The sequence below is a fragment of the Podarcis cretensis genome, assembly GCF_951804945.1.
Source record: "Podarcis cretensis genome assembly, chromosome: 9".
Classification (NCBI taxonomy): Eukaryota; Metazoa; Chordata; class Lepidosauria; order Squamata; family Lacertidae; genus Podarcis; species Podarcis cretensis.
Window position 1 is genome coordinate 42640610 of NC_137178.1, and position 144179 is coordinate 42784788.

Genomic DNA, 144179 nt, shown 5'->3' on the forward strand with positions numbered 1-144179 from the left:
TAGCCTTCAGGTGCCATTTTGCTTCTCCCTCAGGGCTTTTACTTGTTTGCTGATCACATGGAGAGGGGCCTCCAGTACAGATCTCTATGGTTAGTATAAACAGGTAAAAGATCAATTACATGCCATTAAAATGACTCCAGATGATGTTCAGAACTTTGTCCTTACACCACTTTGCAAGACTTTACATTTCTTGGAGGGTGTGTGTGGGGAAAACTCCAGGTACTAGAAAAAAGGTTTATTCCAAGCCTAATCCATTTCAGGGGAGCAAAACCCTTCAGGAGCACTATCAATATATTATAAATAGGAGGTAGGATAGAGGTCACATCCACACAATACATCTGAAACACTTAGACCACTTTAAGAATAATGGAATTGTAGAGTTGGAAGGGACCAGAAGTAACGTGCATGTTACTCAATTGCATGTTAACCATGTCATAGAGAGATATTCATGCTGAAAAAGCTTGCATTTCACAATAGAATTCATCACGTCACACACTGCCATAAACACAGTTCTTCTGCACAGAGATCCGTCTGTTCAGAAAATAGTATCATAACCAGCAGACCTTAGCTGCCAGTTAGTTGCTTGAAACATGATGTAGGAAATGGTCATGTTAGAAGCAACTCTAGCACAGCAACACAATAAAGGAAGAAAAAGCAATGCTGTTCTCTTTTGTTAGCAACAGAAAATAGTTTGGGTTTGAATTATGTACAACAATGGTGTGTTAATTATTATAAGTGCCTATATTGCTTCAGTAGATGCATAGTCAAAAGAAAAGAAAGTTTGACGACAGCGATATTTTTAGAATAGTTTGTGAGCAACTGCCAACTTCTGAGGCATTGTGGCCTCTAATAACCTGCCTGAATGAATACATGCATAGTTTTGAAGTCTAGACTTTGCATTTAAAAAAAAACAACCAGCAAATTCCAGGCACCCATTTATTATCAGCTTTCTAGTTATAGCTTTTTGTTCTACACGGGCATATTATATGGCATGGCTCCTTTGATATAAAACTGTTTGTTTACAAAGTGCTTCTGCCATCTTTGGCTAAGCAACAAAGAGTGCATTTCTGAGATGAAATCTGCCTTCATCTGAAACATGCCCCTTCAGTTCTTACTGATGCTTTCATCTAAGAACCTCTCTTTTTCCTTCTTTCAATTGTGAAATAAATACAAGCTAATCAAAATTTGCATTACTACCATGTTTTAACCCCTGAGCGCCTATGAAGTAGAATATTTGTGAGAGTCATGAACATGCTTAACTGAGCACCAAGCTCAAAAAACAAAACAAAAACAAAACAGTTTTTGTAAAACTGGAGATGAACCTAGTATCTCATTTCTAAGACCCAGGTTAGCACCAGTGTGGGAAGTAATCCTCTCACTTACTCCTTCCATATGTTCTCAGGTTTCATCCATTACCAGAACAGTGCGGAAAACTAGGTGTCCCCCTTTAAATTTACATTTTAAAGCTGTATTTTAATTGAGCATCACATTTTAATTAATTTGTTACAGTTTTTTATGGTTTTATTCTGTAAGTTTAATGTTCGTTTGGCTTTGGGAGCTACCAGGGAAGTCTAGTTATGGGGCTGCTATATAAAGACAGTTAAAAATAAACAAATTCTGTAGAAAAGATGCTCTTGTGTCACTGACATAATATAAGAACTGGTCGGCAGCCATAAACTATTCAGGAGAACCCTGGATATCAATGTAATTATGCAACTACGGTAGAGGTTTGACATCAGGTTTGCTGTTTTCAGTGACATGTCCTGTATCAATCGCCTTCGCCGCCTCTTATAATCTTGACGTTGCATATTTGAATATTACCTACAGCCCACATTACCGTATTTCTTATCGCCCCACTTCTCCCTGTTTCCATCAGGATTTTATCTGTCATAAAATATGGCAGGGCGCCACACTTCCAACATGTTTCCCGTGAGATTGAGTTATTGGCCACTGATTTGTTTGGCAGGGATGAGTAAATTTCCTGTTCTGCTCATTCCTTGTTCATAGGCATATCCCGACCCACTACAGTGTATGTAGATTTGGCCCCCTGAAGACACAAACATACAAGCACAGCCACTCACAACTCTACTGACCCAGCCAAACCTACCTCGCAGGAAGGAAAATGTACACAGCACTGAGCTCAAACCCTCCAAGTGTTCCTATTTTCTGGGGATGTCACTGATTTAGAGAAGCCATCCCGGTTTCTGATTTAATTCTGGTATGTCCTATTTTTCTCTAAATCAGAGAAGCCATCCCGGTTTCTGATTTAATTCTGGTATGTCCCATTTTTCCTTAGGATGCCTTTATTTTCATTGGAGAAATGTTGGAGGGTATGGAGTTATCTGAGCCTTGAGCTGTTTGAAGGCAATCCTGTATAGGGAAGTTTTTAAAAAAATAAATAAATGTTTTATTATGTTTTTTATATATGTTGGAAGCTGCCCAGAGTGGCTGGGGCAACCTGGTAAGATGTGTGGGGTATAAACAGCAAAATTATCATTATGGAATGGGATGTCCCTATTTTCATCAAAGAAATGTTAGAGGATATGTGGGCTCCTAGTTGGAAACATAAGAATCAAATATATGTAACACAGCACATAGTTAAAACAAATATTTTATTTCCACAAGAGGCAGCTATGGCCACCAACTCGGATGGCTTTAAAAGAGGTTTAAACAAATTCATGCAGTGTAAGGCTATCAATGGCTACTAACCATAATGGCTATACTCTGCCTCCATGTTCAGAGGCAGATGCTTCAGAACACTAGTTGTTGGAAACAGTAGGAGGAGAAAGTACTGTTGCCCTCAGGTCCTGCTTGTGGGCATCTAACTGGCCACATTGAGAAGAGGATCCTGAAATAGATGGGCCGTGGGCCTGATTCAGCAGGACTTCTTATACAATGTCAATCAAAGATAATGTAAAGCAAAACAAAACAGAAAAGCAGCCTCCTTGCTTTAATTGCGGCATTTCAATATATTTACAGCAAAGTAGTGGCTTAGTCCTGCTGGCCACATGACTCGGAAGCTGTACGCCGGCTCCCTCAGCCAATAAAGCGAGATGAGCGCCGCAACCCCAGAGTCGGTCACGACTGGACCTAATGGTCAGGGGTCCCTTTACCTTTATCTATCAGAACCAAACAAAAGGTTTGTCAACTGTGATGAACCACAAGCAAGAAAAAAACCCTCTTAAGTATGTGCAGCTTCACAACGTTGATGTCTGAAATGCAAACTCTTGGCCTAGCCTACTTTAACAGGGTTGCTGTGAAGACAAAAGAGAGAAGGGGAAGACCATGTGCACAGCTTGGGTTCCTGGGAGGAAAATTAAGATACAAATATACAACAAAAAGCATCGACTATGTGCATTTTCACAACTCTCAGCAGCACACACACACACACACACAATTTGATAAGCAAAAAAAATAAAAAAAATAAAAATCCTTATGTTAAAGTAGGTAAAGGGACCCCTGACCATTAGGTGCAGTCGTGACCAACTCTGGGGTTGCGGCGCTCATCTCGCTTTATTAGCCGAGGGAGCCGGCATACAGCTTCCGGGTCATGTGGCCAGCATGACTAAGCCCCTTCTGGCAAACCAGAGCAGCGCAGGGAAACGCCGTTTACCTTCTCGCCGGAGTGGTACCTATTTATCTACTTGCACTTTGACGTGCTTTCAAACTGCTAGGTTGGCAGGAGCAGAGACCAGGAAACTGGAGCTCACCCCATCGCGGGGATTTGAACCGCTGACCTTCTGATCGGCAAGTCCTAGGCTCTGTGATTTAACCCACTGCGCCACCCGTGTCCCTGTTAAAGTAGAGTCAATAGGAATTTTCACTTGCTGCAGCTGAAAGTTGTCTAATTATTTTATGGTTATATTTAATTATTCATCTTGTGTTTCACATTTTGTTTTATAGTTACTGTATATTAATAAAATAGCAGCCCGGTGATGACAAGGAGACTAGTAGTGGCTATGCAGGGGACATTTTAAATCAAACCAATCAGATGCCTATGGGAAGCAGGCAAGCTGTATTTGAGTGCCACAGCACTCACCGTACTTGGGTTTCCCAGAAACTGGTATTCAGAGTCATATTGTCTCTGAAAGTAGAGGGAGAATGTAGCCTTTATGGCTAGTGGCCACTGATAGCCCTATCCTCCATGAATTAGCCTAATCTGCTTTTTAAAGTTATCTAATTTGGTGACCATCATTACATTACATGAGAGTAAATCCCACAATTTATAGAATCTTTATTTATAGTGTTTAGTAACTTACCTTATGGAAGGCATCCTTCTTATAGGAGTCGTAGCCCAGAACTTTAGGCCTGCATGATATTTCACTTTAATGTTTATACATTTGTGTGTAGCAGCATTTGTTAATCTGAAATGAATGTTTAAAACAACCCTACAGCATAGATTCCACTCACAGCTACCTTGTATTTCTCTCCGCCCCCCCCCCCCCCCCAGTTTCCCGAAGACCTTGCATCATTAGTTGAAGATGTCGCGATCTTCCTGGGTCAATGTCGATTGAATTTATTACCAAAAAATATATACCCAAGAATGCCATTTCAATAAGCTAGCTTTGTTGCCTGTAATTTAGCTTTAGTTAAAAGCAGGGAAGACATTCCAATCATTCCATTTTTAAAAAATAATAATTACTTAAATCTTGCCCAGGAGCAACTTTCAAGTGGAAGTAGCTGTTGATTTATAATTGATGTGTAAAACTCAAAGGGAGAAGTAAACTGTACCTTCCTTCTGCTGAGATCAGCTTACTATCACTTTCTATGAGAACTGCCTTCAAAACATTATATTATCCCTCCAAGAACTCTAGCATACAGACGGTCAACTGGAAAACAGAACTGATTTTAATATTGTACTTTTATATTAGAGGGACGTGGGTGGTGCTGTGGTCTAAACCACAGAGCCTAGCACTTGCTGATCAGAAGGTCCGTAGTTCGAATCCCTGCAACAGGGTGAGCTCCCGTTGTTCAGTCCCAGCTCCTGCCCACCTAGCAGTTTGAAAGCACGTCAAAGTGCAAGTAGATAAATAGGTACCGCTCCGGCAGGAAGGTAAACAGCATTTCCATGCACTGCTCCGGTTCACCAAAAGTGGCTTAGTCATGCTGGCCACATGACCCAGAAGCTTTCTGCGGACAAACACCAGCTCCCTCGGCCTATAGAGCAAGATGAGTGCGCAACTCCAGAGTCGTCCGTGACTGGACCTAAAGGCCAGGGGTACCTTTTCCTTTTCTTTTTATATTGTTGCAACCTACTTGCGGACCTTATGATGTGGTCAAAACAAAAGGTGCTACTGGAAGGAATTTTTTTTGTTTTGACTATGGCAGACCAACACGGCTACCTATCTGTAACTTATGATGTGGGTAAGACATCTAATAAACAGCAAACAGGGGGAATTCTACCCAAGGTGGGTGCACCCTATGAAAAAAGACAATGCATCCTAGATCCATGTAAAGTTGCAGAAAATTCTGGGGCACAACCTCCATTTGTGGCAAAAGCTGAAAAAATGCACTGAAGTGACCAGCAAGAACCAACATGCACAAACATTTCTAGGAAAGTCATTCAACCAGCAGTCTATCATTCCCTCTAGCACATTTCTGGTAAGTAATTCACAAGGAGAAGATGCAGGGGAATATTTGTAATGCCAGTAGTTTCAGATTCTCTTTTGCTTCTAGTGATTTGAGAGTCTGTAAAAAGTTTCAGTTCATTATATGATTCCAGTGTGTAATCGGACTTGCACACATTGAGTACATGACATTTATCCAATTCTGTTTCTTCATGAATATGATCATGATCATCATCACATCTTTATGCTTTGTTGAAACACCACACAAAAAGAATACTCTTATTGCTGATAGTACAATCATATCAAAAACTGCTGCTTTTTTGCCATTTTCTTAAGGTAATTGCCCAACCTTGGAATGAAAATTTGAACCATGGATTGATTTTGCTTCAGAAATACAGTCATAGAGATGGAGGGGAGCTCAAAGACCATCTAGTCCTATTTCCAAAAAAACTGACTGCTACTATATTGCCAACAAGCAGCCACCCAGCCTTCTTCTAAAAACCTGCAATGAAAGTGAATTTGCCACCTCTTGTTCCAAAGTTGAATAGCTCATACTATTAGGATGTTCTCCCGAAGGCTTAGATGAAACCACCTCATAATTTAAACCCATGTGGTTCAGGTCTTATTCTCTGGAACTACATGAAGTAAACCTAATCCTATATCTAATCCCATCCATCACATATAGTGTTTAAATATGGCTATTTGAATTAATTTAAGGTGACTAATATTTTGTTCAAGAAGAACCCTGCAAAACTCCTTCAACATTTCCTCCTATGACCTGGCTAGCAGACCCCTCATCATTGCTGACACTACCCTTTGCCCATGTTACAGTTTGTTCAGATCTGGGGGGAGATATTCCAGATGAGATCTGACCAGGTAAATAAGGCCAGAATTGTTAACATTTTAACAATCAATCAATCAATCAATCAATCAATCAATCTTTATTTTGGTCAAAGACCAGACAGCAAAGTTAACAACATATGCCCTATCCACATGAAGAAGCAGATGCAAGTACAGTCGTACCTTGGTTTTAGTTCTGGACATTTTGGCTCCCAAATGCTGCAAACCCGGAAGTAACTGTTCTGGTTTGAGAACTATTTTTGGAAGCCACACGTCCGACGGGGCTTCTGCAGCTTCCGATTGGCTGCAGGAGCTTCCTGTAGCCAATCAGAAGTTGTGCTTTGATTTCCGAACGTTTTGGAAGTCAAATGGACTTCCGGAATGGATTCTGTTCATCTTCCAAGGTATGACTGTACTCTAAAATCTGGAGAGAAATGCAAACATGCTCTCCCTCTGCTTACGTAACTTGATACAGTATACACTGCTAGAGATAAGTGCATTTCTAAACAAGTCCAAATATCTTTAGCGGATATTTTAACACGCCTTTCAGAACTTTTGTTGAAGCATGAATGCTATTCGAATGGAATGAGGACCAAACACATTAGAAGAGATGGCTGGCCACAGCCGTTGACCATCCATCATGGCTTTACAGTAATTTCCCCCCCCCTCCCTTTTGTTTCACAAGCTATTCTACTTTTCACAATATATATTTTGTTATAAAGAGAAGCAACATAGGTGGGATTTGACAGATCAAAGCCATGCCCAAACCTTGAGTTAATGCTTGTTGGATTTATGGATTTGCTTTGGTAATCTTTACTTTCGAGGCCAAAAAAAGCGACTAGGTGTTGTAAGAACTATATCGTTTATAGCAATTAGATTACAGGTGGTTTTTCATTGTTCATTCTTCACTAATAATCACCAAGAGATATAATACATTGAAAGACAGAATGACTTTCTTTGACTGTGATCTTAAGCACACGTACTTAAAAGTCAATTCCATGGAAACAAATGGGATTTACTGCCAATTAAGAATCAAGGTAGCAGCTGTAATCTTCAAACCATTTACCCAAGGTAGCCCCATTAAATTAACCCAGAGTAAATGGTTTCAGGACAACAGCTCTGAGCAAGTCCCAAATTAATGGGCTCTTAGCTGAGACTACAGGCTAGGAAATATTTTTGAGACAACCAGTGTTTGTAGTGTTTGTAACAAAATATATTACTTTAGTTCATGTTATATGTTAGATATAGCCATGTACTCTGGCTTAATTTAATGGGGCCACCTTGAAGTTTACAGCTCTTATCTTGAAGCATCCCTGTTTTTCCAATATTCTTGTAGAGTGTACAAATTATTGTACCTAATAATACAGCACGCTCTACAGCTTTCTCACACTCATGACATTTGCAGGTGATGAACCTGAAGAGACTATTTAGTCTTTCTTCAGGGAATGGAACTGAAATTGCTTCAGGCACTAAGAATGCAGTGGCGGCAGCAAGGCAAATGGTGGCGGCCTTCCAGATGTTGTTGAACTTCCATCATCCCCAATCATTGGTCATGCAGCCTGGGGCTGGTGAGAGTTGACAACATCTAGAATGCCACAGATTTCCCATCCTGACAGCTGAAAGTTGCCCATCGTACCCTTTTTGCACACTGTGGACCTTTACGCTCATCACCTGCAGTGATCAACTTTCATCTTAACAGTATACCCAAGCGTGGTGTTTCAGTGTCCTTCTTTCCCTCCAAGGTAAATTCCTGATACAAATAACACCTTAGTCTTCATGGGATCTTTTCTAGCCTGGTTTGTGTTAATCCTAATTAGCTCTTCTGCCCTTCCAGCCTTCTCTTCCCCTGGTATTCCACACCTCCCTTCTGTCTCTGTTATTTTTAATTTTTATTATGTTTCACTTAAGGGAATGTACAGCCTTGTAGCCTCCCCAAAGCCTCTACTTAGGAAAGCATTTTATGGCATAACGCTCCAGCGATGTGCAGCATTCCACAGGTCCCCGTGTAACTATCATAAACAACTAAGCCAATCTATCAGCATATTCCCTTGAAGAATCATTTCCCCCTCTTTTCTTTAGGAGAAGTAATATCTGCAGTTTGGTTTTCTCTTTCGTACTCTGTTTTTGTCTCTCTAATTCCCCGAGTAAGGTGGCCATATGAGATGAAGGGGCGGGTGAAATGAGCTCCTGGGTTCCCTTAGTGTTCAAAGAATCAATTTAATAAGCGGCTTTCTAAGTAGAAAATGCACCAAATATTAAACTGATAAGAACAGTTCAATTAAGAAAAGTGTTTCATGTTACAAGTTTACAAAACGCCCATGCAGCAGTAGCTACAATTACATATAAAGCAACAATTGCAGACTTTGATCATTATAGATCAGAGTCTTAGTTCCATGTACAGATACACCATAAACTACAAGCATGAATTTGTAAGCCCAAGTCCAGGCTCAGAGAAGAAGAAAACCAGCAGGACCTGAAGCTCAAGTATTCTAACATACTGTAAAATATGAATGTAGACAAATAATATTCAACCAGAACGCTAGGCACGCTCATTTTAGGTTAAAAAGAAAATGCTCCCTAATTCTATTACAATGTCAACAGTAGTAATATTAGGAAAACAGAAAGGCTTTTTACTCCACACAACTCTGGCCTAGTTTATCATGGGTGCTTTGGGACTGGACCCTTGACGTGAACTTTTACATCACTCCAAAAGTCAAGCAGCCCGAGCTAATCCATGTAGGCTTCAGTTAAGCTCTGTTACAAAACCGATATCCATTGGCCCAGAAAACTCATACGCTATCTTATCTCCAGTGCTGATTAATATCTACATGAAGCCACTGGGAGCAGTCATTAAGAGTTTGGAGGCAAGCTGCCATCAGGATTCTGATGACACTCAGTTCTCTTTCTCCATAACTTCTGAATCAGGAGAGGCTGTGCAGTCCCTGGGCCATAGCTTGGATGCAGTGGTGAGATGGATGAGGAAAAACAAGCTGAGCTTGAATCCTGGAAAGACAGCGACACTGTGGGTGAGTAATTCCCCTGTCCAAGAAATTGGTCAACTGCCTACCCTGAAGGGGCTGCACTCCCCCTAAGGGACAAGGTTTGCAGTGTGCTGGTGTTTCTGTATCCAGCTCTGACACTGGAGCCTTAGATAACCTCAGTGGCTAGATGTGCTTTTGACCAACAGCAATTGGTTTGACAGGTATGGCAATTACTGAACCAGGAAAGCTTGGCCACAGTAGTTCATGCATTGGTTTCCTCAAGACTGGATTAGTACAATGTGCTCTATGTGGAGCTTCCCTTGCATTGGATCTGGAAGTTGCAGTTAGTACTGAAGGCTGCAGCATGATTGCTGGCAGGATTGAGGCCTGTGCTCAAGAGATATGCACTGGCTGCCGATCGCCGATCTTCTACCATACCAAGTCCAAGGCATTACTATTAGTATATAAAGCCCTTAACAACGGGGCCAGTTTACGTACAAGATTTCCCACATATATGCCCACTTGACTGCTTTGACTGGCAAAGTGGATACAGGTGCCACAAAATACCCGTTCTGCATTTGTAAGAACTCAATCTTTTAGCATGGCAGCACCTTCACTTTGGAACTCCCCAACTATTGAAATTATACAGACACCTTTGCTACACTCTTTGCAATGCAGGTGTTTAGATATACCTACACAGATGTCATTGGGTTGTTGTTTTTATTTTGGTTAAATATATTGTGGTTTTTATGTTGATCTTTTCTGTGAACCACCCTGAGACTTCCTGGTATAGGGTGGTATATAAATTCAATGATGATGATGATTTTAAAAAATGGAAATGTTTAATGTTCTTAGTCTATTGTTATTTTAACTTTTTCAAAATCTCATTGTTGTTAATATTTCTTATTTCTTATTTGATTGCTTTATTGTTTTTGTAAAACGCTTGAGGATTTTTACAATCAAGCGGTGTATTTCATGAAATAAATGAATAAAACATACATTGATAAATACTGTTTTTATGACGCATTAATGGTCAGGGGTCCCTTTACCTTTACTTAAAGGTACATTAAATCAATGCGATTGTGTCATTGATCTTCATGAACCATAGATTTTGCTCATGACAAACTGGACTATCTTACTGTACATCAAATCATTCTTCCAATGATCATTTCTGTGAGCAGCATGTTGATAATTATGAAAATTCAGCTAACTGGTTACCATTTCCCAAACCATCATAAGCTCCAACTCCTGACTTCTGAATGAAAACCAAAAGACTAAGTGTGCAATCCTTACCCTTTGAAGTAAATAAAAATCCAATTGATTAACACTGTTTTGAATTGCACCCTATATTTTCTTTGTTTTCTGTGTTCTCATTTTCCATTTTGGAGCAGAATTGCATGGAAGTCATTGGCAACAGTTCAATACTATCTTTCCTTCTAGAAACCTGAGCCAGGTTGAAAAATAAAGGTGTGATTTCACAAAGGATTATTTTTCTAGGCACAGGTCTTTTACTATCATGTGGCCGCCCTGTAATCTCACATTCTTATCTTTAAGTTTTAACTCTAGAGTAATGATTAACAAAGCAGATACACAGAACAGAAGGATATTGCAAGCAAAACTGAAGAAAACCCTTCTGCAGCTATCAGATCACAAACATTACCAGGTAACTGAATACTCAAATTCTGTCGTCACCCCCTCCCCAGTTAAGGAACAAAAAAGAAAGAAAATAATTTCCAGTACTAATTCATAACCCCTTTAAAGTTTATTTATTTCATGGCATACAGCTGCAAATTCATTTTAGGCAAGTAAATAATATTCAAGAGTGTGCAGATCATTTGCAACATTGTTCAAAAAGTTGTTCTTACCTGATAACTGTTCTAAGAGCTTTCTCTTGCAATTCTGCATTCACTGGCTGTTAAGCTTATGTATTGCTAATGTAGATAATTGATTTACATTTGAGCAATTCCCCCCACCCCCCAAAAAATATTTCAAATAAAGCTAAGTACTATGATGCTAAATATGTTGTGTCATGAACTGGCAGCACAACAGGGAGGAGGAAGAGGTTCCCAGTGAGGGGTGTAGCTACGACTGGGAAACACCAGAGCAAGCAGGGGATGGCAAAGAAAAGACTCACGGGGTGATGGATGTTGCCGAGGGGATGGAGGTCAGTGCACAGGAACCAGAGAAGCAGGACCCATCAGCAGAACCAGTGGCATCCCTGTCCCCACAGTGGACTCTGAGGTGTAGGGAGCAGCGAGAGTGGCACTCTAGGAGGCTGAGGCAGGCAAAGGTCCACAGTCCACCTCTCTAGCTAGCCAGGTGGACCTCGCTAGCTCTAGGAGGAGAGGTGTGATTCCTCAGCTGGAGGAGGCTTGGAACAGGTGAGGGTCACATATCTCATCAAGCCCAGATGCTGGAATCCCCAAGGCAAGGTACAAAAGGGAAGCAGAGCTGAGGTGTTGTGTTAATGGACTTTGGCTTGGATGCTCCTGGACCTATAAGGGATTAGGTTTGGCTCTGTACTGTATCTGCTGAACTTCTGACTTGGCTACTTGGATTGACCATGGACTGTGTTTCCTGACCTCTGGACTTTGCTTGTGTAGCTTGAACCCAAGACTTGGACTTTTGTCTTGACATATTGACTTGCTGCTAGGTGGGCCAGGGATTCAGGACATGCTGCTTTACACTGTACCATGTTTTGCACACATGCTGATACTCAATCCTGAATACGTAATTGGCAAGTTTTTGAAATCTGCTTCCTAAAAAAGTGGAATAAGCAGCATTTAATTACTGGACTGCTTTAACTACTCTCCTGAGAAATGCAGTATGGAATATTTTGATACAGTTAAGTTTTACTGCCTTTCATAAACAACAGATACAGTGCAAGAATAATTGTTTCTTTCTCATTTTTGTAGTTTTCTCAAACCATGGGAAAAGCTGTATGCTGTGGCCTTCATGATTATGGAACGAAAGGGAGGGCACAAGTACAAGGACAATAAGAGATGAGACCTCAAAGATAAGCTAAAAATGTAGATGTTCTCAAGGGAAAAATGTTTAATCCATTCAAAGGGTATATAAAGTTGTCTTCTATGCTATCTCGGAGATCACAAAGTAGCATTTTTAGAAGAAATAATCTCATTTTAGAACTCCACTCTTCTTTTCACAATGATATTCCCAAAGAAGTCTATCAACTTTACTAAATAGATAGGGCACTTGAATAAATTGTTAATTACCAAATGTGAAATTGTGATGATGTTGCAGAAATGTTTCACTGTATTGCAGGCAGTTATATCAGTGCAGGTCTTCAAAACTTCAGACAAATCTTTTGCAGATCCAGTAGAATTGGTACATTTGCATGCATCACTTCTTAGCAGCATTTAATACCTAAACATCATTTTTAAAAGAATCTTTAATACTTAACTGCCATTCACTTTTTAAAATATATATTCAAAATGAATGGGTACAAGTCTAGCTCCAGTGAAGTCAGTAAAACTGAACTGCTCCCTTCATTTTAATGCCTTTAAGCAAGGTGTGGATTTAAGTTCTCTAACAACTGAATCCTATACAAGTCTACTCAGAAGTAAAACTCATTAAATTACATGGAATCTACCCTTAGGTAAAAGTGTGCTCAGGATTTTAACCAATATAAATATCACTGTAGCTCAATGTTTTGGGAATGAAAGCAGTAAACCTTCCTGAACACATTGGTACTTGCTTTCATATAAACATGCAATTGATTGTACTGTAATTGTGCCTTCATATAATCTGTCTATGATGGTTTGCACAATCATATTTTGATAACTGGCATAGGTTTTGAAGATAGGAATGCTGAAAGCCCACTGTGATGGCCATGCATTCATCTTGGTGCAGAAACAGAGCAACAAAAATCTCCTACACATATTTCAAAACATTTCAGTATCATATTTCTCCATATCAGCTGGTTTGTTACTCATCAATTCTGGGAATAGTTTCCCATGATATTTTAAAGCTAAATCATATATATTACTTGCATATTGACACTGGGATGATTTAAATTATCAAACAATTCATCACAGGCCACTGGAACAATGAAAGCGCAACTCGTCAATCCTAAACAACACATCATTAATGGGAACAGCATCTGGACCACATCTTTCTTTTTTCTTTAAAATAACCCTCCAAACTCCACTGGCATTACTAACATGTGCTCCAGATTTCTGATTTGGGGGAATTCTACGTTTTGACAAAGGCACCTTATAGCTGCATGGAGATGTAAATATATTGAACCAAGAGCCCACTGTTGATCTGCATTCATCCTTTTTTTGGACAAATGTTCAGCCCTCCTAAAATAATGAGTACAGAACGAAAAAGAGTGAAAATACTGAGGTCTGCAGAACATATCAAGAAAAGAATGACTACCAGATTCTAGCTAATTCTAATACAAAACATCACTCAGAGAGGAAGGCTAGATATGTGATTACCGCAAAGACCAAATAACCTGCACTCCACACAGTTAGCATCTGAACACAGGAACTCTTTTCACTTCTTAGGCTGTATTTCAATATGGGCAACTTTCTAGGGGTAATAAGCCAGGAGTGTGGGTGAATACTTCATATAAGTATAGGGAATGGCTAAAATTTACTGCATGAAACCCTTTTATTCCATCAGCTTTGGGGGGAAACTTTTTTTTTTTTTAAGCTGAAGCCCATGGAGCAAAGGGCCAAAGTCCATGCCTGTTTCCAAGCCAGATATATTTTGTCACCAGCAAAAAGGTAAGCAGGAAAATAGAACTCATTACACAACAATATCATGCATGGAGACTGGGGGGAGGTGGTTTTGTATGCACCCTAAAAAGTCAAACATTTAAGGGCCCAAAACTGTAAAATACTAAGGATTTCTACTTGATGTTTTGTCTTCTTGAAAAATTTTAATTTCACAGAGGCTAAAATTAAGATGCAACAATAAACTATAAAAGCAGCAGCAGCAACAACAACCTACTGTATTTTTCCATTTAGGAATTTGTACCATTGGTAAATATCTAAATGAGTACTTTGCATAAGTACAGGGAATGGGTGAAATCTGTGGCATAAACTCCTTTGCATTCAATCAACTTTGGAAACAACATTATTTTAAGCTGAAGGCTCACCTAGCACATGGAGCAAAAGCAAATGTTTGTGCAATTATGAAGATTCTAAGAGTACCATGCTATGTCTTAATTTTGTAATGCTAATCTGATACCCATTTATTAGTACAGCATTAGCCAATGTGATGCCCTTCATATCTTGTTGGACTACAACTCCCATCAGACTCTGCTAGCATGGCCAATGATCAGGAAAGATGGACATAGCACACTGGGGCTGCCCCTGTATTAGGCCACAATTCCATGAGAACCATACAATGCTGTTCTGTTCCTACAATGTTACTCCGATATCCATTTTTATTCTTTAACAAGCATATGGAAGTTCAGAAGATTGGACTGTTAGATAGTTATTAAATGCCATATAGGGATATGGGAAGTATTTCTTCTGTCTCCCAATGAGCACCATTACTTTGTAGAATCATTAAATACATAAAACAATACACAAAAACACAGAACACTGGACAGTATTAAAGCATTTTACAAGCAAAATATTTTACTGCTTTTTCCTAGTTGGGCAAAGGGTGGGATAAATGTGCTGGTTTACATAAAGACTGTACATCAGCAAAACCATATTTTATCAAAACTGTACTTTACATCATTAAGATATTGGAAGCCCACTGCCCTTTACAAGGAAATAACTGGCATTCTTAACATAAAAAACCCTTACACCTGCAGCAATAAATATGTGCGACTTGTTCATGACCCCATTTTATTATGTATGCAAGAACACACTGAAATGACAGCAGTGGTGGTGCTCTTGTCAAGATCTTTCACCTTCTAATTTAACAGTGAAGTGTTTACTAAGAAGTAAGTGGTCCCATTGAACTGGACATCACTCTGAATATATCTGTTTCGGGCCTCTCAGTTTTGGATTTATGACTGTTTTGAAGAAACCCACATTGTGATCCATCACTAGTACGTGTAAAAAGGATATTTATGCATAAATTATTGCATCAGAATGCGTGTTTGAATGCACAAAAATATCCAATCCATTGAAAATAATGCAGTATGGACAGGGAACATCTGCCTTATGATGCTTATCAGAATTATGCCACTTGCCCCTGATGCAAAATGTGATATGTATGTATGTGCAACCTTGTTTCTGTGCACATACCTCCTTATTTGGATTGAGGCACTAGGTTATGATGAAGAGAGTTTTAACAGCTAATATATTTACTTTTTTTATCCCAGCATCATGGAGCTAGTAACACACACCTGTAAATTCAGACTAACCTGTCTTGTTTATCTTTTTACGTGCAAATGCACCTTTTAGCTCCTTGCTCTGCAGAAACAGAATTCTATCTTCCTTACCCCTTTCTATAACTCTGATTCCAAAGTCTTACAAAATGAAAAAGCAGTTTATCTAGGCTGCAATAATAATAATAAAAGAATATTAAATACCTTTGGCAAAAAATAGATATATTTAACAAGATTAGAAAAGCAAATAGTTATGCTGTCAAAAAGAGTATAAAAATGTACACAATAAAAAATATAAACAAACGCAATACTTGCAGGTCATAGTGAGAAGGATAAAGGCACTTCTTGGTTTCTGACCCTTTCCTCTTTTCTCACATATACTGACCATTCAGGTTTTCTAAACAACAGACACTTTACTGGAAGAAACCAAGAGAATGTGTCCAGTCTTTTCGACTTGCATCAGTGAAAAATTGAGTTTAACTCAGAGTAAGACAGTCTGTAGGACAATTAACACTTTGATTTGAAATGTACAGGAGTTGCTGAGCCGAGTTAAGAGAGATTCCAGATGTTCTGAACTGTAAGCCAGAAGTAAGAGACTTGCAGAAGCAAGACCACCAGGAGAGTCCAGGCCTTGCCTAAGCACTGTCTTTTCCTATACTTCTAAAACTTAAACGTTTTAAATTCAATACGAGTAAGAGAGATGATATTATATCTATATATCTATATCTCTATATAGATATAAATATAGCTATAGACATAGGTATAGAATTGGGGTGGGAGAGAAATCCCTCAATGAAGCCTTCTGTTCATCCTTAGTAACAGGTAACTGCTGTTATATGGCATACATCTCAGTTTGATTTCTTCTTTCTTTTTCTCCCCCAGAACTGTCAGTCCTGAACACTGAAGATTCTCAAAGCAGACAACTGAGATTACAGAAGGAGATTAATGCACAAGCCCCAGAAGAGAATCAGCCACTGAGTGAACATGCTGTAAAAGAAGCACACCAAGTTCCTTTTATCCTTCTGTATTCCCTTTACATACACAGTCACACTCCTCGTGATGGTCCAAAGGTACATCTGTCAAAGATTTATGCAATCCTTTTACGCCGCTCCTGGGCTTCAGCTGCAGGACCTGCAAAAGAAGGGTTCAATATAATCTTTTAAAAATCCATCAAGTTCCTTCATTGTCAGAAAGAATCTATTCCTTATTAGTAAACTGGAAGCCATCAGTGCATAACTGACAAACTCATGCTGTCTCCACAAACTCATGCTGTAACCATTACATGGTGTGTCACCTATGGGTGTTTCACAGGCTGCTTCTAAAGGTGAGAATGTCTCTTGTTCACAGAAATGGGTCTGCTGAATGCTTCTGATATATGTCACATTCCCCAAACAGCGAGGCTTCTTCACTGCTTCTTGCAGTTCTCTATCAAAGCCAAAAATTACAATACAGTGGCACCTCCGGTTACGAACTTAATTCATTCTGGAGGTCTGTTCTTAAGCCAAAACCATTCTTAATATGAGGCACACTTTCGCTAATGGGGCCTCCTGCTGCTGCCACGCCACCAGTGCGTGACTTCCGCTTGGATCCTGGGGCAAAGTTCGCAACTAGGGGCAACTACTTCTGGGTTAGCGGAGCTCGTTACCCGAAACATTTGTAAGGAGGAAGGTACGTAACCCGAGGTTCCACTGGAGCTGTTTAAGGCACAGTTCTTATCTACACAAGTCTGCAAAAGCTTCATCAATGCCATCTTAATATGGAAACAACCTACAAGTTTAAGCTTAACCTGAAGTTAAGCACGATGTGACCATGACTGGACATCCACCAAAGCCCAAGGCCCAGCAGGAGGTGTTAGGTGTTACCACTGCTGCTGTTTGCTGTTGCCACATGTTTACACATCCACCCTCTGCATACCTAGAAGGAATGTGCAAATGAACAGTGACAACAGCAAGGATGAACAGCAACAGTTGTCACCATCACTTACTTTCTGGCTATCTTCCTAGCAAGCAAACAGCATCAAATGAGATGAGGAGTATGAAAGCCCACTAAAGTAGAAGGGTACATGTTGACAATATCTTGCCTAAAGGTCATGAAAAAATGGAGATGACACTGGCTTAATACCACAGCTGTGCTGAGAGGTCTTTTTTTTATAACCTCTCTGAAGAGTTGTTTGTGGCTTGAAATCTCAGCTGCTGCAATGTAAACATTTGTCCTAATATAATTATTCTGCTAGTGTGTGTGTGTGTGTGTGTGTGTGTGTGTGTGAAATTTTAAACATTTTAAAATAAGAAATAGCACTATACCTCATGGTATTTTTTGGTAACCTTGGTAGGGACACACTGGCACTCACTGCAAGCATGCTGACAGCAGCCACAGTTTCCACCGCAACGTTTAACCAGCAGGCAAAGTGGCCAAAAGATGGTGTCTGTTCGCTTCAGCTCTTCCCGTAGTGACACTGAGTAGTTGCGTGGAGTACAGCTGTACATTCGTACCTCCTCCTTCAGAAGATTCAGATCTACAACTGAAGCATTTAAAAAGGCAGACATTTTTGTCACTTATTCATCAAGTTTCAACAATAAAGATACCTGCTGCAAGTGAAGAGCATCAAGCTGTTTTTAGGAGACAACAACCTGTCCTCAATGCCGCCACTGGACTAGTGGATTTACATTGCAAAGTTCATAAAGTCTAAATTCTGTTTTTTTTTATAATGATTTTTATTAATTTTCCACACATAAAATAAAGAACAATGTAACACAGTATAACTTCATAATCATCGGTTCATAACCTTTTTTCTCTGACTTCCCCATACCTCCCTATCCCTGCATCCTTGTTTAAAATTCTTTAGCAACCCTTAAGTCCATTGTCTTAGTTCTTTTTCATAAATATTTCTTAAGTTTTTTTTGTTTACTGCTGCAATTCTTTACTTCTTACCCCCTGACATCTTAACATTCCTCAATTTTACAGTTATTTTTAAGATATATCTTGAAATTCTTCCAGTCCTCTTCCACTGTCTCTTTCCCCTGGTCCCGGATTCTGCCCGTCATCTCAGCCAGTCCCATAAAGTCAATCACCTTTGTTTGCCATTCTTCCAGAGTAGGTAGTTCTTGCGTCTTCCAATACTTTGCCAGTAGAATTCTTGCTGCTGTAGTGGCATACATAAAGAATGTCCTATCCTTCCTTAACACCACTTGGCCCACCATACCCAAGAGGAAAGCCTCTGGTTTCTTAGGAAAAGTCCACTTAAGGACCTTCTTAATTTCATTATAGATCATTTCCCAGAAAGCTTTAACCTTTGGGCAGGTCCACCAAAGGTGGTAGAAAGTGCCTTCAGTCTCATTACATTTCCAACACTTATTATTAGGCAAATGATAAATTTTTGCAAGCTTGACTGGGGTCATGTACCACCGGTAGATCATTTTCATAATATTTTCTTTTAAAGCATTACATGCAGTAAATTTGATACCGGTGGTCCATAACTGTTCCCAGTCAGCAAACATAATATCATGACCTATGTCTTGTGCCCATTTAATCATAGCTGATTTCACCGTTTCATCCTGTGTATTCCATTTTAACAGCAAGTTATACATTCTTGATAAATTCTTAGTATTGGGTTCCAACAATTCTGTTTCTAATTTTGACTTCTCTTTCTGAAATCCTATTTTCCTGTCCTGTTTAAACGTCTCATTTATCTGGTAGTAATGCAACCAATCTCGAACCTTAGGTTTTAGTTTCTCATAACTCTGAAGTTTCACCCTTTCACCATCGTATTCTATAATCTCATGATATTTTGGCCATTTAGAATCCATATTAAGCTTTTTTACTTCCCTAGCTTCCATTGGTGACACCCACCTAGGGGTTTTGCTTTCCAACAGATCTTTGTATCTAATCCAAACATTATACAATGCTTTCCTTACAATATGGTTTTTAAAACTTTTGTACACCTTTACCTTGTCGTACCATAAATATGCATGCCAACCAAAGCTATTGTCATACCCTTCCAGATCTAAAATGTCAGTATTCTCAAGAAGTAGCCAGTGTTTCAACCAGCAGAAAGCTGCTGATTCATAGTAGAGTCTTAAGTCCGGCAGGGCAAACCCCCCCATAAAGTCTAAATTCTGGTAACACAAATGTTTTTTCTAAGTTAAGCTCTATAGGTCTTAAGGTCTATAAAGTCACAATACACAGTATTGAGTTCACCTGCCTAAGTAGTTAAGCCTTTTACTGGGATGAATGGAAACCTCCAAATTACTAAGGGCCAACTGCAACTTTTAGAATTAGGAAACAACTTTCCTTCCATTTAAAAATGGTTAGACACTCTCATTGAGTGTTTCAAGATTTTACTTGAATCATGCAGCTTTGAGGCCAGTGTTAGAAACTGAGATACAAAACCTAGGAGCTAAATGGCACCTTCAACCTAGGTTATGGGCGCAACAATTGAATGTCTAGGCACTTTTTTTATAACAAGAATACAAAGCTGAAAATGAATGAACTGCAGCTAAAATATTATGTTCATTTTCTCTATGGTCTAGTCTTTCCCCTGCCTACCCCCTAACATTCTTAAGAGGGTCTCTTCTCCAGTCTTCAGAGAGTAGGTGGAAGTGGGGAGGCAGAAAAAGGTCCTCCTTTCCTTCCACTTTGCACTTTTAATCTAGCTGACAGTTGTCTGTCTGACTCTAATTATTCAGCATGACTTTGATTAGATCGCTAGTCATATTCTAAACGTTAAACTAAGCTTTTTCGGCTATGTATTTTATCAAAATTGTAATAACCTTAACAGAGCTTAAACCAATATACAGACTGCATTATACTATTTGTATTTGGAAAACTAGATGTCATCACCTTGTCAAAGCACATTATTATAATACAATATGCACCTTTCTATGATACTACATTTTACATGAATAGATTACCAGCAGTTTCACATTGTGAATGTATAATCAAGTCTTTGAAGTGAAAAAATTCCTGCATCCCTCTTTTCCTTTCCCATATCTGTCTTGCTCAAACTATGTTCTAACACAGTGTAGGGCATAAGGCTAGTTGAAAAAGTGTGTGTGTGTGTGTGTGTGTGTGTGTGTGTGTGTATTCCTTTACAATGTTTACTTAACCAAAAGAAAAGGTTATATGGATCTATTAAGTGAACTGAGCTACAAAACCTATTATAATTTGGAAATTTAAACACCCTTTGAACTGGGCTTCCATTCATTCATCAACTTTGACACAGTAGTCAAAAGAACGTTTCAGAAAAACCTCAGAAAGAACACAGGGTTGTTTGCAATGGCAAAGTAACTTCATGAATCAAAGCTATTACCTGAAAAACAAATCCAACCCAAACAGGGAAATGCTTAGACTGGGTGGCTTCAAATAAAAATGTTTGTCACTAACGCTAATTACTAAAAACAAATTTCTGCAAGTGGAATACATAAAAGCTTTGGCGCACAGAAAAAGCTTTAGTAAGAATAAACTAGTAAGATTTGCAATAAGGTTTATTTTTTTGCAATGCCCTTAAAATGTAAAAAAATGTAAAATGAAAAGTTAATTATAACTAACAGTTGGTATCCACAAAAGAGGTTCTGTATGATGGTGCTTTTATTGCCATGCAGGATTCTAGCCTACTGCATATTGTATTTCATTACAAGTGTGGGAAGGAAACAGTTGCATGTTTGTTTGTATTAGAACTTTCTGATTATCCAGTTATTTTCCAATGAAGCCTGGGAATTTGCCTTTACAGGATTTTGCTTTCATTCCAAGGCAGAAAACTTCCTCCTTGCATAATGGGTCAAGGACTGCCTCTCTCATTAAACATGGTAGCTAAATGAAAAACAAGTTACTAATCTACTTCTAAAAGTCATAGATCTTTAAGAGCTCCGCAACTCCCAGAATAATAGAAACAGGAAAAATAAAAACGTATGCATCATGATGAGTTCTTAAGAATATGCTAGTCTTACCATGAAATATACCCCAAGGGGTGATATTCTCACTGGGCAGAGAAAAACTATAATTCAAGGTACAGGAACCACTAAATCCAAAACTCTGTCAGACTTCTGCTACCAGGGCAGATGATGGGAAGAGAAGGAAGCAGTTGTTCCTTTGCCTCATTTCCCTTGATGTTTTTTTTTTTTTAAAGATCCCCACTTGGAACAACCTTCTTTTTGCCCCCTATGCTGTTGGAACATTGGCAGTGTAAGAGCCATAGTTGCAGACCCTCCTAGGGCAATTGGAGGAGGCTTCCAAAAGCAGGTATCCTGGATTGTGCTCTTAGTGCAGCTTGACCATGGCATTCTTCCAGATATAAAGAGGTAACAACTGATCTGTGGCTGGGCACAGGACTTTCCACCTTGATAGGATTTAAAGGATGTAAAGAGTCTGAATCCATGGGCATCTATCTTACAAGTTCCATGGAGTATTGCTGACTTTTGAATTAGACAAAGCATGCCATATCTGAAAGAAAACCATCCCTCCTGTCCCTATCCTAATTCCATTCAAACTGAAAGAGAAAGGGGTTTTCTATTAAGGCTAGAATTAAGGTATTTTGATATTAGTATTTGTGTGAACTTATATAAATCGTGTCCTCCCTAAAAGAGGGCATGTGTTGCAGTGAGACCTGGAGACCGGACTCCTGTGTTGTGGGTGGGTAAGATTGGATAGCCACAACACCTGATTAGTAGGTCCCTTGATGCTGGGTTCAATCTGGCCAATGGGGTGCAGTCCAAATGGATCGAGGGACCTATATATACCCATGCATGTGCCCAGAGCTTCCTCTTTCGGCTTGTGCATTCGGAACAGCTAAACAGTGTGTCCTCTGTGCAACCGAGAGAGAGACTTACCCTCGATGGATCGTCTTGGTGATATTTTTCATCATCTTTCTTTTCTTTAACTTTCTATAATTTAACTTTCTATTATTTATTTCATTCTTTATTGTTCCCCCCTTTTTAAGTTGGCCCCTTCCCCTTCCTTTCCCTTTCCCTCTTGCTAGCAGGGCTTGCCGCACAGGGCTTCAGCCCCTGAGAGCTCCCGGTTGCAGAGCCTGCCGCTGCCCTCCTTTTCACAGTGGCTTCTGTCCCCTTTCTCCCGACAGTGCAGGCGAAGGTGTCTGTGGAAGGCACGCCTGCGGCGATGGTAGTGCAGCTGGGAGAGAACGATTTGCCGGAAGCTCCCGGCCTGACCCTGCAGACCCGCACATAGGAGGACTTGGAAGAGTTGAAGACAGCTCTTCCTGGACTCAAAATATTTTGGCTGCAGCTGTGTGGTGAGGTAGCCAATGCCCAGCTGCCACCGAGAGGACCAGGAGGTGCGTGCAGAGCACAGTGGCCAACAAGGTTCTGGCCTTGGGTGATCCGTCACCTGGGCATTACCTTCCATGATGCGTCCCTTTACAGGCTTGATGGGGTTCATCTGTCTGTGATTGGGAATGATTTGTGGCTGACCTCAGTGTCAGTGGGGTTAAGGGATTGGTTACAGGTGTGAGTGGTTGGCGGCAAGCGTGGTGCTCGTGTGGCGGATAGACACTGGTTCAGGTGATAGGGTTGGGAGAATGGTCTCGCCATCCCTATGTGATGGGTATTCTGTCAAAGGAATCCAAGGACTCAACTGGTTTGGTCAACCCCCAGGGGGGCATCTGGGTGGTGAACATAGTCTGTTCCCGGCTGTTTGCCTACCCAGGTGTTCACCCTTGGCTGACCTATGCTGGTGCCCTGGGTCAGCGCTGCCTGCAAGGGTGCAGGGAGCTAGTCGAACCAGAGCCTATGCAACCACTCACCTTCTGTAGTCAAGAAAGTTGTGGCCTAAATTCTGCCAAAAACCAAAACTAAAATTTGAGTCAAGTGTGACTTTATTTAGTGGGGAGGTCTCTGGGTCTGAACACGCAACTAGGGAAACACAATGTTGTATGGACCTGAACTTGTTATGGTTTCTGCCAGAAGCATCATAATATAATCCGTTGCTTGGATAATAGCAACTAATGAAATCTACAGCATTCGCAACAAAGATGGGTGCACACACCCAGTATAATTCATCCAGGTTTATTTTCACTGCTGCCAACAATAGTTGCTATGAAATTATTTACTATATCAAACAATAATGTTTAAAGCTGAAGTTGTATTTTCTGTTAAATAACATTTTCCACTCTAGTGAGATTTTTAAAAAAGGCATCACATGGTATTAAAAACCAAACACTGCATTTCTGCAACAATTATGAATGTCTACAGCAAATACCATGTCATCTCAATGGGACACATTTTCTGCCTTAGGCTGTTGCATACTCTCGTAATGCAATCTGAGGGTGGTCCTTTTAAGAGGGATATGACTATACTCAGTATGTCTTTATTTAACAGCAATTCTAATTTAGTGTCCAATTAAAACTCTTTAAAAAGTTTTATGCTGATGGTGTTTTCTTTGTTGGGGTGGGGTGTTCACAGTTTTCCTGGATTTGGTTTTGTGTAGATGCCATCCAATGATGGGATTTTGATTTATCTAAGGTTTTAAAATATATATATATTGGGGGGAAACTGGAAAGATGAAAATGAATATTCTAATCCTAATAAATAAATAAACAGAAAATGAATATTCTAATCTTAATAAATCCTATCACGTGTCCACACATAGGATACTGTAGTTACATTTTACATGCTGCAAGCAAAAAAGGACAGAGGCAGACATCTATGCTGTGTTCTAGGGATCAAATCAAACAAATGAAATAGGTTCTTGAAAGATTCTGCCTAGATCCAGTCTTAGCATATCCTTGCAATTATCAAAACCCTATATTTAACTCTATTCAAGCAGTCATAGTTATGCTTGACTATCCTCCATGATCATGCATGAGAAGGGCAGGAATATTGTCTATTCCCTATCATTAAATATCAAATGCATGTAAATTATAGCAGTTAGTGCCTAACAGCTAAATCAGATTTAGTCTGAAGCTAAATTCAAAGGGAAGTGAAAGGAAACTCTTTTTCAGTACCACTCTCATGTAAGAAAACAGGTTCTAACATGAAAATTCAACTCTACTGGTTAAACAATTTAATTGCCCACTATTGTTTTGATAAGATAGAAGAGCAGCACTAAATAAATCAGCCCATGAGGTTTAATGCAGCTGTTATTTTACCTTTCTCCCTTTCTACCCCCAGAAAGGTTACCGTAATTGCTTCACTAGTCAACAGAGCTTTAATTGGCATTTAGGAGCATAAGAGTTGCCTAGCTGGATCACAGTACAGGGGGTTTTAGTCCATTCACAGCACAATCACAGTATATGTGGAAGTAAGTGTCACTGAATTCAATGAAGCTTATGCCACAATGTGGGTACAGGATTGCAGTCTACTAGATCTCAACCACAAAATGGTTTTCAACAAGCCATGCAAAGCAGTGACCATCACCTACTACAGATTACATAGGAAAAAGCAAGAATGCAAATACATTCACTGGCATTCTGAATGAGCCAAAACTATATTCATTAAAGGACCACTCCTGTTGTTTTCCAAAATACTCACTTTTTAATCTTATTTTCTACTTGCTACAGCAATCACACTAGAAGCTATGAGTGATCATCACAACTAGTCTCTGCTGTGCCTATACAAAACATATTTTAGCTCGTCCACTGGTATTTGATATGAGGATAGCCCAGTTTCCCAATCACATTGAGCTGATTTGTTTAACCTCCACTCTAGTAAATGTTGGTGAATCAAGAACACTCAGTTAAAAGAGTAAAAGAAACGTAGTTCCAGAAAGTCCACAAAGCAATTTAATACTTGCATGCAATTTAATACTTGCATCAGCTGCTGGGTAAGGACTGTGCAACTGTAATCAATACAAATAAAGAATACTTCATGCAAATTCCAACGAAAGATTAACATTAGCATGCCAAAACAAAGCACAAGAGATAAATCCGCTGGTTACCTCTAGATTTTCTTCCATGAATGTATGCTTTTCCAAGGAGCTGCCAGGTTGGTCTGTACAGGTCTTCCAAATCTAATTGCCATCTGTCTGGTTCAAGGTACTTGATAAGTTCCTCCACAGTACTAAATCCAGCAACAGCATTGTTTAGCAACTCTAATGGTAAAGCTGAAGGTGGTAATATTGTTGGGCTGGCAGATTCTGTCTGATGTTGTAAGGAGAAAAACAAGCATCTTAGGTGCATATAATGATAGAGGTTAATCTCTCTCTCACACACAAACACCATGATATCTGTTGAGACCAATATACCTTTAATCTCTAGAAAAGCCTTCCTAGAGAAGTTTGCCTAGAACCATATTTATGATCTTTTTTGTCCCCAGGTGAAGCCTTATAATTCACCAACACCTTAAAAACTCCTGGGCTTTTCATTCTATGGCTTGTGTTTTGTTATATATCTGCCAGAAATAACATTTGTTATGCTTTTTTATTGTTCTATATTGTATTTTGGTCTTTAAATTTCTACAAGGCAATCAGACAACATATGTTGGGGGTGTGTGTTTCATACAAATACTGTCAATAAATGCAAAGTCAAGTGAAAAATAGTGATAATCTAGGACTAGTCTGATCATATCCATGTTTTCTCGGGCATTTTACTTTTCTCAATGGGGCTTACTCCTAGATAAATGTGCATAAGATTGCAACATATTTATTTTCCTTATTACATACAGTTTCCTCTTATTTTCATCACACAGTTCACTCTTACCAAAGCTGGATTATAAAACAAACTATTGTACAACTTTGGCAAATATACTCAATAGACTGACACAAAGTGATAAATGGTATGTCAGTAAACAATTAGAGTTAATGGCACTCTGAGGCTTTGAAGGAAAAACATAATTCCATTACATGCAATTAATCCCTGCAAAAATGCCAACACATACATTTCTCATGTATTTAGCATTAGTAAAAGCTGTTTTGATGAGTGAGCAGAATTGGTCTATATATTTTGTTGAGCAATTATATGAAAATACCAGCAGTAAGAGAGACAATATTCTCAGTAATAGAAACCTAGATTGCAATATGCCAACAATTGAAAGCAACCGTGGCTCATGGCTCCTACAGTTATGAATGATATGCACTGAAGATTCCCCATTCCTGTTTCAAAAAGGCTGTTCAAAATCTCTTACTGCCAACAGAAGTAACCATCGGTACAGGCATGGTTCTGGATCACAAGAACTGCTACTTCTACCATTAGAGCCTGACACCCATTTTTGCCTGGTCAATGGCAGTTTGATTTCTGTACTTCCAGCTCCAACTCAAGCCCAACTAAAGGACAAATCTCAATCCCTAGCTCCCGGTTGAAGAATACACAGGCCATGTCTGAATTCTGGTAGGATTCACCTACACTAAGCCTTGGAAAAAATCCAGTGTTTCTGCTTTCAGGATTCTTAAATATAGAATATTGCTTTGTAAGGATTTTCACATAACTCTATGAAGATATTAAGGGACGCGGGTGGCACTGTGGGTTAAACCACAGAGCCTAGGACTTGCCAATCAGAAGGTCGGCGGTTCGAATCCCTGCAACGGGGTGAGCTCCCGTTGCTCGGTCCCTGCTCCTGCCAACCTAGCAGTTCGAAAGCACGTCAAAGTGCAAGTAGATAAATAGGTACTGCTCCAGCAGGAAGGTAAACGGCATTTATGTGTGCTGCTCTGGTTCTCCAGAAGCAGCTTAGTCATGCTGGCCACATGACCCAGAAGCTGTACGCCGGCTCCCTCTGCCAGTAAAGTGAAATGAGCGCCGCAACCCCAGAGTCAGTCACGACTGGACCTAATGGTCAGGGGTCCCTTTATGAAGATATTGAATATTTGTTTATACACAAACATGCATGCCTTATGTGGGCACCCCTAAATTTCAATGATCCAGCCTTGCCCAGGAAGGAGACCGATTTCTTTCTTTAAGTTTCACTTTACAGTTTGGGAAATATCTGATCACAATTCTCTGTTATTGTCATCACTGAGAAGACAGATAGTGGAGATCATAGTGAGAAGAAGCTCACTGGATGAGTCAATTCAGTATGTTGTGGGGGCAAAAGAGGCAAAGCCTGTGATAGAAAAGTCTACAGGAGAGCAACTGAAAATAAAGCAGTAGTCAAGAGGGCATCCTGATTTTGCCAATTAGGGCAGGATGCAATAAAAATATATACCCAGAAATCTATTTACATTCATTTAAAACATCTTTAAATACTAGATAGTTCCGAATATTTTATCTCTGCCATAGTACTGTATGGGAATAGGAGAGCAAACTATAACTCATGTATAAATACTTTAGGTCTGCCGCTGCCTTATAGTGAAGCCAAAAATGACAATTAGTATTGGATCAAGTGGAATTTCCTGTTCTGCTATTTATACGGCATTTTCCTGCACACATTTGAAGCTATCAAAATATAGTTGGCTTCAATGCAGAGAAAACCTTTTCCTGCAAGACCTTTGTGCTTTCATTGAGGGCAATAAAAACTATGCTCTGAAAACCTAAACGGAGCAAAAATATTAAAATAAAGATTGTCTTGATTATTTGTACAGGAAAACCCTTCAGAGCAAATAAAGATTCTGCCATTAGCAGCTTTTAATGAAACAGTCAAAGGACAAGGACATAATTCATTACTCCACCAATTCTGTAAGTCATATTGAAGACACCACCACTATGCTAGAAGACATTATTAGGACAAGGCAACTATGTATCTTGGAAACTTAGTATTTTATTTCAAAGAGATACAAGCATGATAATCTTCCTGTATTGCAGGAGCCTGGACTCAATGACATTCACAGTCCCATCCAACTCTACAATTCTATGATTAAATGACTCGTTTTGTAACACCTCTAAGACCCACTCCTCTGCCTTTATTGCATACTCAAGTAGCTGTCTAGCTGAACTTTTTGTATTGCTCGGGTTTTAACATTTAGTCCAGAAAATGGAGTTTTAGATTTCCCTGCGACTCATTTACAAGGCACTTTTAGGGTAAAGTTGCTTTCCTCCCTAACAATCTTGATGCCATATTTACATTCACTGCAGTCTCCAGTGAGGACTAGCACAGCATCACATTAGAGTAGATCAATGTACTCCACTGTTGGGCTGCCCTCAGGGTTGACCGGAAGCTGCAGCTAGTGCAAAATACAGTGGCACAATTGCTCACTGGGACAGACAATTACCCCTATGTTATACCACTGCCGAAAGAAGTGTACTGGCTGCCAACTAGCTGCTGAGTTAAGTTCAAGGTGTAGGTGCACAAAGCCCTACATAGCTTGGGACTAGGATAGCTAAAAGATGGTCTTGCCCCATATACACCCAGATGATCAGTACACTCTGCAGGAGTCAGCCTTCTACAGATGACATCTCAACAGTAGGTCAGCTCCTTATGCTATATGAACTGAGCCTTTATTGTGGCAGCACCTGCTCTTTGGAACTCCTTGCTATATATCAAACAGGAGGTGACTCTATTGCTTTTTGGTACCTAATGAAGACCCTCCTTGTTCAACAAGTGTTAAGTGGAGAACTTTATCTCAGCCTGTATCTGTACTGGATTTCATTTCATTTATTTTTACATATGATTTTTAAAAAGGTTTTATGGTTGATATTTTTACTGTGAAATCATGCCAATATATTTTATCTGCAGCAAATAATAAATGAATTTAATATATTTATAATGGTAAAAATTGGCTTTTCAATCTGGAAAGAACCACTCAGTAGCATACCTAGATGTTGGCAAAGTGCGTACGAAAAGAGTTTCTCAGCATATAATCCTGAAAGCTGAGAATTTGATCTATGTGATCCCGGCTGCTATCCTCACCTGGAAGCAAGTCCCATTGAATTCAATGAAGCTCACTTCTCAATAGGCATGTATTTAATGTCTCTGTAAGGTGGTAATATGCAGTTCTTAAACTGACAAACAAACTGGTGTAAAAAAGATAAAAACAGGAAGCAGTGCTGCCTAAGGTCAAATTTCAGTGGCTTCATTGAAGAGAGATCGATGCGATCATGGCCGAAAATAGACTTGAAGAAATATATCAGTGTTGTAGGACTGAATTAACAAAGATGCTTCCTGCCATTTTTCATTTAAGCTTTTTATCACCCAGAAGTTCTTCAACAGTAAATTGCAAAAATTAATTACTTAATAAATATATCTTGATTCTTTAATGAAAGAGCCCAATTTTCTATTTGCAGCTAATAATATCTGAATTATTACTGCTTTCAAAACAGTTTTGCTTATCTTCTGGTAAGTACATGGCCATATATTAGCTATTTTCTTGCCAATATAAATTCAAATATTTCTCATTTACAGTGAGTCGTTCTTTCCCGCTCCAGACGTACACATACTCTCCTTAGAGAATGTAAGTTTACCTTGTGTGTCCTAGCAACACATGCAAAATATTTTAGTCTCTGAACTTCAAAAAGAAAAAAGCCTCAACTTTCCTAAGCCAAATATATACAGCAAGTTAAAAACTGATAAGATGCCTTTTCACCCAGCACATAACTCCAGCATGGTTAGTTAGGAATGTTTATAGTGCTTACTGTACTTTTATACAGTAAGAAATATTAATGCAGCATGTGGGAGGGGGAGTGTCTTCCAAGTTCATCTTAATGAAATATATATATATATATATATATATATATATATATATATATCCCTATTTAGCTATGCCAAAGCTTTATGCATTAATCTGTATGTTAAATAATTTAAGAAGATGGAGAACTGGCATTTCTGGCAAGAACAACATTGCTGGACACACTAATGCCCTGGAATAATTTATTTAAAATGGGTTTTTTTATACTCACAACTCAATGAAACATTTCATTTAGAAAAGCTTACAATAAGGAGTTGCTTTATGCTATTCCTTTTAAGTAAGAGTGATGGGAGGAGGGAGGACTGGATATATGCTCTGTTTTATAATGGAATATGGAGGACCTTTACAGAAAATGCACACTTATTCTAAGTAACAAAGTGAAAGGATAACCTAGAAATAAAATCTGTGACAAGGTTGAAACTGCAGGAATTCTATGCTTATAAAATGCATCCTAAGAAGCCTTGGCACTGTCAAGTACAGTTCACTCAAAGTTCTAAAGAGGTTCCAGTAAACTGTGATCTCATAAACCAAGCCAGATACTCTCTTTTTCATTAGAAATCATTATATATCTATGCATACAAGAATTAACATGCAATTTGAGCACAAAATACTTATTTCACTTGGAATGGGGGTAAACAGGCTGTTATAGCCATGTAAATCACATCCCATTAAGATGGTGGAGTCAACCTCATAAATAGATTTTAAACAAATTCTGGGCTGCTGTCTAAGCAGAAAGCTCCAGCTGTCTATGCTCAGGCAATGAAACATATCTAGACAATCACCTCTTAGTCCAAACCCATGCAGGAGAATTTTGTTACCAATGTTGTTGGTAAGAAGGCTAACAACCCAAGGAGCTAAGGAATACTAAAATTAAGTACTTTCTTAAAGTATCTGTAAAGCCATCAACTATTTGCTCAAATAAGAACAATTATAAAGAAGCAAAGTATGGACGGAATAAAAAACAGGATTAATGCCAAATCATCGGGATAAAATGTGCAGCAACTGCACTCAGGAAACATGCCATTTATACACACACATCTCAGGCCCAGAACATATCTTTAGATACCAGCCCCATCTCTATTACCATTAACACATAAATTCTTTTCCCAACATAAACAAGCCATTAAATGCTTCCCTTTCACTTTCCTAGCGGAAAACAATTTTTTTTTTCTTTCACAGCTGCCCCTCCTTCTTGCTATAGCAAAAGTTCTCCATCCCAAACATTTCCTAGACTTAGTTTATGCTAAGGCTCAATAAACCTCAGCTCAGAAATCTGTTTTCAACATCAGCACTGAGTTCTGGAATGGGGGGCAGTACTTATGAGCATGTGCAAAGTGCTTTCCACTTTCATCCAAACTACTGTCTATTGATCCATTTGGTATTTAATAGTCTGTTGTCGTCAAGCTTGTTCTTAGCAGCAGTTTTCATGAAAAGGGGGTGAAGCCACAATAATTCTCCTCAATAATGTAGCACACACTTCAACATCCCAATTCATAAAATAAATATGCATTTTTCTCTCCTTTTAAACATATTTTATTAGCACAGTGGAAGGAAGAACTTTTTCATTTTAAAATGTTCATTGACTAGTAAATTAAGAGAGGTGAAGCAAGGACTTCCCTTTTCTAGGCTCCTCTTCCTTCTATGTCCCAGCCCTACAAGTTTCTGCTGCAACTTCCTTCCTTCCCTTTAACCAATTAACAAATCAGCTATCTCTTATCACCTGCCTCTTCCACCCCCTCTTTTTTTTAACAAACTTTGTAAATTTTGAAGAAATAAAGACAATTAACCAATACTCAATGCATCTATTTTGCATTAAGTACTTTGGGAAGCTTTGAAATGAAAAGTTCAAAGGAGAATTTGACATTTGCTTTTAAAATAACACATTTTATACCAGTCTCAGGGAAGTATATTAAGAATGCAGAGGTTTGTATAGAACTTTTGTAGACGGTGTCTTCATGATGCTAATTCCTGGGCTACAGCTTTAGCTAACATAGGTATGTATTATGAGGGGGGGGGGGACTTACAGTTGAGGCAGAAAAGTTTATAAATATAAATCTTTATCTCTATTTCACAGAGAACATTTAAAAGCTTACCAGAACAAACAATCCAAGATACCACTTTATTATCCTAGAAGGCTATAAATGAGCAGTACCCAGTAGTAACAAAGTCTTTGCGTACTTATATGATGGGGATGTGGTCAGCCATAATTAAAGGATGCTTTCCTTTCAAGAGCTTTAAAAAAAACTACTCATATGAATCAAAATATGGGAAACTTTATCAAAGCTAAACCAAAAGTAAGTGGCTAGCTGCAATGTGCTTGGAGTCTGAGAACGTGTTTGTCTTTCTCAGATTTCACATAGCAGCCTGCTTGTGAACTGATTACTTTGCAGTGCCACTGGGAGAGAGTGATCAATGTATCATAAACCACAGGAAGGATGCAGTCATCTCTGAACACTCATCTCAACATAAAATTGAAAATTAATTGCACTTGGCACATCCTTCTAAGACAGCCACTATATGTCGAGTTAGGCATTAATCAGCTCTAACCGTAAATCTATTTGTGAAATCCACTTCACAGAACTGTATCAGGGAGCAGGCGACAAATAGTTTATGAACTATATGTGATCTTTGGTGTACAGTGGTGCCCCGCAAGACGAATGCCTCGCAAGACGAAAAACTCGCTAGACGAAAGAGTTTTCCGTCTTTTGAGGTGCTTCGCAAGATGAATTTCCCTATGGGCTTGCTTCGCAAGACGAAAACGTCTTGCGAGTCTTGCGAGTTTTTTCCCTCCCCCCCTTTTTCTAAGCTGCTAAGCCACTAATAGCCGCTTAGCTGCTAAGCCGTTAAGCCGCTAATAGCGCTAATCCGCTAATAGGGGTGCTTCGCAAGACGAAAAAACCGCAAGACGAAGAGACTCGCGGAACGAATTAATTTCGTCTTGCGAGGCACCACTGTACTTTCTAGAACTACTGAGATTCTTGAAATCACACTTTTATTTGTTTTTGTTTTTTAAATAATGATTGGTTTTCAAGTACTGTATTGTGTGTTACTGTTGCTTTAGGAATGGAATATGTTTGTTGGAAACAACCCTGAGGTAACTCTGTGTTATGAATGGCGGTCTGTTATTTGGTAAATAAATAAATAAAAGTATAGTGCAGCAGTGCAGGGGGGGAAAGCCCTGAAACATTAAAGAGCATCAACTGATTTCATCCAAAGGCCCAGGATAAAAGGTATGTATTTACTTGGTGGTAGAAGTTAGTCAAAGGGAATTCCATAGCCAGTGGAACTCTCTTCAAGACTTTCATTTCCAGAACAGATAACCATATATATGCCTATTGTACATAACACATGAAAGGAAGAACAGCCTCCATTTGTTTCAACATCTGCTACTGTGCATTGAGGTTTCACCAAAATGGTTCATAGCCACTGTTAGATCTATCTTCCACAAGTTTGCCTGCTGTCCCCCCCCCAAAAGCAATCTAAATTACAATGAATTCCATGTATTAAATTCTACCTCTCTTCTCCTCCTACCAATTCCATTGGCTGATCACAGGTTCCCAGAGTTACGTATGATTTAGGAGCATTTCTCTGTATCCACTCTTTCAATTATCCACTATTAATTCGTCTAATATTTTTTCAGAGCCATATTTGGAACTGAAATCAGAGCACGCAGTGGAAATGAATTTTGTAAGTTAATTCTTCACTCAAGCCTCTCTTTTCCCCTCCCTTGAACCTACTACCAATACATGGATAACCTGGATTTCTAGTATCATAAAAAGCATATATGTAAATCATATGTAATCAAAACATTTAGCTATCTCCTGTGCCAACTTGCTCCATTTCACGCTTATTTTGAACTTTAGCTGCTATTTTTGTTGGCCATATCTTTTTGGAGCTCAACAAAGTCTATTAGAATTTTACAGTCCTGAGTTATCTTGTCTTCTGTAAAGATCCTTTATATAGCAGTAATAAATATTAAAGCTTTTATTCACAAATTTTTAAAATTGGCCATTCTTCCATTTTGCTAATCTAAACTAGCAAAGTGTGGTGTAGTGGTTAAGAGTGGCAGTCCAGTAAACTGGGGATCCGGGTTCACGTCTCCGCTCTTCCACATGCAGCTGCTGGGTGACCTTGGGCCAGTCACACTTCTTTGAAGTCTCTCAGCCCCACTCACCTCACAGAGTGTTTGTCGTGGAAAAGGAAGGGAAAGGAGAATGTTAGCCGCTTTGAGACTCCTTAAAAGGGAGTGAAAGACGGGATATCAAATCCAAACTCTTCTTCTTCTTCTTCTTATACTAACAAAATTGAAAGACTAACTGGAACACAATAAAAAACCAGCTCTGAATTAATGTTCTGGATGATGTAACATAGTGCAGATTAACACTAATATTCAGGAACTCTTAGGCAAGGATAAGGGACTTCAGATCAGCCACTGTGTAAAAGCAGGAGAAAAGGTGCAAAGCCCAAGTCTCCTACCCTTCTCCAGCTATCTTTACAGCATGAAAGGACAAGAAGTTTAAAAGGATCTGGGGACTACTTAAAAAGTTTGAAAGGAAACACACAAAGGACTTTGTTTAAAAGATCAATTTGAATGTTATTGTGTTTGCCTTCCTAGGTGGGAAAAGAAAAACGATTTATGAAGTCTTGAGCAATAAGGGTCTGGGTCATGACATATTTTCATTCAGAAACTATTCTTGATCATCGTTCATAGAAGACTTTTTCTGTCCCCCCCCCCCAATTCTAGTGGTTTGGCACTTAATTCTAAGTATAGTAGTACACCCCTAGTGCTATGGCTTCCTATGGTCTTGTTGTTTAGTCGTTTAGTCGTGTCCGACTCTTCATGACCCGATGGACCAGAGCACGCCAGGCACTCCTGTCTTTCACTGCCTCCCGCAGTTTGGTCAGACTCATGTTTGTAGCTTCAAAAACACTGTCCAACCATCTCGTCCTCTGTCATCCCCTTCTCCTTGTGCCCTCAATCTTTCCCAACATCAGGGTCTTTTCTTCTCATGAGATGGCCAAAGTATTGGAGCCTCAGCTTCACGATCTGTCCTTCCAATGAGCACTCAGGGCTAATTTCCTTAAGAATGGATGCGTTTGATCTTCTTGCAGTCCATGGGACTCTCAAGAGTTTCCTCCAGCACCATAATTCAAAAGCATCAATTCTTTGGCGATCAGCCTTCTTTATGGTCCAGCTTTCACTTCCATACATCACTACTGGGAACACCATGGCTTTCACTATACGGACCTTTGTTGGCAAGGTGATGTCTCTGCTTTTTAAGATGCTGTCTAGGTTTGCCATCACCTTTCTCCCAAGGAGCAGGCGTCTTTTAATTTCGTGGCTGCTGTCACCATCTACAGTGATCATGGAGCCCAAGAAGGTAAAATCTCTCACTGCCTCCATTTCTTCCCCTTCTATTTGCCAGGAGGTGATGGGCCCAGTGGCCATGATCTTCGGGTTTTTTTATGTTGAGCTTCAGACCATATTTTGCGCTCTCCTTTTTCACCCTCATTAAAAGGTTATTTAATTCCTCCTCACTTTCTGCCATCAAGGTTGTGTCATCTGCATATCTGAGGTTGTTGATATTTCTTCTCCTATGGTCTACTTCCATGCAACCCAGTATGCGTCTCTCTCCTACACTGAGGCACGTTAAAACACTGCTTCTAAAAACATACATGTATTTTTAAGATAGTTTAAAACAGTTTTGGATCCTCAGTAGACTAGATGTGTTAATTCACATTTTGGTGTGATTGTCCATTGGCCCTTCACTGTCTCACACATCCCTGCTTATGCATACACTATACATGTAATTATGGATATGCAGTACTCACACGTCTTTCACATACCACAGTTGGCCAACACAGCAATACTGTTACCTACTCCCTTCTCTACTGAATCACTCTCCATTGTACATGGTCACATTTGCTTCCTAGGCTTCTGTTCTCACAGTTGTTTTTTGAGGTTCTGAGAAGCAAGCTCAAATGTTTGTTTCTCCCTACATATTCTCAGACTGGTAGCTGTACTTCTACCCCTGGCAGGAAAAAGATGCTTCATCAAGGCCTAGAGAGTGCCTGCTGCCACATACCCCTGTATTGTCCCAATAAAAATTAATTGTTCTTGGGGCAAAGGAAGCCAGTAGGAGACTCTTTGGATTTTTGAAAGCATCTGTATCTAACCACTATTGGGACAGGCCTTGCATGACATTTGAGCCAAAGTTCTCATGACCTAAATGAGAATGGGACGCCTAAACCAACAAGTCAGTTGGTTTTATAGACTATTTACTATATACTGTTCTGAGGTTTTAATGAACTATCCCTGCTGGTTCTTATTTTTGCCAGTAAAGTTGAACAGTGATTGGCCTGGAATAGAAACGAATTATTACCACATCTTTTCTGAACAAACATAGCATTATTATGACCAAAATGAGAAACAAATAACCTGGGTGAGGGCTTAAAAAAAACGTCAAAAACAAATGGCAACTGCTTTACAAAATTAACTGATCTACTTCTGGTTATCCTTCTGTCTCAACTTTCAAGTTAAAACTTTTTTTTCCACCACAAAAATACTTATACATTCAGCATACCCACAGACTTATTCCTAATGACCTTTAAGGCATATGCTCCAAGAGAGTTGGAGATTTTTAATGCTAGTGCCATTTCCCCCTATTCAGGTCATAACATGTTCTGTAATGTGTAAAATTTTATAAAGCAATGAGTCGCCTAGTAAAATTTTCTCCTTCACTGAATACCTCAAGGCATACTCCTTCCCTCATCAGTCCCAATATCTGGTCTTGTTGTGTTAGCTGAACCCATTTATTTCTTTAAGGTATTTTTTATTTTAATTTTATGCAAACCACCTACTGATTTTTTTTTTATTAAAGGGGCTTATAAAAGTATTTTAAATAAATAAGTATTTCAACTTCAGAAGTGCCTTAAAGACTTTAAAAAATAAGTGTATAATTAAATTAATCATAAAATGAATGGTCTAGCAGTATATACAGAACTTGATCAAGGACAAGAAGTAAAAAAGTAAATGTACATAAAATAAAATAAAATTATAAAACTCACACAAAATACACTGAGGAACTGAACATCTTTACGTGTAACAATAAAGATACAACAATACAGTTTACCTTGCAGACCCAGGCCAAGGGAAGAAATAAGAGACAGAACATCAGTATTGAATGAAATAGGTCACAACTATTATTGATTACGGGACGCGGGTGGTGCTGTGGGTTAAACCACAGAGCCTAGGACTTGCTGATCAGAAGGTCGGCGGTTCGAATCCCCTCAACGGGGTGAGCTCCCATTGCTCAGTCCCTGCTCCTGCCAACCTAGCAGTTTGAAAGCACATCAAAGTGCAAGTAGATAAATAGGTACCACTCCGGCGGGAAGGTAAATGGCGTTTCTGTGTGCTGCTCTGGTTCACCAGAAGCGGCTTAGTCATGCTGGCCACATGACCTGGAAGCTGTATGCCGGCTCCCTCAGCCAATAAAGCGAGATGAACGCTGCAACCCCAGAGTCGGCCACAACTAGACCTAATAGTCAGGGGTCCCTTTACCTTTACCTTATTATTGATTACAGATTTAAGTAGGCTTTGGCAAAGACACTAGGAATGTATGTGGCATCAATGTATCTGGCTGATTGATAAAAAAAAAAAGGCTGGGTCAATCCTGGACTGACACTTGCTCTATGACATACATCAAATTGGGGCAATCCCATCGGGATCCCATTTGGAAGGGTACTATGGCCCATCAGTCCTCATGTGGATTCCTAGAAAGAGACACCCCTTTCTGGATCCCTTTAGTGGGGTAACCAAGAGGCTAAGGATCCAACTCAATGCTTTATCCCCCACCCCCAAGTTGTGACAATTGCTACGAGGTGGGCTAAGACTGACTAATTTTGATCCTGTTGATCACAGCAGGTAGCACAAAAGCTCAGTAGATTTAATATTATCTAGAGAAGTAGTTACTAACCTGCGGCCTTCCAGGTATTGTTGGGCTCCAAATTCCATCAGCCCCAGCTACCATGACCAATGGTATAGCATTATGGCAGATGTAACCCAGGAACAGCTGGTGGGGGCATAGGTTAGCCACCCCCTTTTTTCTAGGAAGAAAACAATTTTGTTACTACAACTTTTACAAATACCTCTCAATATATTGTAGTAACACAATTGTTTTCTTCCTAAAAAAACAACAGATTTTCATGCCAACAAAGTACTACATTTCAAAAATGAATTGTGTAAATTAAGCAATTAAAATAATTTCTACTGATTCATATTTCATGAAGAATAATCAGGGAATTACTGAAACAAACAGAAGAGACATTCTTGACTGAGATATCTCCTTGGAGTTTAAACACTTTTTTTTGCTTTTTCAAAACACCCTAGTATTCCATAAGAAGAAATATCTATAATGTGATATAAAAACATGTTATGAAATATTAATCTATTTTCATAGACAAGTCTGCAAGAGCTACATAAAAAATATCCATGTTCAGAGCCATTTTAACAAATATTTAACATGTTCTATTATGCTTACATCCCTGCTCTCAGAGCACTGAACACATAACTCTAAAGTACATCAGGGATGCTTTTTAAAATTCCTAGTAGCCCATCCCCCCATTTTCATTGGGATTACAGTAGTGAGGGATGGTTTAACGCTTTGCTTGTGAACCATAATCCCAACAAATTTATTCCTTCCTTGTTTATTATTAGTCATGGAAAGGGATGCTCCCTTTGGCACTAATTAGAGCTTTTGCCCTTGGGTAATAGCCGTGTGTGTGTGTGAATTGGACTAGAAATATTATATAATATCAGACTGATACATCTAATCAACTTTTTAAAAAACATGAGGAAAATGTATATACCATGTCTGTGTTTATTGGACTTGGCAAATCACATGAATTCACAAAGAATTCACAATGGCATATGGCATATAAACTGATAAAAATGCAAATAAAAGTTGTTTAATGAAGAAGTGTATATCTTTAAGGCAAATATTTTCTTTTTAGAAAGAAGACAGTTCCACTGCCTTAAGTTCTAGTAGTAAGGAGTGACTAATTAGCTTTATACTGAATATCTGCATTAAACTACAGCTCCTGTTGCCTCAGGCTGAGAAATGTTTCTTAAGCCAATAATAACAACCCAGCGCAAATTGCTATCTTTCTAAGTGAATGTCTGGTACATATACAAAGCTCAAAACATTTCAGAAAATACATTTCAAACTAGGGTGGTCATTCAGAAGCTTCTTGGATTTCCATCTTCCATCTCAGCTTCCATGCAAGAAGGGTAAAGTGAGTTTCTTGTAAAGAAAATTTGGCATGATCTTGAATGACAAATGACATACTACCAGGTGCCAAGATAGACTGGGGGGGGGGGAATCTAGCCCCCCCCCAACTTCAGCTTCAACTGGAGCTGCTTTGTTCTCAGTGCCCCGAATAATTAATAACTCCTTTGGCAATCAGTCATGCATTCCTTAATGGCACTTCAGGCATCAAGTGTCCCATTCACCCGCTCCCCCCCACCCAAGTAACAATAGACTTTACTACACTGGGTGTTCTATGCCAAGCTTGTAACTGACATAATTTAAACTAAACAAGTCGCTAGAAGGAATATTACCCAGACCCAAATTGGAATTTTTTATCACGTCTGTTTACATAGCATACTGTTGCTATGTAAATCATATCAGTATCGAAGAGACTTGGGCTAGACTTTCTTAACGTAATTTTTTGGCAAGTCACTTCCTTTACTGCATACCGAGGGAACCTATGTACACTAATGCTATTATGTACCCCAAGACTTAAAATGATTGTGTGGATCGAAAGATGAGTGATATGTCACCATATTTTTTGTCAATATATAAAATACTGTTTCCAAAGACCTTTATATTCAAAGTGATGTTTTCAGGAATGCATAACCAATGAAATGCTAGGATGAGCTTGTGGTAAAAAATAAAATGTTTCTATTTCTCATTTAGTCACAATATTATTTTTAATGTCAATGTTATTAGATCGGGTGGGTTTCTGTATAAGTGTAAATGCTTAGAGGAGAAAGCAGTGAAATATTGTTGCAAAATAATGACCAAAATTTAGTGACCACTGCTCTGCTCATTTTCCTTTTGTCTGCACTAAGTTGGCTGATTTACCAATTATCCTTCAGATGCTTAATGGACTTAGAAGTTGTTCTTCAAGAACAGTTTACTAAAATTAAAAATATTATAGCAGATACTTTTCTTTTTAAAAAAACCCACACATTCCAGTTCTGAAAGTGGTGGTAGATGTTCTTTTCACTGTGTGTGGTCTCCAATAAAAAATAAAAATGCACACTGTTCAGTTTCATTTTTCTTAGTTTGTCTTTAGTCTATTTTCTCTCAATCTATTCTGTCTTTTCATCTTCAAGAATTTAAGCAGGAAGTGATGTCTTACCAGTTAGGGACAATTCATTAAAATATGTTTCTTTTTAAAAAAAAAAAATATGTTATTGACTTCAGTTTAACATTTCAAAATAAACATTTTACATAATAACATATATTCAGTGACTTCCCTCATTCCCCTTCCATGGTTCATTTTGTTTGTCTATTACACCTGCATATTTTAATATAACCATTTTAGTCAATTCTCCAATTGTACAACACTCAAAAATTAATTAAACAGTAAGATTTATCTTAATGCTCCCAGCATTTCCAACTGTGTACAGTTGTTTTCCACATACTCAACAAAAGATTCCCACTCCTCTTTAAATAAATGTTCTTCTTGCTCTCTTATTCTGTACATTAGACCTGCTAGTTCTGTATATTCTATCATCTTAAGTGGCCAGTCCTCCTTACAAGGGACCTCCCTCACTTTCCATTTTTGGGCTAACAAAACTAGAGCTACTATTGTTGCATACATAAATAAGTCTTTCTAACACTTGGGAACTTCTGACTGAACTAATCCTAACAAGAATGCCTCTGAGCTTTTTGGGGAAGTTATTTTAAACATTTTTTTCATCTCATCATAAATCATTTCCCAGTACTCTTTAACTTTTTTACACGCCCACCACAAAATATGTTTCAAACACTTTATAATGAGTTGAAGAAAATGTTAAAGATTCATTTTGTGAGAAAACCAAAAACTTTTCTTTTAGGTATAATGGGTGGGGATGTACCTATTGAACAGGGGGGGTGGGGGGGCGGAGATTGTTTATGTATGCTACCACAGCTGCGCAAATGATTTATGCCCAAAGATGGAAGGAAGAAACAGTTCCGACCAAGGAAGATTGGCAACTAAAATTAATGGAATATGCAGAAATGGCAAAACTCACTGGAAGAATAAGAAATCAAGAAGACTTTTAAAAATAGAATGGGGAAAGTTTATTGATTATTTAAGGACATATTGTAAACAAATTAAAACATTAGCAGGATTGACATAAACATGTGCAGTAAAGGATAATTAAGTGGATAAAGGAAAATGTATAAATATATTTGAATTGGATATGCAGCAATAAAAAGATGTGAAATAAATAAACGCTGAAGGGAGAGGAGGAAAGTCAAATTAAATTTGAAATAATTTTGTTCCTTTTGTCTAAAATGTTTGTAAAAATTTAAAATGAAAAAAATGTTTCAAACACACTTCAGCTCTCTTTAATCATAATTCTGTGGTTCCTGTGTGGGGTGCATATCCCAGAGGCCATAGGATCCATCAGATCCTCTCAGAGAGAGATGGGTCTGCCCTCTGAAACAGAGATCCAGTGTAAGATGCCTGCTATGTGAAGCTATAGAAAGGTCCACCACCAGTTCCCCTCTACTGTTGGAAGTCTGACTTTGGACAGGGTGGAGAGAACAAAGAGGATGCGTCCTAGAGCCATGCCTGGAGAAAGATTCATAGTTCTCCCTGGAATGGGGAGCATAGTATGACAGGCTGGAGATACTGTAGTTTACATCCTTTCAGTGAAACTGGCTCTCAAAAAATTAAAAACCTAGACTGCAGAGCATCACACACACACAACCTAATTTTTTGCTCTGCTAACATGAGTCCAGTGGCGGATAGGAAAAGGTAGTTTGCCTGCCATTCATTTTCCCTCCTCCTGCCATTTTTTGATTGCTCTGTTCTTAACAATTTTATCTTTATAGCAGTTCTCAAATGTTGTTGTTCTTTCATTCAAGTCCCTCCTTGTAAAGTTACTCCAGCTTCTGCCCCATTCCTGAGGCAGAAGCACTTCTAAGCGGATTACAAGAAACATTATACAGCATATAACGTTGTATTGTTACACTTATTATTATTTTTCTTTATCATTACATCTTGGAAGTCTAAGAGCTAGAAATACAAGAGGGGGGCGGGAAATACTTACTGGTACGAGGAGAGTATAATGGATACAGAATCCGGGTTCAGAAGGAAAATATTCATCAGAAACGAATCGTATTCTGATCTGGTTTCCTTTGGAAATCTGTTTTCCTGGAACAGTAGTGGAGCCGCACCACCGTCCTAAAATAGTGCCATCACTGGGCTCTTGAACTTCTACAAAGTCATATCTACAATGAAAAAATATACACTGTTTACTCAGTGATTTACTTTCTATAGAATCTTTATACAACAGAATTACATAAGAAGAAATACATAAGCTAACAATAAAACACACTACTCCATTTTCCTGGGAAAGTTGGATCTTATCTCACCAGAGTCATACAGAAGAAAAGAAGAGTTTGGATTTGATATCCCGCTTTATCACTACCCGAAGGAGTCTCAAAGTGGCTAACATTCTCCTTTCCCTTCCTCCCCCACAACAAACACTCTGTGAGGTGAGTGGGGCTGAGAGACTTCAAAGAAGTGTGACTGGCCCAAGGTCACCCAGCAGCTGCATGTGGAGGAGCGGAGACGCAAACCTGGTTCCCCAGATTACGAGTCTACTGCTCTTAACCACTACACCACACTGGCTTTAATCACCATACAGGCTTTAATCACCTCCATGCTTTATTACTGTGTGGTCCTAGCTACTGTGGGGTCCACTACTGAAAAGTGCCCATAAACTTGGAACTTGTACACATTTCTGCTGCCAAGTCGTTGGCTAGAGCTGCTTGGTTGGGTTAGAGCACATCAGTCCATTTGTTGTTGTTGTTGTTCTACATTAGCTACCTGCTTGTTTCAGGTTTCCATTAAAGGGCCTTAGATGGCTTGGGGCACCTCGTTGCGTCACCTCATGCCCTGCTTTCAACACTAGAAATCTTGCTACGTGTGCATCCTCCAGATGTGCAATGCTGTCCACAGGATTTGTGCTCAACTGCTACATAGTTTTAGTACCAGATGAAATGCTGACACTTTTGGGTGACTCTGTTAAACTGAATTTGCTTCTGTCTTTAGTTTAGCCTTGTTTTTGTTATGGCTAGCATTATGGATATTTACCCTGTTATTTATTCTGGCTTTTTTGTTTTGTTTTTGCTTATGTTTGTAGTTTATCTTTTCCTCTGCTGATTGTAGCTTAGATTCTTTTAATTGATTTGTTCTTGGTTGTTTTAATATTTGTATTTTGTAAACTGCCTTGGGTTATTTTTAAAAACTTAGTAAGCAAAGCTGTAATTTTGTTTTTAAACAACTCTGAATAAATCAAATGCAACTAAACTGAGGATTCCATTTTTGTGTTTTCTGTCTTCCAAAGAGAAGGAAAAGACTTGCAGAACAGTTCTCCTGTCCACTCGGATGGGGCTGGGAATAATATTAGATAAGACAAAGGAATTCTGCCACAGCATGTGGGGATGGTCGAGTAGATGCTTTGCATACTCAAAGTCCAAGGCTCAATTTACACAACTCCATCTGGAAAAGGATCTCAGGTAGTAGGACTGGAAATACCTCCACCTGAATTAGAGTAGTTGACTACATAGACAATAGTCTGACTTGGTATAAAGCAGTTTCCTGTGTTCCTAGTTCCGTTGCAATTAACGTGGAATGAAGCGCAATAGCAATCAGCAGTTATTAGTTGTGCCTCACACCCTGCAATTTCAAGACACTTGCCCTTCTCACCCTTTGCATTTTGCAAAGGATGCAATGTGGAGAAGGCAAAAGAGCTGTGTCCCAGAGTTCTAGGAAGCAGAAATACTTAGTAAATCTTTTAAACTCCATTTTTTAAATAGTATTATTTTTGATTTAATAAACGACACCAGTGTTTTCAAAATAGTGGTAGTTCTGAGGGCTACAGAAGGTGGGGTACAATGACTTGAAAACACACCTTTGTTCCCTATATACATAGGACACAGTAGCTTTGGTCCTCATGTTTATTCCACAAATGGAATAGGGTTCACATTTGTGCCTTCTACATATGCCAAAAATCTACTCCTGAATATTGGAACGTCCTTGGGAATCATTATAGCTATGAAGAGGGGGTACAGCTGGTGGAAATCACCCCTACCCTTTACGTGAACAAAGGAGAACTCTGAATCCTAGCAAGTTAATGTAATATTTCTTCAAAGATTACAGATGTCTGGCAAAAGTTTTCTTTTGAAAATTGCAAGAAAATGAATGTATTGATTTGAAAATAGTGATTAACTAAAATATTGTAAATATAGATTAATGTTATGCCTGACAAATGTGCCTCTCATTATACTATTAACACTATTAATTTCAACAATACAGATTACAGGACATAAAACATGAATAACTCAAATAAGAAAAGATAGCAAAGTATACTGTCAAGCAAAATGAAAGTTGAGAACTGTTAAATATGCAAAACTGGCTCACGAGCTAGTCTTTGCCTGACTTACAACACTACTGGCAAAAACAGTTTTTGGTTATCCATGTAAATTATTGTTCTTTATTCATTGCAAATCTGCTTTTCAAAGTAGCATGTAGAGATCAAACACACATTGAATCAATAAAAGTCCAGGGAAATGGAAAAGTGATATGACAGAACACCTGACACACGAAATGAAATGAACTATCACTGACAAGAGAACCCCACATGTCCCCAGGTGATCATTTCAGAGACTTTGTAATCCCTGTAATATACCCACTGGTATTGTATTGCACAGTCCAAATCAGCATTTAAAGGATTTACTAAACCTGCTTTATTGTCTAATCAAATGTGAGTTTCTCACAGCAACATGATACAGTACATGTATAACTAAGTGGCTTATAATGACTACTTCTCAGACTTATTCTTGGGAACTTACAAAGGATTTATTTTTCTTTCATATTTTACAAACAAGTCTGTTTTTTTAAATTATAAACACAGTGTTTTTTGTCATTAAGCACATTTATGCTTCTGGTTTTGCCTTAATAAAGCTCTAAAAAAGATATTGGGTCTACCCTGTCAAAAGTGCCTCCCAGAGTGTCCATCAGTTAAGAACAATGAAACAAAAGCATGCTAAGCAGCTGCTTTTGAACTCTTGATAGTTTTTCATCCTGGGGGTACACTACCATGAACTGCAGAATTTTGCAGGGGGAGGGATCATGTTTTTAATGGCCTGGTAAATTTGTAAATTTTGGGTTCCTTCAGTTTCTCATTTTCCCAAACTTAAGTTCAGTTCTCAATATTTCATCATGAGTTTGTGTGTGTGTGTATTCCTCATGAAAGTAGTTCATCAGTATTTTAGTGCATTTCCCCCTAATTTACACATTTTAATATTTTAAATGCAACTGTTTTCTAATAAGTGCATGCTATTTTTGCCAATTATATGCACTTTAATGCATACTTTACCCTAACGTATACCTTATAGTACATGTTACTTGGCAGGAGAACTACACTGCAAAATTCAGAGAAGTACAAAGTTTGAAGAATGGCTGTGTTTTGATTCTCATTGTTTTGGAAAGTGTGAATCAAGTAGATTTGTATTTAAATGCAAACCAAATCAGGTCTCTAACTCATTCCTACAGATGACCAAGCCATACAGCTGAATATTTCTATTTTAAACTCTGTGGTACATAAATTAAAGTGACCTTTGTGCTCTCTGTAACTAACAGTGAGAATGAAAATAAAATTAAAAGTAAAAAAAAAACTTTTACTTGTGGTAGCTGGCACCTCCAAAAAATAGGATACTACAAGTATCCATCGCACCCTTCCATCAGCTCCACCCATTCAAGCCTGATTGGTCCTCAAGACTCAACTGGAGGAGCAGACAAGGAATAATTCCTAGAAAACCCACATTGCACAACCTTACTAAAACTCTGGTCCATATGTATGTCCTTAGTAACAACTGAAGGGCAAAAATCTCACAGTAAGGTTTTCAAGATTTTTGCCCTTCAATGTGGTTAGTGTGCTGCACACACTGAATGATATGATGTAAAACATGAACTGTCTATTTCACAAGAAAATGCATTTACAGTATTAAGTGGCACTTTGCCCATTCGCTAAATGTATTTTGACAGCTGCCAACTGAATCAGATGTCCATCACAACTCTCCTTGTACTGCACATGCTGACTGAAATCTAAGCTGCTGTGAAAGATCATGAATCAGGTGAAATTGCAAAGGTGCTCAGGTGTTTACAGAAACCCTGTGATGCTGGTTAAAGCACAGCATAGAAGCTAGATATGACTGGTCAGAACAACAGACGTAGTCAAAAAATGCATAGTAATCAAGAGACAGAGACTTGTCAATCAGCAGTAAGTGGTAAATTCTTTATTGCATTATCCTGTAGCTTATTTTATATAATGAAAATGTATAGTGAATGCAGGGTTGAGTGCATCAATCAATATATATTATTGTCTAGTACATATTTCGGAAAGTTGTTTCTTTGTACGTTCACTATGCATTTAGACACAACACATTGTAGCCAAATTTTGAATGAATTTTCCTGAGTTCAAAGAGCAGGTTTTGTCTATGTTTGGATTTAATTTGATATCATTTTGAATCAAGATGGTGGACCGAACCTTTCAAAGCTGCACTGATTTTTTTGGTTTCTTAGAATTCCCAAACAATGTTAGGTATGAGGTTGCTAATATGCCATAGAATAATTTCAAGTTCATCACTTTATTTCCCCTTCTGCTAAGAGAGACAATATAAGGAGAGCTTCTTATATTGTATTTGTTGCTGCTGCCAAGGAATAGGTTTGCTTGACTGATCACCTGAGAAGAAACTATTTCTCCATAGCATGGAAATTATCAAAAATGCCTCAATGTCTCTCAAGAACCTTCCTCTGTCTCATAAAACTTAAATCAAATGATGAACCATTAAAAGTACTTTCCTAAGATATAAACTTTCCTCCAACCTTGAATTTTATTTATTTCATTTTTTAAAACATGGTTTTCATTTGTTAAATCTGTTGGGACAGACTGCTTACCTTGGCTTGCAGTTCAATACGCATTGTGTAACATTAACCTTCTATGAACTTAAAAAGAAGCTAATGGATATAAAACACAGGAACTCACATATAATAGAATTGTTTACATCCAAAGCTATGTTCAGATAGAACAGAAACTATATTTAGGTTCATCCCAGTTTAATAATTTGAAAACTCTGCCTCAAAGTACAGAGTTGGTGTAATAAAAGGCCATATAACTGCTTCATCTAGGTTGCTGTTCCTGGCACACTTCACTAGGACTTCAATGGAATTTACTTCTGAGTAGACATATTTAGCTAAAAAGACATTATGGTCCAACCTATACTTTGTGTAGGACTGTACTATCAGAACTGCCTTGTATATAGTAATACAGAAAGGCAGCATGAAAATTAAAAGTGAAATGAAATAAAACTGCCAATCATTTAGCAGTTGTTGTTGGCATCTCTCTGTATCAAGAAATAATGGAGTGCACCTCTGGGGATGAAGTCAAACTCCTGCATTAGCAGCACCAAAGTAACTTCCCTGAAATGCAAGACTGGGCAGAGTGTATGGAGGTCCTGGGCTGCCCAGATGACAAGGCCTCGCTGATGTGGTCCAAAAGGAGCATTACCTCTGGCACCAGCTTGGCTACAATAGTTGCCAAAAGGATGCATAGAAGGCACCACAGTTGCTTTGTTCCTCCCCAGTACTTTTAGTTCAGTGCAATGTAGCAACCAAACCAAGGTTTAGCTTAGCACATTGTTTGATCCAGGATTGCAGTTAAGCATTCACTTCCTTAACCATAAGCTGTAACCAAGCACAAACATTAGCTACAACTTATGGTTAGTGAGGAACAAGCTTAACAACAAACCCATCACCCTTGACTAAGCTAGTTACAGTTGGTGGGAGTTGAGTTCAACCATAGATGGAGGGCCACGGGTTCCCCACTATTAAATTAAATGATACATGTCAGGTGGGTCTTCTTGCTAGTGACATCAATTATGGCAGTTAGAATCAGTTAGCTTCCTAACTCTACTATACACCAGTGATGTTTTAAAGGTAAGATATCCCAATTTACTATTAAAAATCAAATATTCAGATCTTTTAAAAACACCCTGCTTCATTATCTACAATCTCTGAGGACTTCATATCAGATTCATACTAATAAAATTTACCTTAATTAAATTCACTTTCACATAGTTCAAGTCTGGGTAATTTGCCTTAATATCTAATTTACTCAGTTCACGTAATTTGTTTCCTCTGTCTTTGTATAAATGAAATTAAAATGAAACCCAAACTAATTTAGCAGAAACTATTATGTTAGTCATTCATGCAAATAATCTGCCCTTCAGAATGTGATTCATTATCAACCAATCATAAGTATGTAAATACATTATGTAACACCAAATATGAACTCAAAATTCCACTTCATTTTGTCATCTCAAATTGAAATGTTTCAGCACATTCTCTATTCATATTAAAAGAGCTTGGTTTGCACCATTTCAATCTGCTAACTTACCAATGAGTCTTTCACGGTCTAACAACTGTTAAATTATTGCACTCCCCCTCTCCTCTGTATCCACATGTTTTCTCAGAATTAAGTCCTACTGATTTCAAAGCAATTTACTTCCCAGTAAATATACTTAAAATTGTAGCCTTAAGCAACTGTTTGACATTTCAGCTTTTTTAAAAAAAATAAATAGATCTGTGCAGTGTTAGTGTATTATTTGTTATTTCTGTCTAGTTGCCAAGTAGAGAATTGCCCTCAATACCAATGACACCATCATAATATCCCCCCCCCCCGTTTTTAAAGCAGCCTTCCAGTTAGCCAGTCACCTGAGGCAAATAATTCCTTTTGGATGAGCATCCTTGGCAGACCCAGGAATCAAAGTGCACTGCAATAAACAGGAACAAGGAAGTAGGCAGGTATAAGGTAAATGTGATTTAGGGTTTGGGAAGCTTTTAGTTGTGTCCTGCATTACTGCATTAAAAGGAAGATTAAATCTTAACAAGCCATGAGAGAGACCAACACCAGTACAAACAAGGAATGAAAGTGGGAAACTGAATGCTTGAGAGGATCAGGATTAAGTAAAATGAACAAACATGGATGATTTATACGAAGGCGAAGGGTAGGGAATCTGTGGCCCTCAAGGTATTGGATTCAAACTCCCATCATCCTCAGTCAACACTGCCTGGTTAGGAATTATGAGAGCAGCAGTCCAACAATATATGGAGGGCCACAGTTTCTTCATCCCCACCTATTTAAAGTTGAGGGAAATTCATAAATACAATACAGTGGTACCTCTGGTTACGTACTTAATTTGTTCTGGAGGTTCGTTCTTAACCTGAAACTGTTCTTAACCTGAAGCACCACTTTAGCTAATGGGGCCTCCCGCTGCCACCGCTGCACAATTTCTGTTCTCATCCTGAAGCAAAGTTCTTAACCCGAGGTACTATTTCTGGGGTAGCGGTGTCTGTAACCTGAAGCGTCTGTAACCTGAAGCGTCTGTAACCCGAGGTACCACTGTACCAGATAGTGAGGATGGAATTGGCTCCAAATGACAAATTCCTTCACTCTATTACACCAAAGGCAAAAAGGTACTATCCATGAAAGCTTGGGGCAATAATGTCACCCTTATTCTGGGTTTCTAGTGTACAACACCTCTGTCTCTCATCTGGATTAAAGTTCAGCTTCTTTGCCCTCATCAGCTCCAAAACTGCCCAGACACCCATTCAGAAGAGAAGAAGAGTTTGGATGTGATATCCCGCTTTATCACTACCCGAAGGAGTCTCAAAGCGGCTAACATTCTCCTTTCCCTTCCTCCCCCACAACAAACACTCTGTGAGGTGAGTGGGGCTGAGAGACTTCAGAGAAGTGTGACCGGCCCAAGGTCACTCAGCAGCTGCATGTGGAGGAGCAGAGATGCAAACCCGGTTCCCCAGATTATGAGTCTTAACCACTACACCACACTGGCTCTCAGGGAGCAGCCATCTAGAGGTATCCTGCCTCTCTATGGCTGTCTTTAATGGAAAGGAACTGCCACCCAGAAACCACAAATCTTACTTCCTTCAAATCCCTGAACCCCAGAAACTCTTTTGAACAACCACATATACCCAACTCCATTGTAACTAAGCCAAAGTCAGTTTAAAAAGTCACATATTTTTCTTCTGTTTACTGTAGTTTCCTTGTACGTATATGCTTTTAGACTGTATTCCCCTCAGAGCAAGAACACTGCACCATGTAAAACAACATGTACCTTGCAAAGCACCAGGTACATAAACAGCAACATCCAACCACCACCACCACCATCTTGCTTTTACAGATGCAGAGACAACCTGAAGGACATGTTTTGAGTTTAGACATTCTAAATATTATTTTATTATGTGCATAAATTCATACAGACTCCTCTGTGAAATAAAATAAAAATGATTCGACAGCACCAAACCCTTACTCCATATTGAACAGATTTTCTATTTACACAATATTCTGCCCCCATGGCACGGTGTAGCATAGCAGCCTTAGAAAATATTTTAAAATCAAATAAATCTAGCTACTGTTATTTTCTTAGATTACTTAACCTGAGTTTAAGAGGAAAAATAACACAGAAATCTAATATGCCACTGCATCTTCTTAGCTCCCTATGGTGTACTCTTGCACCCACAAGTACCAAAAATGACCACAAAATAAGCTGGCCTAAACATTCCATATATTAAATCAATATTTAATTAATCGTGCAATGGGGGTTAAGAGCATAAAAGGGCTCTGCTGAATCACACTGACAGTCAAATCCATCATCTTTCTGACAGAGGCCAAGAACTTTCATGTCCAAAGTGAGAATTGTGCCTAGTCTTCTTCAATCTCATGCCTTCCAAATGTTTTGGATTATAATTTATCCCTGCTGTTGGCCATGCTACTTGGGGCTGATGGGAGTTGGGCCCAAAACATCCAGAAAGCACCAGGTTGGGGGGAAGGCTGTTATTGAAATCTGATGTTGAATATGTCGTAATATTTGGTGCAAAATTTAACATTCCAGACTGGAACTTTTTTTATGACTAAACTAGTTCCTGGCTTTATGCCATGCAGACACATATTAAATAAACCTTTAAAAGACATTCATATGGGGGAAATTTCCAGTGCAAACAGGGGCCCTGAAAAGCAAACAACTCCATATTAACTTTTAGTTAAGGATATCTCCATGTTTCATTATGAAAGATCATCATTACTAGCATCCAAATTATTTTAGTCCTGCCCCAGTATAGTCACTATATTAAGAAGACAGCAATGATAGTTCTATGCAACTAGATAAGCAGTGCTGAATATTGGAAAAAAGAGAAGTGTTTGTAAGAGATGAAAAGTAAGGGGGGGACCTGGGAATGGGACAGGAAACAACTATCTCTAGGACTAGGTGCCTGCTGTTTATGCTAATTAAACAGCAGAACAAACTTACTTCTAGAGGTAAATCTGCTAGTGGTAGGATATTTATGCTATAATGAAAATATAGTGCCCAATATGTGCATAAATTGTGCCTAGAGCCCATACATAGGTAAAGGTAAAGGTACCCCTGCCCGTACGGGCCAGTTGTGTCCGACTCTAGGGTTGTGCGCCCATCTCACTTAAGAGGCCGGGGGCCAGCGCTGTCCGGAGACACTTCCAGGTCACGTGGCCAGCGTGACGAAGCTGCTGTGGTGAGCCAGCACCAGCGCAGCACACGGAAACGCCGTTTACCTTCCCGCTATAAAGCAGTACCTATTTATCTACTTGCACTTAAGAGTGCTTTCAAACTGCTAGGCGGGCAAGAGCTGGGACCGAACGACGGGAGCTCACCCCGCCGCGGGGATTCGAACCGCTGACCATACGATCGACAAGTCCTAGGCGCTGAGGTTTTACCCACAGCGCCACCCGCGTCCCTAGAGCCCATACATAGTGTGCTTTTATTATGGCTCTTTCTATGAAACTGCTTGCTTTTAACTCTTTTCTTCACCATTTATGAATTCACCTGAATTCTTGGTTACAGACCTACGTGTTCGGGTTTGCGGTGTACAACTAAAATACATAACCCAGAATAGAGTGTGGGTTTTTGTCCCTTTGCTGCACTCATGCTACTTTTAGTAACCAAGAAGGAAAATGCTCTATCAACATTAATTTTCCCCAGAATCCTCTTGACAGAAACAAGATCTGAGAGTGCACCAGTCATTTCAAAGGGAAAATAACCCTATTAAAAACAAAGTCAGCAAAAGTAACATGAAACAATTTTAGAAGCAATACAGTTTGGATTAGGTTCATTTAGCAAAATATTTTGATACTGAAAACTAGTTTACTTCATTTGAATGGGCTGTTCAACAGAGAACTCCCGAGTGATGTGTTTTAAGAAATATAAAACATTATCCAAACCAGATCTGCAGATACAGATCCTGCAGATACTGTAAAAAAAATAAAACACTAACAGTACAATCCTATTCATGTCTACTCAGAAATACACTGCTTCCAAACCTACACGGTGAAGAGCAGGATACAATTTTTAAAAATAAGAAATAAGGGGGGGGGACCCTATTAAGTTCAGAGGGACTTGCTCTCAGGTAAATAAGTACAGAACTGCAGCCTATCACAGTATAACCCTTGCTGACCTAGATGCTAACCTTACATTGGCTGTGAGAACAGTTGTTCAAATAAATAAGGCAAAGCTGTGAGCAGCAAGCTTCTAAATATTGACAGTGACGTAAGCGGGTCACTAAAATGTTTCTCTAAAATTAACCTTTCTGAAAATGTAAGTGATCTTTTCTTTAAGTTTCAATTCTGTTTATAGACATTTTTAATTTTGCTTGTTTGTTTATGGATTGGAAAGTTGATTACGTTATGAAGACTGCATTACAAATCAGCACAAAATTGACTGGACTAAAAATTAACTAATGACAAAGGTAGGGGCCTGGATACTTAGGAAATATTTTCTGTCTCCTGCTCAGAACCCCATTAAGGCTCACCATCAAGAATCCCAAGAATCCCAATCTCCAATCTATCAGGGAGTGCCGAACTCACGGCCACCTGAGAGGTGATGGAACTGAGTTCCAGGGAGTTCCAGATGCAAAAAAGCCCTGCTCATGGTTTCCAAACTTGAGTCTCCAGCTGTTTTTGGACTATAACCCCTATCTTCCCTAGCTAGCAGAAGCAATGGTCAGGGATGATGGGAAAACAGCTGGAGATCCAGGTTTGGGAAACTGCATGATCTTCCACTTTTTATACGTATGTTACCACTTCAAACCTGGTACACAGCTTGCAAAGTATGAAACCTCTGTGTACAACTTGATTCATAGGACCTACCAAATAAATCTAACCCCGAAACTAAACATCTTCATCCAGAAGATTCTAAAAACATCAAAGGGACTCTTTTGAAATTTGAACACTGATTAGGTAAAGGTAAAAGATAAAGGACCCCTGGATGGTTAAATCCAGTCAAAGGTGACGATCGGGTGCGGCGTTCATGTCGCTTAAGGCTGAGGGAGCCGGCCTTTGCCCACAGACAACTTTCCAAGTCATGTAGCCAACATGACTAAACCATTTCTGGCACAACGGAACACCGTGACGGAAGCCAGAGCACATGGAAATGCCGTTACCTTCCCGCCACAGTGGTACCTATTTATCTGTTTGCACTGGTATGCTTTTGAACTGCTAGGTTAGCAGAATACGATTAAACACTAACAACATGGAGGGAGGCTGTCTGAAACTATATCTTTTTTTTAAAAAAAAGCAGTATATGGAAAGTTGGTTATAAACCCCCTCATCTTTTCCTAGGCATTGTAGGGCCACTTCATTCATGACAATCCCAACATGAGATCCTTTGAAAATCATTTCTCAAAGGCATATGTAATACTCTTACTACACTTTGAGGCTTCATTACAATCAAGCAGTAGTTTTTGTTTAAATATTCCCACACATTAAAATGGACATTCTATGAAGAGTTCATTAAATATAACAAAATATTAGATGAATTAACTCAATCTAAATATTGGACTGGCACTCACGTAATCCATTCTAATCAGGTATTATACATATGAAGCTACCAAAAACATTGTCCTTTGATTCCTAGGTTGTGCTTTCAAACTAACCCTTTGCTGCAGATACTATACAAATCTAATCTTACTTTTATCTGCATATGACTAGGAGAATCATACAAGGGGGTGGGGGAGAACCACCACTTCGAAGCAGACACATGGCATTCTCCAAATCCCAGGATAGTTGGTCCCTAAATCTAATAAAATGTCTTGGTAGCTGCTGGTATAAAACATCAATCAAGACAGCATATGCTGTAAGGGGCTAATAAATGTTATAACCCTACATGGAGCACTGCCACATGAAAGCAGTTTTTGGCAGACTTCATATGGAGAATATAATACATGAAACAGCCCTTTTTCCATTTTAAAAATCCAGATAAAAATCAAAATTAAAGAATTAGAGCTGGATGGGTCTAGGAGACAATCAAACAGAGACCCATGACAGGATACATTGAGAAATACCTTCCTAACTTTTTGGGAATCTTCAAAGAAGTGAATTCCATAATCTCCTTGAGCATCTTATTCTATTACTAAACTACTATTGTAATCAGGACACATTCTTTAATCCTTAATATATGTCTACATCCTGCACTCTAAATATCATTGCTTTATTTTCTTTTATCCATGGATAAAGGCACTCACTCTCTGGAATCCTTTTCAGTAACTGAAAGTTAGCAGTATGTTAACACTTCAGGCAAAGAATATTCGCCTTCATCACTCTTGGCTACGAGCATCTCCTGTTATGACTTTTATACATTTTATCAGATGTGTAATTAGCTCTTCACCTACACACCTGGGACATACAGCAGTTGCCACAGATGAGATGTACACGGAGTTGAAAAGGCTACCACAGCATATGGGTTTGATAGTTTTACTGGGATTGTTTATTCACAGCAATGGAGAGTTGTATGTCTGGTAGGGATGTACAATTTCGATCAAGAAACCTGAATTTCCCAATCCAGAGGATTGGCTTTAGAAAAAGAGAAGCACTTGGGATTCAACTAAACATGTACACACACACACATTATGATATGCAATATATTGCCAGGTCAAAAATCATGGAACCAGTATTACGATATGTACTTCAAACCAGTTTTGGATGATACATCAATACATCAATACATCAATAGTGTAATCAAAAGTGCTTGCACCGATGGAATGATTATAATAGTGTTGTGCTGAATATTCCTCCCTAGAAAAGCCAATCATGGATCTAGTCCTTCAAAATACAGGAAACAAAAAAGTGTGCTAAGGGAGAAATCAGAGATTGCAGAAGCCTAACTTAACTTTCTCAAGTAGTGATTTGAGGAACTGAGGCAAATAATGATGACGAGAGACAAATTATATATAAAAAAAATCACTGGGTCCAGATAGCACCCAAGAGTTCTTAAAGATAGTTGTCAAATTTGAACTTTCTGTACTTCTAAGGGCTGCTCCACATGAACTGTTTATTCTGCTTTCACCCTGATTTTCTTGCACAAAGCTAACATAGGGGTTCAACTCACTATGGTTTTTACAGAACATTTCTCCTGATTATTATTTTTTTTGATATATTTTTTTACAGGGCAGTAGTATGACAATGAGAATTCATCCTGATTTGCTTGTGGTGCGTTTACATGTTTTCTGGTTATTCATCTGTTTCAATGCATTTCACTTTCACTTTCTAAACTGCCCAAAGTCTTCTCCTCCTTTTTTTAAATGGGTTTGTTGTGCTATGGTAACAGTGCTTGCATCCACTTTAATTGTTTAAATCTAAAGTTTTCGTATGTATGTGCATGAATATTGACAGTCTGGAGATACACCCCCCCCCAAAAAAAAAACTGTCCCTAAAATCAGTCTCCATATCTCAGGACTGGAAAGTAGCTAATGCAACACCATTTTTTTAATTAAAAAAACTGATCTAAGGGTGAGCCAGGAAATCCCAAGTTGGTTGGCTTAACATCTGTTCAGGGAAAATAATAGAATTCTGAAGCACGTAGAATAACCGGTCTTGCTGCAGCACAGCTAGGATGCCTCCTGCAAGGGTAAGTCCTATCTTACTAACCTATTAAAATTATTTGAGAATATAAACAAGCATATATAGAGAGATTATCAAGTTGATATTGCATACTTAAGGGACATGGGTGGCGCTGTGGCCTAAACCACTGTGCCTAGGGATTGCCGATCAGAAGGTCAGCAGCTCGAATCCCCGCGACAGGGTAAGCTCCTGTTGCTCGGTCCCTGCGCCTGCCAACCTAGCAGTTCAAAAGCACATCAAGTGCAAGTAGATAAATGGGTACTGCTCCAGCGGGAAGGTAAACGGCATTTCCGTGCACTGCTTTGGTTTCGCCAGAAGCAGCTTAGTCATGCTGGCCACATGACCTGGAAAAACTGTCTGCGGACAAACATTGGCTCCCTTGGCCAATTAAGCGAGATGAGCGCTGCAACCCCAGAGTCATTTGCGACTGACCTTAACTGTCAGGGGTCCTTTACCTTTACCTTTACCTTTACTGAAGACTTTCAAAAAGCTTGATGACGTAGGCTTTTCCTTTACAGCCATTTTTCTTCTTTTAAATAACAGAGAGGAGGTGCAAATATGACTTCATTGTTCAGTAACGACGAATGCCTCCTAACAAATTGTTAAGAGGGGTTTTTTTTTGGGGGGGGAGCAGGCTATATGCCTTGGCCTCTTCTAATTCCTGAATTCCCACAGATTTGATTCCTGCAATAGCCAGACTAGCTTCCTGGTAAGGTAATGGCCTAAGTATGGGTTGTTAAGTGGGTCTGTGCCACAGTGGGCCCACCTCCCTCAACCACCTGGTACTTAGAAAGCCAAAGCCAGAGCTGAGTTGTGTGAGCTAGAAGGTCAGCTGGCAGGCAGCAGGCTGTGCAGCTGGGAGACAGAACCATGCCTGATTCCTGTTTGAAGGCTGTGGCTATGGGAGAAGCAAGACCCACTTGTGGTGTTAATGCTGTGAATCCCTCCACTGTAGGCTCAGGTTGTAAATATGTGTAAATAAACTATATATCATAAAGATACCACAGTCTCCACTGCATCTGATTCCAAATGAAACACATACCCTATGTAAGTGCCTGGAACCCCTGGTGTCTCGCACCGCTCAGAGGTTGAGATGGCTTATACTTAGCAAAACACCAAGTAGACTCCAGCTACCTTCCTTATTCCTGCTTGTGGTGCAACCGTAAGAGAGATAACTTAAGAGGGACTCCAGAAAGCTGTGTCTCACAAGCATGTAAAAGATGTCACACCCTGGAAAATAGGTGGGAAATAATAGATAGGGGTTACTAACTTTGCTCAATCAACAAGAAGAGAGAACTCTGGCTTTCCAATTTAAGATCTTGTTAAGATTCTCAGATATACACTGATGTATTCAGCATGAAAGGCTTAGCTCATATGTTTTTTATAATCCTTTGCTACAGTGAGCCCTCAGATATCCCAATGTTTAGTCTATTTATTATGTTTATCATAACTCACAACTCCATAGTACTCATTCAATGAACTCCATAGCTAAGCAAATAACTTTCCACTGTGTAAGTACATACTTCAAAGGAAAGTAACGTAGTTGCTATTGTTTCTGTCTGAAATATTTGTGTCACTATTCAAGGATGAGAAGCAGCTCCAGAAGCACTCGTGATCATTTTATAAACCAATTATTAAAATGAATTGGTAATAAGGTGATGTAATTTCTAAAATGACCATTTCATGACTGCTAGAAACAGGAATAAATGGCTCTCTCTTTCCCAACGACAGGTTATTCAGAATGCTCAATGCAAATATTTTTCCTGCAGCTCTTTTCCATCATCTGAATTTTCTACATTAGTGCTTTCTAATTTCCTTTATGCTGCAATTCTCTACACATCTTAGACCCCATTATTATATAGCTCTGGTAGCTGCAATGGCATCCTCTGCTGGGCAAACAGGCAAAACCATCAGACAACATGCACTGTTATTGCAATGGCCAGTGCAGTAGTGCTGAATGCAACATTGCACAAGCAAAATAAGCATAAGGCACAGAGCATTTGAGCCACTGGTCTACTCCAATACTACTCTTAGCTGCTAGCCATTCACTTGACCTCCTGACATTGAACTTATTCCTTGTGCTCAGTGATTTTTTTTCAGCGGGTACTCAAGGGTATGCAGTACTGGCACCTCTTTTTTGTTGTTAAAAAGTGTGGTACGTACTGTAACAACTTCATGGTGAATACCGGCACCTATTTTTATAGTGGAAAAAAGCACTGCTTGTACTATTGTTAAACAAGCTAAACTCTCTCTCTCTCTCTCTTTTTACTGGTAGAAAAACCTTTATAAGCCAGTCCACCTGCATCATTTTCTATCAGCCATCTTCTCCTATATATTGATTTGGTTACCCAATGATTCTAACATATTTCTTTCGCTGAGGTTATCTTTTCCAGGTATCACTTGTTTTCAGTGGAACACACAAATCAATAATCAATTCCAAAATATATCATGTTTTTCTTAGTCAATTATCCAAATATTTTGTACTTTTAATTGCATTCAGTCTCATTTTCCTCACATGGAGAGTTACGGAAAAAGAAAACTGAAGACAGTGAATACTGCGATGAATGAGTTTCAGGCATGCTCCTGGAACTAGAAGGGGAAAATTCAAGCCTACAAAAAGAATGTGATGATTACAGTGACTACAATATACTGATTTTATATTGTGCTTCTATAAAGTGACCAACGTAATCTATGGGAGAGGTTTATCAGCATTTTAAATTTTAAAAAGGGAAAAAAACTTAATAAAATGGAATCTTCCATACTGTACAGACATCAAAGATATTATTGTGGATACTGATGTCATTCACTGGACCAATCTTCCAACTTTGGTTTTATTACATGTCTTTACAAAAATTGGCTAAGGACCACAAAACACTCTTTGAAGTAGCATCAAAGAGGGGAATTTTCCTAGACTCAAAGTCTGAAATAATTTCCTTGACTCTCATGTGCTCTGTGGCTCAGTGGGAAGAAAGAAGTGCTGTGCACCTGCTTCAAGCCCATCTTGACTCATGGTGACAAGTGATCAAGAACCTATATAATTTTTATATTAACCAAGAACTTTCACTCACAGTTGATAGGAATATATTTTCACTAAATTCCAAGAAGCATATGGGAATGTTGCCTTGGGCAGCCAACGGGGACCCCCAGGTTGAAATGTCCACTCAAACAAGAGGCTCACTGTGTGATCTTGGGCTCGTCAACAGCTCAGAGTTTAATTAGGATTGTTGTGAAGATAAAGAGCACTTTGAACTCATTAGAGTAAATGTGGACTATAAATGTAAATAAAATGAATAAACCACTTCTGATCTATCAAGGGCATCTATATTTGTCATTTTTTCAGTTTTTCTATTCCTTTTCTGGCCTACCCTATTATGAGAACACACTTTTGCAATTTGATTGGGAAAGGAAGCATTAATGACCACTTTTTCCACCCTAGCTAACTAATGAATGATGCAGAAATGAAGTGGAGCAAGAAGACCATTTTGCAGAATTTTCACTTGATATTCTGCACCATCTGTGTATGTGTGGCCACCACATTATGTCCCATCAACTCACAAGCAATGCCTCCAGAACAAAATCGAGGTCTGCGGCATAGCAGTGAATGCAAAATGGCAGTTAGACTGCTAACCCAGTTGCTATTACTGTCACTTGCAGCAGAAGCACAACAGAAAAAGAATACACTTAAATAAAAAAGAAAGAACACTTCTAAGGAAGAAAGAAAGAAAAAACAGTGGGCCCCATTCACAAGAAACTGTTGAATTATATCCCTCTCCCCCAAAATTAAGTGAAATGGTCCTCCCAATTTTTCTGTGCAGTATTAGGGTGGAGATTTTGTGCACAGGTGTCCTTTGAGATGAATTCATGATATGTACTACCAATGTCCCATGTTAAATGGATTTTGAATTATGCCAGATCTATATAAGTGCAGCCCATAACTCCAGCTGCAAACTGTCAAATTATTCATAAGGTGCTTACCTTATGAAACAGATGCCTTCTCTCACAAGGGGCCTCAATACCCTCTGTTTTTATACTTATGCACATTGTAAATATGAGCAGTGACTGACTTTCGGGGTGGAGAATTAAAGGTGTAATCAGATTACTATTATTTTTAAGCTTTCCCCCCGTTACATTAGGCATGCAGAGTCTTAGATTGCAGTGCATTTGTACAGCGTATTTCAGTCCTAACCACTGGTTTACTAATTTAAACCTAAGACAGTGTGTGTGAAAGAAAGAAAACACTAACCCATATTTATCTGCATCCTTTTCTGTTTAAATGATTCAGGTACAATATGCACAAATCCATTAAAGGTGGTGCATGATTTAGTAACCTTGAGAAAAATGGAATTGATATGTATATAATTCTTTTTGAATTGCACCCAGTTGCAAGTCTCTTTCATATATAAGCTGTGGATATTTCATCAAAGGGCATTTAGCAATTTATAGATTTACTTATAAGCAGGTGTGTAAACAATACAGGAGAACCCATTTTCTCGCATCAGGGATAATCTGAAAATATGGATGATGTGAATTCATTGTGTCTGTAGCACACAGTCATTTGAATTATATATCAGTCACTCTTCCAGTTATCTAAATTTTTAACTATTCAGAGGTTTTATGTACCTACTGTGTAATGTGATGCACTACAGAACTTTTTCAAAGGTGTTAATCATTTCCTCAGCAATAATTTAATTTTAATGGTACACAGCTATCTGAAATAACACTGATGAGTAATCTCATTAAACCAGTAGGTCTGCTGAATAATCAGGTTATTCCCCAAAGTACTTAACAACATATTTAACTCTTTGACTTCACATGTTCTGCAAGAAAGGATAATTGTATACGTAAGCAATTTTAACCCCACTGTGAAGGTTATATCAATGCTCTGTAGAATCGAAAGTTACCCACAAATACCAACAGATATTATTGTGTTGGGGTTTTTTTAAAAAAAAATGGCCCTGGGTTTATATACATAAAGGTTTGTAGATGCTATGCAGGGTGCAGAGGTCTAATTAAAAATTTGAAATGGCAGACCATTGTTGAGGGCAAAGTTTGTAGTACGCCATCCATCACCACTTCTAATAGGCTTATATGAACTCAGCAATAGTAACTTACTTGCATATGTCATCTTCTGGGTCCTCAAGCCCAAACCTTTCATCAAAAGTGAGCTGTATCAACACATTCTCCTCAACTGCTACTAATCGCCACACCAGTACTGTGTTACGGGGATAAGTATATGGGAACTTTGGGCTGTGAATACTTCCATTAGCAGACACTGTAATAATCTTCTCATGTTGTGGTTCTTGTACTCCTATAACAAAAAGAAATACACCAGAAATAGAAGCATCAATGATTTGTAAAATGAAGAATACACTGAACAAGATGATCCAGAAAACTACTTTAGATGCACTTAATGGGATTTTGAATTTTTCTTTTCACTTGTAGACACCAAACCATATCAATTTCCCACTTTCAAAATAGGTTTAAGATGCTGCTTGAGAATTAAGTCCAAATTTCTCCTGGATGCTCAGAACAAGTCCCACTGTTTTTAGAATTAAAGATGGCATTACCACGTATAAAACAGACAGAAATAGAAAACTTCTCCCTTTGTTTGTTAAAAGATGGGGATATATTACCAAAAACATAAATGCAAATACTAATATTTACATGGTAAAGAAACTATAATATTCAGATAACAGTGCTGATCATCAAATAAATTATGTTTTCTGTCTCTACTCAGTTAATTTAGTAGTACAAAGAAATTCTAAGCAATTTAGGTTATTTGGGTTATTTGAGACAACATTTGTTTCCATGTCAACCTGCTGTTCTGTTCCATGGAGATGCCCACCACTACAGATGGGTGATGGCCAAAGCAGCAAGGAGGTCAACAGTCCTAAGGATCCAGGCAGTCAGGGTGGTGAGGAAAAGCAGGATCAGCACTTTGGAGAGAGACCAAGGTAAGGGTTTCAGGACCACGGTTAGTGATCTTGCAGCTGAGACAGAACATGCAAGTTGTCTCAGTGGTGTCTCAATGGTATCCTTTCTTATCACAGCTCTACATGGGACAGATTAGGGAATGGATCCATCTCCAGCTGCCTTAATTGTTGGACTTTGCACCTGAGGATTCCTGGTCTGTGGCCATGATACTGCAGCTATTTTAATTTCCTATGTATGACCTACACAGCAAGACACAATAATGTTAGGGTTCCTTAGGATATGAAATCAGGATCAGATGACATAGCTTCTTCCTGGCCAACAAGATATATCAGAATGGGATTGTTACATCTGAGCTGATCCAGTGATACTTGGTGTCAGGAACAGTAATTATTTGTTTCAGTGGTTATTGGTATCAGGAATAGTCAATTTAAGAATTCTTAACTCTGGCATTTAGTTATAAGATTGTCAACCTCCAATCTCTAACCACAGCACTCTCTCAAAAAGGGTTATCGTACTCTCACTTGACAGTACCAGAATGCAAAGTTTTACTTACCTTTCATTATTTTATTTTTTTAGTTAACATGAAGCATAAAATTACACTGAGAGAAATAAAAAGCACAATCTCAACTGATTCATATATCTGCCTCAGCTGACATAACATGTCAGCATATTTATGTTACTTGGTTACAGATAATCTATAACAAAAAGGCAGTCATTCCTAGGTCAGAAATCCAAGGAGCTACTTTACCTCTTGGTCAGAAAAATGCAGCATCAAATTCATCTTTTGCCAGCTCAATGATTGCACAGTCTTACAATAGCTTTGATGGCATACTTATGGCTGTGAATTAGCCCCGGGCCACAACTTGATCCAGGATGATAGAATAATAGGTCAGGCTTGTCATCACAGGTAATACACATCTGGGTGTTTTGAAACCATCTGGGGTTATCAGAAATAATTGTGAGGAGTGTAGCCTGACCATTAGAACTTGTATGGCATTGAACACAGAGGATTATATGCAACTTAAGTATAAGTATGGGTGTTCATCAGTATGTGGATGATACCCAGCTCTACCTCTCTTTTAAATCAGAACCAGTGAAGGCGGTGAAGGTCCTGTGTGAGTGTCTGGAAGCGGTTGGAGGATGGATGGCGGCTAACAGATAGAGGCTGAATCCTGACAAGACAGAAGTACTGTTTTTGGGGGACAGGAGGTGGGCAGGTGTGGAGGATTCCCTGGTCCTGAATGGGATAACTGTGCCCCTGAAGGACCAGGTGCGCAGCCTGGGAGTCATTTTGGACTCACAGCTGTCCATGGAGGCACAGGTCAAATCTGTATCCAGGGCAGCTGTTTACCAGCTCCATCTGGTACGTAGGCTGAGACCCTATCTGCCTGCAGACTGTCTCGCCAGAGTGGTACATGCTCTGGTTATCTCCCGCTTGGACTACCGCAATGCGCTCTATGTGGGGCTACCTTTGAAGGTGACCTGGAAACTACAACTAATCCAGAATGCAGCAGCTAGACTGGTGACTGGGAGCGGCCGCCGAGACCATATAACACCGGTCTTGAAAGACCTACATTGGCTCCCAGTACGTTTCCGAGCACAATTCAAAGTGTTGGTGCTGACCTTTAAAGCTTTAAACGGCCTCAGTCCAGTATATCTGAAGGAGTGTCTCCTCCCCCATTGTTCTGCCCGGACACTGAGGTCCAGCTCCGAGGGCATTCTGGCGGTTCCCTCACTGCAAGAGGCCAAGTTACAGGGAACCAGGCAGAGGGCTTTCTCGGTAGTGGTGCCCACCCTGTGGAACGCCCTCCCATCAGATGTCAAAGCGATAAACATCTACCTGACATTCAGAAGACATCTGAAGGCAGCCCTGTTCATGAAAGTTTTTAATATGTGACATTTTAATGTATCTTTCATCTTTGTTGGAAGCTGCCCAGAGTGGCTGGGGAAACCCAGCCAGATGGGCAGGGTACAAATAATAAATTATTATTATTATTATTATTATTATTATTATTATTATTATATTAAAACCTTAAAGTGAAACTCAGGAAAACTAATAAAGCTAAACTTGTTTCTGTATTAAGTACTAATTTAGTATTAATTTTTCCAGAAATGAAACATTAATTGAGAAAAGGCATATAGGATTTGTTGACCCCTGCACAAACTACCTGCAATATTTATTGGAACACATCATATGAAAATTGTCTGGTGCAAATTAAGAATGCTGCTGAGTTTTGTAATTCCTTGGCTCAGAATACAGACTTGGTAACTAATGCAATGAAAAGATACTAAGCTCCTGTAATAATGTGTGCACGGAAAGAGGAAAAACTCCTCTGCGTGCGCCATGTACCCTGGAAAAGCTACACTTCCTAGACCTTCTGGTGCCAGGAATGTTTTCTTACAGGATTCTAGGTGCCAGTAAGAAGGAAAGAGGGAGACATGCACATATGAACACCACCCTCCTGTACGAACAACCATCACCAGTTAAAGATAATATAGGGGCTCATCAACTATAAAACCAATTTACAAGTCTCAATGAAAATGAGAACTTCTTCCTAAGCATTCTCTGCTTTTAGTTGTAATTACTCGTGTCAATCTCAACTGATCCTGGGGCAGTTCACCTGTCACTATTGCATATATATCCTTGGTTAACCTAAGTAGTATCAAGGTCCTGTTCATACAGGCATGCCATCAAATAGTGATGAATTTACATCCACATGTGAAGGAGCCTTTAGAAAGAAAGCTCAGTGAGAAGCAATTCATTGTGTTGAGTAAGCCAGCACAAGGTTTCCCTTTAAGATACTCTGGTATAATTACAACTAGGGCAAAATGTGGGGGCCACAGAGGTTATGGGAGTTATAGACAAAACACATACAAGTTCCATTTTAACAGCATTTCACTGGTTGCCATTTTTCTGTGCCCATTGAAGATGCTTACATTGATGCTTAGAGCTCTGGTACCAACCTCCCCCATGCCTTAAGGTCTGTGGAGAAGCCCAACTAAGGGTCCTTGAGTAGGATGAAAAGTATAGGTGCCCTTTTTAGTGGTGGTTCTAGTTCTATGGAATGTTCTCCCTACTGTGGTGTACCTAGCCACATCATTGTTTTGTTTTGTTTTGGCACCAGGTGAAGATTCATGTCTTCCAGCAGACTGCTGGAAGAAGGAAACTGTGACTGAGTAATTTATGGATACTTTGATGCTGCTGCTTTTATTATGAGCTGTACTAAAATGTTTTTTGTTTTGTTTTTTAAGTTCTTGTGTTCTGCCCTCTGCTGTTTATTATGTTGTAATCCAACTTTGTGGTCTTTTGGTGAAGGGGGCATATAAGTTCTTAATAAATAAATAGAAATTAAATAAATAAATAACAGATCATATTTGCATGTGTGATCCAACCTCAGTTTCACTGAAGTAGTGTGGATATATGAAAAAGAAAATAAACCACTAAGGCCCCTGTGGAAATAAATTACTTCAGGATTGTAGCGCAAGGCTGGTATTAAGTGTGTTGTTCAGCATGTCATCATCAATTCCATTAGGAACAAGTCTGAGACACAGGTAAACACAAATCCATCAAGAGTTTTCCAGAATGCTCATATAATCTGTTATTCTATTGCAATTGGAGCCAGTATTTAATGTGGAAATATTAGCTTAAATATCTTCTGAAGAAATGTTTGACAAATTTGACAGGTACAAAGCAAATGAGGTACCTGAATTAAGAATCTCCTCCTTGTACTCTGTTTTTGCTTCATAGGCAATATTATTTTAGTTGTTTAGCTTAAGGCCATCTGTGTGCATGCTGAGAAAACCGATTCTTTAGGTAGAAAACACTTCTCAACCTGAAAGCAGCACAAAAAATTAGGGTTGCCATATGTCCTCTTTTTCCAGGACACGTCCTCTTTTTCATGGGTATGTAAAATGAGAGTCATCATAGTGATCCATTGTTAAAAGTAGAATGGCAAATGTGCCCTCTTTTTTGCTCTTCAAAATATGACAACCCTGTAAAAATGATCCTTAGAGTTCTAGCAGATATCTTAGTGACCCATTTTAATGTAATTAAGGTATCTGGTTTCGGCATTTCAACACTTGTCCTGTACGTGTATATACTGGTAAACAAGCAGACAAACACAACACACTTGTGAGCACCAAGTATGCTTGGGGAAGGGCCTTAGAGCAGTGGTGGCACATCTGATTTGCATGCAGAAGGTCACAAGTCCAATCACCAGCAGCTCCAGGTCTGAAACCCTAGAGAGTCACTAGCAGTCAGTGTGGACAATACAGAGCTAGCTATACAAATAATATTACTCAGTTTGAGATACACTGAAGATTAATGATGCAATCTTATGCATACTTCTCTGACAATAAGCCCCGCTGAAAACAGTGGGCCTTACTTTAAACGAGCATGCATAAAATTATACTGGTAAGAAAGGAATGAAATATTTGAAAGGCAGATATATTATGCCAATATAAATCCTGAGATGGAGGGGGGAAATGCAGTGGTGCCATTTCTACTGGTTACTAGACTGAAAGAAAACCTACTTTCCATTCAAATAGCAGCTTTTCTTTTCAGAACAAGTGACAACAGAACTTTTGTAGGTACAGCATATATCACCGAAACCACTTTGGAATTTCTTTAAAGCACTATTACACATTGGCTCCATAACCAAGCAAAAAAAACTGAAATCATGTCAGGTAACAGAATTAGATAAGCCTTGCTATCGTAAACAAAAGCTGAAAACCTTAGCAAGTATAGTCATGTCAATCTCAAAGTAGGTCTCTTCCCCCTTAGGCACCATTTATTTCAGAAAGAACAGGCCTCATATTTGGAAAGACAAACAGCCATTGTCATCCTATATAATCATTATAATCCTCATTATAATTCTATGAGGATTATGGTGACAACTCCTGAAAGTATATCAACCTTGGTATGAAGCTAAGGTTGAATTTGTGAGAATAAAAGATGGAAAAGATACTTCACAGTATGAAAGTGGATATATTAATGAATATGCATTTTAAAGTATTTTAGAGCATTTCTGAACTGGAATTTTTTTAAAAATGGCAAAACACAGGCTATTATTTATGTTTTGTGGTGTAAAAGTGACAATTTGGATTTTTACATCGTACAATAACTCTTACAAGGCATGGTCAGGAATTACAAGAATGTTCCTTATCTTAATTCAAAGAAAAGTATTTGTGTACTGTTCCTAAGAAACAGTTCATGTGGATGTGGCAAACCATTTCTATGTCATGACCTGCAATTTTACCACCACACTGCACTGCTCTGTGTGTGCGTTGATAAACTGTGGCACAGTTAAAGATTCAACGACCACATGAGAGATCTTCACACATTACAATCAGCGTGCAATGCTGTACAATTAAACTTTATCTGATGTGTTGGGCTGCCAAGGCAAACATAGATACAACATGTGTAGAGTATTTATCTCACATCCACCAGCAAACAACAGATTTTCTCCCTTATTTCCAAAATAGAAACTGTTTGTATAATATGTTGAGAAATCTATCCCTAGAAGAATTCTATATGGAACAATGCAGTCCATAATGAACAAGAATTTTAACATCACCCTAGCCACAGATACAGACATGTTATGCCATATACCCAATCCAAATATGATGTGGGCATAATTTCAAATCTCAGCGCTATAAATGTTTTCCTCAATGCACCAACTTAATTCAAAAAAGTAATATGGAAGACCAGAATCAGATTTCATTCTAAGTAGATACGCATGCACACATTGGCTGAGGCACATTGGCTGTCATTCCATCCACTTCTAATGAAATAGTAGAAAGACGATCCTGGTTGCTCCCTGTGTGAACAGATCTTCTGCTGTGACTTCCCTTTCTCAAATGTGTGACTTCCTAAGTCAATGATAAGATTGTCTCTGTTTCCTATTCTGAATCTGAAGCAAACTCTGGACAATACATGGAAGGGAAACACTTTTTTAAAATATCCTTAACTAAAAAGTGTGTTTTCACTTGCTAAAGAGGCTCACCTTTGACAACCCCTTGATTTAGATCATGCTTATTACTAGAAAAACAAACAACTTGCCTTTTGATTCCAGGTAGTAAAATTAACCAAAATGAGCTTAAAATGTGTAACTTTTAAATGTGTTGCCAACTTTCACCTTATTTTCTGGCTTTCCCTCAAAGAAAAGGAGGGCAATCAAAACAGGGTTTCATAACAGTCCTCCCCTCCAATAAAGTAACAGCTCAAGGTGATTCCAAACCAAATTCATTTGAAAAACTATTCTTTTGAAAAACTATTTCAGCCCAAAGCTCCCCAACATTCTTTCCCCTTAGATAATACATAATATTTGCTACATTTAGGCATTTTGTGTGTGTGTGATGTGGCACATTATACACAACTAGAGCAACCATGGCTTAGCAATGAAAAAGCAAACATGAAAGCGATCAGAGGAAAACACAGCCACTTTGCTCCTCCGCTTAAATGCGGCAAACCACACACCCCAGCCAGCCGGGTTGGCTGGCTGTGGGTGCGACGCAGGCCGGGACTCCCAATGACACCGGGGGCTCGTCACACCCCCACTACACGCGGGAGAGTGCGGGGCCAGTCCACAACCCCACCGTCCTGTGAAGGAGAGCAGCCTTCTCTCATGCTCCCCCTAGGCTAGTGATTTCTCAAGACTGATTTTAGGTTAATCACTTGCCCACATCTGTAAAATGGGACCAATGTCCTCCAGATTATACAAATGCAATATACTCCATACATGTTTTGTATGTATTTTAGTACAGACTACACTGACTTTATCTGCTGTGCCCCTCTTCATCTTTAATTTTTTACATTTTGTTTTTAATGTTGTTGTTTTTTTGACCTACTGGAAACTATCCTGAGCACTGTATACATATATACAGGCAGGCAGGCAAGCATTTTCCTTGCACCTTTCCTCATATTGAGTCATCTGCTTGATGCCACTTTTATCAGTCACTTTCTGCTTGTTGGCTCCATTAATGTTTGCCAAGACAAACTGCTCACTAACAGGGCAGTCTCTCTCAGTTTTCATTTGTACAGAGTTAGAGAGAGTGCTGCAATAAGCATGCCATAGAAACAAGACAATCCATACAATAATTCTAGACGGGTTTGCATATGACTGGCATCATTTTAGTGTACTTAGTTCTCAATGCAACAGATGTTTATTAATGTTGCTTATTATTTAACAACTGTAATGCATTTTCTGCAAGAAGACATTATATCAGTATATATATATATTAGTATATAATATATATATACATATTAGTATATAAGTTATAACAATTTTGTTTAACTGACTAGTAATTCATTTTATTGTATCAATGGAAGGAGGGAATCCACCATCTTTCCTGCATTACAGCTGACATCTCTTTATGCCAGCTGCTTTAATCTCAATTAGTTTTTAATGACAGATCTGTCAAACGGGATTACGTTAACAGGACACACAAATTCTGAAATCAATGACTGCTTCATTGTTTGTCTCTAGAGAGCTGTATAAATATAAAACAATTGCCTGAAATTTCAACAATGTGTGTTCCAAATCAGCTATGGGTTGTCACTTTAAATATGAATGTGGAAAAGCTGGAAAGGCCTCATTTGTCCATATTAAAAGTGGCCATCTACATATATACAGCAACAGTGCAAGCTTCACAAGCTGCTTCTGCCATTTCCAGACAATGATTGGTTACCAATTAGTTGATGCTGATATATTCTAGACTAGAGCTGCAAATAAGTCCTCAGAAAATACTAGCCCACAGTTTTCCTTAGCCTGCTGGTATATTATATAGAAGTGTTAGGTCTTTTATAGTCCTCATGTAACAACTGCTGCTGCTACTACTTTTGGAAAGTTTAACTTGTTTTCTGGAAGCAACTTGTTATTACTGTCAGTGACCAAAAATGTGACTGTTTACAAGCTTACGTAGAATATAATGAACTGAACACAGTTTAGTTCTGCATTCAACCAGAAGTGGATTGTTTTGGTCCTCTCTCTCATGTGTACTGGCTGTGTTGACATAACAATAAGTTAAGAGCACTGGCATAATAAATTGTGCAATAAACTTTGCCAGTTCATGCAACCCCATTGTTCCTCCTTCTGCATGAATTGCTAAACAAGCCAGAAAGTGGATAGCTTAAAATGATGTTTGCACCCAGGATCACAAAATGAAACACACTCCTCTTTATCCTGGCTTTTGACAGGTGAGATGTGTATCTTTAGGATTCACCTGATTCCTGTGATTGTAAGTTGTTTGACACTGTTTTCAACATAAGAGTTGTAATACTTGTAATCCACTCTGCAACATTAAGATCAGGCTTCCTCAACCTCGGCCCTCCAGATGTTTTGAGACTACAATTCCCATCATCCCTGACCACTGGTCCTGCTAGCTAGGGATCATGGGAGTTGTAGGCCAAAAACATCTGGAAGGGCGAGGTTGAGGAAGCCTGATTAAGATGAAGAGAGGTTAAAGAATGATGATGATGATGATGATGATGATGATGAGTCTATCTTAAACTAAGAATCAGTTTTGTCTTATGAATCCTGCCCTGTTAGGGAGAAACATACCATAATCCCAAGTACTTGGCTTGTGTGACTGCAGCCAGTGGCAACCATAAAGCACAGAACAAGAAGTAGCATTTATAGAAAGACAGCAAGCAAGGTAGCTGCACATCATTCTTGTATTTGATTACCAACCTTCTGCAGCAGAATGCAACCCTTTTATCATTATGGGAGAGGATGTGGGTGAGGAAGGAGGGACTGAATCACCCTTAGAACACAAGCATCTAATAAACTTTTATACCTTGCTTTTGTTTACACAATCCACCATGGCACTGCATGAAAGAATCCCGAGCATTTCCAAACATTTAAGAGCAGATCTGAAACAATTATTAGGTTGTGTACATAACTGAACCAAACATTTTATTTCCAAAATACCACAAAGTCAGTTTTATTTTAAAAAAATAAAATGAAAATCAGAGAGCAAAAAGCTATAACAGCTGTTTAAAGTAGGAGGCTTCGAGAAGGGATTGTAATATGCCACATTAAAGTAAGGTATTATCTATACATCAAAGCACTGCTGTCAAGAAAGAAATATGAAGTGTTGGATGCCAAATCTACTCTGTCTGAATCATAAATTGGGGGCAGGAACTAGGTTGCCCAAGCAAAAGGTTTGTTAATGGCAGTTTTTTAAAAAATAAAACAATGTATTTGCATTAAAACCAAATGAAAATACACGTAACCTCCTGGGCTCTAATATAAGGGGAAAGCTCTAGTAAACATAGTTGTAAACTTTATTTTTGCCCCCATTTGCTTTTACTCTCTTTCACAATCATTTCAGAGAAAGGTTTTTATCGCTGCTTATTGTATTTCTTTTGTAAAATAGAATACAGAAAATATAAATCATTTCTAACAGATACTTTTGTAAACAAGTAAGTACACTGTATATTTATGAACACGTGTGGCGTTATGGGTTAAACCACAGAGCCCAGGGCTCGCCGATCAAAAGGTCGGCGATTTGAATCCCTATGACGGGGTGAGCTCCCGTTGTCCGGTCCCAGCTCCTGCCAACCTAGCAGTTCAAAAGAATGAAGTGCAAGTAGATAAATCGGTACCGCTCCGGCGGGAAGGTAAACGGTGTTTCCGTGTGCTGCTCTGGCTCGCCAGAAGCGGCTTAGTCATGCTGGCCACATGACCCGGAAGCTGTATGCCAACTCCCTCGGCCAGTAAAGCGAGATGAGCGCCGCAACCCCAAAGTAGGCCACAACTGGACTTAACTGTCAGGGGGTACTTTACCTATATTTATGAGTATCCTAGGATATTTGAAAAAATGACATTTTATTGAAGCAATGATTTTTCCCACAACAATCAATTGTAAACTTTCAAATCAGTACCCATGTTTTTGTACTTGTCAATTTAGCCATGAGAGTCAAAGCCCACATATTGCCTATCCATTCTCTTCCTGGTGATACTTTTGGACTCTTTTTGATAAAGTGTTACTTTGTTTCACGTACATGATATTTTTGTTTCACTTACATGAGATTTAGAAAGATTGCATATTAGACATTTATATACACAAATCCATATTTTATAGCCATCTACCGAGATATGGAGATACACACATGGTATTCTGAGCCCTATCTGATTTGATTTCCTTGCTACAGTTAAAGGGATAAACATGGATATTTTAATAATTATTAATCTTTTCCTACAAAAAGTATGGCTCCTTTATTTATTTATTGCATCAACATCACTGCTTATTCAGGCAGTTCACCCTTCCATTTTTATATATTTTATATATAAATTATATATATAATTTTTATATAATTTTTTATAATTATATATTTTATTATGAATAAAGTGCTCTTTGATTTTAATATTACCACTACCCAAAAGCAGCTTTTTTTAAAAAAAAGTTTCCCCAAGCAGATTTTATACAGCCTGTAATTGGTTTGGGGTTTTTTTGAGGTGTGTGTGTGTGTGTGTATGTAACTTCAAAGTGGTTTTTTTTAAAAAGCAAACCCAACGCTTATCCCTAGTACCTACCAGGCCAACAGCTCTTAGGGTCTCTTGACGCATATATTATTGCTCAGACAGGCTCATAGGTTTGTAGGCCTACATGTTAATGTAAGTCGTAGCAGCAGGCTGCCTTGCTCTCTACTCTGCCTGACTCTTGGGCGGCTACAGTAAGGCATTGATAATTTAATCAACATTTGCCCCTTCGAAAGTGCTATTTCCTCTTGGCAAAGACAGATAATCCACCTATATTTGCACCTAGACAAGTAAAGCAATGCATATTAGGAAACCAGGAACTGGCAAACTAACACACTTCCTGAGGCATGGATTAATCTCCACCCCTATCATGAAAGAAAATCTTATTTGTGGAAACCACCCAGTTCCTAATAGGAAACTGACTAGTATAGAGTAAACCCCAGCCCACCTTCTAGATGATTGGAGAAAAAGCCTTGTCCTACTACACCATACAGAGACTTTGGCCAAACACACTTCTTCTCCACTGGAGAAGGCCACCCTCCTTGCAAGCTGTATTCCTAACTTGGAGCAACTGCACGGCACAGTTGAGGATCACACAAAACCTTAAAAACAAAATTCCTCGCTCACACTGTTGGTTCTTCCCAACATGCACACAACACTGCTTCAAAAGCATTTCCAAACACAGGATAGGAAATGTTGTACTCTATTCTATCTCCTCCTAAACATCTGCTCAGGGTTTTAGCAGCTTAGCTCTACCTACCTTTTCTACTATCTAGAAAATTGGTATCTAAAATGCCACCTACATAGTGATCAGACCATACATCATTACATTTCTCTCTCTCACACACAGACCAAACACCCTTCCCTCCCTCTTTAGAACATCTACCCTCTCAGTCATTCATTTTCACAGACCGACACACATACCTTTCTCACACAGACCACACACAGAGACCTTTCCCCCCCCACACACTCTGCCCAAGTGCATCTCTCTCCCACCCCTTTCACATAGGCACACACCTCCCTCCTCTCTTTCTCTAAGTACCCCAACTTTACATGGAAACCAGTTTGGTGGCATCACAAACAAAAAGCAGTAGATGCAAGAAGAAAGAAAGAAAGAAAGAAAGAAAGAAAGAAAGAAAGAAAGAAAGAAAGAAATCTAATGATGCATTGACCACTGCCAATATTCATACTGCAAATCCAGCCCTGACTGATTTCATTGCCAGTAAAGACAAGCATCTAAGGGAGAAGATGGTAGGCCTCAGTCCTCCAGGAAGCATTTCATTTTGTGCAACCTGAAGAGGCTGACAAGTATCTAGAACAAGACCAGAAGGTGTCATGGCTACATTCATCTCTAGCTCTATTTTCCAAGTAACAGCAGATACGAACAATTACAAAACACAATACAAATTTGTCAGAGCAGGTATTTGGGGATAAGACTCTTCCCACCCAAATTCTCTTAATGACCAAGCATAAAATTGGTCTTTCATTCCTACAGAGGGTAGAGACAATTTGTAACTCAAACTTGAGTACACAGTGATATCTTCATAACAAGAGAGTCATGACCAGCCCCAAATCATGTTTCCCAGTTTTAGTACAGAAGACTTTTGCTAAGCAGGGAACTACTATATAATCTGTACATCTGAGAATGATGGTTACAGTGGGTAGAAGTGTGTATGTATGTAGAAATGAAATATGTTTAATAAGATGTTCTCAGGATCTGGGAGAAAGGAACAAGATTGTGAACAAATGTGTCAGCTGCTCCTGCCTGCCCTCAGCTTTTCTGAATGCAAGCAAACATGCACCACATCCTTTTGTTGATTGTGTGTGATGCCATTACTATGTTTTAAATAAGACATAATTGAAAGGGGGGGGGATGAAAGGAAACATGAACAAGATCTTATTAGAGTGTGCTGGTTGAAGTCTCTGAAACACATTGCTCACTAACTGCTTATGATTATCATCCACATTTTGTACAAGAGGTCTAGATAGGGAGGGAATTATAAAACTACAAGATAACCATTGTACAGTTAAAACATTACTAATTAACGGTGGAGCAGATGCAAACCTGAACTCTTTAGAGTGGCATTTTCCCACCAGAAACTCCCATCACAAGAAGAGGAAAACACCACTGTAGCCTTCATAACACTACATATTTATTTTGTTGTAGTTTAGTTGGCTTTGAAATTGTTCTGTGGACTGCTATGGGAGCCTTTGGCAAGGAAGCATCTCAAAAATAGTGTCAGGTAAACTGTTGTAGTCACAGATAAAGCAAGTGTCCACAGAGATTCCTTTCAACTCTGTGAATTTAATGGTTATTTACCTCTGAAGAAAGGAAAGCTTGAAAAATTAATTGAAGATTGAAACTATCACCCTCTCTTCTGAAATTCCTATGTACACTGCCCATGAGTTCACAATCTGCCTGGGCTTGCAGATATTTATTAAAACAATAAATAATTAGCAAAATAATAGTTCCAGCCTACAGAGCTATTTCCCTATCAATACCTGAATGTTTAGGCTAGCCTCATAAGTTTGATGACACAACTTACTGGAATCCCTCTCATCTGCCATTGTTTTCTTTTATTCCATTTACACTACAGCTGGTACTGTGGATGCATTCCAGATGTCACATAAAACACAGCTGCAAAAACTGGCCTGTGTCTGTTCAAAGTCTCAAAGCATACTCCTCAGCAAAGGAGTGTATTAATTCTATATATGGTAAATTAAAAGAAAACTGATAACAAGGGTCAATTTTAAAAGGACACACAGGTTGTATGTAATGTGATATTAAGGTAGTAACCTAACTCAAGATTTAATTTCAATTGCATACATTGGATGCAAGGAGAAAAGTAAACACAGGATCCAAACCTGTTTCCACAGTTTGCAAAATGCTGAAAAATACCCTTTAAGAGCTAATTACTGCTATAGCTCTGGCTCCAGTTAGTAAACCCAGCTGAATTAAATCCAAGTGTTCAAATTTTATGGAGAGGATATAGTAGTCTGTAAGGATGCTGACAGTTAAGGAGCTCAGGTGGTTTCAGTGACAAGAAAGGGAATCCTACAAAGAGTAGGTGGGATTTTCCCACCCAAATATAAATCTAGATGACTGCCCGAGTTGGTGATAAGGCCCCCAGTATTATCTTGGGCCAAAGGAATGTCAAGACACTTGGATGACCTTAAAGGTTTACATGAAAGTTGCATAGTTACCAGCATCTGAGATGCCTATGAACAAAATATACATATTGCACAACACAGAAAAATGTAGACCTACAGGGAAAATTAGATATCAGAAAGACCACAAGTTCACTCAGGACTGGAGAAAATTTACGATTTATCTGGAAAATATTTGTGATGAGCAGACAACGCTAGTTGGATTTAAAGAGGCTTTGTGATTGAGAAAGGGTATTGTAAAAGGGAAAAGAGCTGTAAAGATTTATAAACTGGCAATATAATTATAAAGGAAATGGGGAATAAATACAAAAGTATGAGGATTGCGGGGGGAGCGGGGGGAAGTCAAAAATCTGTTATATATGCAATATGATTGTGTTTAAATAATTTGTAAAAGAAAAATTTTCTTAAAAAATTAATAAAAAAAAAGCAAAAAAGAAAAATGTAGACCTATCTTTTTTGTATTGGGAAAGGGGACAAAACAGCAATACATTCTTACATCATATGAAATAAATGCTTATTACCTGCATCCAACTTTTAGCTAGGAAAAATTAAGACATTTTTCATTAGACCTGCTCAACATCCACCATTCATCTTTACATGAATCAAATTTCAAATTTTGGACACTGCTGCATAATCCCATAGCTGCCCATACCACATATTGTCCTCCTTCCAGTATTTTACAAAATTCTAGCTGCTACAATCCCAGCAGTCAGCAAAAAGTTGACAGTGTAATTCAATACATGTCTGATTTAATGGAACCTACTCCTAGATAAGTATAGACTGCAGCCTAGAATAACATCCTGATCATCCTATAGAGATACAAATAAGTTATTAGTAGTATTAATGGCAGAACAATCGTATGCTAATGGTGGGAGCAAAACCATAGTGAAGATACTACCACTTGCTAGCTCTTTGCAGCTGAATGTGTGACTGCTTTCCCCCTCCCTTCTCCATATTTTTATTTTTAAATTCATCCCATTGACATGGCTGGAGGAACTATACTAGTCCCAGGACTGGTGTAGTTAGTAGCCATTTTGAGGTGTATGGATTCAAGACTGCGTCTGACATTACCTTTTCCCTCCCTTCTGGCTCTTGAAGGGTTTGTGGTGGTGGTGGGATACTCCTCAGGGATGTATGTGAACCTCATCAGCAAAGTCTTGTGTCTTCCAAGTTCTTTAACATCTTTATGAAGCCATTTTGCAAGGCTTCAGGAGGCTTGGACTAAGACATCACCAATATGCTGATGACGTGCAACTCTGTTTCTCTTTGCTATGTGAATCAGGCTGCTCAGGAGCTAGGCTAATGCTTAAATCTGGTAATTCACTAGATGAGAGACAATAAGCTGAAGTGAATCCTGTCAAGACAGAAGCATCAATCCTCTGACATTCCTTAGAAACAATCATACATGGAACGCTCTTGGGACTGTATCTTGGTTCCAAAATGCACAGCTATTTTAACTATGTGGGTGTGCTTGTACATTAATTCCTGCTTCTCAACAAAATATTTTTTTTAATCTTGAAAGAGATCAGAGAGAATAGAAAACGAAAGAACAGATGTGTAAACCCTGAATTATTTTTTCTGTACTCAATGTTTTTATAAGTGCCGTGCAGAAAAGGTCTACATTTTTTCACATTCTCCATCAATAACTGAGAGAAGTTGTTGCATCTGAAAATATCACAAGTTTCTGAGGTTCTGCATCATGTCTGTGTGCCAACACAGGTGTACAAATGGGTTTCCTCCTTGTATACCCTCTGCCGACATCAACAGTGCCCAATAATGTAGACATGGTAAGGCTAAAGGAAGATTTTAAATTCCTGAATGAATTTAAATGCTGAATGAACAGCAGGCCCAATTAATATATTTTAAATATTTCATCTTTCACCCTGTTGGGAAAAAGAGAGGCAATTACCCCTCAAACCTCTGACTCAACCATTCTGTTGATAAATATCAACAGAATTTCTTATTCTGTCTTACCCCTCCACAGCAGATATTGAGATGCACAATGTCTGGCTTTGATTGTGTGTAATTTGTATTCAAATCCAGAAAATAGACAAGAGATCCTGCAGGTGTGATATCTTCCAACTGCCCAAGTGATTTCCTGTTTGAGCTGGTAGGGATAAATTTGGATGTTGTGTTACAGGGTGGTTAGGTTGATCATTCTGTATAAGTTCAATATTTATCTCTAGACACCTTGCATGGCACAGCTCAGAACTTTACAGGAGTCTCCCATCCAAGGTTGAATTGGGCTCTGCACGTGTTAAAAGGATATGCTCCGGTCTTGCTTTTTTGTACAGGTTGGATTCTGGAATTCCAGTAGTTGGTGTATATTGATACAGGTAAATCAGTGTCATGGTTACATCATCCAAACTCCTTACAGCTTCTGAAAATGGTTTTCATGTCTCTGTTATCTCTCTCCCTATCCTTGAGTTTTTAAACTTTTTATGACGCTCTGCATTAAATGAAATTGTGTTGTCTAGACCTTAGAAAATACCTCTTTGGGGTCATTTGCTAGCTCCCTCTGAGCTTTGCCCAAGGATTAAACAAAAACAGTATTAAACTAAAAACACATTCTGCACATGTGCAGGATCTCATTTTTCATTCCAAGCTGTAGAAGAACAAAGGGCAATTATATGTTATGTTAATTATACATGCAGACATTACAAGCCAGACAGATCTGTATTCCCAGTGCAGGCAATTGCCAGGTTTGACAGAATGATCTTCCTCTCTAAAAGCTAACAGTCATCTGCTAAAATGCCATGGCTTGCCATACTCTGAATTACACCTCCATCTAAATTACCCACATTTTCAGAGTTAAGCATAAATTCTGATGCAGACTACGATCTGGGAGACCAGGGTTCAAATCCCCGCTCTGCCAGAAAGCTCACTGGCTGACCTTGAGCCAGTCACTACCACTCAGCCTAACCTACCTCACAGGGTTGTTGTGAGGATCAAATGAGGAGGAGGAACCATGTATGCCATCTTAAGCTCCTTGGAGGAAAAGCTGGATAGTGGTCTTGACCAATCTATGCAATTAACTATAGCATCCTTTTACTAGTTGATTAATAATCATTTCAAATTTCTTCTCAGTTCCTAAAATGCTTATCAGATACCTTTACTTGCATATGGGTGAAAATGATGTTTCATGCCATTACATCTTTGAGATCAGTACTTTTAAGCGGATGTAGAACAGTATGTCACTTTTCCCCTACATATCTAATCAAGACTTGCCTAATTTGAACTGACACCAGCCTACTCTGAGCACTATCTGTAATTATATAAAATTAATGGCCCCGTTTACCTATGCCTTTTTAGAGCCTAATACTATGCATGTCTAACTAGAAGGAAGTCCCATTGAGTTCAATAAGGGACTCCCATCTAAGTACATAAATGACTGAAATCTTTAAAAAGTAGCGGGTTGCAGTTTTTAAATCTATTTGTCTTATGGGGGTGAACTTTATCTTTAAACTTAAAAGCAAAGCAACACTTTCTACTAGCTCCACTATTCTATGCTGAGTTTATGAACACCTTTAAATAAGGTAAAAGTGAAAGCTGAAAAGAAAACCTATTGCTATTTTCTAACACTCAATATTTATATCATTGGGAAGCTGTTAACTGCAATATAAGATCCGCATATTGGCCTGTGGCCTACAACTGCCAGAGTGCAGACATTTTGATATCCATTTTGGGAGCTTAAACTCAGTTTGACTTTTCCCCTGTATAATGTAGTTCACAGAACAAGCAATTACTTTGAAGAGAGACTCAAATAAGCAGCAGAAAAACGCACCTAACTGTGCTGAAGAAATGGGGGTGGTAATAAAAGGCTTTGTTCTCTGAAGCAAAATTGTACTGTGAAACAAACACATGAACCAACTTGCTCATCAACAGACCTTTAAATTATATTGACATAAACAATACAATTCATCAAATGGAGCTTTATATGAGGAACAGAAGAAAAATTATCAAATAAAAAGTTGCTTAAATCTCTGTTTATTTTTTTCTCTCACACACACCCCTCAAGAGTTTAAAACGTTCAAGTTCTTAATCTGTCCTCTTCTCCAAATATACAACCAAATAATGAGCTTAAAATCTAACACTATAGGACAGTTAAGGGAATCACAATGGCATATAACTAATACTTTGCTAATAACTGCTTTCTCTCTCTTTTGTACTAAAAAAAAAAAAATCTAGAGTAGGAGCTGTGTTAGTTTTCTGCTGCAAAATCACAGCGTCTTGTGGCATGTCTTAAAAGGTGTTTTTAAGGTTCCAGGACTCTGTGTTGTGTTACTTCTTGTTCAGTGCTATGATGTAATAAGTCACCCAAGGCAATTTGCTCCTGAACGGCAGACTATAACTTTAACACTTGGGAATGCCACCTTCTTCTTCTTTCCATTTCCTACACCATCCTATTCCCACCCCCAAAATATAACCAAAACACACGTCTGCTACCATCCATCATACTAAATCTACACGCACTCACAAATGGGGAAAACATATTTTGATGACAGAATTGTACCGTCTGAGAAAATGATAGACATGTTGCATATTGTCGGTCTCTGGTAAGAAAGGGTAGTTTGCAGCTGTTGTGATCAAAAAGCCATAGTCACTGAAACTACTGTAAACACATTCATCAGATGCTGACAGCTGGAAGATGAGTTCCATGTTAAAATGTTCCATTCACTGCAAAGGCTGTGCAAATATTTCATTATAAGACCAAGTTACCATAAGTGCAACATTTATGTTGGAGAGTCAAATCACCCTTCTACGTGCAAATGTCCAAGCTCCTATTCAAGACAACATCATTATATCAACTGGCGCAGTGGTTTTTTTAAAAAAAAAACCAACAACAACAACTGCAAGCATATTTGCAAAGCTAAGCAGGGTTTGAAATGGTTTGAAATTGAATGGGGCACCGTGTGTTGAGATTCCAACTCTATAATTCTGGATTCTATGATTTCCACCACTGTCTTGCTACTAAAGTGGTACCTTGGGTTACATACGCTTCAGGTTACATACGCTTCAGGTTACAGACTCTGCTAACCCAGAAATATTACCTCGGGTTAAGAACTTTGCTTCAGGATAAGAAGAGAAATTGTGCTCCGGCGGCGCGGCAGCAGCAGGAGGCCCCATTAGCTAAAGTGGTGCTTCAGGTTAAGAACAGTTTCAGGTTAAGAACAGACCTCCGGAACGAATTAAGTACGTAACCAGAGGTACCACTGTACTTCAGTTTGGTAAAATGATCCAGTAATGAAACTAAGTGCATTTATTTACATAAACTTTTAATTGTACATTTATAGCAAGTTCTTATAGTGAAAGCTAGCAAGACACTCTTTGTTAGGTTAGCTACCACCAATGGTTTCAGTGTCACAATCATTGATGTGGACTAAATTCAAACACTCCACTAATAAGCACCCATAATTACCCTGGCTGTATGGATGAACAGGTAAGCAGAATGTGTTAGCATCTGCATGTCATTCTGAACATTTTCACCTACATTAAAAAAATAAAACATCTTTTTGTCGCACTATGCTTGACAATCCTACAACACCAAAGTTGTTGAATATTAAAAAGTACACTATTTTTCCCATCTCTTATCATGCTCAAATTCATATGCTAATACTTTGTAATGGAGCCAAACGTAAATTTGCTGCTACAAAGCTAAACAAAATGAACAACAGGAAATTACAAAGTCTGAGGTTACTTTATAATGAACCACTGACCACTCTGCAAAGTAGACAAAACAAAACTTCTTAGACCTGTAGTCGCTGCAACCATGCCCCATTAAACATGGGAGAACAGAAATGTTCTTCAATCAGCTTCACTTAGATTTTATTTCCCTGAAATCCAATTAGTGGTTAAATACACACACATTTTGAAGGTCACTGTGTCAGAATGTATGCATAACAGCTATGAGTGTGAACTACAGTTCTACTTTGTGTTAGGAACTGTGTTATGCTGCTCAGTTTGTATCATTTTATTGAAGTTGTCTTTTGTTTTTTCTATTTGTAATGTTCTATGATATTTGTAAACTACTTTGAGAGTTGCCAAAAGATAAAGTGGTATGCAAATTAAATAAATAAAATAGCAACATTCAAAGAAGTGTGTCACCCCACTGATAGCTGCATTCTGAACATAAATTTAAGACTGGCATATAAGGCCAGTTGACTTTAAAATGTGGACTAAACAAATTTCTCCTATGTCCCTGTTTATAACTCTTCCTATTGAGATGTACGGTGTTTCCGTGTGCTGCTCTGGTGCTGGTTCGCCGGAGCAGCTTCGTCACACTGGCCACATGACCCGGAAGTGTCTGCGGACAGCGCTGGCTCCCGGCCTCTAGAGTGAGATGAGCGCACAACCCTAGAGTCTGTCAAGACTGGCCCGCACGGGCAGGGATACCTTTACCTTTACCTTTACCTTTACTATTGAGATGTACAGGGAGACTAGCATAGACAGACCATTGGCAGAATATACCCTTACACAACTCTTTACACTCCTCTCACTCTGAAAGCAATATATTTAGCTGAAATGAGCATGAAAGAAGAGTAAGTAAAGGTAAAGGTAAAGGGACCCCTGACCATTAGGTCCAGTCGTGACCAACTCTGGGGTTGCGGCGCTCATCTCGCTTTATAGGCCGAGGGAGCTGGCGTACAGCTTCCGGGTCATATGGCCAGCATGACTAACCCGCTTCTGGCAAACCAGACCAGCGCACAGAAACGCCATTTACCTTCCCACCAGAGCGGTACCTATTTATCTACTTGCATTTTGACGTGCTTTCAAACTGCTAGGTTGGCAGGAGCAGGGACCGAGCAATGGGAGCTCACCCCATTGCGGGGATTCGAAGTGCCAACCTTCTGATCGGCAAGCCCTAGGCTCTGTGGTTTAACCCACAGCTCCACCCGCGTCCCAGAAAGAAGAGTAGATACGTTTAAATAGATTCATCTTCTACTTAAATGATGATAACGACGACAGCACATATAAAAATTTCTAGAGAACCATGTACATAATTTAACACTGATCAATATACATAAACTGCTTAATGTGCCTAGCATCAAATATTTGTAAACCACAATATTTGGAGATTTAAAAAATCATCAGCACAGCTTTGCTACCATACTACTTTTCCAAAGTTTAAGTGTATGAATATAGGCTCTCATTTTCCAGTGTCAGTTTAGATTATGTAGCATTTCATTTTACACTTTCAGAAGATTAATTACATGACAGTTGCTGGAATGGGACCTTTTCCTACATTAAACTAATTATGTATTTGATCTGTAAATGAAAGCATATTTTTCTCATAGATGTACTTCATTCTTTGTAAACCTGACTATTTCTTAATATTTTGCCATTCTTAGTACTTTCCCAACAAATCTGTGAGATACTCATCATGCAACTCTGATTACTAAAAGGTCATAATAAGCATGCATTAATCTGATCAATCTTTCCATAGAGCTTAGTCCTGATAATTCAGTGTTCCTTCTCTCTTCTACCTTCATACACTATGGGCATACTTTAGGAAGGACTTGGAAAGGAGTCAGAGAACAAGTCATTTGGAACAGTCCTGGGTCATCATGGTGTGCTACTTTACTCCTTTCCTGTATGTTAAAATGATCAGTCCAAAAATATGCGAATTTGGTCAAAAGCTGACAACCACCAAGTAACACTGGTACTTGAATAAACATGTCCAATTACACCAAGTCCAACGAGACATATGACAAAGTTTCTGTGAATATGGATGAGCACAGCCAATGCATAAAATAGGGAGTGGGTGTCTCCAGAGGTACGTGTGATTTAACACTTACCTCACTCAAACATGTCTCTAGCATAATTAAAACAACATTTTTAGAATCACAAAAATGTCTTCAAGCATATAGAAAATAACTTCCAAATGCAATCTAAATTCAAACCAGTCATCAGTCATATTAGCACATGAAAGTGTAACTACAAGCCCATGTTAGAAGAGAATAATTTGGAATATGTGTTACACTACAGGGGAAACAACCTATGTTTGGTATACTTTTTATAAACTGTATGTTGCCCTTGATTTACAGAACAGCATTTAGACAAACTAAAGTGATACATTTGTTGAAAATTGGAACAAAAAATTACTGTAGGATGAAGAAACAAATAATTGGATCTGTGAATACTAATATCCACAATTACTCAGCATTAAGTTGAACGTATTACTACTCAAGACATTCTACTCTAAACTAGGTTGTAATTTCAGTTTCGGCCAATATGATTTATATCCAAGTCCGGCAGCTCTTGACCTGCACATTTTTCAGTTCGCTCTATAACCTGAAACTACATTTTTAGAAAGAGATTTTGCTCAGTAATTTCAACTGCAGGACACATTTAGTATACTACTCATTAACATATGCCCTAGACCACAAAAAGGAGAGGAAAAGCATCACTTTCTAATTAGATACCACATTTATATGCCATTTTGTGAACCATGCCATTAGCTTTGCCCGGTGCAGCTTATCCTTCTCATCAAGTCAAACACATCAAGTGGAATCTTTTCATTCCCCTCTAGCACATTTTATTGGGTACAGCTATAACATTGGGTACAGCTATAACATGGCTGGCCTGTTTGGATGGGGAAAGAAGCCTAACAGTAACCCTTTATAAGAGCAGAAGAGCTTTATGTTCAAGTAATTAATGCTTATAGACAAGTTATACAACTGCATCTCACTCTCTCACACATCTTGCTGCGTGAACACAAACACAAGCAGAGCAAACAGCAAAATAACAATAAAAATGCAGTGCATATTAATAATTCCATTTCCAGCAAAGAGGTCAAGTACACGATTCTCACAACTATCATATTTTATCATCACAACAATATGATGAAGCAGGTTAGGCTGAGAGAGTGGGTAGCCCAAGGTCATCCAGGGAGCCTCCTGATCCCAGATCGCACCAGCCTCAGTCTGTCACAACATCCTAACAGCCATATTGCCCTGCCTTTATTACTACCGTCACCCAGTAAGCTCAATGGTTGAATGGGAATTTAAACTAAGGTATCCCCAGTCCTAGTCTGACACTCAAACCACTATGCAACACTGGTTCTTGAAACTGCATCACCAGTAGCAGTTTAGGTGCTTCTTTGCTACAGAAAGATGCTTCACTAAAGTGCCTAAATCAAGGAACAAGGATAGGGCCAGTCAGCAGCGGAGCAAGCCGATTGGGCGCCTGGGGTGGCACTCATGCCCTGCACCCAGAGGCGGGGCCAGCTGCCTGCGGGGTGGGGCAAGCCAGAGCAGGACGTTCCGCGGGGCCTCCGAGGGGCCTCTGCCTGCCTCCTCCCACTCAGCTGCCCTGCTGCTGAGGGGGAGGCAGCGGGAGGACCGTTTGGGGCAGCAGGGAGCCTGCGGGCGCACAAGCCACCACATCACTCCCAGGAGAGATGTGTAGCTTGGGCACACTGCAGGCCCTGCGGTGAGTGCTGCCCGCCATTTTGTCACCCCCCTCAGTGGTGACACCCGGGGTGGCTTCCACCCACCACACACCCCTTCCTCTGCCCCTGGGGCCAGTCCTGTCATTAGATAGACTTAGCCAGTTTCCTTAGGCAACACATTATGGAAACAGTGATAGTACCCTCAAAAAAATGGGGGAGAGGTCTAAAAGAATAGCGTAGTGGCTTTTTTCGTTACAAAAATGCTGAGTGAGTGTTTTTCACTAATAAAGTACTCACTGGCACACAGCAAATCAATTATTATTAGCATGCTGGTGGTTATTTGGCTGTGTTTCCTCTGTTTAAAAGAAGTTTCAGAATCAGCCAGGTAACCCCTGGCATGGATACACAAATTGATTAATTTTATGTGATAAAGGAACACTACTAGCTAAAAAAGAACTACAGAAGGAGGTCGTAATACAAGAGCAAACTATTTGATTTGGTGGAGAGAGTAGAGATTTAGATGAGAATATAATCTAGTTTAAGATTTAGAACACCAACTGTGCTCAGCAGTAATGTTTATCCGGAGAATTTCTGATTTATTGCTAAGATTAAATAAGTCATTTAAGGAACTTTTAGTCACTGTTACTTTGGGGGATATCAGAAACTGAACAGAATGTGGTGGGTCTCTGGTGCGGAATGTGGGGGAGGAGAAAATATATAGTTGATATGTTGGGGTCAGTGCAGATTAGTAAGGGAGCAACCAGAATACCCTGCCATTCTTCACTACTCTATTCCTCTTTAAAAAGCTAACAAAAATTCAGCAAGGCTTTAAACCAAGATGAGCTGTGCAATTATTATGCAAGTTTACTCAAGCGAGTCTCACTGTGCATGAGGTTCAATGAGGCTTAGTGTCAGACAAGTGGGCCTGTGATAGAAGGCTCAGCACTGTTCCAGAAGAATTTAATTCAATATACTGCATATAGCAGGGGTAGGCAACCTAAGGCCCGTGGGCCAGATGCGGCCCAATCACCTTCTCAATCCAGCCCACGGACGGTCCAGGAATCAGCGTGTTTTTACATGAGTAGAATGTGTCCTTTTATTTAAAATGCATCTCTGGGTTATTTGTGGAGCATAGGAATTCATTCATCCCCCCCCCCCAAAAAAAAATATATAGTCCAGCCCACTACATGGGCTGAGGGACGGTGGACCAGCCCATGGCTGAAAAATATTGCTGACCCCTGGTATATTTTCATCAGTTCAAATTATATTCAAAATAAAAGGGAATAAGAGTAGGTTTCACACAGAAATTAGCCAGCAAAAGTCACGCAAAACAATGTGCAAGCGATATTATGAATGAGAGCTTCTGAGCTTCACAAAGAACTCACTAAGTTATAGTACACAGAGTACAAAAATACAATATTAATATTGTATCATTGTAGCTTTATAAGAAATTTGGGTAGTTACCCAGGCCTTGACATGTTCAGGCTATAAAAGAGAGTAGCTTTGTTTCAGTTTCAGGGCTGCCTTGTTCTATAATAAGAATGAATTAAGAATGAACAGTAAGACTAATACCAGCAGTTGGAATATCTAGGAGGCTGGGAAAGAGGACTTGTTACTGCCCCCCCAGCACTTTTTTTTTTGTCTCTGTCCATCATGCTTTTGAGGTGAGATGAAGGAGCCAGTTGTGAACCATCTATCATGGCAATAAAACTCTTGAATTGTATTTATAGCACCTTGGAGTGCAGCAAGACTAAGAATTAGGAGTATATATTTGTTTTTATTTAATTATTGACCAAATTTAGCTCTGGTATTTGTGTCTGTCTGTGTGTGTGTGTGTGTGTGTGTGTGTGATTGTAATACTGAACATGTCCTATGTTTATTGAATTGCTGATTTTGTCTTATTTGAGTTTATGGATATGTTTTGTTACAATTTTGTTTTCAGACGTTAGGTATTTTGATGTTCCTTAGGCATAATGCATTGCAAGAAAATTCCTTCAGCATAATGCACTGCAAGAAAATTTCCAAAAGAGAAAACCCAAGTTAAGAAGAAGCGGTGTTGCAATAACCAATGGGGTGAATTACAACTGGCAAATGTTTGCTTTCACATTCAACCTTAATTAGATAGCTTTGATCATATTCTCCATTTCAAAAGGCCATGCAGGTGTTAGAAAATCTATTGTGACACACACTGTCATTATTCAACAAGGAGCTTTCTACCACTCCACACCAAAGACCAAGCTTTTCATGACTGATCAGAGAGTTAAGCATTGTTCAAAAACATTATCTTCAAAATATATAACAGCTGTCCTGTACAACTGAACTGGGCTGTCCTGTACAACTGAATCTTAAAAATGTAAGGCATTAAAAGTCCATAGCCCAGTTTCTTGGTGGGAAACGGGTCATACAACCTCTTGCCACAATCAATCAATAAAATCTAATATTACATTAACAACAGAAATACACCAACATCAGCGGATTAACTAAATCATTCCAAAAAATTGAGAGAACTTATGTTTCATGCTGCTGCCAATGCTTTCACTTAAATGGGAGGAGACACCCGATGATAATACAAACCCTTTAACTTTGAAATCCAATCTTCTGACTTTTCCTTTGTCACTGTGGCCAGTTTCATTTTCACAGATATTTCCTAAACAAGACCTAATCTGTCTGAATCAAAGCAAACGCACTTCAACGACTAAGTTTGATCCTTTGCAATTTGATCTAGGCAAGCCTACCATCGCACTGAGCACAAACATTGGTGATCCTAATCACTTCCTGGCGAACCTCAGTCACACCCATTAAAAAGGGGATTCTAGAATTATTTAACAGACATCAGACTCTAAAGATTACATAAACAAAGTTGTTGTTTTGTTTTTTTAAAAAACAATATAGAGTGGGTGGGTGTTTCTGGGAGGGGGGTTGTGGGGAAGGATAAAAAAAGTGAGAATTTTGGAAAACCAGGAATTTGCTTATCACATTTTGAAATGGATAGCAAGCAGTTTAAAGGGAATGAGCAACTGCATAAATTTCTTAATGTGTAACTAATGCACTGATTATTTAAATGGCACGAACTATATTATATGAGACAGTTCATGTTTCTGGACCCTTGTTCCAAACCATTAGCTTGAGGTGGGGCTGTTCCACCCCAATGAAAAAGAAAGTCCTGTGCAGCTTTCATCTGAGGGGAGGGGGCATTTGGTTCCTGACCACAAGGTAGGTTTTGGCTAATGGGCTTGGAGGAGGCTTGCTCCTCCTGAGTTTTCCTCCTGATTCGCAGCAACATCTCTTGGAATGCTGTGTTATTGCTGAGTGCAACCACTGGAAAGTATGGCATCACATTTCGGTAGCTTTGGCCTGTGCCTTGGCCTGTGCTTCCTCACTTTCCTTCACTGATGTTTTGTGTATTTAGAGAAGCCCAGCATTAAGGTGTGGCAACACACTGGTTTCTGGCTTTTGTGCTCCCCGCATTGCTGATTCTTACACAGCACAGTGTTCTTGAGATCCTTATTTTGTGAACCAGTGGTTTGGCTTTTGCCTTCCCCATGTATCTCCAGGTCTGCAGAGGCATGTTGAGCCTGAAATCTTCTAGTTTTATGTTCTTCACATCAAGCTCATTGGGGAGGTAGGATACATAGTGTGGCCATTTTGAGGCCCTTAGTGGGCTCTGCATTGTGGACCTTGGTGCAACTGTTGGAAAGTGCAGGAACATAGTTGGAGCTGCATGGGCCTGCATCTTCCATGCTTCCTTTCTTCCCCTAGTCATTAGATTGTATTCAAGAGAATGAATTTATGATTATAAAGGGGGGAGATTTACATTTCATTCCATTTTGACTTGATTGCTTGAGTAGATCAGTGGATATGCTGGGGAAATAAATTAATTTATATTTATAAATCAATCAATGCATATTTATAAATGAATAAATTACTATTTGATATCTTTTGAATAAATTAATTGGATTGATCAATGGGTATATTGGGAAAATAAATAAATGATGCAATATTTATACACAGATTCATGTTTCACAGCTTTTGAAATAAATTACTTCAGTTGTTGATTAGTGGGGATACTTTGGGGAAATAATTAAATGAATTTTTGCTGCTTGATTTTAGCACATTTGTTCTGCTGTATGAGTCCTGCATTGCAGTAGCTTGCCTGAAGCAGTGCTGCAGTGTAGAGAGATGGTGCTTTAATAATTTGTTTTTCTCTCAACTTTCTCCCAGACTTCTGGGTATGCCTAGTTTTGCAATGCTTCCCCCCCCCAAAAAAAAAGTCAAACAAAGGGCAGGAGAAGATTTTACATCCACCTGCTAAGAAGCCACCCCCTACTGTTCTTTCTTCAGATGAAGAAAATGATGTTCCTGGTGTTAGAGCTATTGTTTCAAGGCTCAAGGCGATTGAAAAAGATTGGAATGGATCCTGAGATCCAGGGAAAAGACAGGGGGCAAGGTTCCCATTCAAAGGCTGAATTTTTACATTCCCTCAGCTCAGATCCTGGTATAGGAGAGTGAGCCCCTGCCCATCATGTCTGCCACTGCCCCACCACTGGGGGTGGCTGAAAGACCCACCACTGCCAATCCCAGTGCCATAGGTTCTTGCTCCATCAGTGGAGATATCTCCTGTGGCATCAGATGGTGAGTCTCTTTCTCTTGAGGTCATGGGATTCTCAGGGGGTACCTGGGTCATAAATGGGTGTTTTGATTCAGCTGCCTGAGGCTGCCTAACAGGGAATGTGCTCTCTGCTGCTGGCCCTGCAGGTTCCTGAAGTGTCTGCCACTCCCCAGCCGGCATAACTTGCCCATCTGCCACCTCAACCTTGGTTGTTTTTGCCCCTCCAGTGCAGCATTCCTGCAGCTGCAGCCTTAGTAGCACCAGTGACTTGCCAAATATCTCCAGCCTGGAGAGAGTGTAAAGAAAGCTCAAGAGCTGCCCATCCCACTGACCACTTGGAGACAATCTGTTCCCAGTGATTAAGGATAAGACATGGAGCAAAGAATTTATAGATTTATTCTCCTTGTTATTTTGTGAATCTAAAGTGAAGCCAACGGAGAAAGGGCAGGAGGACTCGTAGAGAAAGAACAATTTATGGTGTATGGCCCAATTGGCTCAATGCTTATGCAATCCATATGGTAGTAATGATGGAAATGTACCCTAGTAGGACTGCATCTATGACAAAGTACCCTGTTCTCAGTCTTCGTTTTGTTTTAGGGGTGGAGCAACTTTCCATGTTTCTTGCAGAAATTTTGGCTTTTTCAAGTTTATATATCAGCTACAACATATTTTGTTGTTGTTGTTTAGTCGTTTAGTCGTGTCCATGACCCCATGGACCAGAGAACGCCAGGCACTCCTGTCCTCCACTGCCCCCCGCAGCTTGGTCAGACTCATGCTGGTAACCTCGAAAACACTATCCAACCATCTCGTCCTCTGTCGCCCCCTTCTCCTTGTGCCCTCCATCTTTCCCAACATCAGGGTCTTTACAACATATTAACATATCATAAATGGTTCTGAAAAGTCTCAGACACTGAAGTATGTAAGCTGAGCATGCAAGATCATCAAAATATTACTCAGCATTAAAATGTACAAAAATGCTTTTCTATTTCAAGTGCAAAGCACTGGGCAATCAAAACACTAAGCAATCTAACATTCCAAATGTAGGAATGTGACCTAGCCACAACAGTAATACACAAAAAAAACACCTTTCAAGGCTCTTCGTTACACAATAGAGTACAATAATTGTTGGAAAGAAAATTTCCCTGTGCAGAGAAATCTAAATAATCATATCATGCTACCAAGGCTATTATACTCCACCAATGTCACCTCCAAAAATTAACACACTCAGAGTTTTCTTGACAACCTCAGAGACTTTAGGAGTTTCATGTCTGAAAAGAGCCATTTCTCCAGCTCCCTAAGTACACCAAAGTGATCAAAATAAGTTAGTAGCTGAAAGGGTAAGCTCTTCATTTGTTTTTAATTCCATTCTTAAGACAAAAACATTCAGTTTTCAGAGGCCTTTACTATTTCCAGCTCCAGAAAAAAACCCAATACAGTAATAGTTTCAAGGCCAAAAACTGATCTCTCTCTCTTTCTCTCCCCAACAATGAAAAATGTGGGTGGCTTCTTTTACTCATTTTGTAAAATGCTCAGAAGAAATATTGTTAGAGTAAATTCAACTAGTAAATGTTCTTAAGAACAAACCCAGTTATGAAATAAAATACAGCTACATATAACTTCATATTGTAATTTATGCTGTAAAGATTATGTACTATACGGCATTTCACTGGTGTATTCTCATCCAAGCAACAACACTGTTAGGACCATTAAAAAGACAGATAATGAAACTGAGCAATAAATAGGGAGAACTGAAGTCAATTGAGAAATGAAAACATAATCACCATTACCTTAAATACACTATAATCACACCTCTGTTAAACAAGATACATTATTCAAAAGCAAAACTACATACTTATTATTAATGAAGAATTACCACTGTCAATTCCTTTGTTTCATTACTATCAGAGCAATTATTTTGATTTAAAAAGTTACATACATTATCTGCAAACTGAGAACTCAGTTCCTTCAGGGGTTGATATAAGCTTTATTTATTTAAAAAATCAGTTTCATATTTGTTTTTGTGTAACATTTAACATACAAAGATATACCACACATGCCAACTATAAACAAAAAAAGCAGAATTTATGTATCACAAGTTTTAAGTTAGTGCTAAAATAATTATAAAAACCTACTGGCAATTGTTACAGACACAAACATAGCTGCTGTTCTTGCAATTGGTGTTCAATTGTATCATGTTTTCAACCATGACACTAATAGCCTTTGAGCCCTTTGTAAGCTATTTGTGTGCATCTTTGAACATTAATAAAATGCAAAAAGAGAATGAATCATTTGTAAAACCAATATTGCCAATGTAGGTTTTATACTTGAATTACAGGTGCACAGCGTCTGCATTCATTGCTGCAGTTCCGTTTGCACAACAGACTTGCAGACTCTTTTAGCACTTACAGTATTTACTTTCTGGGCCTGGCATTACCTACCACCCAAAATTCTGTGAAGGAGTCTGGACATCTTAAAATTTCTAGTTTATTTAATTCTATTACTTTTTTGAAAACCAAAGCTACTCTCAGCATGCAGATCTCTGTCCCATCTTTAAGGACTGTATCCAGAATATCCAGATCTCCCATCTTAGCACAAAAGATTTCAAGCATTCTCATTTGAACTAACAATTGCTCTCTCTCCAAATATCTTTGTCACATGCATTTTCTGGCTATAGCTCTTTCGGCCCTTTGACCCAGTATCATGCCCTGTAGTGCTGACAAGTTTCACCACAGTTCCATTTGAATGAAGTAAAGTATTTTACATCCACGGGGCAAGATTATTTTTTTCTTTGCACAAATGTACAGTGGTGCCTCGCAAGACGAAATTAATCCGTTCCGCGAGTCTCTTCGTCTTGCAGTTTTTTCGTCTTGCGAAGCACGGCTATTAGCGGATTAGCGCTATTAGCAGTCTAGCGGCTATTAGCGCCTTAGCGGCTATTAGCGGCTTAGTGGCTTAGAAAAAGGGGGGGAAGGGAAAAAAACTCGCAAGAACTCGCAAGACGTTTCGTCTTGCAAAGCAAGCCCATAGGGAAATTCGTCTTGCGAAGCACCTCAAAAGACGGAAAACTCTTTCGTCTAGCGAGTTTTTCGTCTTGCGAGGCATTCGTCTTGCGAGGCACCACTGTACCAGCAACTTGGTTCACTAACAGTGTTAATTAGCTGCTGCTGCACAGAGGTAGGCCAGCTTGACCCTACCTGGTGTGATTCAGGATGGGGAGAGATAAAGCCAGGTAAGCTGTAAGCGATGACAATGAACAATCTTGGGAGCAAGGGGAAAGGTGTGTTAGCTGGGTTATCAAGCAAAACAAACGCCAGACACCTTACTCCCTGTCCTTTATAACAGAAGCTATTTTCTATGACCACTTAACTTTCTATTCTAATTCATGCTAGTAATCTGGTGCATGGAGCAGTATTAAATAGTTGCTCCTACATAAGGGGAAACGGTAAAGGGACCCCTGACCATTAGGTCCAGTCGTGGCCGACTCTGGGATTGCGGCGCTCATCTCGCTTTATTGGCCGAGGGAGCTGGCGTACAGCTTCCGGGTCATGTGCCAGCACATGGCGAACCAGACCAGCACATGGAAACACCGTTTACCTTCCCGCCGGAGCGGTACCTATTTATCTACTTGCACTTTGACATGCTTTTGAACTGCTAGGTTGGCAGGAGTGCTCCTAAATAGAGGCAAGCAAACTGGTCTCTACCCACACTCAGGGTGTTTCAGGATGGAAAGGGAGAAGCTGGGCAAGCTGCAGGCAGTGATAGGTTAATGCCGGGGAGTGGGTCACCTTGAGGGGGAGTCATCACAGGGAATTGCTACTTCAGTGCCTCTCCTTCTGAGATGCCATTAGGGGGCCTATAAGAAAGTGACAGATAGATGGTAGAAAGACATTGTGAGGTGGGGAAGGGGACATCTTTCAGGGTGTGAACCCTCCCAAGTGAGAGATGGGAGGGCCTGTCATTTCCAGGGTGGCGGGTGTTAATAGCTAGCTTTGTATACTATAAAGGAAAGTACACTGCTTCTGTATTTTATGTATCCCCTTGCTGATTTTCCCTCCCTTATTTTTCAGGACATTGCTGTAGTTAAATATGCATCATGTTTTAATCTTGCACCCAATAAAAGTAGGTAATAAATTATGACTTTGTATTTTACAAGCATTATGGAACTTATTTGTGGGATGACATTGTGTATAATGTTGATATTGCAGCATCATATGCATTCATTATGTTCATTATGTATTGCATATTATTTATTACTACATATTACTTATTATTATGACTTGTATTTAAATAATTATTTTGTTTGTTCCATATGGATACTATGTTTTGAATTGACATATATTGTTTATGTTCTGTGTTGTAAACAGCCTTGTGGTCTTTTGATGAAGACCACATATATTCATTTTATTTAACAAAGGTTAAGTAGAACTTAATGGTAAGAAAACATCTAAGCGGTTTAAATTAAATATTAGAATTATCAATCAAAACATGCTAAAACAATTGCAAGCATCTAAAATGACCGCTCCCCACTTAAAACGGGGGGCGCCCTTTGCGTGGACGCGTGCAGCCCTGGATCTGGAGTGGCCCCATCAGCATAGGCTTTGCCTTCCCTCAGGTGGGATACCTGGAGGTCCCCACCTACCCCAGTCAGTTGTCCAATCCCACCTGGGGGAAGCGTTGCCAGGGAAACCAGGCCAGGTAGGGGGAGGGATTACCTGCCCACACAATAGAGGGTGGATCTTACCTGGTAATCCTCACTTGGCTCCAGAGCTTCTCCCACCCTACCCACCCTCAGTTAATGTCTTCTTTTGCAGGTTAACTTTTCTTCATAGGTTTTGCAGGTTAACCTTTCTCCACAGGTATGCGGGCGCTGCTACGATAAGGTCACTGTTAAAGGGCCGGAAAGGAATTTCCCTGCATTGGCAGGTTTCGCCTTTCCCGTAGCAAAACGTCACAACTTTGGCGGTATCAGACCTTGGGTGGAATCCTTTAGTCCATCTTCCTCTTTGCGGCGGCGATACCAGGGTTCCCCGTTAAAGGGGTTTTTGAAGGGAGGCTTTGGCCGTACGCCGAAAGGTCGTCATTGCTCTCTCCTGCGGCGGCGTAACGGGGGCGGCTATCTCTGCTTGAACATATGTTCTCCAGAGCCGGCCCATCCCCCCCCACACACACTGGATAACCCTGATGCTCCCTAGGTCCCTGGCTGGGGACTAGGGAGGGAGAACGCCCAATGCCTGAGCCAAGGTCTACCCACATTTGAAATTTAATAAAGTTGTGGCCAATTTAATCCCGTAGCTCGTTGTCTAGAGTCGTTATTCCACATGACGGGGGGGGGGACCCCTCGGGATCTGGGGACTCCGCCTGTCCACGCAATGCCATTAAAAACAGCAGTAAAAGGAATTAAAGCAGGTCAATGTCTATGAGTGTGAATAGGCTTGTCTAAACAAAAATGTTTTAGGCAGGTGCCAAAAAGAACATAGCAAAGGTATCTGCCTGATATAAACTGGCACATCTTTTTGAAAGTGTAGGTGCTGCCACACTAAAATAATGTTGTCTTACAAGTGTGGAAAGAGTTTGGTGTTGCTCCTTTAACAGGCAATTTATCAGTTTCTCTGACATACATATAAATGTTATAAATAAATCCTCATCCTTAGGGATGATTCATACCAAACTGGATGCTCCCCAGCTCCTTTTCTTCAAAGGTCAAGCTGCTCTACAACTCTTGCTAACATTAAGGCATCAACGGTCTAAATGCATTTCAGTTAATGTTGAGCCTACCCCTTTTATATAGGCTCAGCTTATGCCAAAATATTCCATTTTACCCAACAAATCTAAAACTATTCTCCCTGACACAAGTCTCACCACCTGCCTTGCTGATCATGTACATGGAAAAAGCTCATGCTGCTGAGAATGCTTGTGTAGCCTAGATTTTAACATCTAGCAACTCAATGTTTCTTTGAGGTCTTCGCATGTGCATTTCTTGTTATTGCTGCCCAAATGCGTATGATCGTCATTTCCTAGCTAATGTGACCTGCCCGTCTGCCCAAAGGATTTGCAGTGTCTGAAACCTGAATGGCACACAGGACCATCATCAACATGAGCACAGTCCCAGTAGCACTTGTCATTGACAAATTATAAGTTATTTTTATGGGATGAACCATATGCTCTGTTACATTTTGACATTTGGTGAATGAACTCTGGGCTTTGTACTCACTTCTCCCTCACCTCTTCCCTGGAAAAACCTTTAGTGTCCATGTTTACGTGGAGCAGCTTCACTGACACAGTAGGACCTTCCTCTTCTCCCCCATGTAGCCAACCGTGTGCCCCCAACATTTGATCTGGAGGGTTGGGGATGCTCCAGAAGAGATTTGAGCTTTTGTCTTCCAAGCAAAGCACAGGGGATGCAGATGGGAGGAGAGGAAGAGGAAGTCCCATTGAGAAATCAGAACGCTTATGCAACATTGGCTTCAATCCAATATGTTTCATAAAGAATATTGCTGTAAGAGAAGTGGAAGTATTACCAAATTACTAAGGTATTTTCCATCAATAAGTGTCTGGTACCTGAATCAATCAGTCCTTCACATAGCAAAGCATTTTTTTTTAAGCTGCAAATATTCATACTATGTATATATTTAATACCTTCCAAATTCCACCCCTCCAGGGCCTTTGGGGCTTATGAAGGGTTCAAGCGTGCTCAAGTTACCTTCCATTGGATGTACATGCACACACCACCATCACCACCAAGCCAGTTTTAGAGACTGTTACAGGGAGAATGCTGGCAAAGAACCGTGATGAAGCAGTTACAGGATACATCATGTTTCCTCCAGTTAATGCTGCATTTGTCTCTCTATTGCCATATTTTGTGAATATAACTGAACCACAGAAAATACCCAGAGTCACTTCTTTGAACTTGTATAAACTAAGCATGGCTGTCTGTTTTACATCCTATTTTAATATCCCACATTGTTTTATTACCGTTGCAGAGGAAAAGCAGCCATTAGTAAATTAAAGGATTATCATATGTTCTCTCTAACACTGCATATCTGCAAAGTCTTTCCTTTTATACAAATTGCAGCTAGCCACCCACTAATCCTTTATCTTTTTGAAGCCTTTAAGATCCCTGCTGCCTTCTCACCTAGTTAACTGCCTTTTCAAGCAGGCTCTGTAACTGATTTATTAACAGACAGATACAAATGCATTTTCTCAGCAGGATTAGTTATATAATTAGCTAGTTTTGCGATTGGCACATACACAATATGCTATATTTTTCCTTCATCCATTTTCCCTTCCATATAGGTTGCCAAAGCACACATATATTAAAATGCTTCAAGAAAAGTTTATCTTGGTATCATATCATATCCATAGATAACCTAACAGAAAAAAGAAAAGTCTTGACCTGAGAGCAAACTGTGCATCTACCAACTACAAAATTAATTTTAGAATTTTAAAAAAATATTCTGGAGGACAGGCAAGAGCAGAATTCTGGATGGAGCAAAGCTACAGAACACTAATTGAATGGATTGGGAAATATCAGTTTATCCCTAGCTATATGCCCTGGAAAGAGGTATTTCACAACTTTAATCAAGTGTTCTCTTTATAATACTCTTACTCCTAGCTACTGCAAAAATACTGCTAGACTGTCAAATCTATGTAAACAAATGGGGGGGGGGGACATTTGTTTTATATCCTTTGATATAAAAGCAACTGAACTTATTCCTGCTACAACAGCAACTTAAGAATCCTGCTAGAAATGTAAGATTCAGCCAAACACATGTTTAGTTGGCTTGGCTTGCAATTAGCCCGGGTCACGTTGCCTGCTTCATGTGTTTAATACATACCTCACTTCTTGACCCAAACCCACAAAATTATATTCTTTGAAATATTTGCTGTGTTATTTTATTTTTTATCTATTCACAAATGCAAAGAGGCTGATCTAAATGCATGACAGACTTTATTTCTGAGAGTTGCCTAAAGCTGCAGAACAAATGTGTTGGCATGCCTTCCTCTTCCTCTTCTACAATTAAGGAGAATTAACATTTTCCCGAAACATTCCTGCTAGCCTAATACATATACAGTGGTACCTCGAGTTACAAACACCTCAGGTTACAAACACTTCAGGTTACAAACTCCGCTAACCTGGAAGAGTGCCCTCGAATTGAGAACTTTGCCCCAGGATGAGAACAAAAATCATGTGCTGACAGCGCAGTGGCAGCAAGAGGCCCCATTAGCGAAAGCACGCCTCTAGTTAAGAACAGTTTCAGGTTAAGAACGGACCTCTGGAATGAATTAAGTTCATAACTAGAGGTACCACTGTATTTAACTATTTAACTATTTCAATTAATGACATACAGTCTACCTTTTAGAATAACTTTGTACAAAATAAAGGCCAATACAAGAAGAAAATAGATATAAATGAATACATATTCACTGAGTCATTAAATTATCTACAGGTTATTTGCAACTTATCCACATTCAGCTTTATGCACTTGGCAAAAACATAAATAAATAAAAAGGGAGCAGGCGTCTTGGGGGGGGGGCTTTGGCAATCCTACCCACCATTGGAACCAATGTGTTTTGACTATACATGATTTTTGCTTTAAGCGCTACCCCTGGAATGTATCTCCAGCCTAAGCTGACAGTTGCCTGTATATCCCATCTTCCCAATGAATGATACTCAAGGAAGCTAAAACCATCTGCTGATAAACCAATTCTAATTAAACTATTCAAAATAATAATAATACAACCAACAGAAGATCAAAACTAGACAGCTAAACAAACAGCAATGATAAAAGGAAACAACTTTCTTGAAAATCTGCATTGTTGTCGCTCATTAAAACACAAGCATCATAATGGAAAGAGAACTTTCCATAGGGAAGATGTTGTGCAGCAATCAGAAAACAATGCTGAAATTACAAAGTACCAGCGTGGGTTTCTAAAGAACATGTCATGCCAGACCAATCTTATCTTTTTTTTTAACATTTAGTAGCTGGGTAGAGCAGGGGAATGCTGCAGACATAGTATATCTTGATTTCAGCCGAGATTTCATCCATGTTCTCTGCTGAACTTCAGCCGCAGTACGGCAGATTTTAAGATAATGGTACTGCAGCTACCAAGGGACGCAGGTGGCGCTGTGGGTTAAAGCCTCAGCGCCTAGGGCTTGCCGATCGAAAGGTCGGCGGTTCGAATCCCTGCGGTGGGGTGCGCTCCCGCTGCTCGGTCCCAGCGCCTGCCAACCTAGCAGTTCGAAAGCACCTCCGGGTGCAAGTAGATAAATAGGGACCGCTTACCAGCGGGAAGGTAAACGGCGTTTCCGTGTGCGACTCTGGCTCGCCAGAGCAGCGATGTCACGCTGGCCACGTGACCCGGAAGTGTCTCCGGACAGCGCTGGCCCCTGGCCTCTTAAGTGAGATGGGCGCACAACCCCAGAGTCTGTCAAGACTGGCCCGTATGGGCAGGGGTACCTTTACCTTTTTTACTGCAGCTACCAGCTCACTTAGAGTCAGCTGACACAAGATGTCAAAAGGATTCCAATGTGGCTTGTTAAAGCCAAAACTTTATGTATTGGTAGCTTAGCATAAGCAATTCAATACTATGGCAAAATGTCAGTCCCTGCATATAAGAACATATTAGCCACCCCCTGAGCTCAGAACGGGGATCATGCTGAGGGGAGATTATGGTGTCAGTCTGTCAGTCAGGAAGGTGATGGCTGGGTGTGTTGCTGCCTCTCCCTCATCAGTTGTGGGCTGCAGACAGTATGGGCTTCAGCTGTGTTGTTGTCAAGCTCTGATTAGCTACCAGGAGTCCCATTTTTCTGCCTCCTCCATTATATGGTGACACTTGTTAATCTGGTCTTTTGGATCATAGGTAGCAGGACATGCAGTTAGGTGGTGAAAGGTTGGTTGGAATGCCAAGGCAGGCACCCAAGAAATAGGTACTGTAGTTGGTGAAGGACTGTCACCAACCTGTACCACTGCTAGCCAGCTTGAGAAAAGTGGGAGGGTACTAACCCTTGGGAACCACCTAATTCTCTTCATTAAACATCAGGCAGCACAAGCAGGATGGGCCAGCAGTGCCTCCCCAGTTCACACTTGTGAAGAGACAGTTCACAATTTGGCTGGCTGAGCCAGGTGGGTTTCTTCAGAAATGTTGATGGCTGAGGTAAGAGGCCTCCAGAGCTAACAGCCCGTGTTTTTATGCATGAGTTGCAGTTATGGTGTTAATAAAGCTTTGAGCTCTTCACTCAACTTAAGTGTCATGTTTTTATTCTGGGGTAGGGTGGGAGACAAACTGGGTTCTTGAACTTACCATCTTGGCATTTTGTTTGACATATTGCCAGCTTCCCATTTCACCACCAGGCTGCCAGTTCTTACATAGCCATATATAGAGGTCAGCACAGAGGACTGTTTTTAGCAGCCTTCATATGTAGGCATTAGTGTGCAAATTAGCCCTAAAACCACTAATTAGACCTTATTCTTATCTTTATCATAAGTTAGTAATGCTCCTACTACAGCTATTTTTTAAAATATTGCTTTACAGATACACACAACATAATAAACCAAAAGTTGTACATGTGAAAAAGCATCCATGCAATTTGTAAAGGAGAAGAAATATAGTCAAGTTCTGTTTAGATCCTATTTTTAGAAATAGAAACAATGATTCAACTCAAATAAGCAGCAACAAAGAACCAGAGCCTTATTTTTAGAATATGCTCGTTGTTAGAGCAAAGTCTATTCAAACAGGAATGAAGATAACAGGAAAAATTTTAATAGTGCTCCTAGTCTTTTTTTCATTTTATGTTACATTTATTAAAAAATACAAATTAAATTAAATTAAACAGCATACTTGATCTGGTTTCATCAGTAACCACCATAAATATAGAGGGGAACACTCCAATACTGACCATAAAAGGTCAATGTGCATGTTTTAAAGTGGAGAGAAAGAGAGAATTTACAAATGTATAAATACATGCCATTCTTTTGTGCTCATATGCCCTCTTGAAAATGAGCCAGAAAAAGCAAGGGAAAGCAGACAAGGTCAAAAACAATAAATTTATAACGTATCCACACAATTAGTATTTTATCAACATGTGTTTTCATATCATGCCACTTTAATTCTAACAAAATGTAAGCATACTGTTTAAAACATGTTGATCAGAAATTCTAATACCTGAGTTGTAGTAAATTATTATGTGGGAGTACAGCTTTGCCCACTAGAGATATACCTTTCCTTCACTGGCCATATTTGTATGCAATGATAAACCATGGTTTAATGCTACATGCATCAGCAGGAAGAAGCCTCTATGAGCCTCAGACTTCTTTGCTCTCTACAATGGTCTTCTCCTCCCACATATGCAATACAAGTGAAACTACAGCGGAGTTTAGTTTCACTTTCTATAAAAACTGGCTTGTTATTATGCACAATCCAGAGGCCATGATTTAAAACAAGCTGATTGGTTAAACAAGACAGCTTCACAGCCTACACAGAAGAAGAGAGAAGCATGTGACTCACAGTGGCTCTATCCTGTTTATGCCCATAGCGCTAAACAATGGTTTAGCATGGATGTGCTAAGTAAACCACTGTACATTACAAGAGAATGATACAAGCCATAATCTAGAGAGAGGTGTGCAGATCTATTTTTGTAATGAATTCCTGATGTTTCCGTAGAACCAAATTTGTTTGTTAAAGTCTTGTGTATTCAAAAGGCAATTTAAGAAATTTGTGCGAGAGCTTTTAAAAAGGAAAAGTGAAACTGATACAAAGATATTATGTCCCCACAATTACTAGGAACGAAGAATGGAAATGGAGGAATGGAAATGAACTATTCTGGTTTGGTATTCATTGAATTATTAGGAGCCAAGTCAAGACCAATAAAATATTTTGCCCCAGTTTAGAATGGCTCATTATCAAACTTCTCATATACCAGTTGCCCTGCCCCGCTGCTACCATCTTTTCCACTTTCAGACGCGTACCAAGTTGGAGTGGGGATGAGCAGGGAGAGAGAAAACAGCAGCTTAGGCTAAAGCTGGGGGATGACATCAACTCTGGTAAATGTTGAAAGACCAAAAAATAACCCCAACCTCTGGTAAATGTCGGGTTTTTTCCCTCCTGACTCAGTGACTAGGAGACATCAGCGTGTGCCACAGTTAAGCAGAGCACTGTTTTCTAAGCAGTTTCTCACTCTGCAATTAAGTTTTTTGAGCATGCTCAAAGCCTGCATTGCAAACTCTGGGAAATGCAGTTTCTATTCTTCCTGACTCATTTACTAATAAAAACTACAATTTCTAGAATTCCTGTTGACATTCAACCACACTAAAAAAAAGTCCTCACTGTAAACTTTAAGACACAACCCTTGGCTTCTGCAGTTCCCCCTTGTACACCTTCTCCAGCTGCAAGTTTGTAAAGTTTGGGAAAGTAAAGGGAGGGAGAGAGGGAGGGAGGGAAAAGAAGGAAGGAAGATGGCAGACAAGAAGGTGAGCAATGGAAGAGGAGCTACCTAGGCTAAATCCAAGTTTGGAATATCTTCATTAAAGCCAGCACATTTTCCTAAAGCATTTTCCAAAAATGCTCAGAGAAAACTACCAAACTCCTTCAACCATTCCTCATAAGGCTTGGTTTCCAGACTGTTCATAATCTCCTTTGCACATGTTCCAGCTTGTCAATATCATTCAAAGCAGAATAGTGTGATACTATTACTTCTGTTTATCTGGACAGTACTGTTGATGCAACCTAGAACTGCATTAGCTTCTCTCTCTTTTTGCTACTGCAAGTCTGTGAAGGAGTCAGTGGGCTTTCAAGCCCTGAAAAGGTAGGGTCCATCCCATTAGGAAGGCAAAAGTTGAATGCAAGGCTTATGAAAGTTGAATAGAAGCTGCCTTATAAGCTCATCTTGAGGTAAGATGGGGAACTACATCAAGGTCATAAGGCAGCTCCCCCTTGTCTGTTGATAATGCCTCCTAAGGAACATAAATCTGCCCCATTAGCATCCTGTCTGATTCCACTCAACCTTTGAAAACCTATCGAAAAACTTTGAAGCCAGCTTCTTTCATGGCAAACCAGAATCAACAAAATTGCCTATTCCTATTGGAGACACAGCAGGAGGACTAAAAATCATGTTCCATCCCCTAACGGGCTGGCTATAATATCATCAATTAAATGAGGTTTTTAAGATAGACAGGAAAAAGGTTTTTGCAACTGAAGAATAAAAAATAGACAAAGAATTAATACAAAATAAGAAAACAGTAATATCCAGAATGTACAGGCTTCTTTTAGAGTAGGAGGTGAAAGATGAAGAGGTGAAAGAAGTAATGATTAAGTGGGTGAAATTTTTTGGTAAAAATATCCAATTATCAGCATGGGAAAGATAATGGAATAAAGAATGGAAATTTACGGCCTGTTATACACTAAAGGAAAATTTAGTGAAGATAGCTCTATAGGTGGCCAATATATATAAAATGAGATCTAACATTTGCTGGAGGTGTAAACAGGCAGAAGGGACACTGTTTCATATGTGGTGGGGCTACAAAAAATTAAAAAGTTTATGGGATGTTGTTTATGAGGAACTGAAAAAAATGTTCAAGCAAACCTTCATAAAGAAACCAGAAGCCTTGGGCATCTTAGACTCAGATATCCCAAATGAAAAAAGGAGAATATTCTAATACGCCTCAACTGCAGCAAGAGTATTAATTGCTAGAAAATGGAAAGGAGAATTAGTACCAACAAAAGAGGAATGGCAGGATAAATTATTTGAATATCTTGAACTGGCAAAAATGACAGAGACAATTAGGAGACAGCCAAACTAAAAATTCAAAGGAGTGGGAAACCTATAAAGAATATCTAAAAAAACAGTGTCCTCAAGTCAATACCTGGACATGCTTCAATTAAGTTTTCACAAATTACAAGAAAGATTGTAAGTATAGCATTCAGAAAATAAAAAAATGGGAAAATGGTCAAAGAAGCAATATAACAAAAAGATAAGACAGACCCGCTTTGAGGAAGATGGAAGTCTATTGAGAAAGATAAGTAAATGGGAATTAAGAATATGGTGGTGTAAGTTTTCTTGTAAGAATTTATGGATTTATGGAATTATGTATGTTTTTCTTTATGCTATCAATTTATCGTTTTTGTTAATTTTGTGTGTGTGTTTGTTAAGTAAGAAAACTAAGAACACGCATACTAAAAATCACATTCCACCAATAAAGCCAATGTGTTGGGTTTTTTTTTAAATCTATCCTACCACACCATTTGCAAATAGCCCAATTCACTGCATCCTGGATCCAGATGGCCTGAGCATAACAGTGCATGGGCCAGGAACATGGTAAAAAGTCAATGTACCAGAAATGAGATTTCTCATTTAATTGTTGGTTACTACTGTCCTAGAGACTAAATGTTTGATTCCTCCTTTCCCACTTCCTGATAATTACTCTCTAGATGTTGTTGGGTGTTACAAGACAAAACTTTTTTTAAAAAAACATATTGCATAACATTTTCCCCGAGCATTTGAGCTTTTGCTTCGCTTTCTCAGAAAGTGTAACTCTATGTGTCAGCTTTCTGATATTACTAAGCCATCAGTCATAAATGGCTTATTTTCCAACTTTTTGCAGGCACAATAAATTCCTCACTTTGCTTGTTGTCAAGGCCTTGCCTTGTTTCCCCCTCGACTAATTTACAGTGTCACAACATACCAACCTAGAAACTAAACACTGAATTCAAATACATTTCTCATTATACTCTCTTTATCCTTGAATACTTTTAATGCATGTTGTGGCCAGATAAAGTAGGAGACCTAGGATGCTACAAATGACAATGTTCTTTCAGTCATTTTCAGCCACAATTCTGCTTAACTTTACAGAACTCTCCACTCCCCACCAACCTTGCTCTTTAAGGCTTCCCAGGAAGGCCTTTACTCTATTTTCAGTTTACTTTTCCATCAACTAACATCCTTATTTACTCCTGATGATGTCAAGGGGATATGTTTTCAGACACTTTTAATGACTCTTTCAGTTAGTGTTCATTAAGCAAACAAATTGCTTCAGTTTAACTAGTTCACCAGTTTAGCAAATACTTATGCATCCTACTTTTTCGGGTCAATAATTTCAGGAGAATAAAGTTCCCACAGAAGGAAAATCATTCTGGTACAAAGTAAAGGAAGGGTATTAAAATAGACTTTATGACAGCGATGGCAAACCTGTGGAAGACTGCAGCTGGAAATGGAGCTCAGAACATCTGGAAGGCTCCAGGTGTACCTTCCCTGCTTTATAATCTGGCACATTAATAGAAAGCAAGGCAGCCAAATTGCCATAGTATTAAAAGAAGACCGTTCACAAATGGCAACAGTGTTAAAGTAAAAAACAAAGGAGGAACACTGAGAGAAAGCATTTAACTCTAGGTCAATCAACCGCTATTATCAAATATTCAATAGCTTATTGACACAATTTTTCTACTAACCATTGCAAGTCTGAGAGCTTGAATGCCAGGGCCCTGTGACCCACAGTCCCCTAGTGGATAATAAACACAGAGATATGAGTATTAGGTTTATGGGTTCAAATAGGCCATAAATTTATTGGTTACAGATGTGAGTGGTTTGGTTTAGGCATTGGGTGAAGCCAGGCTATATCTCGATTCCCGTCTGTCTGCAGGGAGTCCATCTAAAGGTAAACCACCAATAGGGGGAGCCCTATGACTTACATCAAACAGGGGCACTGTGAGGGGTCCCCGTTGAGGTTGTGGTATGGCCCTAGCCCATGTTTAGGCATCAGACAGAGCCCACACCCCCAGATCCCTTTAACAGGATACCCTTAATGAGGAGGGGCAGGCGGAGGCTACAACCCTCCATTCAAACAAAGACTTACCCAATGCCTAACCTCACAAAGTTGTGATGATTGTTACAAGGTAAGCGAAAACCAAATGGATGGTGCCAATTTGCCAAGTGGAATTAATTCCTACCTGGCCCCAACAATGTGGCAGCTGACATTTGTCCATAGAAAAGTCATGTCATAGCAAAGCATTAAAAAAGAGAGTGGGTGTGTTTAGGAGATACAGTGATGGACAAGAGAGGAGGGGGCCCCAGTCATGCTGTGGTTTAAATTCCCCATGGCCAGGCCCCTACTGTCACTGATTAGTCAGCGGGGCCACCCCTGGCCGTGGTCCTGCCCAGTGCTGGTAACGCGGCCAGGATAGCACGAGAGGAGCATCAATCTCCCCACCCCCATCACTGCAGGGGCCCGGGTGCCTGGCTGAACAGTTGAACAGACTTCTAGAGCATGACTGTGTATGTGCTATATTTGGTCTTCCAATTCTAAGAAATTTCTTCTAATCAAAGGTGATTCTCATTCCAAAGAGAATCCCATGAACTGAATAGCTACTGTCTACTGAATCATAATCCACATCTCAAAACCAAGGCTTCAGTTTAGGTTCCCCCTCCCCTTTCTTCCTGGAATCCATAATCCTCCCATAATTTATCTCTTTAGAACTGTTAAAGAAAACCTCAAGAAAATGACTAATATGTTTGCCACAATAGTTAAGTTTTAGCACAATGGGAAATGAAATATTACCACAATTTCATAATAATGCAGTTTGTCACTCTTCATCTAAATAAAATGACTAAAAGAAAATTATGTCATGCCTCATTTTACAGGTGAAATATAATCAAGATAGCTGTAAAATAACCCAGACTCTTGAGTTTGGATTTCATATCCATCACTTAAACATCTAGTAAATGACCCAATTTGTTTACACAACCCTGCAACTTTTTATAGTTTTTCCATAAAGAAGTTATTGCATCCATTCCTTTTATTTTGTTTTAGAGTGTTTGAATGAGGTCCATAACCACAAGCAAGTTGAACAAGCTCTTTCCTGATGGAAGTGGCCTCATATAAATTCACCACCACTGGTGAAATGTTTGGAACAGTGCTTGCACATGGTTTTTGGTATTTTGTAGATGAAAACACCATATAGAAACACACACAAAACATTTCCTGTGCTTTGTCATTCAGAGAACTCATCATATCTACTGGGGGCTGCTTTCTGTTGAAATCCTATGTCTGGAATTCAAGTGCCCATGTTAGGTGGGAAGGGGGATTCAGCTCTCCATTTAATGGCAGTCCCTGTTAAAGCCACCCAAAGGTCAGAGAACCCCCCAGAGCAGCATTTCATTAGACTTGTTAGGCTGCCAGGAAGGGAAAATCAGTACACTCCTTCCCGGCTCATATCCCAGACTTCACTGGATTGAAGCCATTGAGAATGCAATCCATACTAATTTAGGAAACAATACACTCACATTATAAACTTCTCTCTTTTGACTTCAATGAAATTACATCAGTGTAAGAGATCACCCAAGAGCTGTCTCGTTAGGTGTGCCAAGAAACTGGTAGAATGCATTGTTTCTTAGGAGAGAGTTAAGAAAAGCAATTTCTATGAATGATTTGACTCTAAACATGATCTTACTGAATATGGGTGTAGCAAAACTATTTTAGTACATCCGAATAATTGTACCTAACCAAAGTACATACTTAGAACTATTGATGACCAAGAAACAAAAGATGCATTTCAAATGTGGTCGCGCCATCCCTTCTTGCATTTGTCACACTTTAATCCCAAGAAACTATGTGGTCCTCAATGTCCTCTGTCCATAAACAGAGCTGCCAGGGAGATTTAACCACAAAGGATCATTGGGGGAAGTCTTGTACAAATGTATCTAGACACTACACATTGCACATTCATGAACGTGCTTTGCAATAAGAGGGATTATTGGGCTAATGTTAAATATGACTGTAGTGCAACATATAGTCTGGCTCTTCATTGTCCACAAATGATGATACTGAAAGCATTTGCAATGATAAAAGATTAGCATTTTTATTGCCCTTGTTTATTAATGGTGTCTCAATGTGATGTTTATGATCAGTCTTCAACAAAACTTCCCCTGGAATAATCATGACTTTGATTTTACCTGTTCTGGGAAGTAAACACAATGGGAAATGAAGGTTTACTTTTGCTTGTGAAATGTCAACACTAATTCCAAAGGCGTGGAGAAAGATGAAGCAGAGCCAGTTACTTTGCTGGTAAATGCTTTCTCAGGATCTATACCTCCAGTTACAGGGTGGTATATAAATTCAATAAATAATAATATCTACACTTAGTATCTGGAGCAAGCAAATAACCCCAATTAAAAGCAAAGCTTTGGGAATGAAAGATGGAGCCTGATGCTCTGCAACCATTATGGTATAATCAGATTATAAGACTAGGATTCACTCTACCCTTTCCCAGAGTTCCTCCCTCTCTCTCTCTACTCTAAAAATGCCACCCTATTCCCCCCTAGAAAATGGAGTAATAACAACCCCAAGGTATCAATTTACTTCTTCCTTGTGAAAAATGCATTTTGTGGTGTGGCTACTGAATTATTTCTGAATAATATCATACCCTTCATTAACTGTTGAATTACAACTTCCACCACCACCAGAAATATGTCAGGGATATGCGCTGTAGTCTAACAACATCTGGAGTGTGCCACACTAGTTACTGGTCCTAGAGGCTCCCTGCCCCTTTTCTTGTAAGACCATTGACTCACTATAGTAATAATACTGACCGGACTTCCAAATTAATAAAAAAATTAACATTTGCCTTGTATAACAATATACTGCATTGCTAAGCATTTTCTGTAGATTTAGCCAAGTAAAATCACACCCTCCTGTAAAATATTTTATAGATGGTGCAACAAAATGTATTGAGCTGCTCAGAAAAGCAAGAATGAAGAGAACTATAGGGCTGCATACAAACTGTACCTTTGAAGCACATTCAAAGCAGATTTCCCCTCCTGAGCACTGTGGTTTGTTATGGGTCACGCTCTAAAAGTGTGGTGTGTATGCAGCCTAAGTTTTGCACTATTTATTCTTCTTTTGACACGACATATTCCAATCTCTTTATGAACATAGAACGAAGAGCATGCCACCCACTATGAATCACTGACGTTGTTGGCAAGATGTGGATTTACAGTGCTTATAGTGCTCTTAGTTAGCATTCAACTTTCAACAACTACATTCCTTACATTTTTATTCCATTACGTTTCTTTGAATGGATATGATAAACAAAGAATGCATTGCTCTTTCCCTGCTTTGAAGTTTTTGATGATATACTAGAGTCAGTGACCATTCACCAACTAACCTCAATGTAGTTATAAAAGTTATCATTAAATGGAAAGATACACTTTCATTCTTACTCTCCAAGTTCACTCGCTCTTTTCAATATTTCTACTCTATCCAGAAGGAACAGCTAGCTAGTCATTGCTGATATACATACTTTAATGTATTAATTAGGGATCAGCTGAAATGGCCTCCACTCTCAATTTTATCAACCAACTTGTGAGTTACAGAAAAAGTAATATTATTTTTGTTTGTAAGGAGAGAGCACTGAAAACAGGGCTAAAGTGTTTGCTACACTTAGGCTGTGTATATACCATACATTAAAAACACATTGAAAGCACATTTCCCTACACCCACTACCAGTGGCGTAGCATGGGTTGTCAGCACCCGGGGCAAGGCAAGTAATTTGCCCCCCCTAACCCGTGGATTTGTGCCCCCTAACCCGTGGATTTGCCCTAACCCCAGATGTCGCGCCCGGTGCGGCTGGCCCCGCCTGCACCCCCCACGCTACGCCACTGCCCACTACTCAAGAATCTGGGGAACTGTAGCTTAAAGGTGCTGGAAATTGTAGTTCTCAAAGAGGTAAAATACAATTTCAGGAGTTTTGAGGGTGGGGAATGCTTTCCAAGTGCTATAAATTATGTTGTGTGGCCTTGTTGTCATGCCAGTAGTTCCCCCTGCTGCTGGTTGACACCATTTTCTCTTGATGACTCAAGAAGATGCAACAGAAAAAGTAACGACTTTGGGCTACAAATGATGGTGTTTGCAATCATTATCAGTGCTGCAACAATGTTTCCTGCTTTCACTGGCATTTGAGAAAAAAACCAGCATAGCACACAATGTTAGAATCATGCCAGGATCACAAACAGGCAACAAAAGGCAGCAAAAATATGAGCAATGAGGATTTTCATGAAAAAGAAAACTTTTGCCCAATAACTTTTGGTTCAGTTCTACGAAACAAAGTGTTCCACTGAACACTTTCCATGTACGGATTATTAACCATTGTTAATTTAGTTTTAAATTTCTTCTAGAAAAGAAAAGGAATGTGTAAAAACTTGACTGGATGATACAAAATACCTGTGTACATTCCTACCGGGCAGAAATTATTAGGTATTTTTTTCATAACTCAGTGAAAAGAAAATGGCTACGTTCACACATAATGTTGAATCATGGTTTAGCAATACATGGGCAAGCAAGAATGACCCAAGTAAAGCAGGACCTTGACAGTAGTTAGTTTCATTTTTACAAATCCACGGTTGCTGTTTCAAACCAGGGACCCCAGTTTAAAAAAAATAACAAGCCAGTTTCAAAGCATAACAAGCCAGTTTCAAAGCATGGGTTATGAAGTAGTCTTGTTAAACTAACCAATTTGTTGTAAACCAGGATTGCTGGTTTACATTAACCATAACCCAGGAACAGCTGCTCACTTCCAGGTCGAAGGAACACTGGAAATAGCTTGTGTGCATGTGCAAGCGTTATTTCTGGTACACATCCGGGTCAGAGGAGGCCCATGCACATGCGCACAAGCTATTTCCGGTGCTCCTCCAACCCAGAAATGCGCCGGAAATAGTGTGTGTGCATGCGTATGGGCACGTGCTCCCCCGCCCTCCGGCCTGCCATGTGATCGGTGCTGGAGACACCGGCCCAAGGCACAGTAAGTTTGCTGACCCCTGTAATAGACAGTGGCCACAATTTAGGAGGCAGTCGTAGAACATATGCATTGCATTCAGAAGCCCCTAGGGCAATTTCGGGCATCTCCAGTTAAAAGTATCTGATAGCAGGTGATGTGAAAGACTTGAAACCCTAAACCATAAAATTCAATGTCAGTCCACATACTAGGCTGGATAGGCAAATATCTGACCAGATACAATGCAACATCCTATTTTCCCTTAGAGAACAAATGTATAGAATTAGGATCAGACTGTGACACTGCAATCCTATGTGCATTTCCTTGGAAATGAATCTCATTGAACTCAGTAGAACATGCTTTGAAGTAAAACATGCTATCAAGCTAGCAGACACCCTGCCCCCCCCCAAAAAAAACACCCTTGATAGTACTGTTCTTATGACGGTATATGTAATAATGCCATGAGAACAGCTACATTACAATGGCAACTTCAAGTAGTTTTACTTGCTTCAGGTAGCTTAATCTAAGAGGCACAAAGCATTTTAAGTCGAAGGGTGCAAAAATCACTCTAATTATGGTAAGTTAAAATAGTCCAACTATAATTAATGGGTTAATAAATAATAAATAATGTGATAAGAATGTTAAGTGGAGGTTTAGGCTAATTTTTACATTACAATCCATGCTGCACTACCAAAGTAGAGACTATAAATCAACGTAGCCTGCAGTTCAGATATATAAACAGACCTAAGACAGTATAATTACAAAAAGGGGTGTTTTTTGTGGTTCATTTATTTACTTAAGGTTCACTTAAGACCCAGTGATGCCACTAGTATACCTCATTCCATGCCAGGTGGACCTTGGGTACTGAAGTAAAAAATACAACTATCGAAACTCTATGAAGTATACTATAGAAAGTGCTACTATTCTAGTAATTTCTCTACTCTATTATTTTGCTTACAAGTTTACATATGAACCAACCCAGACCCTTCAATCGTCATCTGAGGCCTTTCTTCGTGTGCCTCGTCCGAGAGCAGCAACATGAGATTGGGCCTTTTCTGTGGCAGCTCCATGCTTGTGGAATGCTCTCCCCAGAGAAGCTCGCCTCTCACCTTTGTTACATATCTTTATGGAGGTGTCAGGCAAAAACAGCCCTCTTCTTCCAGGCCTTTGGTTAATTAAACAATAAAGTAAAAGTAAAGGGACCCCTGACCATTAGGTCCAGTCATGGCCAACTCTGGGGTTGTGGCACTCATCTCGCTTTATTGGCCGAGGGAGCCGGCTTATAGCTTCCGGGTCATGTGGCCAGCATGACTAAGCCGCTTCTGGCGAACCAGAGCAGCACACGGAAACACATTTCTTTTAATGGGGGTATTGTATTTGTTTGTTACTATGTTATGCATTTTTGTGTTTTAATATTGTAAACCACCCTGTGATCCCCAAATAAATGTCCTGTGAGAGTTTCTGGAGGCGGTTGGAGGATGGATGGTGGCTAATGGATTGAGGTTGAATCCTGACAAGAAAGAAATACTGTTTTTTTTGGGGGGGCAGGTGGGTGTCGGGGACTCCCTGGTCCCGAATGGGGAAACTGTGCTCCTGAAGGACCAGGTGTGCAGCCTGGGAGTCCTTTTGTACTCACAGCTGTCCATAGAGGCACAGGTAATTTCTGTGTCCTGGGCATCTATCTACCAGCTCCAACTGATATGCTGGCTGAGACCCTACCTGCCTGCAGACTGTCTCACCAGAGTGGTGCATGTTCTGGTTATCTCATGCTTGGACACCTGTAATACACTCTACATGGGGCTACCTTTTAAGTTGATTTAGAAACTACAACTAATCCAGTATGTGGTAGCTAGACTGGTGACTGGGAGCAGCCACTGGGATCATATAACACTGGTCCTAAAGGATCTCCACTGGCTCCCAGTATGTTTCCGAGCACAATTCAAAGTGTTGGCTAGTTGGGCTGGGGAGACTCCTGAGACGGCAAATAGTGATATCATATAACACTGGTCCTGAAAGACCTACATTGGCTCGCAGTACATTTCCGAGCACAACTCAAAGTGTTGGTGCTGACCTTTAAAGCACTAAACGGCCTTGACCCAGTATACCTGAAGAAGCATTTCCACACCCATCACTCAGCCCAGACTCTGAGGTCCTGCTCTGAGGGTCTTCTGGCAGTTTTGTCACTGCGAGAAGTTACAGGGTACTAGGCAGAGGGTCTTCTTGGTAGTGGTACCCTCCCTGTAGAATGCCCTCCCATCAGATGTCAAGGTGATAAAGAACTACACAACTTTTTGGAAGACAACTGAAGACAGCCCTGGAATGGGAATTTTTTAATGTTTAACATTTTACTATGTTCTTATATGTGCTGTAAGCAGCCCAGAGTGGTTGGGGAAACCCAGCCAGATGGGTGGGGTATAAATTATAAAAGTATTGTTGTTATTATTATTATTAAACTCAGGCATATTGTCATACAAATATATCTTTAAGGGACCTTATTGAAATTGCCTCCTTCAGCAGAAAAGACAAGATGTGGAGGTATTCATCGCCAAACTCCTTGGGGAAATACAGTTTACACATTTAACCAATAAACAGGGGGCCCTGTTTTGTCTCAACTAAGGATGAAAGGGTAACTTTAATCTCTTCAGCCCACATCCCATGTGATTACAGAGGCAGTGCAATCCACAAGCAACATCAGCCACCATGTTCATTCTCCCACAAAGCTAAACCTGTTCAAGGGGAAATGTTCCCACTGGAATGGCTAGCAGAATCACAGTATAATATAGGTTTTCTGTTCATTGGTTATCACAGAATCCTGTGAAACCCTGAAACCTCCATCCCACAGAGGAACTGGAGGGCAATGAAGGTGAAGAAATCTCTACTGTCGTGAAAGGTAGATGCTTTCCTTAGCTTCAAATACAAAGGTTGGTGTGATTCATTTCCTGTGGATGTAGAGTTGGGCTTCTGACTCTTTTGATCATATTCCCATGGCCCTCTGCAGTCACTCTGATCCCTGGGCTGTTCTTTGATCAGTAGCTCTAGCACTATGCAGGTGCCATATGTCATCACATTAGAAACCAACAGCAATACGAATCCCTCTTGCTGAATTTAATAGCACAAGGCACATTCTACAAATTCATATAACAGTGGGGACTATTTGGTTCTCTGTTAACTTTGTAACAAAAAATCCCTCACGCAATATATATGGAGGAAGACCAATTTTCAAGGAACACAAGGGATTTTCACTGGTCTGCACTGACATCTTCAAAGCTGATATGTCATTCAATACTACATTCACTTTTTCCTACTGCAAGTTTAAGATCTCTCCCCCCCCCCCCCCCGCCCTTCTTACTGATGCCTGTTTGGCTAGTTTGCATCCTGATGAAATCACATCTTTCTAGCTAGCAAGGAAACTACTAAAACATTTTCCCCTTACATTAGCACACACCACTGGAAAACAGGGTGTTTAATAGCCTAAATTTAGGCAGCCTACATTCGTGGTGCGGTTTCATATGGCATATAACATTTCTGTTTGCAAAGTATTCCTTTAAATGGCTTTGTAATAGAAGATCAAGGGGGGGAAAAGGCCTTCAAAAATCTGAATAATGTAAATCATATGGAGTTCGGAGGCTAAGCAAATTACACACACTGAAGCTGCCCCTCTCTATGAAAGGAGCCTTTCTCCAGGTCTGCTCAACCCCAGCCCAAAGGAACTTGCATTTGAGAGTTTCCTAAACATTTCAGGTACACTTGAAAGCTTAAAAAAGTTACTCTCATTTCCTATGCAGCAGATTAGCTTGTTTCCAGCACGTGCAAAGGAAGAGGTCATTCTCCAGGAACCCACACTATACAGAGGCATATTTGGGGGGGGGGGGGTGTGTGCAAAAAAAAGGTAATTAGAACAGGCACACCAACCAATTCACAGGGAGCACTTTCAAGGAGGGAGGGAGGGAGGAATAGTTAATAAGTTCCCTATCTTCTCGAGCGCTTAATTGGTGCCCTTTTTACCTATCCTGCTCTAGTTAACGAGGTTGACAAGTTTCCTGGAGTGACAAACACGCCGTGAAGTCAGACCTGCCAAGTCTCATTCATTTTGGCTTCAGTCTTTCCAGGCTCACTCTGGCATAGGGCGATGTTTTCCCTCCCAGTGTGCGAGTTTCAAAGGAGATCTTTACAGCCTCGCTGGAAACAGTAGGGAGGGCTTCTTGTTTCCAGCGTGAAAACACAGGCGCCCTTTAAAAAGTTGTCACCCAGCCGCTCCACGACAGCCCAACCCCTGAGGCTCTTTTTTTCTTTTTTGCAGAAGCAGCAAGAAGAAGGGAATGCAAAAAAACCCCAACAAAAACCTCCCTGCCCCGGCGACTCCTCCTCCTCCCCCAGCGTGTGTTGCTCGCTGCAACTACACTTTTATTATGCCTTCCCTCTAGACACAACAAAAACACGCACGCAAAAGAGAGAGATCTCGGGTGATGTGGGGGTTTCCCTTACCGTTTTGCTCCTTGGCGCTGGAGAACTGGAACTTGCTGCTGAGGTTCGACTCGCCTTGGGCTCCCTGTCTTGGGCTGACCAGGGCAGATGTCAGCAAGAAGAACCCGAAGAGGAGCATTTGGCAGGCTGGGGGGGTTGAAGCTCTTCGCAGGCACACAAGGCAAGCCAGGCACTTGCCGAGAGATCAGGTCCTTTTCACCACCTCCACCAGCCCGCGAAGCCTGCAGCGCTGGCGAGAAAGGAGCAGCAGCAGCAGCAGCAGCACTGAGCCTGCTCGAGCAGCCGAGAAGAGCGGGGTAGTTTCCACATAATCCCATCCAAAACTTTTCTCTCCCTCGGCAGCCTTTTCCCCTCCGCGTCTCCAGGGTTCAACCCCCACCCTTCTTCTCCTTCTCCTCCTTTTCCTCCTCCTTCTAAGGTTCACAAACCAGCTTCCCAAGGAGGACGCAACAATCCTGGAAAATCGTTGTTGGGGGAAGCAGAAGAAGAAGAAGAAGAAAAGGGGGCGCCAGAAGGCACTGCTGGATCGGAGGAGCACCTGTCAGCTTCGGGAACAAGAAACTACCCAACAAACCGAGGGAAAGGGGTGGGGAAAAGAGCTCCCTTTGGGAGGAAAGGAAGCGGGGAGGGGGACACCACACACACACACACGCACACACGCACCACCTTCTCGGCTTCTCTCTCCCCGCGTCTAAGCAGCCACGACGCTGCCAGGCGAGCCAGCTTCTTTCACCCCTGGCTGGGAGTCCCGGGGTTTTTTCTCTCCTCGCCTTCACGTGTTTCTGCCATTCCCCCTCATCGCTCCTGAGGAGAAGGAGGGAGGGGGCGGAGGCTCGGAATGGGTGGGAAAGGAAAAGAAAAGTGAGCAGCAAGCCACGACCCAGGCAGGCAGGCAGGCAGGCAGGGAAGGGGGGAGGGAGGAGAGGAGGAGGAGGAGAAGCGAGGAAGCGAGGAAGCGAGCGAGCAAACTCACTCCAGGCTCCCCGCTCGCCTTTCCCAAGGAGCAGCACCTGGTTTCAGTTTGGTGCCCCAGAAGTTTCGCTTGGAAGGAGTTGAAGAACACCAACGTAACGCGACAGTCCCCTGAAAAGCAACCTTTTCCTTTCTTTCTTTTAAGCTCAGAGCTACTTTCTCTCTCCCACACGCACAGACACGAGCGCGCGCGCGGCGCCTTGGTCTGCTCCACCCCGAATTCTTGCGCGCCCTCCCTTCTCGCGCCAACTCTCCTCCTCACAGAGCCTTCTATGGTCTTATCACAGGCCAGTTCTGGAGTCTCCTTCGAGCTACCCAAAAATCCTCCTTTCTTCCCCTCCACTCGCAGTTGGCGGCCCCAACCTGCCCCGCTGTCGCCTACTCCTCTTCCTCCTCCTCCAGGTCTGGCGGGAAAAGGTGGTTGTGGTGAGAAGGAATCCTCCCCCCGCCTCCCGCCGCCGCCACTGCAGGAAGGGCCGCCGCCGCCGCCGCCGCCGCAACAGCAGCAGCAGCAGCAGCAGCAGGAGCGCGCAGGAAGCCCAGGCAGGAGCGGCCAATCAGTCAGGCGTGCCCGGCTGCGGCGCAGGGTGACGTTCGCTCTTGTTCAGCAGGCGGCGGCGGCGGCGGCACCAGCAACCGAAAAGTCGTGCAAAGTTCAAGCGAGCTGCTGGACTCCCGTGCGCGCTCCCTCTTTCTCGACGGCTGCCAACTGGCCGCGTAAGAACAGGTGCTGTAAAGGAGGAAAGAGCAGCGGATGATAAGGCGCGTTGTTGGGCCAAGGGTTCCACCGCTGACTGCTGCTTCTGCGGTTTCTGAAGCTGCACAGGAGCGCTGTGTCTCTGTGCGTAAGCAGAGTGCATTTTCTCCAGCCGCAATCCCATCCTCCCCGCATCGGAGGTTAGGAGCTTCCATGTACCTTCGCATCTTCCTTTTTAGAAATCAACTATTAGAATGGCCACTCGGTTTAGCTTCCTTATCCAAACAGGGGGAATGTTTCGAAGCAAAGGGAAAAGGAGGGGGGCATGGTAGAAGTCCGTCCCCCCACGTCAAGTTCAGCTCAGTGAGCTCTCTTGCACTTAACAAAGCTGACTTGGTAAACTATGGTTTGGTGTGAGCTTTTCCACCAACACACACTGTCCTCACCCCTCTTTGCTCCTCCCCAGCTCTTTTCACATGCTAGGATTGGTGTGTGTGTGAACCCTGCTCTCCTTTGGGTCCTGAAGTTCCCTGGGTGACCTTGGGCCAGTTACTATCTGTCAGACTAATCTACCTCACAGAGTAGTTGTGAGGTTGGGGAAACCAGCGAAACCACCGTAACCTCCTTGGTGAAAAGGTAGGATGTAAAACAAGTAAATAATTAAGCTTTGGCAATTCTAGTCCTGGTTTGTTCAATCCAGAGTTCCCTGTTAATGTATGAAGTGAGAAACTCTGGGTTTGCTATAGATTTGCTAAAACGTATTTAAGCCAGTGCTATTTTTCTAGAAAAAGAGATGCCGGAACTCACCATGAACACCTCCCTCATTCAGTGGTGCTCACCTGAGAGGTCCCATAACCCACTTGAGAGGAGCCGGAAGTGAGTTCCTGTGAGTTCCCCCTGGGGGGAAGCCCTGATTTAAGCCAAGATCAAATCTCAGACTATGTAGTACAGTTTGGTCCTTTGTATGAAATCTCGCCTCACTGCTCTGTTGGCCATCCTTGCCCCTTAAGATTGCTGAGGTGACAATTGAAGTCACAGATTGTGGAATTGCTCTTTTCAGGGACACTGGCAACTGCAGTTCTTGGATTGGCCAGCAAGACCAGTGAAAAATTGTCGACTAGTAAGGCTAGTTAGAAGGGACGCGGGTGGCGCTGTGGTTTAAACCACAGAGCCTAGGATTTGCCGATCAGAAGGTTGGCGGTTCAAATCCCTGCGGCGGGGTGAGCTCCCTTTGTTCGGTCCCTGCTCCTGCCAACCTAGCAGTTCGAAAGCACGTCAAAGTGCAAGTTGATAAATAGGTACCGCTCAGGCAGGAAGGTAAATGGCGTTTCCGTGTGCTGCTCTGGTTCGTCAGAAGCGTCTTAGTCATGCTGGCCACGTGACCCGGAAGCTGTACGCCGGCTTCCTCGGCCAATAAAGCGAGATGAGCGCCGCAACCCCAGAGTCGGCCACGACTGGAGCTAATGGTCAGGGGTCCCTTACCTTTAGGCTAGTTAGAGGAAGCGGAAGATGCTGCTCCAAAGCCTCATAGAAAACTTCCAGAGGCCTGCTATGCTTTGCCCATCTCTGTTCCAGGGTCTAACGGAGCCCCCTACCTGCCACCAGGTAATTTTGGGTAAGAAAGGAGAAGTAAAGGATGGAGTGCCAAGCTGAATCATTTCATTTGAGTTCCCTCTGAATCAAGTCTCTGAAGCTCCACTGGTATGAGTCCAGTCCTACTAATTACTCTGTAAACCAGCCTCTCCAACCTGGTGCCCTCCAGATGTTTTGGATTGGAACTGTCGTCACATGCTGATAAGAGTTGTCATTCCAAAACATCTAGATTACACCAGGTTGGTGAGGTCTGCCTTAAACAAAATCCTGAAGGACAAAAATAAGGAACCCACTGTATAGGAACATACACAAATAGGGGTGGGGAGAGGGGTTCAAGCCAGTACACAAAGACACAATATATGGCAAGCAGAGTGCAACGAATGTGTTCATCACAATATACTTACTATAAGGCATACAGGGACATGGGTGGCACTGTGGGTTAAACCACAGAGCCTAGGGCTTGCTGATTAGAAGGTCGGCGGTTCAAATCCCCGCGACGGGGTGAGCTCCCGTTGCTCTGTCCCAGCTCCTGCCAACCTAGCAGTTCGAAAGCACATGAAACTGCAAGTAGATAAATAGGTACCGCTCCAGCGGGAAGGTAAACGGCGTTTCCGTGCGCTGCTCTGGTTCACCAGAAGCGGCTTAGTCATGCTGGCTGTACGTCGGCTCCCTCGGACAGTAAAGAGAGATGAGTGCCGCAACCCCAGAGTCAGTCGCGACTGGACCTAATGGTCAGGGGTCCCTTTACATTTACAAGGCATACAGTACGTGCAAGCAGTACTCCAGAACCATCAAAATAAATACAATATTGCAATGAATGACATATTTTCATTATCTCGGATGCAAGGAAATTATTGGGAGCAGCGGAGTAGCTGTAGCAAACAGGACTGGCACCCAGGGATCCCAGTTACAAAGACAAACTCCTTCAGCCTGTAAAGTTAACAAGGTCCCACACTGGGTACGTGTAGAGGCAACTGCTGTGTGCTGGCAGAGCACAATAAGTTAAAACCAAAACGGCAACATTTTGATACTTGCAATCCAACAGCCACCCTCTCTGCTTCTGTTATACCAATGTGCATTGCATTAATATATTATTACAGTTTTATTATTTGATATACAGTTGTGAAATAATCACAGTTAAAGACTAATGAAAACAAAAGTATGTTCATACATGTGGGCCATTAGGAATATATCCTACACAGAGTTTAAATATGCAACCTGTAATAAATAAACCAACCTTAACTGTGATCTAAAGAGTTTGTAAATCAGGTATAGATGCTTTTTAGCAAAGGCAATAAAATTTAATTATACATTCCTGCCAAGTATGTTCCAACAGCAATTCGTTTCAGTCTAATACTAGTGTATAATTTATATAGTAGAAGAGCCCAGGTCCTAGGTATTATATAGGATACTAGCTGTCACTCCCAGAGTCAGAAATAAAAAAGGAATGCACTGTTCCTAAGTAAAAAATGTATATGATCATAAATTATTAGTAAATGTAAGCTGCCAGACTATTTTAGGACAGTATGGTTTCAATAAGTTTATCTTCATTTTTTTAAAAAAGAATAATAATCTACAATAGAAAGCTCATTCTGTTTTAGAATGTGCATTTTCAGTAGAACAATCCCACTAAGGATTATACCAATTTACATCATTTGATAATTTGAACCATCTGGATTAGCTTCTATAAAGTATGTGTAGATTCAAAAGCCTGCTGCTTTTGTCTGCTTTTTCCATTCTTAAGATATAAAGTTTTAAATACGATCAGTTTCAGTTTGTGGTGCTGGAAGGTAAAGTCACTCCGCTATGGCTTTGAAAGAAACAAGCCACAAAGAAACTGTAAGAGACTTCTGGAGCAGAAGCAATGTCTCAACATCATCTTTAGCACGGAGGGAAGTTCTAAAATTAAGCTGTATTACCTAAGGTTGTTTATTTAATATGTACTTCACATTAAATCCTTATGTAGTCATGTCCTGAAGATTAAAGAAACTAACTTAGCTTTAACTCTTTCTTCTACAATATTGCATCGAGAGGCTGTTTCTAATATGTATTTGGAGGGCCTGTCATGTAGAGTTAGGAATATATTAAGTTGTCAGAGTTACATAAAATCCTCTATAAATTTGTGCCTTTCAGTGGCCAAAGTTGCTTCAGTTTCTAATAGGTCAAGATGCATGTGACTAACTACTGCTTACTTCTGGTTTATGTTTCTCATAACCCCAGACAGTATCAGTGCCTCCAGATGTTTATTGGCAACTCGATTCAGTGAATGTGTATTACCACTAGGACAAGTCTGAACTTGCCTGGTCTATTAATCTGTCAGGGAAGGATCTTGTAGTTCCCTGAGCCTGTTAATAGCCCAATCTTCTTATAAAGATAGCACCAGATTAATTGTTAAAATCTTGGAATTAGGTCTTCAGTCAGGTGAGGGAGAAGTTGGATTCCATGAAGTAGCCCCTTTCAGGACATTATTTTTTTTTAACAAGCAAAGGATGCAAGAGATTCTCCTCAGCTTCTCATGAATTCTCCCCTCCCTGTGAACTTGCACTGCCCTTTTAATTTTGCTTCGCCCAATTTCCCTTGCTTCCCGCTAGACTCTGTTATTTAGGATTTGCCATCCCTTCTGAAGCAAAACCTGTACCTGTGCAACCCATAAGGCTTCATTAGGTCTGTTACCCCTACCTCAATTTCACTCCCATCTCCAAGCCCCTGCTAGCTGCTTTCCCCTCCCCAAGAGGAAGAACTCTCCTTAGCAAAGGTAACAGTGGCACCAGTTGGCATGATGCTACAAAGAAGACGAGAGAGGACTAATTGGTCTCCATGACCTCCTGCTTTCCTGCTGGCAGAGGTGGATTTAGGGGAGCACGACTGGTTCGGTCACACTTGATGCGGAGCCTCGAGGATGCCACAACAACGATTTACAATGGAGCATGAAAGGGAGAGGGGGAGTCTAATTTTGGTGTTGCACAGGACACTGCTGAAATTTGAGACCCCAAGATCCACCACTGCCACTGGAAATTCAGTCCCATGATTCTTGGGTATAAATAAGACTAAAAATATTAGTTACCTAAAGGGCAAGGGGCTCTCTCATACTTTTTTAAAATACAAATTTCAATTAGCTGCTACCAAATTTGCTCTAACCACAGGAACACACAAACACATACACACAGAGAGAGAGAGAAAGAGATGTGCAAAAGGTAGTATGCAGCTGAGATCTTGAAAGTTCAAAGGGCCCCATTGATTTTGGAGGGAAGAGCAAGTTACAGACTGCTTGCCCATTCCTAATGGTTGCAGTTGTGACTGTTATCCCACATTTCTCACATGGGACTCACACACATCTGTATAGGTTTCCTCAGGCAATATCCCAATCAGGTGCAGACCTGCTTAGCTTCAGCAAGCTTACATTGTGATGAGCCTTCAGACCAAAGGCTAGGATACCATAGTTGTGCCACCTTTTAAAATTTTCCAGTTCTTCTTGTTAGCTATTCTGTTACCTTTATGCAAAAGAATGCTGCCGGTATGGAGTGGTATAAACAAAATGCTGGCAGGATTTATATCCATGTCTATTTGCCAGTCAGACTTGGAATATCAACAAGCCAGAAAGAATGTCTGACTTGCAAATAGACAATTTTTTTATCAAAGAAATTATTTACATGCCTTTACATGGGTCAAATGAGTAATGTTTCAAGCAGCCTCGACTCTTAAGACTGGCCAAGATTTGTTACATTTGCAAAAGGTAGCACAATATAAGAAATGAGTTAATTCCATATACATGGGTGCCCACATTCCTTGGTAAGCTTAAAGGTAAAGGGACCCCTGATCGTTAAGTCCAGTCGTGGACAACTCTGGGGTTGCAGCGCTCATCTCGCTTTACTGGCCAAGGGAGCCGGCGTTTGTCCGCAGACAGCTTCCGGGTTATGTGGCCAGCATGACTAAGCCACTTCTGGCGAACCAGAGCAGCGCACGGAAACGCTGTTTACCTTCCCGCCGGAGCGGTACCTATTTATCTGCTTGCACTTGACATGCTTTCAAACTGCTAGGTTGGCAGGAGCTGAGACCGAGCAACGGGAGCTCACCCCGTCATGGGGATCTGAACCGCTGACCTTCCGATCGGCAAGCCCTAGGCTCTGTGGTTTAGACCATAGCGCCACCCGCATCATCACTGCTTGGAGGGTCCCCAATTACAAATGAGGGAAATGAAGTTTAAGACTGAAAATATGTCATTGTGGTCAGCTGCGGAACTGAAATGTCATTTCCCCCTAAATAGTGTTGGAGCAACAACTTTTAGAGTGCTCCAGACAGTGGCAGAGCTTCATGCTCCAGCACTGGGGGGCGGCGAACAGGCAGGAGCAGGGGGGGCAGCCACGATGGCACCCCACTGGCATCGCACTGCCGGGGCGGTGTGTCCCCCCCCCCACTTCTCTTCTTCCACTAGTGGCTCCAGAACAGAGTTTGGAATAGGGGTAATATGTCAGGTTATCTTTGGCCAGTGCAAGTTCTGCCAGCTTCCTATCCTTAGGATTGCTTTGTTAGTATATGTACCTTAGACCGCAATCCAGTATACACATTTACTTATAGTAAGTACCATTGAAGTCAGTTGGACTTACTTCTGTTTGAGATGGCATGCATGGGATTGCAGTACTAATAAGCAAATGGCAAAGGCCCCATTTGAACCATGGCTTCCTAATTTGTAGCTCACCACAATATTACACTGCTCTCTGGTGTACACAAGCTGAATAAAAAACTTATGACAAATTAGTTGAATAATTAATAACGTAAATAAAAAATAGTTGAGTAAAAAGTAAAACTGCATAACAATATTCACACCACCACTTCCAGTTTGGCTGAGATGTATTCAAAACCAGGACATTTAACTCTGTCTAACATATCTTTGGCTGCCCAAACCATCTCCCTTGGTGCATGTACCAACTCTTCCCTAAGACGCTTGTTTTGCCGGCTGTCACAATATCCAGTAACACACTGCGCTATCTATTTCTTCCCCCTTATCTTTTCCCCCAATTGCATTTGAAAAAGGAATGAGGAGACTCATCCAGGCATACACTATAAAACCTTTGTAGTAAAATATTTCCAACTTTCTGCAGAAACTGGGTCGGAGTTCTGTAGCCACTGGAACTGCTAGAGTTTTCTTTTTAATATCAGCGATAACTATAATTCTTCAATTTTAATGACAGAATGGAGCAGCATTTTTCCATATATACCCCAGAGGTGCCCCACATTTATGTCCTGGGTTTTGTAGTTATCCTGTCTCATTTGATGCAGTATATCTGGAAAATATATATTGTTTCACTAGCAGCTTTGATATTTCAAGACCTCTTTCTCATGCTATTAACAAAAGTGGGTTGTTGTTTTTTTCCATCCAGTCATTTGGAAGCTATATGGAAAAGGAATTTATAAAAGCGCAATAAGACAATATCTGATATTTTCAATTGCCAAGAACTGCTTGCTTGAATACCATATTTTCCTGCGAATATCTTCCATTCTGTCAGTAGAAGTAGAACTGACATCTTCAAGATCCAAATAATTTCTGCTGGGTTAAAGGAGCCCTGCCAACAATGGATGTTTGTGGAAATTCAGCACATAGGGCTAGAATAGTTTCTAGATCTGAGGTTGGAAAAGGTGGATCTGTTTTCAGAGATCTGCAGCATAAACTATCAAAGGATCTATGATTTATGTGAACCTGCTGTCAGATTCCCATGTCCATGTCCCAAAATGATAATTCAAGGGACATTTGGAGAGAACCTGATTGATTCTTTGCGAGTTGGAGAGGACATTTGCTCATTTATAACGGGAGCAGCAAAGGTAAAATCTTTCAACTGAAATGAAACACCATTGTGAAAGATTGCAGAAAACACTGGCTTGTAGACATGTGGGATTAATAAGGATGAGAATAAGAAGATATATGTTCTCTGTGTTAGGTCAGGTCCAGATGGCTCTAATTTGGGAGATTGTGTACACTGTCTCACCACTTCAGGTCCTTCCAGTCCAGATGGCTGGGAACTTCAGTCCATCCTTGACCATCCATTAGCTTGAATGGGTGGTAGGATCCCGCATTAACTGTGCACTCTTCATGGCTTAGCCTCAGAGAGTAAGCATGGGAATGCCCACCTCCACCCCCCAAGGAAAAGGTTTTTTTCTAGAAACTTTCCACACTGCATGAGTACATGACTTGAATGCATGAACTGCCCGGCACCTCAGCCGAGACCATCTTATTAATATGATGGGTGTAATTCAGCATTGTGCTAAGGTAAACATTCCATCAGGGCAGGGAATTTGGCTTGTGCATTCTCCCCCTCTCCTCTGCCATGTGCCTCCTAAACCTGTTCTAAGAGTTCCCTCAACCCTTGGGGGCTGATTTGGGGCAGACATGGGGGTGCATATGGAAGGAGGAAAGCCCCATTGTCTAAGTGGAAATCCTGGCACTGGTGGGACTCATTGTCGTAAAGAAGACAGCTGCCCTTTTCCGGGGAAAGGCTATTGCTGCAAGGAAATCACATTTTCTCATTGCTTAAATCTCAATATGCTGACCCTGGGAAAATGGAATTTGTCCTCCAGCTTTTGCATCTCTTGTTAGTGCTGAGTAGAATGCCGGGATAGAAGAGGAACTTATTCAGTTCACATCTGAAAGCCAACCTACCTGATTTGCACTTTCTGAATCAATACACAATCCGAAACCCAGCTATCCTTTGAAATTCACAGTTGTCTGAATTTTCTGGTGTATTTCTCCAACCAAAGAATGTGCATGTATATTATGGGAAAGTGTGCACAAAATTAAGAATAATAGTAAAAATATGATGCATTTGCAGTTGCAAAAATGTATATATTAGGAGGAAATGCACACAGAAAGGCATACAAATTTTCAGGACTTTTTTTAAATTTTAAGTTCACACAGTGGTGTAGAAATGGAGCAATTTGAAGCTATGATAGATAAAATGAGAAGTCAAAATTGATAGATTCATTCATCCCCATTAGAATGTGATTGTACTAGGATTACAGCAATACTGTGGCATTACTAGTTACAAGCCATGTATCCATACAGCCCATGCCAATTTGTGAACGTTTAAGAAGTGTGTTTTAGATATATCCCTGAGCGGTAGTTACAGGGAGTATATCTTCCCTTCTTTTTTTGCTTAAAATGGCAAATGCAAGCCTTTCTCATTCATTTATGTAGAAGATAAATATATGGAATAGTCTCTTCAAAGAGACTTGCAGAGATATGGTAAGGCTAATGTTTTATAGGGTTGTGTTTCCTTTAATCATGCTAAGACGCCCCAGGGTTATATGAAGAGTAATATGGTGCGAATTCAGAATTGAGCCTGTGTTCCCTGTTTGAACAGAAGTAGGTAGCATTTAATAGTTGTTGTAGCACTTAATAACCACCCAACCCAGTAAATAGCCACCATCTGTCTCTAAAATTCCTGTGACTTCCTTGCAAATAGTAAGTCATTTCTATGTGAAACCTGGATAACTGGCAGGTCTGGAAGTAGCAGCAGCTGTGTCCAATATGAGTTCAGATTGTTAGCATTTCCAATATAAATCTAGTTTTTCAGGAGTTTATAACCAACATCATAAAAACTTGCTTCAGGCTAGACTTGGCATGCATAGGAACAATTTTAAATGGCAATATGAGTAATATCTAAATATTAGCCACTGTGCATGATGCCCCATAACTTCTTTTCTCTAGCATTATGAGCCAGTAATGATGTTGTAAAGGTCCGAGAACACAGATGTGGTGCCCTCTCCTGGCCCTAGGTTTGAGTATCTGCCATCTATCGCACATTTCTTGAAGAAAATAGCTTACAGCATATTAAATTAACCTATGATTAAATGTCCTCATGTGAAAAACCTTCTTAAAATATGGTTTGTGTTTGTAAACAAGACATTGTACAACAAGTCATTGTGAAATTAGATGTGTTAGAAGATACTAATGTTAAACATAAAAAACCACCTCATAACAGCACCTAAAGTAGGGATGGGTTCATGAAAGTTTATAAATGTATACGTATAAAAAGTTGTTAGCCTTTGAGATGCTAACTAAGGGCAAAGCAAGATTTTTTTTCTGGATGTGAAAGACTAGCACAGCTACCACTCTGCAAATAAATAAATGGCATAATTTTTGTAACTGGTATGACACGATATTCCAGTGTGCATGTTTTGGAGGTCAGATTTTTCTTTCAGAATCTTCAATAAGTATGTATAATGCTTTCATTCTTTGTTTACTTTATTCTCTCAAGATCAGTGGCTCAGAAAGCTTATTTCCTTATAACCTTAGACCCAGACTGGTTTTAAGTTGGACTGTGCTTGGGCTCCAGCCAAATACTGGATTCCCCAGCTGAACTGATAATCAGCTGGAGAGAGTTGAGGAATCCCTGGGTTTGATCAGGTCCACTTAAAGCCACCCAGCCCTGTCAAAAGGAAGGTGGTCAGGTGGCAAGGAAAGGAGGAAAGAGGACTGAATCTACTTCTGTCTGCATGCACCTCTTCCCTGCTCCTCGACCACATATTTAATTACAGTTTAAAACCCTAATTAAACACTGTGCAAGATCTCAGATTGAGTTCATGGCCTGAGTCCAGGTTGAGTCAGATCAAGGCCACTCCAAAGTTATAGATCAAGCCCCAAATTTGATGTACAGTCCTAGTTTTATGCTATTTTACTGCTTGGTGTTTCTTTTTAATTGTGTTGACTTCTTTGATACGGTTCATTTATATTGCTGTGTTTTATTATAATTTTTATCCTTTTGTAATGTGCCCAGGGAACCTGTTGAACGGTGGTGTATAAATCAAATAAAACCTGCCTTTTTGTCTTCTGCAATGTTTCCTCTTTTATCAAATCTATTCGTGTTTCAACAAAGAACCAGCAAATAAATAAATCAGATATTTTGCCCTACTATCAAGTTTTCCATTCTTTTGTCAGTCACTTTTCACATTGAGGCTACAGAAAGGAAGCTAACAAAAGCCTACCAAGAAAATTGCACTCTTCTTATATCCTGTGAACTTTGAATGTACACCTGGTAATTGTTAGACTCCTGTGTACCTTCATGTCCATTCCATGACTACGAAATGAAAAACTTTATTAGAAGTTTCTGTAGCCAAGATAAATTATAAATAATAAGCTGTAACTCTTTCCAGCAGGTGAAGGAAGTGTCTTCATTTGCATAAGAACTCCTTGCATGTTTTGGGATTTTGCAATGCATGGTAAACTCTGTTCTTTTTTCTCCCTCTCCAACCTTCTCACCCAAAATCTCCTGTCTGTCTAGTGATGATAGAGGCTCATTCAACCCTGCACATGCTTACTTGGAGGTAACTTCCTCTGGATGCCGATGAGTCTTATTGCTGTGTACATGAGTATGACCTTTGCCCTATGTGAGTTTACTGGAAAGTAAGCCACATTGATTTTAATTTAACTGCACATAATGGTGACCAGTAATCCAAGTAGAAGAAGAAAGAGAAGCTACTTCTGTGTCCTCCCCTCACTCTGGTGCACACCTCAGCAGTTGCTGCCATCTTTGCAAATGATGCCGTGGACAAATGAAAATGACTTCTTTGCAAAGTTAAGCAAAACTGCTGAGAATCTGACAGTGATGGGGTGATGGCAATCCTGTGTATGCTTACGTGGAAGCAAGCCCCACTGAAAGCTTTTGCACTCACATAGGCTGTGAATGTAACCAACACTCTTACATTCACACACAGAGTCACACTGCCTGGCTTCCTTTCCCCCAGCACTGAGATGTGGCTTCTACCACAAGTGTCATACAGGACACTACACAGATGCAAACATGTATTACTGAGCATAAATCAAAACCAGTCTATATGTTTGTACCCACCCAGTTTATTGAAAGTCTGGGGTTTGTTTCATTTGGTTTCTTTGCAGAGAGCTTGTCCACAAAAATAAGGATAAGCAGGCAGATCCAACAGTTCAACTGGTGCAACCAGAGAGCTTCCTGACCTTAATGGCTTCCCTGTTCAATTCAGCAAAGAGGACAGCTAGGCACAAGGGTATGCACTGCAAAGATTCAGAACCAGTGAATTAGCTGGCTATGTAAGTTGAACTTGAAAGCTTAAACATTCCACTTTTAGGAACAAATATGGATTGCTGTTATTTATTGACTTCTAGTACTTGAGAAACTGTGGAAAGGCCTAATCAACTCTGCTTTGTGCTTTAAAATACATCTGAAGGAAAAAGCCTGCTCTTGTTTCTGTTAAGAATGGATGGGAATTTTCTGTCTCAGACTGTCTGGGTGAAGATCAAACAAGCTCTCACAGTCTCTTTAGTTTCTTGTGCGTTGGAAGGTCATTACTAAGCTAATATCTCCCTGAGAAATAGGCTTGTGATGGCAGCTTGCGATCGATTCTTAGGATTAAATGAAGTTTGAAATTAAATTTTACGTTTGTATAAAGGCTGACACATGAAACCTTTTAAGATTGTTAGATGCTTTGGTGAAAACCATTTTTAGGGGGGGGAGCAGTATATAGACATTGTTATAGAGTGTCTTGTTTTATTCTTTGTTCACATGTGTCATCAGAAGAAAGCCTTGCCTGACATTTGGAAGTTTGAGTTGGTGAGCGCTCTCTCTCTCTACATATATATATTTGTTATTTGGTTGCTTTCAGTTCATAATACATTCCTGGCACAGTGGCATACAATAGAAAGGAATAAGAATGTTGATGAAAGAAGTGGCACCAGAGGGATCCTTGTTATTCTTGGCTGCAGACACTTCCAGCCTCAACAATAGCTTGTTCTCTTCCTCTGTTTCACCACCATCATATTGTCAGTTATTCAGGGCAGGAATTTCATTACATTTCTGATGTGTGGAAAAGCAGCAATCAGATGTCTGTGGCAGGTAGGCAGGAAATTTACCATAGATTATGAAAGCTCAAGAGTCAGGAGACACTTTAGGTCAAAAGGCAACAAAGCTGCTTCTGTCTTCTGAGGTGTTACTTTAAAACAGAACAAAACATACACACACAAAATGGGTTATCGTGTGCTGGTCAGCGCTGGTCAAGGCTTGCTCTGTAGCCATAGTCATCATAGTGATGGAAGGGAATGAGGGCCTGAACCTATCTAAAACTCTAATTGCATTAATACTGTTCTTTGCAATGGGCCAAGAATTGGTACAAGAGTTTTGGTTTGTTTGTTTAAATGCAATGTCAATAAAAGGTAAAGGTAAAGGGACCCCTGACCATTAGGTCCAGTTGTGACCAACTCTGGGGTTGCGGCACTCATCTCGCTTTATTGGCCAAGGGAGCCGGCGTACAGCTTCTGGGTCATGTGGCCAGCATGACTAAGCCACTTCTGGCGAACCAGAGCAGCGCATGGAAACACCGTTTACCTTCCCGCCGGAGCGGTACCTATTTATCTACTTGCACTTTGACGTGCTTTCGAACTGCTATGTTGGCAGGATCAGGGACCGAGCAACGGGAGCTCACCCCGTCACGGGGATTTGAACCACCGACCTTCTGATTGGCAAGTCCTAGGCTATGTGGTTTAACCCACAGTGCCACCCATGTCCTTGCAATATCAATAGGTATTACCATAAAAACAGAGATACTGTGACTCAGTGGGCCACCACTGGCTGGCCAACCCCATTAGGTTGTCCTTGAAAGGGCTATGCCAAAGTATGTCTCTCCTTGGAGAGCCTAACTTTGAGAATGCAGATGAGGGCACCACTCCCCCCCCACACACACTTTTTGCTGGAATATTTCTGGCATTGTATTGTTGTCTGGCCCACTGGCAGATCAACTCTTTGTTACGAAGATGTCTGCAAATGTGTCATAAAGGCTGACAACGTTAACCCCACTCCACTGCGTGGGAATCCATTGCAGATGAGCACAGCACCTGGAGACAATCAGGTCATGTATCCACAGCAGTGACCAGAGGAGGAACGACCACTGGGAGGAAACACCAAGGTACACCTGCATCAGCATAACCCAGTGCCTTCATCCACCCAAGCTGGAACAAAACATGTTTCTTTTGTATCGGTCTCTACAGCCACAGCAGGTGCTGTAACTCTCCAGTGGTTTGACATCTCTCCCAAAGGCACACTCTTCCATTATCTCCTGAGACATTGATGCCAACTAATAATCACCAAAGTTTCTGAGCATAAGAAAAAGCATATAGTAGATAAAGACAAAAAGAAAACTCATTAAAATGCCCTTGGAATCAAAAGGTCTGTGTCAAGTGGCTGAAGTTCAGCGGGGTGGGGGTGGGGGTGCTGTCTGAACTCGGTCAAGAGGGAGTTCCAGAAAAGCAGTGTCACAATCCTGAATGCAGAGGTTCTGGCAGAGAAGAGCCCAGGGGACCTTTGCGACTAGGAGTGTTTAGGAGTGTTATGCCAGCTATGGATGTTCCTGAACTGTGATAGCCCAGCCAGAGTAATCCCTGCATTGTTACTCTCAAGACTAGGTTTCTGCAGTGCACTCTGTATGGAGTTGCACTTTGGCCTGGTCCAGAAGCTCCAGCTAGTGCTAAATGCAGTGACTAGACCACTGATGAAGGCAGATGGCCAACAGCATGTGACACTTCTGCTAGGATATGTGCATGGCCTGCTTATGTCCTACCAGGCTAGGTTCAAGGCTCTTGCACTAACACACAAAGCCCTGAACACCTTGTATCTATGATACCTTATGGACCTAAGCCCTTATATCTCAGCTCAACCACTGAGATCATCCAGAAGAGTGCTAATAGCTGTCCTCTGTGTTTTAGAAGCCCATCTGGCTCCAACCAGAAGTTGTTCATTTAGTCTTGTTGTTTCCTCGTTGTAGAGTCCTCTTCTAGTAGGTATCCTTGCTACTTATTTTCAGATGTCTCTTGAATACTTTTTTTTATACTGATAGGTCTATTTCGGGGTTGTTGTCGTTTTACACATTTTCAAGATCAGCCAGTCTTTTTATGATTATTTTGTGTTGTTTTCATTGTACTTGATGTTTCATTGCATTGCATATTTTGTTGCATGCCAACTTGATGTTTTGTTTTTGTTTTTTGAGAAGACAGTTTATTTAAAAATAAAATAAAATGTTGTAGGGGGCTAGGTCACACATGCATGTCCAACCCAACCAGACCTACAGGAGTCACCTAGCAGTTGAGACATATCTGAATCCATTGGACAATATTTACTAAACCAGTATTTCCAAATTTATCAAAATTATAAAGCTGAAAAAAGGAAAGCAGACTTCTTTTTTTCTTTGCTGTAGAAGAGCCATAAAAGTTCACACAATCTTGTTTTTTGCTTAATATTTTCCAAATCAACATACCCCATATCCTTAGAGTTCAGAGTTACTGCTCACTTACTGACTAAAAAGCTAGACTAGTTTGGGAACGCATTCATATCCTGGTAAAGTATTAAAATATTCGTCATGCATTTAACCTAATGTACAGTTTGGCCCTGTCAGAGAAACAGGTGACATTTTTGGACAAGAATTACCAGTCTGCTGCATATGTTGTGGAAAAAAGTATATTATTAGATGCATACTTCCTAACTAGCTAAATTTATCACCCAGATGATTTCTTTTTTTAAAATCATTCTAAGAATAATAGAACAAAAATGGGAACAAATAAATTATTATAGCAAAAATAAAATAAAAGCACCATTCATAATTGAAATGTCATTGGAATCAATGCTGCCATTGATAAAGAGATCTCAAGATCTGGAAATCTCATCATCTGGGAACTCAGCCTAGACAATGTTAAGCTTTTCTTCTTGGATGAGCGATCTCCAGTCAAGAACTATTTTCTGTAGACTGATACTCAAACCTGAAGTTAGAAGACTCCTGTTGCACAAGCAACTTTAAACTCCCCATTTGTTGGCTGATGATACATCTTTTCATTACAGTGACAACCGATGGACAAACGTATCTTAATCTAATGGCTTTGATCCATGGGATGCTCTTGGCAAACTCTGTAAAGTGCTGTTTCTCAGCAGCTCTTTAAAATTCAGTTTCATGGAATCTTGTGGTCTTTCTCTCATCAGTTTTAACAACCAAGGAAATCCTATGTGTCCTGCAAAAGCAAAACAAAATGATAGTCCGCTTTGCTTCAGTAAATCATGTTGTATCTGCAGACAATAAATAAAAAGAATTCCCATGAATAATGTTTAAATCATCTGTGACACAAAGAAGCAGATAATCTTTGTGCCTGCAAAATTCATTTTCCAGGTTCTGTTCATAAAGTATTTGTCTCTGGATGTATCAGATTTCATATTGTGATCCCATAGGGCCAAAAAAGTTAGTTCATTCACTGTTTACTTTACTTGTCACTGCTGATGCTCTCATGGGTGGCAGAGGTGGTTATTGTAAGTTTTTTTTTTATTTAACTTATTAGTCACTTGTCACCCAAAGGTTGTTGTTGTTGTTTAGTCATTTAGTCATGTCCGACTCTTCATGACCCCGTGGACCAAAGCACGTCAGGCACTTGTGTCTTTCACTGCCTCCCGCAGTTTAGTCAAACTCATGCTGGTAGCTTCGAGAACACTGTCCAACCATCTTGTCCTCTGTCGTCCCCTTCTCCTTGTATCCTCAATCTTTCCCAACATCAGGGTCTTTTCCAGGGAGTCTTCTCTTCTCAAGGCCAAGGTATTGTAGCCTCAGCTTCAGGATCTGTCCTTCCAGTGAGCACTCAGGGCTGATTTCCTTCAGAATGGATAGGTTTGATCATCTTGCAGCCCATGGGACTCTCAAGAGTCTCCTCCAGCACCATAATTCAAAAGCATCAATTCTTTGGCGATCAGCCTTCTTTATGGTCCAGCTCTCACTTCCATACATCACTACTGGGAAAACCATAGCTTTAACTATACGGACCTTTGTCGGCAAGGTGATGTCTCCAAGTTTAAAGAAATAAATGTGGAAATACATTATACCACAGAAAAGGGAGGTAATCATATAATACAAGGAGAGAAAAGCATAATCTATAGAATGTATGATGTATGGAATTATCTAAGTAAAATGCCCCTCTGATGTCATCCAACCTATATCCTATATCACCAAAACAGGGTGGGAATCAATCATATAGAAACAGCAATTCTGTTGCTGAAGTTATAGTGATTTTCAAACTCTGGAGTGGGTAACATTTGGGAGGAGCTGTGAAATTTCAGGGATGGACCCTGAAGCAGATGGCAAATTCCTTCCACACTAGTCCTGGGTAAATAGAATGTCCTCTAGTAATAGACCCTCGCTGCTGTATGCTGGATTTGTGTATTATTTATACCCCACCCATCTGGCTGGGTTCCCCCAGCCACTCCTATTGCTTCAGCTTACAACCAAATAATGTAAGGAGGTGGATTTGATAGTACTCAACACTAAAGCATGATACCAGACCCTGTAGTAGTAGCCTTCATCCATACATCTACCTTAAGAGTCCCATTGTACCCTTGCATTGGGGTGGGGGGTGGGGAGTTGTAGTTCCTTCTCCAAAAGGTGCCATTTTGCCTGGGAAATATAAGCTGCATGGAGGCTTGACTTCAAAGGACAAATATGGGTGGATGCAAATATTTCCTGCTGAAAACTACTGCTTTTTAGCTCAAGTGGCTGGTTGGGCTGGGGAAACTCCTGAGATGGCAAATACGGAGACCATATAAATGTTGATATTTGCAGTGTCCTGTGCACAGCGGAATGATGAGGAATACGTGCCAACATGCTCTATATTGCTTTATTTACATTTCAAAGCTGGTAGATTACAGAAAAACATCTTGCCTCTGCCGGAGCAGAAAATGCATCCTCTCTCCTCTGAAGCACGGAGAGAATCACTGTGAGAACAGTGAAAAACAGGAAACCAGTGTACGTCACATCCAGTCTCCTTTCCCGTGAGAAAACCCAACAGTACAGACTGTGGAATGTAAACATTGTCTTGTGACAAGCCTTTCGCTGCACAGTGAAGAGAGCAGAAACCAACATCCTCCCCCTTTCTGTGAACATCACTGGGCAGCGTGTTCGTACAATATCAGTACAAACCCAACTTCTGCACATAGGTACAGTGTTGATCCCTTGATACAATCTTGGACAATACATCAGCAGGAATTTCATTACCTGGCATATAGGACACCGTTACAAGTCCCTTCTGAATACGTTCCCTAGCATGTTGCACCTTCAATTGCAAGTGCTTCGTGCTTTGCTTACAACCTTCAGAATTCAGCAAAGCCAAACATGCTTTGTTGTCCTGGTAAACCTGGATTGGACATTTGACAGGAATTTTCATGTCTTTGCACAATTGTAACAACCATTCACAATCTTTGAGTGAATAAGACAGTGCATTCAGTTCAGCTTCACAAGTACTTAAGCTAACTGTTGTTTGCTTCTTGCATGACCAATCAAATAGACCCTGATTGTACATATAGCAAACTCCAGACGTACTTTTCCTGTCTGTGGTGTCACTTCCAAAACTTGCATCTGCAAATATCTCAAGACCACCAGACTTCTGATTGTTAAATCTCAGTCTGTAATGCATAGTGCCTTTCAAATACCGCGCTATGCGTTTCAGAGCTTTCCAATCCTTAACAGTAGGATTGTTGACTTGTCTGCTTAGCAAATTACAGCTAACAGCAATGTCTGGTCTTGAACATCTGGCAATGAAGTTTAGCTTGCCTAGCACACTTCTGTACAGTGTAGTGTCAGAAAATGCTTCTTCACTGTCATCTACCTGATAACCTGTTGTCATCGGTGTGTCTACAGGGTTAGCATCCATCAGGTTTAGTTTGCTTAACACATCAGCAATTTTCCGTGACTGGTGTACTAGAATGTTACCATCTTGATCTCTCTCTATTTCCAGAGATAGGTAGTTGTTTACCTCACCAAGATCTTTCATGTCAAAGTGTTCTTTCAGTTGAGCTAGGGCGTTATTGTACATTGTGACATCTTTCCAAAAGAATAATAAATCATCAACATAAAACAAACAATACAGTTTCTTTTGCCCCTCCTCTTTGACAAATACACAAGGATCAGCTTTCCCTTGCTGAAAACCTAGAGAAAACAATACTTCAGTGAGTTTTGTGTGCCAACACCGTGCACTTTGTTTGAGACCATAAAGGGACTTTTTCAGAGCACAAACATATCCCTGTTTTACCTGTACGCCATCAGGTGGAAGCATATAAAGAGATTCATTTAGAGATCCGTACAGAAAAGCTGTATTCACATCGTGGTGACTAATGTGTAAATTCTCCTCTGCAGCTAGCTTGAGCATAAGCCTAATGCTCTCATACCTCACTGTGGGTGAGTAGGTCTCGTGATAGTCTTCACCTGGTACCTGTGCAAAACCTCTGGCTACCAATCTGGCTTTGTGTCTGACTACCTTGCCATTTTGATCAGTCTTCGCTTTGAAGACCCATTTGCTTCCTAGCAGTTTCATTCCTGGAACTACTGGAACAAGGTCCCATGTTTTGTTCCTTTCCAAGGAATCAAGCTCAGCCTTCATGGCATTTAACCATGGCTCAGCTTCCTTTGAATCCAAATCCTGGATTTCTTGGAAACTTGAAGGTTCAAATACCTTCTTGGAGCTTTTAACAGCTGTTACTGCTATTTTTGCAAACTCATCAGCCAATCTCTTTGGAGGTCTGCCTTTTGTGGCTCTTTGTGACCTGCGAATTAGCCTTAAGTCTTCAACACTTTCCTCTTCCTTCTTAGGAGAAAAGTGACCTATTATGAACAATGGTTCTTCCAATTCTTGATCAGAGCTTTCAGAGGGTCGCAGAGAGGCTTTCGCACTCTTGAAATCCTCTGAATCACCTGATTCAGTTTCAGACTCAGAATCAGAACTTTCATCAGTGGGTGTGGGTTGCTGCGGTTGCTTTTGACTATCCTCAGTCTCATCACTGTCATCAGGATAACATTGGAAAATTCCCACATTCTCCCCCCACTTGGCATTGTACTCAACACTTCTTGTGAGCTTAATTGTCTTAGAGTCAGTTATCCTTATTCTGTAAGAACCTTTCTCATAACCTAGAAAGATACCACGCAAACCACGCTTGTCTAACTTGGAGTTTTGTGGTGAGTGAACCCACATGTCAGAACCAAAAATTCTCATGTGTTTGATGTATGGCTTTTTGCCAAACATCTTCTCATACGGGGTACAACCAATCGCTGAAGATAACCTGCGATTATAACTGTAAGTGAAACATGAGAGAGCTTCGGCCCAATAACTCTCTGGAAGATTTGCATCATGTAGCAAGGTTTTTAACCCTTGAAGCAATGTCTGATTTGCTCGTTCCGCAAGTCCATTCTGCCATGGCGAGCGAGGACTAGACAAATCGTGTTGAATTCCTTTCTCAGTCAGAAAAGCTTCAAACTGCTGAGAAGTGAATTCCCCTCCGCGATCACTGAAAAGAATCTTTACCTTCTTACCTTGCACATTTTCCAACCAAGCACAGAATTCCTTGAACCTAGGAAAAGCCTCTGATTTCTGCTTGAGATTGTACACATAAATATACCTGGAAAATGCATCAATGAGAACCATGAAGTACCTATTTCCACCCAAAGAGGGCGCTAGTGGTCCAACCAAATCAGCATGAACAATTTGGTATGGTTCTGTAGCTTGCCTACTAGACACCCTACCTTTCGCAGCCATTTTCACCTTGTTTGCTGCGCATGCCTTGCACTTCATGTGGTACCTGCAGGGTTTAATAGTCATACCTTCAACCAAGGCAGGCATTTTAGATACTGCCTCAAAATGCAAATGACCAAATTTTCGATGAAAATCATGAATACAATCTACATGCAAACTTTTGTTAGAACCTGCAATGCAACAAGTGTCATCCTGCACAACATCATCATAATACAAAACATATAAACGATCAACATATTCAGCATACAATACATAATCATTTTTCTTTGTGATGATGCACCTTTTGTTCTTAAAGGAAACGTCAATGTTCCGCTCATTCATCTGTCCAACGCTGAGCAGATTATGTTTGGCATCTGGCACATAAAGTACATTCTGTATCGATAAGTCCAAACTGTGAAGAACAACAGTTCCGTAGCCTTTACTGGGAATTGTGTGGTCATCCGCCTGGTGAATCGCACCTTCCTGCGGTGTAAAAGACACGAACAGTCGCTTATCGTTGCACATGTGATGGGTTGCAGCTGAATCAACAACGAAGAAAGATCTAGACGTCTTCTGGACCTCTGCAACTTTTGGAGTGAAGCGTGAGACCATTGCTTTGGGCTGCGTTGTCCTGGACACTGGACCTTTGCCTTTGCTCTGGCCTTTTCCACGCGATGAGCTTCCGCTGCGCTGCTCTGTCTTGGCCCTGGGATATCTGCATTCCCTCTTCATATGGCCTAGACGTCCACACGAGTAGCATTTCACTGCCTTCAAAGCTTTGGCGCCATCTGGTGGTTCCACTGCACTCTGGGATGACGTCTGTGAAGACTCCCCCTTACCCATGCAGCCAGCACCCCGGCGATCTGCTTCATTCTGAATCACGGCAGTAACATAATCCACTGTCAGCTGAGCGGTAGGCCGTACAGCAATCTGAGTCGCAACAGACTCCCAACCTGAACCCAAAGATTGTAGTATCATGAAGGAATACACAGCCTCTGGAAAGTTGAGTCCTCTCTGTTGCAGCTCATGTCTCAGATTCTGCATCTCCATCAGATGTGTACGCACATCTCCACCTTCAGCAAGAGCCATATTATGCAGCTTGTTAAAATAAAACATAGTAGATCCAGCTTCTGTCCTCAAGTGAGCCTCTCTCAAAATGTCCCAAATTTCTCTGGCTGAGGTCTTATCACGCAATAGACAGAGCTCTTCTGGGGATACTATCAATGTAAGAGTTCCCCTTGCTTTGGAATCTTTAGCTTTCCATGCATCTGTAATTGGAGCTGGGGGGGTGTCTGTAATAACTTCAAACAGACCCTCTTTCCGCAGAATAGCCTCTGCATAGAGAACCCAGTCCGCATAGTTCTTCTTATTGAGCTTGGGAATCCCACAAGCATCCTGAAGGGCCATCATGACTCTGGCGTTAGCCTTCTGCGTCATCTCTGCTGCTTTAAATCAAGCTGCTTTATACAAGCTGCGTCTCTGCTGCTTCAAGCCTCATTCCAAAGGCAAGTTCAAAAGTGCTTTCTCTCTGCTGCCTTAAATAGTGCTGCATCACTATTTTCTGCAGCTGCTTTACTCCAAGAGAACTTATAATTGTTACTTTCGATTTCCCCAGCATAGCCGCTGCCTGTGCCCGGCAAAATGGCCATAAAAGTTCAAAGTCCAGCCATAAAGCCATTAAATAGATGCTGGCAGGCTGCCCGGAGCAGTAGCACATACCTCATCAATCATCTTGACGCGCAGAGATAGCGTCCGATCCGTCCTTCTGCATTCCGATCCTTTTGCCGGCATTCAGATGACTGCGTCTTTCTGGGCCCATAACCATAAATGTTGATATTTGCAGTGTCCTGTGCACAGCGGAATGATGAGGAATACGTGCCAACATGCTCTATATTGCTTTATTTACATTTCAAAGCTGGTAGATTACAGAAAAACATCTTGCCTCTGCCGGAGCAGAAAATGCATCCTCTCTCCTCTGAAGCACGGAGAGAATCACTGTGAGAACAGTGAAAAACAGGAAACCAGTGTATGTCACATCCAGTCTCCTTTCCCGTGAGAAAACCCAACAGTACAGACTGTGGAATGTAAACATTGTCTTGTGACAAGCCTTTCGCTGCACAGTGAAGAGAGCAGAAACCAACAATAACACCAGTCCTGAAAGACCTACATTGGCTCCCAGTACATTTCTGAGCACAATTCAAAGTGCTGGTGGTGACCATTAAATCCCTAAATGGCCTCAGCCCAGTATACCTGAAGGAGCGTCTCCACCTCCATAGTTCTGCCCGAAAACTGAGGTCCACTGCCGAGGGCCTTCTGGCGGTTCACTAATTGTGAGAAACAAAGTTACAGGGAACCAGGCAGAGGGCCTTCTGGGTAGTGGCACCTACCCTGTGGAACGCCCTCCCATCAGATGTCAAGGTGATAAAGAACTACACAACTTTTGGAAGACATCTGAAAACAGCCCTGTTTAGGGAAGTTTTAATGTTTGATGTTCTATTGTGCTTTTAATATTTTGTTGGGAACCGCCCAGAGTAGCTGGGGAAACCCAGCCAGATGGGTAAGGTATAAATATGTTGTTGTTGTTGTTGTTGTTGTTGTTGTTGTTGTTTACCCAAACCTCCCTCCTGTCCTAATCTAATGGAGCCCCAAGCTGTATTCAGGGATTTTTCTCTCCACATGACTCCCTGCCCCCCTAAATGAACAGCATATGGGTTGAACAATTAGGTCTTCCTTGGGAACCTCATTGCTATTTGCTATATTTTTTCTCAAAAAAGTTTCAATTTTCTGAGACTTTTTAATTTTGTTTCTGTTGCTTTCCCATGTTATTTGCACTGACATCCAGCTCATTTCCAGGTGCTATTCAAAATATTGGTTCATAACTGCAAAGCCCTTAATATTTCAGTAGGATATGTGAAGGAGCTGTTTCTCCTGTACAACACTACAGAAGCATAATGCATTGGACACAATACAGATTTTTTTCTATTATGATACTCAAGTTGTAGGACTCTCCCTAGGAAAGCCTGGCTGGTTCATTCTATCTTAAGCTTCAGACAGACTGCAAAGAACTTTTCATTTTGCTGAGCTTTTTAGTATGGATTAAAGTTCAACATCCCTGTTTCAATGCTGAATTATTTTATCATGTTCTTGGTTTTATTGTATACAATTGATTTTAGTAATTTGGAGTGGTTTGCTATATTTTATGCATTTTACATTTGTGTGTGTGTGTAAGCTGCTTTATTTTATAAAGAAAATTAGTATATATTGCGTTTAAAATAAATAAATAAAGGAATGCTAGAAATCTGTCAAATAGTCAGCTGATGTTCCTTAATGGGACTGAATACTTAGAAGATTGCTTTGGCAAACACAGCTTTAACCATTTTCTCTCTTTTGTGGCCCCAGTCTAGATTGGGGACCCAACACCAACAATTTGCATTGCATGTGTGCGTGCACACACACACAAACACACAAACAGAGAGAGATCCCATTCATTTTAATGGGACTTTTGTTGTTTACATTGTAAATTGTGTGCGTGCAAGGATGTGATCTGGATCAATACAACCTCCTCTCCTGCTGCAGAATCAGATGCATGGAAAAATTGATCTGGAGCAGAAACGGAGTGAGTCAAAGGTTTAAATCCCCCTTCCCCCTGCCCTGCTGCCGAATCCGATGTGCAGTTGCTCGTGAGTGATAGATTCCCACACATAATCATTTGAGTTTTTATTTCAAACCCCGCCCCCCTTCTGTACCTCCTCTGAGAACACTGCAATTCATTCAAATTTGATCATTTACTTGAGGCTTTCTGTGCCACACATTGAGGTATGTAGCTAGTAGAGGAACTCCCCTCCAGAGTGCCACTGTTGAAAGCTACTTTCAAAAAGAGCACAGGTGTATGTAAATCCAGCACTTATGTGCCAAGGTTTGTCTTACAACAAGTGTGATAAATTATAGCAAGTGTAATTAGTATCCAGTTTTACATCTGGGTATAGGTACTCCCATGGGACACCCTAATATTCACTGCTTTGCAACCTGCACCTATGTAATATTTAGCTGGAAGTAAATTTCACTGAGTTCAGTACGACTTACTCCCAAATGATCATGTATAAAATTGCAACTCTACAGTTCTCAGATGGCTTTTTCATAGCAGAAGACAATAATTTTACCATTTTAACCGATGGACATATTTTAGGTCACTCTTTGCTCGCTCTGATCAAGTCCATTACTTCCCTTCTGCAAAATTAACATGAAATATGTAGTCACATTGCAATCAAGGACCCCAGAAGGAGGCGTTTTCCTTCAATCAGTGTGCGAAATTCTTCTCAGAATACTTCTGCATAGCTTAGCAACCGGTAGAGACATTCATTCCCAAACTAATATTTCAGGCCAAGATAATGACTGGCAAGCAACCAAACTCAACTGGTATTGTTGCCATGCCTTTCACATTAACAAAGGGAAGCAATGCAAATTTACTTCTGGTAGTTTCTGACTTTTCTGACCAACTGAATTGGAGAAGAGAATATACATTGTTTGAACAGGAGTAAGTTTTGCTCTTAATATTCAGCTTCAATGAATTAACTTGCAGTGACTGACCTTGTTATTACTCTGGTAATAAAGAGCACTACAAAGATAGGGTAAGAACTGCAGTACCAGCTGCAAGGTAGAAAATATATTAGTTTAATGCATTTATTAATATTTGCATATTCCTAACTACCTGCACATAGTTGAGGATATGTGCACATGCTCATATGCATCTCCCTCTTACAAATATACTTTACTGTAGTGCCCCCCTGCCCCTGATCTGAATATATTCCCTCTTCCCCACACCTCACTTATTCCTGCACTATTAACCCTATTTCCCCATCCCCTGCTGCTGTTTTAGACCATTGTAGACTGTTTTAGACCAATGGTGGCTTTAGTGCGGCTGTCCTTTATTATGATCCTACACATTGTGCTAACACTTATTGGGTGGTACAACATTTGACAGCTCCTGTATATCATCATCGTCATCGTCATCGTCATCATCCTATTTCTTGGACTTAGTCACATTTTTTTACAAAACAAGAACTCAAAGCGACTATGTATACATCTACAATATATCAATCCACACTACAATACAATACAATACAATACAATACAATACAATACAATACAATACAATACAAAATACAATACAATACATATATAGCATATGAATCATTGATATCAAGTGGACCTAAAGAGTTCCCTTGAAGTGGTGATGCTGAAAATGAAAATGAGATCTTTGTGAGCAATATGTGTTTTGGTTTAAATGCCTTTGTTAGGTTTAATTCACATGTAATTTAGTTTTGTTTGGAAGGAGTTTGATGTTGCCATATGAGGATGAAAACCAGCCCTTACATTATGCTTGTTGGCATTGTAAAGATTAACCTGTTTTATTTTAAAATCATGAGTTTTTATAGAGTTCATTTAATCAGATGCTAACATAGATCGAACAACAGCAAGTATACAGTATAAGGGCAGCTGGTTGGGGTTGGGGGGGGGTTTAATGGGGACTGCTTGGCAACGGCTCTTACATGCTTGCTATCATTCAGCCAATGTCAGCGTCTGACAAAGTGAACTGTAGTCTATAAAAACTCACGTTCATAAATGGCACGCTAATTTTAAAGATGCTAGGAAGATCAAGTTTTCCTCCTTTAAAATAGAATAAAATAAATAGTTGTGGTTTATTATTGTGCTTATCACATGACTCAGAATTTGAATTTCACTTTATGTGTAATGTAGGAACAAAACAACCCAAACCCTGGCAGGCAACAGCAGGACTTAACCGAGAGGTAGAGCCAGCACCATCACTACAGCTGAAGCCCCCTCATTCCCAACCCCACTTGTGCTGGACAAGGCAGAAGGGAGGAGAGGGCAGAATTATTATTATTTTCTGGCACAGCAGAAAAATTCAGGTCAGGCCTGATGCAGTATGTAGCTGGACTGGCTTAGCTGGATCCTTGGCTAGCAAAAGTTTACCCACCCCACCCCCCTTGCCACTCTCCAAATGCCCAGTCTTGGGGCATACACCAGTCACTGCTCATCCCACCCCCCTCCAACAGGGCAGACTGGGCTCTTGCGGTGGTGGATTTCTCTGTCGACATGCCCTCCCCCTCCCCGCTGAGTTCCAGAAGGGTAACACTGAGGCTAAGGAGAAAGAGTCTTGCAGGCAGTGCCACTCTCTGGACCGGTTGTAAGAAGGCAGGTTGAGGGGTGAGGTCAGACTAAGGTTGGTGGATCAGTCTTTACTGCTTTCATGATATATTTATCAAAATGTCTGTAAGACATCACACATAGCTTAGTTGGTTAGATTGTGGTGCTGATGTTGCCAAGGTTGCAGGTTCGATCCTCGTATAGGGCCACTGCATATCCCTGGATTGCAGGACGTTGTCTAGACAATCCTCAGAGTCCCTTCCAATTCTACAATTCTGTGTTTGGAAATCCTTTGTTCCCCAAATCAGGGGTGCATTTTTAAAACAACAACAACAACAACAGAGCTGATCTGCATGGCATTCATCCGCAACGTTCTCAACCCTGCTCTTTTCCCTTTGCAGTTATTAATACTGTTTGTATTGTTTGCCTGCACAAACCAAAAGCAATTATTTCTTTAAAACGTTGCTGCCTTCAAACGAAGGAAGCTGACTGTCCTGAGATTTTAAGTGGTGTCACTCTGTTGACCCTGGGCAGCTGATGCCTAGCAGGTAGTTGATGAATATGTGGACCATGTCTAAATCAAGAAGCAGTTAAGGACAAAGCTCAGTCAAAAACATCACCCGTCTAATGAGAGAGTAGGCATGCATTGCGGTCAGCAAGTGGAAACTCTCAGCTTCCACTTCATTTGGCCTTCTTTTTGCCCACATATGCAGCCCTATAATTTCTTCATGAGTCAGTGAGAGTTGTGTGGTTACTGCTGAAAGCAAACAAAAAATGTGCCCAAATAATGCATTTTATGTGGCAATTGGCATCTCTGGATATCATATGCTGAGCACATGCCCACTTTCCTCTGAAGCAGAATGTGTGCCCACCAGTGCAGTGGGTGG

At 40.2% G+C, this 144179-nt stretch overlaps 1 protein-coding gene and 2 long non-coding RNA genes across 3 annotated transcripts; 2 read left to right on the top strand and 1 right to left on the bottom strand.

The window, feature by feature from the left end:
* The first annotated feature begins 6509 nt into the window (after nucleotides 1-6509).
* Nucleotides 6510-14057, top strand: LOC307224045. Its single transcript, XR_013842393.1, has 2 exons — nucleotides 6510-9433; nucleotides 10943-14057. It is a non-coding gene; the product is annotated as an uncharacterized lncRNA (long non-coding RNA).
* A 917-nt stretch (nucleotides 14058-14974) lies between these two features.
* Nucleotides 14975-116735, bottom strand: PDGFC (platelet derived growth factor C). Its single transcript, XM_079990480.1, has 6 exons — nucleotides 115325-116735; nucleotides 61609-61804; nucleotides 42538-42718; nucleotides 25593-25794; nucleotides 18008-18225; nucleotides 14975-16835 (listed from the first exon to the last, which is right to left on the bottom strand). The coding sequence occupies exons 1-6, from the start codon at nucleotides 115440-115442 to the stop codon at nucleotides 16719-16721; spliced, it is 1032 nt and encodes a 343-aa protein (XP_079846606.1). The 5' UTR covers nucleotides 115443-116735; the 3' UTR covers nucleotides 14975-16718.
* Nucleotides 48305-65745, top strand: LOC307224038. Its single transcript, XR_013842386.1, has 3 exons — nucleotides 48305-48491; nucleotides 62234-62450; nucleotides 65556-65745. It is a non-coding gene; the product is annotated as an uncharacterized lncRNA (long non-coding RNA).
* Nucleotides 116736-144179: the final 27444 nt, after the last annotated feature.

Bases quoted from the DNA above. Each gene is read 5' to 3' on its own strand.
- PDGFC (XM_079990480.1), bottom strand. From the start codon at position 115,442: ATGCTCCTCTTCGGGTTCTTCTTGCTGACATCTGCCCTGGTCAGCCCA. The intron at 61,805-115,324 runs GTAAGGGAAACC...TTTTTGTTATAG, and splicing joins CAGCGCCAAGGAGCAAAACG to GAGTACAAGAACCACAACAT. The intron at 16,836-18,007 runs GTATAGTGCTAT...CTTCTTTTGCAG, and splicing joins TTACCAAAAAATACCATGAG to GTCCTGCAGCTGAAGCCCAG.